The sequence below is a fragment of the Lactuca sativa genome, chromosome 2 (assembly GCF_002870075.4).
Source record: "Lactuca sativa cultivar Salinas chromosome 2, Lsat_Salinas_v11, whole genome shotgun sequence".
Taxonomy (NCBI): Eukaryota; Viridiplantae; Streptophyta; class Magnoliopsida; order Asterales; family Asteraceae; genus Lactuca; species Lactuca sativa.
Window position 1 is genome coordinate 199,720,392 of NC_056624.2, and position 137,866 is coordinate 199,858,257.

Below are 137,866 nucleotides of genomic sequence, written 5' to 3' on the forward strand. Positions count from 1 at the left end.
ACTTAGTTTTTCTTTGTATTACAGGTAGTGACACCAGAGCATAAGTTGGATGACTTATCAAGATATTTTGGATTATAGATCAGTAGTTGTAAATAACTGTTGTAAGGTCTATTTTGTACTGATTATGCTTTTGGTTTGTATCGGAACATGACATCCTGATATTTTTGTTATATAATGCAAAATACATTTCTTTAAAGAAATGCTTTGATAAATTCTTATCACATTTTGTTTTGGGAACAAATTCCGCAGCTCTTTTAAATCAAAGGAATACTCTGATTTTATTTTAAAAGCATAAATTAAATCGGTCTTTTCTGGCCGTGAAAATGGGGATGTCACACTAATCAATTGAATTGTTTGATTGTTGTACCGCTTAAAGCATTGTAGTTGTAACCCTAATAACCCATCACATCTATGGTGCAAGCATGGATATAAAGGAAACATTTTAATGGACTATAAGAGTCCCATTTAACTTCTGGATGAAATGGATTCGAGGACTTAATGGAATAAGGACTTAAAATGGTGACTTTAGCTTCAGGCTTTGCTCAGGACGTGAGACCTAAGATCTCACGACGTGAGATTTGAATAATTCCCCGTATTTTGTTAAGTTCCTTGGAGCTCACGACATGAGAGGGGTGCTTATGTCGTGATGTCAGCTCAGGTGATTTATACGACTGAGTTGGCTAGGTTGGGCTGAGTCGAGTGGAATCGGACCGAGTGGGCTATCACGACCTGACCAAGGTTTGGTCACAACGTGAGGTGGGATATTTGACATTAAGGGTTGTTGACTTTGACAATATTTTGACTAAGTTTGACATAATGGTATTTTGGATTGTGTTTGAGAATTGATCACTTTTGATGGATAGGTGACGGGTAGAGCTGAGATTCGGAGCCGAGACTTTATCAATTATCGTTCAGACTATGAGGTAAGTTCCTCACTGTTCTTGTGGGTTGAAGGCACCAATGTCGGCCCCTTTAGTTATGTATCATCGTATATAGGATCTTGCTATACAATAGTGATCTATAAATCTGTCTGTCAGTCTGTTAACTGGTTATATGATTATATGTTGTTGGATATATGTTATTTATTATGTATATGTCAACATGGTATGGTGGGGTCGAGACTGTACTGCTTTGTGCTGTAAGTCAACAGACCAGGGCATTCAAACCGAAAGGTTGTGGGCCAGGGCATTTCGACCGGGAGGTTGTGGGTCAGGGGTAATCCAACTAGAAGGTTGTGGACTTATTATGTATTGGGCAAGCCAAACGAAAGGTTGTGGGTCGAGCCATTCCATCCGAAAGGTTGTGGGCCAGGTGTAATCCAACCAGAAAGGTTGTGGACCTGTTATTTGTTTGATTATATGTTTGTGTGGTGGTACTTCAGGGGAACTCACTAAGCTTTGACTTACAATTTTAGTTTACAGTTTTAGGTATTTTCGAGGATTGTGGGAAGGCGAAGGCGTGATCATGCATGTTCCTTAAAATTTTTGTTTTTTGGATTTTGGGATAATATGATATTTGATAAACACTGGTTTTGTAAACAATGATGGTTTTTGGTTGTTTTTAAAAAATTAAAATTTATTGTGATTTTTGGTATTACAAGGATGTTGGGTGATTAAGAGAAAGTTTGGAATGATGTTCAATACAGTTAGGTCTTTACGCTGTAATTTATGTATCTATATTGATTATGACATCCTTAGGGTTTTATTTGAGACAATCTTGTACTCAAAAGATTTATATATATTGGGATTTTTCGCAAATAAAGTATGATGATTTTTAAAGCGTAATTTTTTTTGGTTCTTATGATGATTTTTAAAGCATAAAGAAACTTTTTTTTTTTTTTTTTTTTTTTTTTTTTGGTTCTGAAAACTAGAGGATGTTACAATATATATCTTCACTACAACTGTAAACGTCGTTTCCCTAACATGGCAGTAAAAACCACATTTATCTCCATCGATATGAATAAACATCACAACCCTACACCTCCATCACATCGTTAGCCGCACCCACCATGACAACATCGAGCATCTCCAACTCCGACAATGCCAGGGTTTCAGAAACCAAACGTTCAAATGGTGGTGGCAGAGGATTTTGCATATCTATGTTGGGGAAGCCTTAGATTAAAAATCTTAATAATGTAGAAGCTCATAAAAGGAGATGGGAAGACTATAGATCCTGTAGAAGCCATGAAACACCCTTATCCCTAGGAAGACCATATATCCGTTAGAAGACATTCAAAAGTCTGATGCTAGATCCATTTGGGGTTTCTTTGTATCTAAAATAGTTTTGTCTAAGTTTTCTAGTAGAAGCCCTATATCAAAGGTGTTTGATCTCAAAAAATTTAGTGGACTCCAGCAAAAGGCATTATTCATCTGATTCTTTTATACCGATAAAAGAGGAGTTCCAAACTCATTAGACCAACTTCAAAATCGAAGATGATTACAATATTAATGGTGCATAACGTGCTTGTATATTATAAATTCTCGATATGTCTTGAGATCCAGAAAGTTGGATTGAGAAGTATTTATGAATATCTTTTTAATAGATTTTCTATGTTGATGAACGAACAATACAATGTTTTTTTTCTAGATTTGTAACTATCATTTAAGTTTGGTAATACATTCGGTCATTTATTTACATTTAGTAATATGTTCTTCAAGATTTGTTACTAAAGTATGTGGGTATGTATCTTTTTTTTTTTTTTTTTTTTTTGTGTGTATTTTAGTGTTTGTATAAGAGAGAGATATTTCACATATATTTTTAATTATTATAATATTTGAAAAACATAAAAAATAATATAAAAAAGAAATTAAAAGGACAATTTTTTATTTGAACATAACAACAAAAATATCACATTTTAAATCATCTATACAAGTTCCCTTTTTTTATTTTATTTTATTATTTTTTTATTTTTTATACTGCACACTTCAACCATTTAACCTGTGAATAATTTGCATAAAGCTAGGGATGTTAATGATAGCTTTTATAAATTGAGGGCAGTGTTTGTAATAAAAATAAGTTAATTGGCGTAACTGTAATCCTTATAACATGATGAGATGTAAGAGAGGTAAACGACACGTGCGACCGAAGGCGCACTCTTTCCATCGTCAAACCCTATCATCTTCTTTGGCTCTCTCTTCGATTCATCTTTCCATCTCCATCGTCCCTCTCATGAAATCGATCAAAACCTTCCAATCTAGGGTTTCTTCTCCGATCTCGAAGAACCTGAGATCACTACCATCATCATCAATTTTTTGATGATAACTTCTTCTACAGTCAATCCTAGAATCATCATCAATCGCTCCTCTACCAACACCGTCACCGCCGCCATGGCGGGCTCAGTAGACGATCTCGGAGGAGTTGGACCAGCTCCACCAGATTCATGGGAGGTCGCCGACTTAGACGCCACTATGAGCAGGTTGATGCTCTCGTCCAAGCGGGACAACAACTCCGATTCGACTACTACTACTACTTCTTCTCCTCCTCTTCCTCCTTCGGAGTTTGCTTCTGCTTCTTCAACTCCGATTAGGTCATCTTCGGGCGGTGTGCTGGAGAATTTGGTAAATTCTGTCGATCAGTTCCTTCGCGAAGCTTTGCAAAACCCTAGGGAGCGCCTTTCAGGTCTGTCTCTTTTTTTGACGTTTACTGTTTTTATGTGGTCTTTACGAAGGCAAATTTATCATCTGTTGTATGTAATTGTTCTTAAAAGGGATAGATTGCAACTAAGGACATCATAGAATGGAAAACGTAACTCGATATTTTGGTGCTAGCCTCTCTCAGGAGGCTCAAATTGGACTATCTTACATAGCGTGAAGATTAGGCCAACCCCTAATGTTTGTCCTATAATCGGTTCAATCTTCAATGAAAAGTAATGTGAACATTTGTTAGGTTTTAATCGAACTGAATTTTGGCAGAATTTTAGAAATGAAGATACAATAAAAGTAAAACAGAAATTATGCTTTGCTCACTTGGTGTTTGTAGTCGATGTGTGATTAACAAGTTTACTCATCATCTGTGCCACATTGTAATGTCATATGACTAGATCAAAACTAGTTGACGCAAATCATATTGTACTTTACCTGTTTCATTCTTGAAATGTCAAAAAAAAAAAAAACCTTGAATTAAACATCTTTTTGACTACCCTGTCTTCGTGATTGTGGTTGTTTTAATCAAATTATTGTAAACTGCATCAATCAGACTTACAACCAATGTTGGGCGTAGCCTCTATGTGAATATATGTTGCCCTTTTGTTCAATTGCTTACTTGTATATATGTTGCCCTTCTTTTGTTTTAATTTTTAGAAGAAGTGCATAAACAATCACTGTAATTTTGTTTTCAGTATTACGAATGGAGCAAGATGTGGAGAAGTTCATCAAAGATCCTTCACAACAACAAATGGAATTCCAACAATTGCCCACTTCATATCTGCGGTTAGCAGCACACCGAGTGGCCCAACACTATTCCCTCCAATCCATGGTTCTACTAGACAACACCCTTCCGGATGGTTCCGGATCCAGAATCATCGTACGCAAAACATCCGAATGCCGCCTCCCTCCAATCCGTCTAGCAGACATCCCTGTAAGTATCCCAACAGAAGACCTTCCCACCAATGCTGTGAAAGTTGCAATCAAACAAAGGCCCAACAAACGATCACAAAACTCGGGTGGATCAAACTCAAATTCCTTAAAAAACAATAGTTTAAAAAGCGTGGAGGAAAGAAAAGAAGAATATAACCGAGCACGTGCAAGAATCTTTAGCTCTAGCTCAAGTTCTAGTGGGAAACAGGAGAACGAGCCAAGCCCAAGGGTACAAGAAGTTTTCCAGCATATAAAAATAGAAGAAGTTTCTGTTCCAGGTGATGTGGCGATAGGGAGATCTTCAGTTGATTCGACAGCTGGCAGTAGTAGACCAGGTAGAAGTAGTAGGACAGAAAGGGAAAGGGAAAGGGAGCCTATTGTTAGGTCAAGAAGTAATAGTAGAGTGGCAATCTTTCGTGATCGTGAAGTTGAACGTAAGGATCCTGATTATGACAGAAACTATGACAGGTTCTCTCATTTCATCTCCATCTTTCTCTCTCTCTCTCTCTCTCTCTCTCTCTCTCTCTCTCTTTTTGTATAGACATTGTAAAAGTTTTTTTTTTGTATTAAAAAATATATATATTTTAAAAAAAATTTCAGATATGCTCAAAGATTTGATCCAGGGTTTGGGTTTAACGGGGGGAATTATCAGATACAGCCGATGTATACACCGGTTTTGAACTACAATACTGAGTTTCCTCAGCTTGGTTCGGCACATAGATCGCCTATTTCAGCTGAACATCAATCTCATGCGCTGAGTCAGCATCTACCTGGACCGTGGGTTCCACCATCTTCACCTGCAGGAATTGGTTACAGACCTCCAGATGCAATGATGACTCCATATAGTCCTAACCCTAACCATGCTTCTCCTCATTCTGCTTCTGCATTATATATGCAGTATCCATGTCAGCGACCTGGGGTGACTTTCATTCATCCTCGTGAGCAGGTTCAACACTACACACAAGTAAGAAATATATGTTTTTTTTTTCTAAATCTTTTATTTAATTGGGTATTTTCTTTGATTAAAAAGTAAGTGACACCTGTGTGTGTTGCAGACACAACAGCAGCAATCTGATGCAAGTTTTGGAATAGCCCGGCCCCGGTGAGGGGCATGGGCCATGCCTGCACCCTGTCAGAGAGCATGTCTATAGGATTTATCTGATGTGGCAGAGGTGCAGGCATAAGTTACTGAGGTTGAGTGGATGGATATGACATGTCAGCTGTTGGTCCATTTCATCAATCTCAGTTTTGAGAGCTTCATGATTGTTTGTTTATGGAAGCTCAGTCATTGGTCCCTAGTAATTCATTTGTTGTCAGTCATTGATGACAACAAAAAAATGATATATCAGGAAAGAGTATACAGGAGCTGTGAATGTACACTTTTCTTCCAACCGAAGGTAATACTTTCTTTTGCTCTTTCTTTCAAATCTTTTATGTTGTATTATTTTGCTTTGTATTAAATCATTACTAAATTATTGTTGATGTGGTAAATGCAGCAGCACCATAGAAGCAAAAGAAGGCAGGGAGGCAGCATTATAAATGAAAGGGAAGTCGGGGTGGGTTTTGTTTGTTTGCTTTTGGTTGGTGGTTTCTTGCAGAAAAAAAGGAAAAAATGGCTCCAATCTTTATCTCACGCTTCTTTTGTTAGAAAAATTGACAGCAGTATGTACAAATTTGTGTTTGGAAGTTTGAAACTTGTACTTTCTTGCATGTATGTCACTTTTTATGGTTTTACTGTTTGAACTCAAAGTTCTGCATTTTACTGCTTTCCAAACAAAAATATTTGCATTCAAAGTTTGCCCTAGTTAGAAGTGCACATACACCAAGCTTTGCAGTTAAAAAGACCCATCAATATAGGACCTGGATAAGACGTAGGGCTGTTTGAAAGCCTTTGATTCAGTCTTATAACCTTTTATAGGACTCTTTCTGGATCTGGCAAAAGGGTGGGTTAGGTCTTTTGACTGTATTTGGTTAAAAAGCCAAGGTTATAGACATCCCGAACTTGTGTATTTGGTTAAGGAGGTTTAGGAAAAAAGGCTTAGTGACTGTATTTGTTGTCTTTCAGTGAAAAATATCAAGCAAAACGGATATATAGTTGTTTGAGGTCTCCTTGCCATATCGTTTTTACCATTTACCCTTGTTGGACGTGCATTTGTAAGGGTGAGAATGTTTGGTTGTATTAGAAATTAAAGTATTCGATGGTTATTGATTGTGGAAAGGTAACATTTGGGATCAAATTGGCGAATGATCCTGAAAAGTGCAACACAAAAGGATGTGCATGCTACAACATGTTATGCCTTTAAAATATCAGAAAGAGTAAATGTATTTTACAACTTGAAAACTGAAGTTTTTAATATGCAACAATAATGCCAAATAACTTGCAACATAAATCCAGCTACACGACAAGTGCTAAGATTAAAATGTTTAGTGTGCCATACTAGTGGATCTTTTCATATAAAACGTTAAAAAAAGGGTACGCCTTTTATATCTTGGAAAACAGTCTTTATTTTATCAGTAGTTTTTTTACTACTTTGATATGTGTTTTAAGGCCATCAACAATGAGAGTTGTACGAGAGTTTAATGAAATAAATGTGAATATAATATAGAGGAGAGAGAGTGTGGAGTTGAATGACAATTGAATGGTAGAATGAAGTTGTAATTAAAAATTTATTAATTTTTAAGGAGTTGTAATTAAAAAATTATTAATTTTTTAAGAATTAAAGTGAAGGTGTATATTCTCTTTCCTAGTTGGCAATCCATACAAATCTCCATGGGTTTAATCCATTGGAGATGACCTAAGTTAGTAGGATATCAGTAGTGTTAATTTTGACATTCGAGAAATTACCTTAAACATTATAGAAGAATTATTTATGTTTGAAATTATATTAAATATGTTAAGTACTTGGTCTCTTTTATGAAGTGTTACGGCCTATGTATAATATTTTTCACAACATATTTTATTTGTTAAACGTTTTGAAGTTTTGAGACTTCTGCAATTTAATTAAATGAGTTTCAAGACCTTTGAAAAATGATTTATAGTATAAATTCAAACGAATCTATACAAAAGGTGTTTCCCATGGTGTTCAAATGGGAACTATTTTTTTAGAACTACAAAACATTTCTGACATTACTTCTAAACTATTTATTTTGTTTTCAACAAGAATTAAATCCTTAATCTTTGGCTGATGAACAACTTTTCATCAACATTTGATACCGTTGGACTATAAGCTTTTGATAAATGGAAACCAGTTACGAAGTGCTTGCATGGGATATTAGGTCTAGATCTCCTTAACACCTTAAAAGAAACTTTCGCCTACTTTTGATTTTGTATATAAGGTATAACTGTTAAAACCAACAAACAAGAACACAAACTCAAATGAGGCGGTTAGAGTATACCATTTTTTACGATAAAATTGTAACAATCATTATACAAAGGATGGACGTTACAATCATTACATGAGTCGGTTAGGGTATATCCTTTTTCACGAGAAACTTTTTACCATCATTATACAAAAAATTAGACGTTACAATCATTATGTATTGCTTTCTAACTATAAAAAAGGTTCGTATCAATAGTACACCACATAATTTCTCTGAGTACTAGAAAGACCTTGGACAATCCTCCCACATTTCACATATGGTCTCGATGAATCTGCATGATTTAATCTATCTTTCTCTTGTTTATCAGGTCATAAGTCCTCTTGACATAACCATCTTGTTTCAACACGACATACATCATGTGTTCAAGTGTTTTATTTTCTAAAGCATAAAACACTTGATGGTTATTATCACAATCTTTTTATAACCATTATAAGAATCACACACGTTATCCAGTTTCAATTATATCCCCAAAACTAAAAGAGTGCGTCTAGCTTTAACATAGTGGCGAGTTCAGAAATTCTTTGGTAGGTGTGTAGGACACTAACAATTTCTTAAAGAACATTAAGGCCATTAGATAACTCCAGCAACAATTCAACTTAATATAACTAATAACTAGTTTCTTATCTTCCACCTACATATTCCAACTGAAATCGATTTTTTACATATTATCAACCCAACCAATACCAATTTCTTTTTATATAATTCATGATTAATTTTATTATATTATGCAAACTATATATATTATGTTTTCAATTTACAACCCCCTTTTTACTATTTTTAAAATCATGCAAAATAAAAACTATTTGCTTTATAAAATAAACTAATATTAATAACAAGATAAGGTTTATGTAAGTCAAAGAAATCAATAAATATGATACATGAAACAAACGATCATCAGTCGTATGCACCAATAAGTTGTGAAATCATTAAAAACATGTTTTAACATTCCAATTAAATTGCTCTTTTGATCTCCCCACAATAAAGCCCCCTTAAAAATCTTCTTTTCTTGCATAATCAATCATAACAAACAAACAAACAACATACACGTCTACCGCAACTTTTACCCCACATTCAAATTCCGTTATTATAGTTACAACTTGTCTTTAACAAATAAAAAATCATTTATAATAATAATATATGCAAACATATAAAAAGCATAACTTTTTTTTTTTCCGAATAAAAATAAATTAGGCATTTCAAATTTTCCAATGAAAATATTCCCCATAATTAATGATTTTTATCCGTGACTTTAGGCAAAATCTCATCTCATTCAGATGTATTTTTTTGATAAAAGGAAATTCCAGTTTTCATGGACAGTTAGCAAAGAAGGATTTTAAAAAAAAAAAAAAGAAAAAAAAGAAAGAAAGTAGAAGTTGCTTTCCACATAAATACTTGATGTCTGTTTCATGTGACCATTCATGCTTTTTTTCTTCGTTTTATCACTTAAACTCCTAACTTACACTTTATGCATCTATATATATACAAACAACCCCATTAATTTTTCTTCCATAAACACCCTCCAGCCACCACCATCACCACCACCTATACAAGGCTCACATACACACACAGGTAATCCACATAAAAATCATATTATTAAATACATGTTCTGTGATTATTATATGAGTTTTAGATATTTTTTTCTTTTTTGCACAATCCAGACGCTTGCCAGATTTGTAATGTCATTTTAAAGAGAAAAAAAAAACGTTTTTAGGAAAAAACATTCCGCCACATCTTTTAAAGGGTACTTTAGACATTTGATACACATGATTGAGCTTGGTTTTTTAGGGAAGAGAAGAAAGGGTAGAGAGATGGAAAAGTTAAACTCGGAGTTGTATCTGAGAAACTGCAGAATCATTCAAGAGAACGAGAGGCTAAGAAAGAGAGCTCAACAGCTGGACAAGGAGAATCAAGCCCTACTGACCGAGTTAAAACAGAAACTCAGTGAGCCTAACTGCACTCAAAAACCTCAACTCGACCTCCAACTCAGTTCTTCCGGTTCACAAAACGAGAAGAACAAATCCACTAAAACCAAAGGACAGGATTAGAGAATCAAAAAATTTATATGTATTTCTTCATGTTTCATGTGCCATACATACCATACCATACCATACCATACATCCCATCAGGAATTTTAAATTTATCATCAAATCCGAAACTTAATGTTTACTCTCCAAATTAAAAAAAATACAGTTCAATTGACTATTAAAAGAATGTAGAAATGTCTTAATAATTAATCCACGTTCAGTTTTCGGTCTACACTTGAAAATGTTTGGTAAAATGCCTTGAAATGGTTGTAGGCAATATCTATGTCTTCCTTTCCGCATATCTCTCTTACACTGCAATTTTTTTATAAAAAAGATTAAAAAAAAAAAAGAGCAAGAAATTCCAATAAAAAAATAAACCAAATTTAACACCTGTGCATGGAAAGCTGAGGAATGCCACAATCAACTGTTCGGATACCAATTCCAGAAGCAAGTATAGGACCAATAGTTGATCCACATCCCATATCATTTCTTACCACAAAATCCTGCATATTATAAAATCAAATAAAACCCTTTTATCAGCAAATAATATATAAAAAAACATTAATCATTGTAAAATTACTAACACACAGGCTCACCTGAGTTGGAAGGTTGTGGATTTTAGCAACTTCTTTAAAAAGAAAAGCTGTAATTCCACTTGTAGCATATCGTTGGTTTGCATTGTGCTTTATCACAAGACCCTTGTGCAATTCTGGGCGATGGTGTTCTTCATGCTTTTCCATAAAATTAGGGTGAACTCCATGAGCCATGTCAGCAGAAACTACAACATAAAACAAAAAAACTTTTACAAAAAATGTAAAAATTATATTTGACACAAAAGCTTTCACATTTATACAAACCAAGAAACGATTGACGAATTGCACGCTCAAAGACACCCTCCCTGACACACTGATTAGCCAAACAATCAATTATCCGCCTCATAGCTTGAAACATTGTTGGTGCTCCAGCACCTTGCACTGAGTCAGAACCAACCTATACAACAATATGCAAACAAAATCTTATTTATGATATTTTGATTATTATGAATTGGTTATATGAATGATATTAAAATGTCACATTCCAGAATTTAAATTTAAAGTACCTCTTCATTATCGAAAAGCGCAACCATTCTAATTGCGTGTTCATCTGATAGATCTTTGGGTCCAGATGAGTCAACAAGAGCTTTAAGTGCACAAAAACTTGAAGCAAGATTATCTAATCTTCCAGAAAATATGAACTCGTTGTTTGCACCTCCAAGGCAGCTAGGTTGTGTATCACAAATGTTTAGCTCAATGCTTGCTATGTCATCAATTTCACATCCCAATTCATCTGATAGAATCTAAAATTAAGAAATACAAAAAGAATGTCATGGTTCACACATGATACAATACACCCGTTTAGAGAAGAAAGAAAAAAAACATGATTTTTTAAAGATTACCTGCATAAGTAGAGGATGATGAGAATCTTTATTATTTTTGTCTTTTATGTCAACAGAAGCATCGTCATGTTTTGTTGCCAACAAGGGGTTGAGGTGAGTCTCCAAGTTTGGCTTGAAACCATCCTTGTTCACAGTACTATATATAACCAAAGCAATAGATGAAAATTCAGATAATAAAAACTATAAAACAGTTTATATAATACATACAATAAATGAAAAAACACAAATAGGAAACAAACCGGTCAAGATGGATAGCAAGAGTAGGGACACGTAACAGAGGCCTTTTGACTTTGACTAGTTTGTGTAGAAAGGAGCCATCACCATTTCTGACTATGACCCTTCCAGCTACACTTAAATCTCTGTCAAACCAAGTATGCCATAATCCACCACCATAAGTTTGTACATTCACCATAAGATAATTGGATTTGGACAATGCAGACTTCGGTTTTAGTTTCAGACAAGGGCTATCTGTGTGTGCAGCAATTACATGAAAACCATTGCCAACAGAGTACCTGAAAAACTACTGATTTGGAGCATTAAATAATCAAAATGTTAACACAGCAAAGTGAAGATGTGATATTGAAACAAGATTATGGTGACTCACTTTTCTCCAATGGCAAAAGCAACCAGACAGGACATATTGCGAGTGAAGATGTAACGTCCACCAGGTTTAAGCTCCCATTCATCATTCTCACTGAGAAGATGAAATCCAGCAGCAACTAATTGTCGTTTTGCTTCAGCTATAGATTCAGACGGAGATAAATAAGATAATGATATAGTAGAACCTTTTCTAACAGTTGCAAGTAAAACTATGTATGTGACACAATGTCAAGCAACAGCATTATATTTGCATACCTGTGGCATGAAACTGAGTCCAAGACTCGTTGAGATAATCCAGAAGATCACCAACTATTGAACCACTTGGTCCGCTGGCAGAGGAATTCTGCACAGAAACACTCCTACATCAGAAATTCAGAATGAACTACAAAATAATAAAAATTGCACTTTTGACCTACAACTGTCGATTTGAAAAACAAAAACGTGAATTGGCGCAGACATAAACATCATCATATAGAAATGTAGATGTAAGGTTATGATTCTAGAGAGAAGACCTCGGGATTCGGGCTCGAATTGGCGCAGAGTGATGGAGTGAGATGAAGCTTGCGTATATGACTGTTGTTTCTAAAGAAATTAGGGTTACAATAGAAGGGCGGCGAAGAAGATTGATGAGGGAATTTGGATGAGATTGCAGTGGGTTTCAGAACTGAAGACGACTGTTGGAGGATATGGAATCGAGCGATGGCTGCCATTGATGAACGATTCAACGAAGTCTTCGAGTCCCTCAAGGGAATTTACATGTCAATATCGTTTTAAGATAAGTTACCAAGAGTCAGAGAGTGACGTAGCTAATAACACTCTCTACACCGAAACGTTACCAAAAAACCCCTACAAAATGATTAAATTTATAAAAAATAACATTCTGAGACCAAAAATAAAAACACCAACTATACTCGACCCAAAAATGTAATTTACTTTTCTTTATTGTCTCTCCATAAGCAAACTGTCACTTCTGATTTATTAGACTCGTTATGATAGCATTATAGCAATAAACCATTACCTTTTTTTTCAAGAGAGGGAAATATAGGGATGAGTTTGTAAATATACAATAATACAGGTGTTTAAGATGGAAATAATATGTAAATCTTTTGAGAATAACTGCCAATTTCAACACACAACCAAGTGCGAATGTGAGGCTGTGAGTGTGAGGTTGCGTTCCCCACTTTGAAGCAGATGGCGGGAACACTTAAAACCCTAACAAATCTCATTTCTCCAGTAACCGTAACCGCTCATCTCCGATCGCAGAACTCAAAGTCCAATGATCGGTCATTCGATGCTATTAATAACTTGTTCATATCTCGAAAGGTCCGTTCAGTTAGAAGAACACTCATCATCAGAAACCACGCAAATTCCGATCAGGTTCTTCCCTTTTCATCATGCTTTTTGATTTCACTGGATTAGTTGTTACAGACGCAATCTGATTTGGTGTGGAATTTTGAATTGGTTGCCTCTTCGTTTGAACTTAAGAGTGGTAGTAGTGTGGTTTCAGGTTCAGGGAAATGGAGGTCCGAATCCAAATGAGTCTCCACGAAAGTCTGGTTTCTTGAGCTTTCCGGTCCTAGCAGAACCTTTACTGAGTTTTGCTTCTAGCAATTTTCTTCCATTGGGTAATGTAATGTTATTTTCTTTCATGCAATCGGATCTGATCTTAAGTTACGTTAGTAAAGTATTTCATAGATCAAAAAATATGCAATTAAGTTACCTGGTTATGTTATTTATCTTTCTTTTCAGCCAGCATTAACTAATAACCACTAAGAGTAGGTTTTTTTTATGCTGAGCAGCTCTTATTGGAGGAGTAGCATTGGGCCTTGCAAATCCTGGTCCTGGTTGTCTCGCCCATAGATATCAATTATCTATAGTTAGCACTTTTGGGATATTTGTCATATCAGGCAAGAAGTTAAGAGTATTAGCTGGTGTTAAGTGTTAATTTTACTTTTATCAGCTAATTATTCTCTGTTTTTTCATGATACAGGATTGAGATTGCGTAGTGAAGATATTGGTGCAGCTGCTGAAGCATGGCCAGTTGGACTCTTTGGGCTAGTATGAATTCATATTATTTAAGCACCATTGTAATTTTCGTAGGTTCATTCTTCACATTTTTCCTTTTTCTCTTGCTGCTCCTTTTAACAGAATGGAGGACACTTATTAATCAGAAGCTTTCTTATAACAATAATCAATCTGTTGATTTAATTACTATTCAATCTCAATAATTGTTTTGTAATCTTTCTGCTAGATCTGATCAAGTTTCACTTAAAATCCTCTAATCATTTCGTCCTATAAATAAACGTTGACACTCTTCCATTATCGTCAGTGTAGGCTTCAATTTTGTTGTTTACTCCTCTCCTTTCCAAAATTATCCTGCAACTTCGCTTCCAACCTCAAGAATTTGTTACAGGTGTGGCTTCAGACATAATTGTATTCTTTTTCTCGCATCAATCAACTCTTTGTATATCTTTTAATCTTTTTCTTTTACTATTAGATTCAGTAATCTGATTTTTTTTTCCTTTTCTTACAGGACTAGCTCTTTTTAGCTGTATGCCTACAACATTATCAAGTGGAGTTGCTCTAACCCGGGTCCGTTGATGTTATTGTAAAGTTCATCCAATTACTATTTTTTTATGCATAATTGTGAAACTGAGAAATATTGATTGTGAACCAAGATACGAATTGCTGAATTGCAGCTTGCTGGAGGAAATTGTGCTTTGGCTCTTGCTATGACTGTAGCATCCAGTTTGTTGGCAATTATGATGGTAAGTTCCAAAGCCATGACCTTGTTGCATATTATCTAGGTGCATTTAACTTTCATTAACTGGTTTAACTTTGGTGTTTACAAATCAAGAATAAGAAAATTGACAAAATACTTAAATATCTACATTTGATGTTACTTGGAAATAATCTTATTTGGGTGGCTACATTTTTGCAGGTGCCTTTTTCTATATCAAAACTAATAGCTTCTGGACTTGGGGCATCTGTTCCAACTGAGCAATTGTTCAGAAGACTTATCGTCACACTTTTGATACCCTTGATTTTGGGGAAGGTAACACTTTTTATTGTCACTTTTTTAAGGCCCATAAAATATCACAGTTCTTAGCCATTCTGTGTAAATATCATGCCTTTTCTTAGAACCAAAGCAATTTTTCCCATATATGAAATAAGGGCATCTGCTAAAAGCGAGAAAATTTTGTGATGCTTCTCAAACTATATACATCTCAACAACATAAAGATTTCAGAATCAGGGATTGATGGTCACCTTACCCTATGCTTCTTATTTGTTCTTTTACTTTTTTGCTTCTCATCCAAAGAATGAGGATTGCATCTGTTACATGGTGTTTCACAAATCTTGTGATTAAAAAAGTAATTGTTGGTTTCGTTTGACAGGCTTTTCGGGAATCCTTTAAAGGTGATATTTCCTTCTCTATAATCTATATAATTTACAAGTTGTTGGGATATTCTGATTTAAGAACTGGAACCATAGAACCTAGTATGTCTAAAACTGAAAACTTGTTATTCTGGAGTGGAGTTCCATAGCACATTTGACTAGTGTCAGATTTTGACCTAAACTTTATATCTCCAACTCAAACAATGAGTCAAATTGTTGTTGCATATGCTTCAACTTAACTTAACTAACCAAATTGTTAATTCTCCAAGTTTTTGTGCATTACAGGCCTGGCAGAATTTGTTGATAATAACAATCAGCTCTTATCTGTACTAAGTGTAATATTACTTAGTTTGGTAAGAATAAACTCTGTCCTTATTTCTTATAAAATTTTCATTTCTACTGTTCTACATCATAGTTGATCTTATCAAATTTGAATATGAACTTTAATGTATTGTAATGTTATTATTAAGGTCCCATGGATACAAGTGAGCAGATCAAGGCCTCTACTTGTGATGGTTAAGCCTGAAGCTTTTCTTGTAGCTGTCATGATGGGAGCGTATGTTCTTTCTTTTCCGAATCACATACATTGTTGAGATGATATTTTGTTATTTCATTAAAAAACCAACACAAATTGAAACTAATTTGAATATATATATATATATATATATATATATATATATATATATATATATATATATATATATATATATATATATATATATATATATATATATATATATACACTGCAGGTTGCTGCACCTGATACTATTAGGTTTCAATGCCACATCAATTCGTTGCCTATGTGCTGTATCTGGTGGTAGCAAATCAATCTTTGCAAAAAAGAAAAATTCTACTGCCCTCTTACTTATCGCAAGTCAGGTAACAAACTATCCACCAACTAACTGTCCTGTTTATTGTAGAACCTATTTTTTGGCGTTGGAGATATTATCCTTATAATCTTATCTGGTGTAGAAAGCTTTGCCAGTGCTGGTTGCGGTGGTGGATCAACTTGGTGGCACATTTGGTGAACCAGGATTACTAATCATCCCCTGTGTCGCAGCACATTTAAACCAGGTTCACCCTTCACCATATACCATATGCATTTCAAAAGCTTTTAAATTGCAAATTTTCTTTTATACCCAATATATTATAACTAAACGTTTTGGTTTATAGATCATCATGGACTCTTTTCTCATAACCTTTTGGAACAAAAAAGATCAGTCGCTTGCCAATACCTAGCTGCAAACAAGACCACTAACCAAGATCATTTTCAGTGGGTATCCTATGCTGTTCTTTCTACTAGTAAATATATATATAGCTGGAAGGAAGGAAACACATGAAATACATACTTGTGCATCTGTGCATGCAAATATATCTTTGAGTTTATTATTATTAAATCCCTTAAACAATTTTAATGCAAATTAATTAGCTTTGATTTGCTGAAAAAAAAAGATCAATTTATTGAGCATAGCGTGGGTACATAATCCTAAATTCTTTTTAGGTACTTCTCATTCTAACATGCTCCAACTCCAGGGAAAAAAAAAACAAAAACATAAAGAAAATGGAGAGAATACAAGGAAATAAACAGGTCAACAATGAATTCACTTGTTTGTTACTTAGGCAAGCCAGTGAGCGGGTCAAGAAGAGCATGAGTTTCATCCGACAGCACAACCGGACCACCACCAGGTCTTGTGCAGATGAAGTAACTAACATCTCCCTTGGATTTCTGGGTCGGAATTTTGTCTTTGACTTCCGGGGGAGCAGTCAAAGCTTCAACATCCTTCATATCCTTAATCCCAGCATCTTGTAGAATCGACTTGTCCCCAATTATGTAGCTAGTATCAAGTCAAAAGTCAAAACAAATAAAAATCAGACTTATATGATATACCAACAGTCAAAAACATTTTTCATTTTGGGAGAAAAATAGTATACCTGTCCAAATCAGTATCCGATTGAGGAGGGAAGTTATAAAGCAGCCTCTGGAGTAGAAGAGCAGCAGTTTTCCTGTTGCGTGCAATCATAACTGCATTTGGCCCTGCATCAAAGGTGTATGCCACCTGCAGATGATTGGTCCATCTTAAAGTCAGTCCACACACCAAAAATAAAAAAGGGTAATCAAGTTTCAACATGCAGTCTAGTCAATTACTTCTCATGAGTTCATAATTTCTTAATGGGAATATAATATAATACAGACCTGAGGTGTTTCTTCTGCACGATTCCATTTCTCAACACAGCTGATTATTCTGAAATAAAATCACCATACCATATAATTGTTAACTTATGATATTCTTGTAATTAATATATAGTATATATAAAATAAAACTTGCCTATGGGATGTGTCATTCATATAGAAAATAGGAGGGTATGTGTCAAGGCAAACTGCATGGAACTGATTGCTGTCTGTACAAGCTAAACGTGCAAAAGTCGCGAAATCCCGGTTTTGTATTGCACCTTCCATTTCAGTTATACGTTTTGGCACAACTTCCTGTCACCAATAAAACAAGGAAGCTTTAACATATTTATACAACTTAAGAGACACGACCCCAAATGCATAAATTATTAATATAATGAATCAACCTTGGCTCTATGTTCAATAAGTGCGCTTGTTTCAACAGTGTCACGCATTCCTGAAGTGCTACTGGTTTCCTTCTGTCGTGCACTTACCTATAAACAGCAACACCAACTTCAGCTTTAGAGCAAACACACACATACATATTAAGAGATCCAGCAACTCAACTAAAGGGCAGTTATGTATTTTATGTGAGAACAAAACAGGGAAAGAACATACCACAGCAATGATAATTACAAGTTCGTCCCAATGCTTCTCATCTGCAAGTTGAACAGCAAGGCTGTCACTGCCATTTTCTTCCTACAATCCATACACAACATTTGGTTACAGGACGATACTTGATACAAGAAGCTAAATAAAAGATTACAAATATCAAAACCTACTTTTCCCATACACCACTTGACAAATCCACCATATAAACTGCGACAAGCACTGCCTGAACCTTGCCTGCAGTGCACTCACATACATAATAATTTATATTAAGTTGTTTTCTTCTTTCAGAATTCAGATTCATATAACTAGTACCTACCTAGCAATGGCAGAAAGTTGACTGTTATCTTCTTTCAGATTCATCAGCTTCGCAAGGGAAAAAACTGCACATTTTATTACTCATTTGTAATTCTAAGTTTCTTGCTTCACTAGAATAATGGTAACTAATGTTGTTCAGAAGATAGAAATTGTACCTAGGCAAGCAAGACCAGCTGCTGAGGAAGCCAAACCTGCGGCTGTTGGGAAATTGTTGTATGAAGCAATGTGCAGATTAAGTTTTTGCCAATCCTCTTTGTTGATTTTGATACCTTTCTTCTTGTCCTCTACATCTTGAGCACGAGCACGGATTTCTCTTAAACAACTCTGGAATCTACCTCCTTGAAGAGATATCTCCTACACGAGAGAGAGAGAAAGAGAATATGCCATGAATCAGAACGCTGGATGATTGATTGATCAATTCTAACTTACAAATAAAAAAGCAACAGTTATCTCTAACTTTATAGCCAATGGTAGAATATCGCTACTCAAACTGAATAACGAAAAACTAATAAGATGATGCAGAGTAAAGTAGAAGCAGAAGCAGGTGAATACCTTGCCGTTAAGCCACATGCGATCTTGATCAAAGCTAGGGCTGACAGAGACGGTGGTTGTGGTACAAAGGTGACTTGGATCGAGAGTGACACTGATGCTATCGTTGATCGGTAATATCAATGTTTCATCTCTCTTCCCCCAGTACTTGATCACCGCTATGTTCGTCGGCGTTCTCGCTGTCACCATCAACACCCATTTCTCCGCTTCACCTCCCATCTTCTGCGATCGTTTTCCTTTCAATTTCAATTACGAATCAGAGAAAATTATGAATCAAAGATCCGAAGGCTATAGAAATTGGGAGGGGATTAGAGGTTTGGCGAATGAATATGGCGCTTCACAGGATGCTATGCAGTGGATGTCGAGCTTATTTATATGGAGGTTTGGATGGAACCCCCCATTGTTGACTGGAGTTGATAAGCAGCAAGAGGAGTGTGGGTTTGTTGAAAATATGAATGAAATACTCCATAGACATGGACCCTTTTTGACAGATGCTGACTAGTTTTGAATTTTACATTTTGGCCACCATAGTTTTTGTTATTAGAACTCATGGTCACTATAGTTTTATTCTTCTCGAACTGGCCACTGGCCACTTTTGGTCCAAATAATAGCTCGTTAGCAAACTTCCAAATACAACCATAATCTTTACTCACAATTACTTTTCAGACTCGATAATACTAAATACATGTTAAATCTTTTTTTTTTTAAACCCAGTTTTACAATTATGAAATCTCTTTCCTGACAAGTACTTTCCAACCCTCAACATTACTAAATACATTTAAAATCTTAATTTTCCAAAAATCTAGATGATACTGATGAAATTATGAATTACAATAACAAATTCACGAAAGATGTAATGTTATTAATCTTAAAAACCTTGATTATTCGGTGATTCTAAAGAAAAAGTGAGACAATGTTGTCATCTGATCCAGATAAAATGCCACCTTGATACATGAAACAAAATGGTGAAACCATTGCCTTAAAGGAAAGGTAGAGTGGGTGACTCCATTCAATGGGGAATACTGACTTTGAAGTTCACTAAAAGAAAAAAGAAATTCAAATATCTTGTTTTTTTCGGGCATACCACTTTTTTTTTTACAAAGTCATTAGTCATATTTGATGAAGATTAGTTTATCTCCTGAATGAAAATAGTATTGATGAGGTAAAAGAGACGATATTGAAGTTAATATTGAATTCTAGAACAAAGCAATGGCAATGGCAAGTGTGTCCATCTTGTAAGTAACTAAGTATATGTTAACGAATAGAAAGAGATGAAGAAACCAGTTTCGAACATCTTTACATAAAACGCTTCATATATCTTAATTTGTCAAATTACATAAAAAAATAATAAATGAATATCAAGCATCCCATCCCATCTCACGATTTGGAATAGAGCTAACAATAGTGGCTAAATTATTAAAAATTAAAGTTTACGGTCAAATCTGAAACATAAAATCATGGTGGCTAATAATAATCTCTTTGTTCCTTCTAAAAAAATAATAATTATAAGTGGATCTCATTCCTATTAATATATTGTAATATTAATGAATATTTTCTATTAAAATTTCATTTTTTTAACAACCTTAAAGCTTTTAAAACAACTCAAAGAAAATGTAAAATTTTAAATGAAAACGAAATCAAATATTTTATTTCCATTAATGTTTGTCTTATTTTAATAGAATATTTATAATTACAAGGAGCCCCATTAGTTGGACTTGCATGCGAACTCGCGAGCCATTCCAAATAATGGCATATTGTTGTCCATTTTTGACATTTCCTGAAACAAAAATAAAAAACTGATATTTTGGTATATCTTTTATAGGAAACTGAGATTATGATGTTCAGGAATGTGTTACATCAATAATGTCGCAAACTCTATAATAAAAGTGGTGGCATGTTATATGAATTTAAACTTAACCTTTCAGTATATAAGAAAAACTAATAGACACGAATTAAGACCATTATAAACATTTTCTTGTAAGAAAATGATGTGTTGCTAATAGTGAATTGCGTCTCTCAGATGAGGTTATTTATTTAACCGTTTTTATAGTTATTTTGTTACACTGATCATCCAGAATTGATATTTAACAACTAATTTAACCGTATAATCCAAAGAATTATATTTAAAACTAATTGTTATGATCTCAAAGTATAATACTTGGATAGTAATTAGCTACAAATAATACACACATATAGGTTTTTTGGAAAATCACGTTTTCTTGCGGAACCACATTTCCTTCGTGAAACCACGTGTGACTAGCAAAGAATAACACATGTTGGTGAAATTACAAATACTATGCTATATAATATATTCATCATGTTCCCTTGGTTAGATTTTATAAAACATTTTCTGCGTTTTGCATAGCTTTTTGAATAGTTAGTAGGAAAAATAGACTAATTGATGTTTACATTTATTTATAGTATACAATTATATCAACATAATATTTTTTATTTTTAACAAATACAGTAACTAGTTTATAATAAAAACATGATAAATTATAAATATATACAAATATCAACTTCTCTTTTGTTAGTATAGTTTATGATACATGTTGTATAAGCCATATAAGCCGTTCAATTACTACTAAATATGAGGGTCTCTATTGTGCGCTACTATCTTGCGCCTTGACTAGGATCTTTGAATTCCTTTGAATATAAATTACACAAATAGCCCTTATAGTTTTACTTTCTATTTAGAAACCATCCAACTTAGATTGAATTTTTTGAATAGTGAATTTAAGTCTGTTAACTCTTTTTTGTTTTTTTTTTTTAAAACACCTACACTTATTATCTTAAAATTTGGTTGTTTTTGTAGCTCATTATCATACAACTAAATAATTTTAAAACTTAGGATTTTTCTAGAAAAAAATCTACTTATTGTTTTACGGACTAACTCTGCCACAAATCAAAATCCGACCAAATATTTTATGTTATTTACAATTTTTAACAATAAGCTTTTCTTCTTTTTTTTTTGTCCAAACATTGACATTTTTTTCCTAATTTTAAATGTTTTTTTACTGTTTTTGTCCAACATTTAATCAAAAGTTTTTTCAGTACTTTGTTTTTTAATACTTTTAACATCTTATATGATATAGTATCCTGGTTTTATAAATTGTCATTCCTAATGAGAAAAAATACATGTAAGAACCTGCGGCAAAACGCGGGCTCAAATACATATACATGATAGAGAGTAAGAATGATGTGGTAATGGAGTGGTAGACATGGGGTGATGGAGTGTCATTAGGGGTGAGCCTTTAGACTGGAGCAGACCAACGTTTGAATCAGACCGGTTTTGCAGAAATCGTGGACTTTGGACTGGACCTGTTAAGCCTTACTAGGCCCAGATCCAAGTCCAGTTACTGGTCCGGAGGTTTAAATGTTCACCCCTAGCCCTTAGGTGTGACCACATCTTAGAGCCTTTATGTAATATCACACAACCAAGATATAATACTCTTGATTTATGCTCTCTACCATCTCTTTCAAATCAATTCTATCTTGAACATTAAAGTAAATCATAGGATTAAACTCAAAATAACCTTGACAGTTCATCCTTAAGCTTAAGGTGATGCCATGTTCTAAAATCTCCTTGCAAAGTCCTCTCAACATGTTATTCAAAATATCTCTAAGATAGATAATAAAATATAATCGTTCATCGAAAAATGAATTATTAGTTTCAAATACAATATGAAGTTAATTATAAACTTTTCAAATATATGAATTTGTAGAGAAAATGTATACATACATATATTGTTAAAATGATGTGATATGACATTTAGTTTGATGCAATGCAATAAAGTGTATGATTGTTTCACTTTCACAAACCGAATGGGGATTAGATCATCCCCAATACATTGAACTCATATGAATTCAATGAACCGTCACATGTACATTCCACCCACTATACAATTAACAATTTTACCTATTAAACTTTACACTCTATTAAACTCTATACAATTTAATAGAATGCCACATCATTTATGTGTGTGTGTATGGAGAGAGAGTGTAGAGTTTAATGGGTATTGAACTCCCATTTCAATTGAGTGTCATGTCATTAACCCATAATGATGATTTTGAGTTTAATGGGATTAAACTCCCCATTAACAAAAATACTTATAAAGTAATATGTAAAACAACAAAATTACATAATTAAATATCTTACAAATACATGAAATACAAAAATACTTAAACGTATCTTACAAATACATCAAATACAAAGTACATAATTTAATATCATACAAATACAAGAAATACAAAGTACATAATGAAATATCTTACAAATACATTAAAACGTACTAGAAATATATCATATGTTGAGTTACTTTTAGTTTCCATAATACTTTGCCTTTAGAAAACGTTTCATGTTTTCGTCTCCAGGCGACAAGTGTTCCTTTTGCAACAATTTGTTGAGATGCACTAGTTACATTTTCATTAGCTCTCTATCAGTGATTATTTGTTCCTTTTGTTGATCAGCGTCGAGTTTTTTTTCATGACTTCACCTTTAGTATATCTACTAAGTCTCATTGCACGTAGTTTTTCAACAATTTCATTAGAAACCATACATTTCCCTTTTTCTTTTAGCTGCATCTCTACCTGTTGGACGTTGAGTTGTTGTACCACCACTACTTGGCGTCTCGGGGTTGGAGTAGTCCCCTTCTTCAGTAGTCCTTGATCTTTTTGTGCTGCCACCACTTTCTTCATTATCCTCCTCACATGCAGGATGTGAATGTGTTGTGCCATAATCTTTCTGTAAAGCCCACTTCAGAATTTTACACATAACTTCATTAAAAACAGCTAAGTCGTTAAACTTGTTGTTCCCATTTGCCTCATAATATTTATGAGCTTCGTTTTTAATATCTTTCTCGCTCATTCCACTTCTTTTTCAACGATATGCTTCCTGATAGGCACAAACCCACTTTTGGGGCATTTTCGCTAAGTCGTTTACATCGACCTCATTTGATCTTCATTTTTGTTACCAATCTTTCCTGGATTTTCAGCTTGAACTTCGACATATAGTTCACTTACTCGTGCCCATAATGATACTTTTTTCTGGTTTCTGTTACGGGTCTTGTTTTGACTAGCAATACACCAAGATGACATTAAAACGATATCTTCATCAACATCTCATTTATTGCCACGTGGTTGTTTTTCAATGTTTTGTGAGGTTTGAAAATTTCCAGAGGCTTGATTGACATTCGAAAAGAACTAAGAGTTTTCATAGTATTGAGTATTTGGATGTTCTTGAGAGCAACCAAATTCAAATTAAATGTATTTGGAAACGAAAATTTCATGACAGAAAATACAAAATCGAAAGAGATAAGAAATAGAGAATCAGAATTGGATATGAAAATATGTCGATATTATAGTCTATTTATAAGGAAATTTTTTTTTGATTATTATTATTATTATTATTATGTAGTATACATACCTAAAAGATAAGAATTATTATCTAGTTAGAAAAAAATTTGTTTGATATACATATATGATATATCTAATTTATTCATCCACGTATTAGAAAAAGTAATAATAAAGGGGTGGGCGAATGAAGTTCAACATATTCCGTGGAATTGAAAAGGAATATAAACTCACCAACCAAACAGCAAACTTATACCCAACAGGAATAGTCTTAAAGCTCAAAAGGCTTTCTTCCATTTATTCAAATTCAACTAACTATATGCCAATTTTGTTTGATTGTCACAAGTCACAAAACCTTGGGCCTTGGTTCTTAATACAGAAATCAATATAAATATTCCAGAAAATATGTTAAATTCTGTCACATTTATTACACTTGCTACGCATTAAAAATTAAAAAGTCCGATATATCCTATTGTATTTGAATGTATAAAGTATTCTATATATGATACAGTTTCAATAGTATTCTTTTAAGTATCTGAATAACCTCTAAAAGCACATACTGTTCTTATACCATGATATCATAAAATAAAATAAAAACCATTAGTTTTGACTTTGACCTCATTGTTATTTGCAATCAAATAAAACTCTAATCCTACTCCAAAACCAAAAATAACCATCCAAAACCACATACAACTTGACCAGATTACTCTACAAATTCATCTCTCTCTATCTCTTTTTCTTTTTTGCGTTTGCAAACATATCATTATATTTAAAACATTCTCTCTATCAAAATTTCCAAACCATAATTCTGTTATTCCTCATCAGAATCCGGTTCCACATCAACAATATCAGGAATCTCATCCATTGCTGCATCCTCATTGTCATTATCACCTATCGCAAACACAAGCTGCCCACCTCCCTCCGAACCACCCACCGTTTCAAACCTTCTTCCCGCCACATCATTGGCGGCACCACCACCAGAAACACCCTTGGCCACCGCCACCGCCACCTCCACCTCGGTTTCCATGTTCTTCAATGCATTACGATCCGTTTCTTCAATCGACTGTGTCTCTACCAAAATTCCCTTTCCTTTATCTTTAGCAACATTTATTGTTGCCTCAATGGAAACCGCATTTTCTGCTGTGTTCTTTTCTATCTCATTTTCACCATCTTTTACCCATTTTTCATACAGATCATCCTCTTCTGACTCAGCTTCATTTCTGGAGGTGCCACCTGTAACTGTAACTAGGTTGCTTTTCTGAACACCACTGGAATATATGTTGTTCTTCATGAACTTATCTTTCATTCCATTAACATTAACAGGGTATTCAACAGAAGATCCAATATCTATCAAGGGTAGGGCCCTCGGATGTATCAAAACTTCCAAACTCAATAACGCATGTGCACAAAACTCTGCAAGTTTTGTTCCCGTTTCTTGCATGCCTGCATACAGCAATTGTACAATTATATATTAAAAAAATTGAACTTTGATAACAAATACTATAAAAAATTAAATTAGGTTTAATATTTTATTGAACACCTCCACGAAAAAGCTCAAGACCCTGGGCCAGATACGCAGGGCGAAAACGACCAGGGGAAAGAAGAGATGCCAAAAGTGCCCTTAAAGAAGCAAGCTGAAAATCACCCCAACTAGGGGTATAAACGTCATTTGCTTCTTTTGCCCATCCGTTTTTACAAGCATCTGTAGCTACAGTGATAAGAAGCTGGTCTACATTTGACCTCCAGCTCTCAGATCTCAATGCCCCTCCCTACAAAAAATCAAATCAATTAATTTTAAATCAAATCCAATAATAAAGTAATTCATGGAGAAAACAAAAAAACATACCACAGTTAGAAGTGTTTCTAGTGCTCCAAGTGCAGCAATCTTGACAGAAATTGGAACGTGGTTTTTGGGGGAATAAATAATTTGAGATTGATTTTCAAGAAATGAAATTGCATTTTCATGCTTCCTTTTCTTGTTCATAGGCTGTGCTTCACCACCATGAACATGGGTTGAATCCAAGTCAACGGAAGCATTGCTTATGACATCTTCAGCTAGATATATTGTCATCCCTGCTCAACACCAATCATTTAGTTTATAATTTTATATCATAAAAAGATTTTTATATCATAAAAAGAGTTAAAAGCATACCAACCCCCATGGACATCAGCATCATTTTTATGAAACCATAAAGTTTTACCCTAAGTTCGGGTAATTCACATCTTCTGATATATTCTGTCACAAGTCGGATAGTATGTGCAGTGTGTGGCAACAGTTGACTGAAAAAACAAAAACAAATAATGATTAGAAATTATATATGATTATCATTTACAACACATCCAAAATGATTAAAAAAAATATACCTGCGTGCTTCCTTTATAATATCACATAAAATTTCCAGGCTATATGAATGTAGAACAGGAAGTTGAGTGCAAATATATTCTTGTTGCATTGCAGTGAGAGTTGGGTACATGGTTTGTGGCAAGGAACCATCTACATTCAGTACTCTTTCAACTACCATTAGTAATGCCTTAATGGGAACCTTAACCTATGATTTTTTTTTTTTTTTTAAAAAAAAGTTAAAACTTTTTAAATAATTTTACTTAAGGGACATCATAACAAACATATATGAAAGGTTAAAGATACCCGAACAGCGTAGGAAGTTGTAAGCATTGTGGAACAGCAAAGCATGAGTGAAGATATATTAGTGATAGAGAGTCGTTCTGTTGACTTGTTAGAAAGATCAAATACTGTGAGGCCTCCAAGAGGGGCAGGAGGGTCTTTTCCTGGAGGGACTAACGCTCGCATGGTTTCACTTGTTTTACTTTCTGCAGTCAAACACATATTATATTATACCATGTAAGTAATTAAAAAGTTACCAAAATAACCCTGTGTATCTGTTGACTTACCTTCTTCTAAGCCTTGAAATGAATCATTCAGAAGGATGTTTATAGCTATTAAGATCTTGTGAATCATTAAAGACCAGGTCTCCTCATCGCCTTTTGATTTGGGAAGTAAAGATAAGCAAAGAGCAAGTTTCTGGTCAAGGAAGAAAGTAGGTGTGAGTGAGATTTTGTCACCATTGACTGGTCAAAGGATAGAGAATGGTCAAACCTTCAGCATATTAGGATTGCATTTCCCATAGATAAGCTTTGTGACAATAGCTGCTTCAGCCTGCAAAACAATTTTTTTAATAAACGTGGCTCAATTTCTATAATAAATTAAGCAAGAACCAGATAACTTACAGAATCATAATTCTTTTGGAGAGAAGATGGGAAGAAATTCAAAATGGTGCATAACAGACGAACAGCTCCTTCCTGCAGAAATAAACAATCAAATCGGGTATAAGTAAAAGGAATTATAAAAATTAAAAATAAATCTGAAGATGGTATTATTAGTACCAAAAAACACATACAGCATCTGAGCTATCCTCCTGTATCAGCTTTAAAACTGGCTGAACAAGTTTTGCAGCATGTGAAGTTCCATCTTTCTTCATATTTGGAAACCCACTCAATCTAGTAGTAAACAGGGAGAATTATCAGATCTTATATATTTATATCTGAGACAATGTAAATTGTTTATTATATTTATAAGTTATAACGGTTTGACTAAATTTTTTGTAACGGTTTGACTAAGTTCCTTGTAACGGTTTGACTAGTGTGGGTATGAAGAGCGATTTATATTTACTAAATTTATCAGATGAGATTTTAATTTTTTTTTTTTTGCTTTAGACATCTCTCTAGTCTATGAGTTATAAAACTGTAAGTTTTTCCATTTTGATATCCAGTTATATTTTCAATCATTTATCTGAAAAGCCACTGCTTTAACTTTTCTTTCAGAAAAAGCCACTTACACTTATATTTATAAAGCCTTTCAGAAAAACCGTCCGTATTTAAAGAACTTTTCAAAAAGCGTTATTTTTTAAGAAAAAACATTTTTTTTTCAAAATATAACGTAATTTCTGACCACTGAAAATAGTTTGTTAACTAGTATGATTGAGAATGGTTTGTTTTTTGACTAAAACTTAAACTGAACTGAAAAAAAATCGGTTTTTAATAAAAACGGAAAACCAAACCATTGGTTTTTCAGAAAAGGTTTCTTATATATAAAAACCGAGAATAAAAAAATCAAACCTAACAAAAAAACAAAAATTATGTCAATTTATGATATGTTTAATTGATTAAGTGTGTTCAAAATTAAAATAATTATTATGCATTTATGGTTTCTATTGAAAATTATAATAATAAGCATGTGTTGGTCTCGTCCTGTATTATGGGAAAATATGTCGATTTGATTCAAATAAAAACAAACTTTATGAGGGCAATTTTGTCACCATGCACATGTTTGAAGTTTTAGTAAATGAAATTACGGATATACCTTGTAAGAAGATCCGATATCGAGACACAACAAGAAACCTTCACAAAGTGAGATTCTGCAGGAGGCTGATTTAAATGCAAGATTCAAAAATTTTGTCAGATCCAATAACAAAGGGTTCTATAGACTTTAACAAAATCAACTGTATTTCATATTGTTTTTAACTACATTTTCAAGAGTTAGTCAAATAATATAAGGCATTGTTCAAAACTCATAATCTTTGACAATTCAAGAGAGTGACAATGTTAATCCCATAAACTGACATTAAAAGTTAAAACAACCCATAAACCCAAATATTCATCAAAATGTAAGATGATAACTAAGTTTTATTTTAATGGAAATGTAAGAGCAAAATAAAGTCTAATTACCTGAAGATGTGAAAGCAACTTTTGAAACCAAACAGAGTAAGATGCGAGGAATCGTTCAGAACTGCATTCTTCAAAAGTCACCCCTAACAAACATATTCCAGCCCAACATTTATCTGGCTACACCACACATATTGGTTAAATCACTTTTCGTTTTGTCCCAAAATAAATGAAAGAAATGGTTTACGTATCTTATAAGAACAAACTATATCATGTTATAGGTTGCTGAATGCTGATTCCCCCATTTACAGATCGGGATATCAATAATAACTCTACAGTATTGTTTCAAATTCAAACCAATTCTATTTAGCTTAATTTACACGCGTTTATATTGAATTTCACCCAAGATACATCATTATCTTATAGAGAATATAACTAAATGCAGCATTGAAGATGTCCAATGATACAGATGAATCGAGTTCCTGGGGGAAATACGTTTTTAGTGATTTACACACTAAACCCTTTAAATTTTATCCATTATCCTTGTTTTGTGGAACGAAGGGAATCTCGGTTGAATTTTCATAAGGATGGCTGATTTTTTGGAATAGAATATGGAAGAATTCTTATATTGAAAAAATAACTTCTATTGCAGGTTGAAGTAAAACTTACCATGTTGCTAGAGACTAGCATTAGCAAGCGATCAACCCACAAATCAACGGCGGATTTCCATTTTTCAATCAATTTCTTGTTATCATCAGTTTGCGCAACGCGCTCGGACAGCAGGCCATGAGTTTTGATAGCGGAGACAACTTGTGAGAGCTCTAATGGATTTCCCAACTGTTGTTTCTCGTCGGGGATAAGTTCTTTGATAAACGAACGAAGAAGTCTAGGTTTTACAGCGACGTCATACATATTTTGAACATGGTCAAATGCCGCCATTGCTATGAGACCTCCGGCCACCCCTCTACAGCCTCTGACTCTGAGGTTTAGGGAAGAAGAGAGACAAACTAGGGTTTAACTAAACTGCAGCAAGCCAACAACAATACAATTTACACTTAGACCCCCTCAATAGACCTCATATTACATATTGGACCCTTCCAGATCCAGGTTATAAATTTGAGCACCACCCACTCATTACAGCATTTGTTTTATGGGATACTGTTTGATGAATTAAAATAACTAATAATGTTATAGTTATATAATGATATATTGCTGAAAAATATCTAATTAAAAAAATATATAATTAACATATTAATTTTTTTTTTTTAACAAAGTCAAAAGTTTGTCATGGTTGGTAGTGTGATGATGGTTTTGGTCTTCATAATTTACTTTCACCCTCCTCACATTAAACCATATCATTTCCATGGTCCACTGGCGACCATATTCTAAACTTACCTCTAACTTTTTCCTTCCACAATTTTTGTTACTTAAAGATTAAAAAAATGTAACATTATATTATCAAAAATTGTTTGTATAATTCGGAGTCATGAAACTGTTTCTTTCCCACTGCATGCTAATATATTAGTGTCCAACAGTTTTGCTTGTACAAGATCTTTACCATATATCATCGTAACAGTAGAATGGTAACTATTACTATTACTAAACTCTACAAAGATGGTGATATGTTTTGGAATGCGGAAAGAAAAAAGAAACAAGGTGAAAAAAATAAGAATTTCAAAAGAAAGATTATATTGGATAGTGGCATTGCTTCTCGGGCTGAGCTAGAATTGTGAAGCACATATATGAAAGAATTAAGAGATACTTAATGTTTATAATTTGTAAATTTAGCTCAAAAAGCCAAAGTTTGGTGGGGAAGTGAAATATTTTAATATAGCTAATCTATCCAACACAAACATGATATTTTAAACCCTATTTTAATTATGTTTGTCGTTCTATTTATATTTCATTATCTCCAACCTCATTTCATTTCTTGCACCATTTTGGTGTAAAGAATTAGTATAACATCAAATTTAGTATTATATTCAAACATTCATGGTATGAATTATTTGAATATTCTTCTAAAATTAAATATTTTGGAAACAATTATTTTTAGGTTAATATTTCACGAAAAAAAAATGTCTCAAACAATCAAGTACTTAACATTTTAAATTTATCAAGGCACACTAGGATGTAATAAAATAATCATAAACAATGGTACCTAAACATCTTATATACATTTAAATATAAATTACAATCTTGTGTAAATATCCAAAAACTAAAATTTATCTTTAGTCTTGACTAAGTCTATAAATGAGAATACATGTCAAAATACATAGGTTAAATTTGGAAACCCCATAGTATTTCCAATGTTTAACTCTTGAAAATAGTATATAAGACCAACAATCCAATTCTATACTTACACCCCCTGAAAAAAGCAAAACATATCAAAGTTACAATCATGTCAATAGTTAGGGAATAAAACATTTCAAAAGTAACTACACAACTTCTAAGAATAATTCAACAATTTTCAAAATAAGTTATACATATCCTTTTATTCCTAAATCTAAAGTCAAAACGAAGAGTGCAATGTCACGGTGATGATTATAATTAGCGCTCGTACATGGTAGCTTAATCTATATAATACAGGTTCAATGCCAAGTTTAAAAGTTAAGGTGTTACACTCGAGTCCTGGTAAGTTCCCTTCTAACCCTTTAAATTTGAAATTGTGCAACTTTGAAAGCGTTTTGGGGAATACACTGGGCATACTCCATCTGGACATAAACTTTAATCTTTAGGGTTTGGACCCTATATATTGAACCTTAAGTCCCATTTCCAGCCTCCATCACTAGAAACATCCCATTTGAAAACCCTAGCCCCGTTGCTGCATTTTGAAGCTTGAGAGTGTGTTTTTGTGTGTTTCAAATGAAGAAGAAGGTGGTGGTGAAGCTTGGGAGCTAGAAGCAAGCTTGGATATGGAAGTCGTGCATTATCCTCAACCTACATAAGTTATAAAGTTCATACATTGGTGGTTAACTTGATAGATCTTGTTATATGATGATATCATGAGCTTTTGTCCCCAAATTATGACTTTCTTGTGCTTGGCATGCTATAGAATGTATGGGTTGTCCTTTTGAACCTTTTTCCATGTCTTGAGTTATAAAAATATGATCTTGGCCTCTTGGTTTCCCTCCTGCAATTTATTAAGAGCTTTAGTGATTAAGAATAATTAGGGTTTTGTTATTGGGTTTGATTTAGACATGTAGAACCATAAAGTTGGAAACTTTATGGTTTGGAGTGTCATTTGGGACTAGATCTGAGACGTGGAAAAAGTGGCTTAAGGGAATAAGCCCTAAAAGTTGGATCATTAAGACATCGTGTACGCTAGACATATGTTGCATGAGGCCCGATTTAGATTGGGAGTACGTCGGGCGTGCGTGCCGAGTACGCTGAGCGTACTCGGTCTGGGTTGACCAAGTTTGACTTTGGACCCTTTTGGAGTATTTTGGATTATCATTGTGTAATTGGGTCTCGGTTTATAGTTTAGGCGAACGGTAGAGCGGTGTGAGTAGCAGAGATCTGTGCGGTCATCCTTTTTATTGTGAGGTGAGTTCTCTCACTATGTCATTGGGTCTTAGGCACCAAGGGCGGCCCATTTATTGAGTTTATGTATCCTAAGGTGTAGGATTTTTATGATAGTTTTATGTGTGATTTGTGTGTGTGTGTGTGTGTGTATATATATATATATATATATATATATATATATATATATATATATATAGGGCTTAGGGAATATGTGTGTAACGACCCAATTTTCACATCCAATTTTTTTTTTGTTTAAAAACGTTTCATTATAAAATATTAATAACTAAAAACATCGTTTGATCAACCATAACATAAAGTGAACCATGTCTGAAAACCAAAACATACAACTAATCAGAATATCAAAGTATCGATCCTAGTGAAACTCGTAATGCGGAAACAGGAGAGTGTGTGTGTGACATGCTGCTACCGCACCAACTCCTTTCCCCTAGCTGAGGAGGTACCTGAAACCAAAACTGAAAACTGTAAGCACAAAGCTTAGTGAGTTCCCCCATAATACCCCATACCATGCATACACATAATCAACCAATGTTCAGTTATGAGTTACGGGCCTTACCCACACTCGGGAAGATACGGGCTCTGCCCACACTTCGCTAGCCGGGAGATACGGGTCTCGCCCACACTTGTGAAGATACAAGCCCTGCCCACACTTCGTTATCTGGGAGATACGGGCCTAGCCCACACTCCAACCTCGGAGAGATACGGGCCCTGCCCACACTCAACCGCTAACCCATAACATACAAGTATCACACAGACAACAAGTATAAGCAACTCTATCATATTAACGCATATATCATACTTAACTAAACCTAGAGATACGGGCTCAGCCCACACTCTGGTACTAGCATCTCGTCTACGCGGGTCGGCCTTGGTGCCTTAGACCCATTCCTACTGGAAAGGAAACTCACCTCGAAATAGCTGCTGGTCTGTGTGGGAACTGATCACCTACTACTGCTGCTGCTGCTCCGGAAACCCTCCGGCTGCAATTCCCACAATATATTCAATCAACACATTGCTCACTGACTTTTGGGTAAAATGACCATTTTACCCCTGACCTTGCCCTAAGTCAAAGTCAGAGTCAACTTTCAGTTGACCCGAATCGCCGAGTTGGCTTTCCAACTCGCCGAGTCCCTACTCAAGCGACTGCCCTGAATCCCGATCCTACCCGTCGAGTTAGGCGACGACTCGACGGGTTCGCCTTCATGACCAATATTCAAGTCCTTCATCCTACTCGCCGAGTTGTATGAACAACTCGTCGAGTTCATCTTCATCCGATGAACACTCATGCTAAGACTCGCCGAGTTGTATGAACAACTCGTCGAGTCTGTTCTTGATCTAAGGAGATTGCCTTGAACTCGCCGAGTCAGGGCATTGACTCGTCGAGTACCTCCATAGATAGGTTAAGCTTCCGACTCACTGAGTCACACCCTGTGACTCACTGCTCACTCGATACTACGAAAAGGGGACAAACTCGGAGACTCGCGAGCAGACTCGCCGAGTCACATGAACGACTCGCCGAGTCGTTGCCATGCACTCCTAAAATATACCGATTTGCTCGATTCCAGTCCATGCCATTCATAGATCTGGACTTCTAGGACACGAATCACACGTAAAGTTTCCAACTTTACGTGTGGATATTCACCAATATGGATTTTAGGGCTCAAAATGTCTCAAAAGGGTAGATCTAGGGCTAACAAGCAACATGGGGCCAAAAAGCTAACAGGTCTGAGCTCCTGGAGCTCAATCTTGCCTAGATCCAGAGGCCAAACATCTTATTACGACATATAATGCACATACAAGCTTGGGGATTTGACCAAGAAAGACCCAAATGAAGTACTAAGCATAGAATCATGGGGAAAACGGGTTATACCTTAAAGGAACTGCTGGAAGAACACAATAATTGCCTGGATGGCTTCCTTTCTTCTGGATCTACTTCCTTCCTCCTTTAAAGCCTTCAAAAGCACACAACAAAACTTCAAATCTTCTAAGAACAAGCACAAACGAGGGTTGGGGAGAGAATGGGGAGAGAATGGGGGCTGGCTTGGGGCGGATAAGTCGCTTGGATAGGGTGCAAACCCCTGAAACTTAGGGTTTCATCCAACAGCTATGACTCGCCGAGTCCAGGATATGGACTCGTCGAGTCGACAACTTAAACGTGTCCCGGGTCCCGCATCCACTCGGCGAGTCGGACCTATGACTCGCCGAGTCCAAGGCTAAAAGAAAGGAAATACTTCAAATAAGATTTACGTACCAGGAACCGGGTGCTACAAATCTCCCCCACTTGTTTTAGACTTCGTCCTCGAAGTCTGCTGCTCGATCCTGAAATAGCTCGGGGTAATGCTCCATCATCTCGTCTACCGGCTCCCAAGTCCACTCCGAACCCTTACGGTGCTGCCATTGCACCTTCACTAGCTCCACCCTCTTGTTCCTCAAATCCTTTGACTTCCTGTCGAGGATTGCGACTGGGCGCTCAATGTAATTCAGGCTATCGTCAACCTGAATATCCTCTAATGGCACTACTGCTGAATCGTCCACTAGGCACTTCCGCAACTGAGATACATGGAAAGTGCTGTGGATCTGGCTGAGCTCGGCTGGCAGATCCAGCCTATACGCCACCTTGCCCACCCGGGCTACGACCCTGAACGGTCCGATGAATCTCGGGCCCAACTTGCCCCGCTTCCTGAATCGGATGACGCCTTTCCAAGGCGACACCTTCAGGAGAACCATATCCCCGACTTGAAACTCCAAGTCGGATCGACGCTTGTCGGCGTAACTCTTCTGCCGACTCTGAGCAGTATGAAGCCTGCTCCGGACCTGTTGGATCCTCTCGGTCGTCTTGAGCACCACTTCGGTGCTCCCCATGACTCTCTGGCCAACTTCACCCCAGCATATCGGGGTCCTACACCTCCGTCCGTACAACATCTCGAAGGGAGGGCGGTCGATACTCGCGTGATAGCTGTTGTTGTAGGAGAACTCGGCCATGGGAAGATAGGTATCCCAGCTACCACCGAAGTTTAGCACGCACGCCCGCAGCATATCCTCCAGAGTCTGGATGGTCCGCTCGCTCTGGCCATCCGTCTGCGGGTGAAAGGCAGTGCTAAAATGCAGATGAGTGCCCAACTCGTCATGGAATCTCTTCCAAAATCTGGAAGTAAAACGCACATCCCTGTCCGAGATCACCGATACCGGCACCCCGTGCCGCGCCACGATCTCTCTGATATAGATGTCGGCCAATTTCTCGGCCGATATGCTCTCTTGAATCGGGATAAAGTGAGCACTCTTGTTCAATCGATCCACGATGACCCAAATCGAATCCACTCCACGTGCGGTCTTGGGAAGCTTCGTGATAAAATCCATCGTGATATCTTCCCATTTCCACAGTGGAATATCCAACGGCTGCATCTTGCCATGCGCTCTCTGATGTTCGGCCTTGACCTTCCTGCAGGTCAAACACCGCTCGACGTACCATGCCACATCCCGCTTCATGCAAGGCCACCAATAATCCAGATGAAGATCCCTATACATCTTCGTCGCCCCGGGATGAATAGAGAATCGGGACTTGTGCGCCTCCTCCAACAAGGTCTGGCGCACACCTCCGTGATACGGCACCCACACCCTACAGTGTGATGTCAATAATCCTCGGCTATCATAATCGAGGGAGGAAACCTGACCCACTACACGCTCGCTCTTCCGATGCTCCTACTTGATAGCCTCCTGTTGAGCCTCCCGAATCTTCTCAAACTGGGGAGTCACCACGATCATCCTCAAACAGACGTCCCTGATCGGCGCCGCCTTGCGGCTAAGCGCATCAGCCACCACGTTGGCCTTCCCTGGGTGGTAAAGGATCTCGCAATCATAATCCTTCACCACATCCAACCACCGACGCTGCCTCATGTTCAGATTCGGCTGATCCATGAGGTACCTCAAACTCTTGTGGTCCGTGTAGATGGTACATCGAACCCCATAGAGGTAATGTCGCCAAATCTTGAGGGCAAAAAACACTGCCCCCAACTCCAAATCATGTGTCGGGTAGTTCGCCTCGTGAGGCTTGAGCTGCCTCGAAGCGTAGGCAATGACATGCCCTCTCTGCATCAGTACCGCGCCCAACCCAGAAATGGACGCATCACAATAAACCACAAAATCCTCCACGCCCTCTGGCAGGGCTAAGATCGGCGCCTCGCACAATCTCTGCCTAAGTGTCTCAAATGCAGCCTACTGCTCGGGTCCCCACCGAAAGACCACGACTTTCTTCGTCAGCCGCGTCAGGGGCACGACTATCTTGGAGAAATCCTGAATAAACCTCCGATAGTAGCCTGCCAATCCCAGGAAACCCCGAATCTCAGATGGAGACTTCGGAACCTCCCACCTCATCACGACCTCGACCTTGTCCGGATCGACCAGAATCCCGTTCTGGTTGACGAGGTGTCCAAGAAATTGCACCTCGCGCAACCAGAACTCACACTTGGAGAACTTGGCATACAAGCTCTCCCTCCTCAGGGTCTCCAACACCTCTCTCAGATGCTCCTCATGCTCCTCCTGGGTCTTGGAATAAACCAAGATATCATCGATAAAGACTATCACAGACCGATCCAGCATCGGTCTGCACACGCGGTTCATGAGGTCCATGAACGCGGCAGGAGCATTGGTGAGCCCAAACGGCATCACCACAAACTCATAGTGGCCATAGCGCCTCCGAAACGCGGTCTTCTGCGCATCCTCCTCCCTGACCCTCATCTGATGATAACCCGAACGCAAGTCAATCTTGGAGAACCAAGATGCTCCCTGAAGCTGGTCAAAGAGATCATCAATCCTCGGAAGCGGGTAACGGTTCTTCACCGTTACCTTGTTCAGCTCCCGGTAATCTATACACATCCGATGCGACCCATCCTTCTTCTTCACGAATAGAATCGGGGCTCCCAAGGCGAACTGCTCGGACGAATGAATCCCTTGTCTAGCAGCTCCTGCAGCTGTGTAGACAACTCCTGCATCTCGGGAGGAGCCAATCGATACGGTGCTTTGGCTATCGGAGCCGCACCGGGGATAAGGTCAATCCTGAACTCCACCTGTCGCTCCGACGATATCCCAGGTAGCTCCTCCGGGAAAACATCTGCAAAATCCCGAACCACCGGAACCTCGCTCACTGTCGCCTTACCCGCCTCCCGGGTATCCATCACATACGCGACATAACCTGCGCATCCCTGCTGGAGATAGCGCCTAGCCCTCGCTGCTGAACATACAGCGGGTCCACACTGCGGCCTCTCGCCATGAATCACTAACTCTCCCCCGCTTGGGGTCCTGACCCGCACTAGCTGTTGCGCGCAGTCTATCACCGCCCCATTAGGTCTCAACCAATCCATGCCAATAATCACCTTGTTCCCACGCAACGGTATGGGAACCAAGTCTACCAAGTAACGCTCCTCGAACAACCGCAGAACGCAATCTCGGAACACCATCGATGCTCGCACCGAACGATCATCAGCAATCTCTACCTCTAAAGGACAATCTAACTCGCCTGAAGTCTCATGAAACCTCTTGCTAAGCGCAAGAGAAACAAACGATCGGGATGCACCCGAATCAAACAATACCTGAACTGGGATGCCGTTCACATGGAACGATCCTAAAGCATACATATACATACGGAGCACATATCAATATCATAACATCATAAAACAAAAGATAGAGGGAAAGAATCATACCCGTCACCACATCGGGTGCGGCGCGTGCCTCCTCGGTAGTCAACTGGAATGCCCGGCTCCTCACCACCGGAGCCTCTGCCCTGCCTTGCCGACCATTTGTGATCCGCAGGGTCGCTGGAGCTGGCGCCTTCACCGGCGTTGAAGCTGTCAACTGGGGGCAATTGGCCTTCTTGTGGCCCCTCTGGTTGCAGTGAAAACACAGCAACTCTGATGTCTGAATGACTGCTGCCGGAGCAGTACAATCCCTTCTAAAGTGCCCTGCCTTGTCGCACTTATAGCAGCCCACTGATCCCGTCCTACATGCTCCCACATGCGTCTTGCCGCATTTCCCGCAGCGGCTCGGTCCTGACTGGCCTTTCGGCCTACCATCTGATCCCTTGGGCTTCTTCCTCGAAGCCCCTCCTGCCTGTCCCTCCTCTAATTTCCATTTCCGGATGTGCTCCAAATCTAACTCCCTCTCCCTCGCCCTGGCAATCATAGAGTCCAGGGTGGGGCAAGCTGAAAAACTAACATGCTTCCGGATGTCAGCTCGTAGCATATCGTGATAACAAGTCCTCCTCATATCCTCGTCACCAGCGTACTGGGGCACCAATAAAGCCCTCTCCCGGAACTTGGCGGTGATCTCCGCCACAGTCTCCGTCGTCTGTCTCATGTCTAGGAACTCCCTGGCCAGCTGCTGAAGCTCGACAGCCGGTGCAAACTTTGCCCTGAACCTGGTCACAAAGTCCGACCAGGTCATCGCCTCGACAGCTGAGGCTCCCAACGAGTCACCCACTGACTCCCACCAATCCCGGGCTCGGTCCCGTAAACATCCCGCTGCATACCTCACCTTCGACCCCTCGGGGCAGAAGCTAGTCAATTGGGCAGACTCGATGTTTGCAATCCATCGCATGGCAGCAATGGGGTCTTTCACCCCATGAAAATCCGACGCACCACTGCCCCTGAAGTCCTTGAAGGATAGTGTGCGTGATCCCGACTGGCTGGATGCCAAGTCACTCTTGAATGCCCGAAGGCGATCCTCCACCAGCTCCATAATCCCTTCCTTGATCGGCCCGAAGATAATGGGAGTCGACTCAAGGATACCCCTGGTGATCTCTGAAGCGATGAACTCGCGTAGCCCCTCATCTATCGGCTCGGAACCTGATCCCGAGCCGGACCCCTCTCCTGATCCACCATCCACTGACCTCGAACGAAGTACCACCATTCTGCAATACATAAATAACATTCATTAGTAATACTGATGCTCCTTGAGGAATCATATCTACCACAAGTTCCCTGGTCTCATCTTGGCCTCCCTTGGTTCGGGTACGGATCCTCTGCTTTCAGTAGTACGGGCCCATACTACCTTCCACATCTATCCGTACCTTCTTCAAGGTATGCCTTGACTCCACCAGATCCCTTTCACTAAGACTGATCATTACTATACTCATCCCCGGCTCGCCCTAGGGGAAATCTCCGACTCTACTCGAACCAGTCCTCAACTGCTGCAGGCCTCCTTGTAATGCCAATCAGCCATCACCCGAATACCATCACATGTGACGAGACTCGGATAATCCTTCGAGTACCTGACTCGTCCCTACAACGGTTGGACTCAAACAAGAGCTGTGTAGTAGGATCAATTCCGGTACTCTAAGATTATTCAACTATGATCACATGTGACGTAACGTATTCGCCTAATGGCTAACTCCCATTATTCAGAGTCCCACGTAGCACGAAGCAAGCAGCATTCAGACAAGGGTAACAATCTCAATTAACTCTATCCACTTTCAGGAACTGAGCTAGCATAAAGTGCTAAGCTCATACTACCAGGCATAACCTAATCAGGCTATCCTACTTACTGTCTACTCGATAACTAGCATGCAATTTCTCATACAACTGAAACACAAATAGTAGGCACATAAGGCATCACTCCTAGATCCTTAGTCCTATTCTAGCATGCTGTTCTACGAAAGCTGATAAACACAACATAAACTGGTATGGGTACTTTGGGGAATACTTACTTGAGCTCGGCCGGTCGCGCACATCACACACTTCGTTGTTTCTCAAAACTCTTTTCTCCATTTTAGAAAACATTTTCTTTTAGAAAATCTTTTAATCCCTTGATTTGAGTCCAGACACTCCCGAAGGTGTGTCCGAATCCCTCAAACCAGGGCTCTGATACCAACTTGTAACGACCCAATTTTCACATCCAATTTTTTTTTGTTTAAAAACGTTTCATTATAAAATATTAATAACTAAAAACATCGTTTGATCAACCATAACATAAAGTGAACCATGTCTGAAAACCAAAACATACAACTAATCAGAATATCAGAGTATCGATCCCAGTGAAACTCGTAATGCGGAAATCGGAGAGTGTGTGTATGACATGCTGCTACCGCGCCAGCTCCTTTCCCCTAGCTGAGGAGGTACATGAAACCAAAACTGAAAATTGTAAGCACAAAGCTTAGTGAGTTCCCCCATAATACCCCATACCATGCATACACATAATCAACCAATGTTCAGCTATGAGTTACGGGCCTTGCCCACACTCGGGAAGATACGGGCTCTGCCTACACTTTGTTAGCCGGGAGATACGGGCCTCGCCCACACTTGTGAAGATACGGGCCCTGCCCACACTTCGCTATCTGGGAGATACGGGCCTAGCCCACACTCCAACCTCGGAGAGATACGGGCCCTGCCCACACTCAACCGCTAACCCATAACATACAAGTATCACACAGACAACAAGTATAAGCAACTCTATCATATTAACGCATATATCATACTTAACTAAGCCCAGAGATACGGGCTCGGACCACACTCTGGTACTAGCATCTCGTCTACGCGGGTCGGCCTTGGTGTCTTAGACCCGTTCCTACTGGAAAGGAAACTCACCTCGAAATAGCTGCTGGTATGTGTGGGAACTGATCACCTACTACTGCTGCTGCTGCTCCGGAAACCCTCCGGCTGCAATTCCCACAATATATTCAATCAACACATTGCTCACTGAATTTTGGGTAAAATGACCATTTTACCCCTAACCTTGCCCTAAGTCAAAGTCAGAGTCAACTTTCAGTTGACCCGACTCGCCGAGTTGGCTTTCCAACTCGCCGAGTCCCTACTCAAGCGACTGCCCTGAATCCCGATCCTACCCATCGAGTTAGGCGACGACTCGACGGGTTCGCCTTCATGACCAATATTCAAGTCCTTCATCCTACTCACCGAGTTGTATGAACAACTCGTCGAGTTCATCTTCATCCGATGAACACTCATGCTAAGACTCGTCGAGTTGTATGAACAACTCGTCGAGTCTGTTCTTGATCTAAGGAGATTGCCTTGAACTCGCCGAGTCAGGGCATTGACTCGCCGAGTACCTCCATAGATGGGTTAAGCTTCCGACTCACTGAGTCACACCCTGTGACTCACTGCTCACTCGATACTACGAAAAGGGGACAAACTCGGAGACTCGCGAGCAGACTCGCCGAGTCGTTGCCATGCACTCCTAAAATATACCGATTTGCTCGATTCCAGTCCATGCCATTCATAGATCTGGACTTCTAGGACACGAATCACACGTAAAGTTTCCAACTTTACGTGTGGATATTCACCAATATGGATTTTAGGGCTCAAAATGTCTCAAAAGGGTAGATCTAGGGCTAACAAACAACATGGAGTCAAAAAGCTAACAGATCTGAGCTCCTGAAGCTCAATCTTGCCTAGATCCAGAGGCCAAACATCTTATTACGACATATAATTTCCAATCGTTACGGTTTCATTTTGTCACATCTGTGTAACTTTTTATTTTTGTATATATCTAGATAAAGAACTTATTAGAATGTTCATATATGACAATTATGATCGATTGTAACTTGCTATAGCCGGTCATAAATGTTATATATAAACATTTTCAAAAAGTCTATTACCTAAACGTGTAAAAAAATAAATTATCCAGATGCGAACAAAATAAAAAGGTAACTAAGATGATAACTCCATTTTCCGATAAAGAACTCTGACTCCATAAACGTCATGGCATATGACATATTATATAATTTTTTTTTTCTTTTTTTGAACTTTAACACATAAAAAACGAATTATTATAAAAACTAAATGAAATTTCTCCATTAGATCACAAGCTTTAGTTTTCATTATTATTATTTTTTTCATTTTTCAAATGTGAGTGACAGTCTTTTCTCATAATAACTAAATAATTCTTAAAAAATCAAAAGAATAATTAACGAGTGAAAAAAAAAATGTAACTAATTTATGGTAAAACTGTGAGTCCAATTCACCACCGCATGTCATGCCTAAATTGAACATTACTTATTACAAAGTGTCCCCACCTGCAAATATTCTGTTGCCACTCTATTCTATATACAATCACCACCATTCCATTTGTTCCCTGGCTTTTAACATTCATGGCTTCTTCCTCCATGCTTTTGTCGTTCCTTACCTTCTCATTACTCCTCGGCCTCTTTAATTCATCACAACTCGAGATTGAGGAGTTATCATGGCTGGATGACAACAACGATGAAGAGATCAACATGGTCCAAAGTCGCCATGATTCACTAAGAAAATGCGATTTTGTATCTGGAAAATGGGTGTATGATCAGACATATCCGCTTTATGATGCATCCACTTGCCCGTATCTTAGTACCAAAGTTACCTGTCAAAAAAACGGGAGGCCAGATTCTGATTATGAGAAATGGAGATGGAAACCTCATGGTTGCAACATTCCTAGGTATGTATATAATGTATTTTAACTTCTATTATTAAAAATTGCTCTAAATTTATACATTATAGTTAAACTGATTAAATCTATCATTTCAGATTTGATGCATTGGAGTTTCTTGGAAAAATGAGAAGGAAAAGAATAATGCTTGTAGGTGATTCCATAATGAGAAACCAATGGGAGTCTCTTGTTTGCTTAGTTGAATCTGTTGTGCCGACCGATCGCAAAACGGTCACCTATGCGGGCCCTACCATGGCCTTCCACGCCTTGGTGAGACCATTTTTCTTGGTTTTTTTTAGTAAGGCTTTGTTTTAATGTTTGGTAAGACCATGTTTTCAGATGTTAAATGATATCTCGATAAAAAAATTTTAAATAGATTTAAGAAAATGAAGTTTGATTGCTTGTGCAGGATTTTGAGACTTCAATTGAATTTTGTTGGGCACCACTTTTGGTTGAATTGAAGAAAGGGCTTGGAAACAAGAGGATTTTACATTTGGATTTGATAGAAGAGAATGCCAAGTACTGGAGAGCTGCTGACGTGTTGGTCTTTGATTCGGCACACTGGTGGACCCACTCCGACAAGTGGACATCGTAAGAAAAGAAACAAGTAGTCGATGCATTAAATATTTGTACAGTACAACCCCTTGATCCGATCGACATTTTCAGGTGGGACCTACTAATGGACGGGAACCACGTAGCCCAAAACATGAACCGAATGGTCGCATACCAAAGAGGGCTTCGAACATGGGCAAAATGGGTCGATTTGAACCTCGACCCACGTCAATCCCGGGTCATATTCCGGACCATGTCACCTCGCCATAACAGGTAAGTACACTGGTAGTTGTACCATGTGCATGAGAAGTTGTACCTTACACATTGAAAGTTGTACGTACAGGGACAATGGATGGAAGTGCTACAAGCAAAGGGAGCCATTGGGGTATGCTAGTCACCCTCATGTACCAGAAGAGGTGATGGTGCTTAAAGGTGTGATTAAAAGAATGAGATTTCCGGTTTATTTGGAGGATATAACCGGGATGTCGGCTCTAAGAAGAGATGGACACCCATCGGTTTATTTTGCACAATCTGGTGGGTCAGACCATGGTTCGGCTGATTGTAGCCACTGGTGCTTGCCTGGGGTTCCTGATATATGGAATGAGATGTTAAATGCTATGCTTTGAGAACTAATTCCTTAGATTAATTATGTTAATCAAGATTATGTAGTATGATGGTTTATTTGCAATGTAACTTTATCCTGTTGGTAGTTAATTAGTTGGTTTGGTTTGTTTATTTTGTCTTAAGCTCTTGGGTTCTGAATTCCTATGTACTTGAATTGTGTACTACTTTTGAAAAAAAATGTTCTAATGTAGAAACTATAGATGTGTTTGTAGGTATATAGTTATATACCATATAAACAACTCGTATCTTCAACTCATGTATGGCTTAATTACTACAAAACTGTATGACTGGTCAAATGTATCTTTAACGAGAAGAAAATACTTTTTTTTGGCAGGAAATCAAATTTAGTTACTAATATTAAATAATTATTATTGATAGGTAAAAAATAAGATCGAAAATCTATCAAAAGAAAATAAAAAACAGGTTTTGAAAGACAAACTAATATTTAAAAAAAAAATGTTATATTTCTTATAAATGTAACAGGTGTGTTTCGTGATTAGGAAACAAAAAGTGGATCAGATACACAAAATGCATGCATGGAATGGTTGTTTAAGGGTCAGAATGGATCATTTTTAGTCGCGCTACCAGTCTACCACTCTCAATATTTTTCAGTTTTTTAGCATCATATATAAGTAATGTATTATAAAGTTATGTTATTTCTTATTACACTTACAATCTATGTTTTAATATAAAACGATTTACGAAATTAAAACCATTAACATTCAACTGATTTAACTTTTCTTTTTTTATTGTAATTTTTCTAGCATTCCCGTTTGTCCCAATGTCCCATTATTATTAATAAATTCCGTATTTGCAGCCGTCATGTTCGTCAACGTTAATAAATGGTATTTTGAATTCAATCTGAGGCGACATACCAATTATCTCCTTTATTGTTCATCGTGGTAATGGAAGGCTTATACATGACTATTGAAAACTCGGTTGTGGCTGAACTATATCGTGGTGCTAAAGTGGGGGAGAAAGGTATTATAGTCTTTCACTTATATTATGCATATATGATGTCTTATTTTTTGAGGAGTTGTAGGAGAATATATACTCAATATTATTCAGGTTTTCTTATCTTTTCTGACTTCGGGTTTGTAGATTAATCTTCAAATATATCTAAATTAGATGTTAGTGGTTTTAAACAGTTGGCGTTGATTACTAATTGTGGTTTGGAGAAATTTCTTTTCACGTATCCTGGACTTCCAGTTGAATCAAATATGCCATGCATTTAAGGGTGGAAGATGATTGTCATTAGATTCGAGAATAAATTATCTAAGTATAAGAAAAAAAATGTTTTCTATTGGTGGTTGATCTATTTTGTTGAAATTTATCTTGGATTCCCTTTGTATATATTATACGTCTAAAATGATGGTGACGGTGGATTAGGATCCTTAAGATTGGTTCTTAACTCTAATAGAATGCGCTTTAAAATAGTTGGTTCTATCGATTAACTTTCACGTATTCTCTTTTCTACTCTTAAAAAATGAGTAGGTGATGGCTCCTTTTTAGGAGGCTGTTTGGATTCAAAATAATTCTCTGGCGAATCGGTTTCATAGATTATTTTTGGAAAGAGACAGAAATTGTTGTATTAAATAAATTGTAAACTGTACATATGATTGGCCACGTTAATCCACTCCAAGACCCACGTGAGAGGTCAAATGCCAAACACCAACGATATTTTGGGTGTGCCAAGGTTTGAACATTGGACCTCATTTGTGGAATTTCACTCCTCAACTAATAAGGTACCGTCGTGGGGGCCAAAAAACATTGTATTAAAGAACATTATGGTGGAAATGTTTGGTATTGGAATTGGCGTCACAAGGCAAGAGAAAGAGCCAAAGATGCCTAATTTTCAGGTTTGATGTATTTAATTGGGTCTTTTCAATCAGCAACAAGATAAATAGGTTTGAATGGGAACTGATGCGTCCCCGAGTTCGCCTTCCATCGTCTATAAGGGTAGTTGCTTCCTTATTAATATGGATAACCTAGAGACAACAAGCAAACTCGTAAGCCGATTGACTGTGAGGGGATCCCGTGCCAACGCTCTGATGACAAAGTCAGAAAAGGCTTTATAATGACAACATCGATATATCAAATCGCGAGGGAGTGAAAGTATTTAGGATATAATCAATTGTGAACAACTAGTAGAAGGTGCATTGTACGTACCTTGGAGAATGCTCTTCGTTGTTTATTTATAGCTGATGTTAAGAGGATGTAACCTCTACCTATGCCAAACAGGTCTGCCATCTTATCGCATTAATGGTCATACCCCCGGAGGTACACTCGTGTGTACTTGTTAGTCGTTTAACAACTGTTCTTTGTTGGTTTGAGAACCCATCAGTCAAACATCCTTGCAAAGGCTGTTTTCTGTAAGTTCCCATGCACTACGATACTGTTGTGACGTATCCTCATACTTTGTTCGTTATCGCCTATATGGTTCGGTATATGCTTAGTCCGGTATTTACTTGGTTTGGTATATGACTGGTTCGATATATACCTAGTTCGATATATACTTAGTTCGACGTAAGAAGGGTATACATAGTTATAGGCTAGGCTATAATGTAACACCAGTGTTCCATGTATTTTCATTTTAGCATTGATTCCTTAAAAGATTGCAAAATTGGTCCATGCGTTAGGTGTACGAGATGGGTACGTCAAGCGTAGGTCCTTAAAGTTGGACGCGGATTCCCTCGCTACACTGGGCGTACTCATGCAGAGGGCAAACCCTAATTTTTAGGGTTTGGACGCCTTAAACCCTTTCTTACCTCTAGCCTCCATCTCTCTTAGCCTCCATCTCGAAATCCTAATCCTTGTGTGTGAGTTTTGAAGCTTTAGAGTGACTTTTTGGTGTTCTTGGTGGTGGATGAAGACCTTTGGAGTTGTGGTGTTTCTCTCAAGCCTTTGGATCCACATTCTTCTCATCTTTGTTCATCTTCAGGAGGTATTAAGTTCAAATCTTGATGATTGCTTTGATAGATCTTGTTTAAGCCTAGATTTATGTTCTTTTATCCCAAAACCTTGATCTTTATGTGTAACACCCCAAGTTTGGAAAGCCAAGAAAAGAAAGAAAACCTCAAGTTTAGGGGAGACTCGGCGAGTCCATGGAGGGACTCGGCGAGTCCGAGCGGGATCCGGGTTGTGGTGAAAGCGACCGACTCGGCGAGTCGGCCAAGGAGACTCGACGAGTTGGGTCTGATCGAGGAAAACCCTAAATCCGGGACTTGGAGCCTATTTAAGCATCTCATCCTCTTTCCTAGGGTTCCTTTAGTGCCTCTTTACCCCCCAGAACATCAACCCTAGCTGCCATATCCGTTTTTGAGCTAGATCTTGCATTGAAGAAAGCACTATAAGCTTGGAGAAGGAAGAAAAGCCTTGGAAGTGCAAGAAGGGACTGTAGATCCGAGATTGAGAAGACATTTCAGATCAATTGGAGGTAATAAGCTGCTGATTAGACTCCCTTTGCATCTAGATCTATTCTTATGTGTGAGTTTTGGTCATTATTGGTATGTTATGCAACCAATTCGAGTTGGAGGTTCAGATCTGAGGTTGCTACCTCAGATCCATGTTGGTTTTGGTCTTGAATCCCCTAAAGTATCAGCCCTTGGTATGTTGAAGAAGCATGTTTGCCATAAACCCTAGTTTAGTGTGTTTTGAGCTTAGATCTCTCAATCTACACGTAAAGTTTGCCACTTTACGTGGGGAATAGGCCCTAGAAGTATGGATCTATGAGTTGGAAGTTCTGTTTGGCTCGAAAAGCCACTGCATGGATTGAAGACTGGATAGACTCGGCGAGTAGCTTGAAGATGAGGAGGAACTCGACGAGTAGGATGAACAGCTCGTCGAGTCGGTTGAAGTTAGGCATGGACTCGGCGAGTTGGATGAACAACTCGACGAGTTGGTTGAAGATTTTCTTGAACTCGGCGAGTCTGTTCTTGGACTCGGCGAGTCAGATCGCGAAACCCTAAACCCTTTGAGTTGAGACTCGAATCAGTGAGTCGGGTGGTGACTCAGCGAGTTGGACAGGACAGGTCATGGAACTAGTTGGACTCGGCGAGTCATGGACTGACTCGGCGAGTCGAGTCGCGAATAAGAAAGACCCTGAGCTTATGAACTCGGCGAGTCTTTAGGAAGACTCGGCGAGTAAGGTTGACCTGGAAGGTTGACTTTGACCAGAGTTGACTTAGTTGACTGTCAGACTAAGTGTTATATGTATATTGATAGCTCGGAGAGCTAGAGGAGCAGCGGTTCAGGGGATTGTCGAGTAGCAGCCAGAGGTTTATCAGCAGGGCTCAGCAGTTCAGGTGAGTCTCCTTCCAGTAGGAATGGGTCTAAGGCCACAATGCCGGCCCGTTTAGCTAACAGTAGTTTTCGGATGTTGATATGATATAGTAGTTAGTATGTTTGATGCCTTCGTGGCTCAGACAGGATTTATGTGTTATGTGTTCCGGGCTACGGCCCGAAGTAGTATGCAGTATACGTGTGTTCATGCTAGTTGATATGTTTATGTTATGTTCTGTTCAGTTAGCCCGGACTTCGGTCCGATGCAGGGGACAAGGTCCCAGTTAGTCCGGACTTCGGTCCGATGCAGGGGGCAAGGTCCCAGTTAGTCCGGACTTCGGTCTGATGCAGGGGGCAAGGCCCCAGTTAGCCCGGACTTCGGTCCGATGCAGGGGACAAGGTCCCAGTTAGCCCGGACTTCGGTCCGATGCAGGGGACAAGGTCCCAGTTAGTCCGGACTTCGGTCCGATGCAGGGGACAAGGTCCCAGTCAGTTAGTCCGGACTTCGGTCCGATGCAGGGGGCAAGGCCCCAGTTAGCCCGGACTTCGGTCCGATGCAGGGGACAAGGTCCCAGTCAGTTTCCGGACTTCGGTCTGATGCAGTGGGCAAGGCCCAATATGTGCTTTATATGTTTTTGTGTGGTATGTGGTAGATTGGGGGAGCTCACTAAGCTTCGTGCTTACGGTTTTAAGTTTTGGTTTCAGGTACTCGGTTTGCGAAAGAGGAGCTCGGGAAGATTGCAGAGCACACACCATAGTCAGTTAGCCTGGGAATGTTTGACTCTGATAATGATATTACGTTTTGAATTTAATACTCAAAGGTTATGTTTGACTTATGATACGTTGTTATAAATCTATTTTTAGTAATGTTTAAAAGAAATTTTTAGTCATGATTTTTGGGTCGTTACAAGTTGGTATCAGAGCCTTGGTTTGAGGGATTCGGGCGCACTCCTGAGTGTGTTTGAACTCAAACTAAGGAAGTGGTATATAGTTTTCAAAAGAAAAAAAAATCGTAGTTACAAAAGAATTTTGAGAAAAGAAAACAATTTTTAGAGAAAGCAAAAGAGTTTTGAAAAGAGAAAAGGGTGTGGTGCATGCAATCAGCCGAGCTCAAGTAAGCACTCCCAATTTACCCATACAAGTTGTATTATGATTATCAGTATCGGTTTCAGTTTCAGTTTCAGTTCCAGCTTCAGTAGAACAGCATGCTAGAATAGGACTAAGGATCTAGGATGATGCCTTATGTGCCTGCTTTATGTGTTCAGCTTTATGAGAATTGCATGCTAGTATTGAGTAGACAGCAGTAGGATAGCCTGTTTAGGTTATGCCTGGTAGCACGAGTTTAGCATTGTATGCTAATGTAGTTTCTCGTTATGAGAATAGTTTTGCCTGAGTATGTCTCCTTTATCCGAATGCTGCTTGCTTTGTGCTTTGTGGGACTCCGAGTGGTGGGATTTAGCCATTAGGTGAATACGTCACATCACATGTGAGCAGGGTTGAATAATCTCAGAGTGCTGGATTTGGCCCTACTGCGCAGCTCTCGTTTGAGTCCAACCGTTGTAGGGACGAGACTTTTACCCGAAGGATTATCCGAGCCTCATTACATGTGATGGTATTCAGGTGGTGGCTAATTGGCATAACAAGGAGGCCTTCAGCAGCTGAGGACTGGTTTGAGTAGAGTCAGAGATTCCCTAGGGCAAGCCTAGGATGAGAGTAGCAGAGATCAGTTGAAGAGTAAAGGGGACTTGGTGGAGTTGAGGTAACTCTTGAGGAAAGTACGGATAGATGTGGAAGGTAGTAGGGGCCCATACTACTGAAAGCAGAGGATCCGTATTCGATTCAAGAGGGGTCGAGGCAAAATCAAGGAACCAGTAGAGTATGCGAGAAATTCCTCAGCAGTAGTATGTAAATTGATCAGGATTTTGTTATACATTTTCAGCATGGTGACGTTGCGCGAGATACCAGTTAGCAGTTCAGGTGTCAAGGAGGGGTCTGGCTCGGGCTTCAGAGCCGGGCAGCTTGATGATCAGATGAGGGATTTCATTTCCGCAGAGATTACGCGCAACATCATTGATCAGACTCCAGTGATTTTCGGTTCGGTTAGAGAGGCCATTGTGGAGCTCATGGACAGTCATCTTGAGGCCTTTAAGGCCGGGTTAGTTTCAGGACAGATTGGGGCTCGTCTAGGTCCCGAATCTTATGGAGTTCAGGGATCCATCAGGGGGGGAGATCCCATTTCTAGTTCCTGCCATCAGGGGGCAGGGGTGAGTGGGGAATTCTGTCTCCAAGAGAGACCATTGCATGATTGGATAGTTGAGGAAGTTTCGCGAGCCATTCGCGAGGATCTGCCCGACATGGTCGTGAGGATCACTGATAGATTGATAGCGAGGCTTCAGGATCAGACATCTGTTGTTCAGTTAGCAGGCGTTGCCGTTGGGGTAACGCAGGAGCGAGAGTCGGGCAGGGAGTCAGAAGGGAAAAGGAAAATTGATGAGACTCAGGTAGCCACAGGTTCGGGTAAGAGGCCCAAGGGTCCAGATTTGAGGACGAGGAACTATCAGAGCCGCAGTCGATGCGGGAAGTGCGGAAGGACGCACATGGGTGTGTGTAGGCGTAGAAGTGGTGGCGATGCTGGGTGTTTCAAGTGCGACCAGATTGGTCATTTTAGCAGAGACTGTGTTGTTACCATCGCCCAGGGGCTTGATCCGTTATGTTTCCATTGCAGTCAGAGGGGCCACAAGAAGGCCCACTGTCCGAGTTTGTATCCAGCAGGGCAGGTGCCAGCTCCTGCCCTTGGGACTTCGAGTACCGCCAGCAGTTGTCGAGGCCGGGCAAGGGTGCCTACGGCTCAGAGCCGAGTTTTCCGGTAGATTTCAGCAGGGATTCGAGCAGCACTGAGTAATGAAGGTACGTAACTTTTGTTTTTCTGTCAGCTTATGTCATGATTATATTGTTATGGTTCTACATCAAATTGTGGTATAAGTGTTGTGTTATAGTGTGGCTTGCTTGTGATTATGTTATATGCCATTTGCATACCTCGGATAATTGGTTGGTAGTTAGGGGATGTGCTCTTATGGAGAAGGTTTCGGAGGATGCAGTAACTGTAGCATGATTGAGAGAGATTTGGTTCGTTTCACTAGTTCGGAGTGGTTAGTGATTGGGATGGATTGGTTAAATTCCTACCTGGCAGGCTTGGGTTCCCTAGTAGATGTTCTGGAATGGTAGTGAAGATCAGGATCTCTTTTGAGTATGAATCAGCAAGGGGTAAGCAGGATCGAAGTGGGGGAGAACCCTCCGAGTATTCATGGATAAGAGACACGTAGACCCAGAATGAGTGCGCAGCCTCCGAGAAGAAATGGTAGTAGCATAGTGATGGATGGATTGAGAAGTTCAGAATTGGGAGTCCGAGAACTTTTCCCAGCAGCTAGTTCATGTAATCGAGATGGTTAGAAGCTGGTTGGGAATCCAGGAATGGAGGACCACCTGTCGGACGCATGAGAGTCGGAATGAAGATCCTGAGAGCGGGTAACAAGAGATGTTTTCGTATTAGTAGCCAGTGTCCGAGGCAGCATGCAGGTTGCGTAGATTCAGGAGTTGGGAGGTTGGAAACTTCCCAACAATAACTTCTTGTATCCGGACTAATAGACGGTTGGTTTGGGAACCAAGCCGAAGAATTCCTCGACGAAGTGCTAAGTATATCAAGGATATAAGATGTCGAGGATGATGCAGAATTCAAAGACTGAGGGCTGGTTTGAGAAATCGGGATGAGGAATCACTAGCGGAACTAGGGGTAGTCAGGATGTTCTCGAGATAGCAGTAGTAGTGTTGTAAGTCTGCGGGGGTAGCCGTAGCATTCACTAGCAGTCAGATAGCAGTAGTGGTGTTGTAAGTCTACGGGGGTAGCCGTAGCATCCACTAGTAGCCATATAGTACTAGAAAGTTGTAGTCCGCGAGCGTAGTCGCAGCCTTTATCAGATTGGTAGGTGGCATGATCGCGTGTTGGACGCGGAAAAGTAGTAGTACCCACCAGTTTTAGTGCAGCAGTGAGGATATGGGAATCCACGGGTTAGATTTCGGATTTCCCAAATGGATCAGTTATGGCTAAGTCAGCAATTTGGGCTTTAGATCGTTGCATCAGTTATGAGATCAGAGTAGTAGTGGACCGTTGGGGTTCGGGTATGTTAAGGGCTACCGTCAGTCTAGGAGCCATCATGATGTTAGTCGTGGAATTGATGATGTCAGGATGTGACGAATGGACCCGATCGGTTGGATCGGAAGATTGTTAGAGCCGCAGTGACAGGATAACTAGTGGAAACTAGTCCTAGAGGAAGATTTCGTTCAGAAGTCGTGGAAGCGACTAAGTGAGAAGCCCCTTGACTCCACAGTTGGGTTGGAGTTCAGTGTTTCAGGCAGCTCAGCGTTTCAGCCAGCTCAGTGTTTCAGGCCGTTCAGCGTCTCAGTCGGTTCAGCGTTTCGGGCATTTTAGTGTTTCAGGCATGATTCAGTATTGCAGGCAGTTCAGTGTTTGGAAGGTTTCAGGGTTCTGGGTCAGTATTGTTTTGCGTTGGAATGCGAGTGCTGACGATATAGTTGGTTGATTTGAGATTGGCAAGTCCCTCTCAGCAGGATCAGTTGAGCCTTTTGCCGAGTATAAGTGATCTGTAAGGATAGCTAGACAGGTAGCTTTTCATTCAGGAGGGAAGGCTCGAGTTAGTAGAAGATGAGTAATCAGGTGGGATAAAAGCAAGAAGGTTCCAGTAGCCTCGTTTCAGTATGAGCGGCAGAATGGATAGAACGGTTATAGATAGTTGAAGTATCTTCAGGAGTCGCTGGAAGAGTCTAGGAGTTGTGATAGAGTGTAGTGACCGGTGGGAGTCCGGTAACTCAGATATCGGGAGATTGGTTAGACCAGAATAGTCTCAGTGCATCCGGTAGGCGGATGGGAGGCAGCAGGATTTTCAGTCGGAGGATGTAACGTTGAGGAAATTATGGAAAAGAGAAGGATCCAGTATGTTCCATCGGTAATGATCGACATGGTGAGTGGCTGGAGTGTCGGACAAAAGGGTGTTAGATTTTCCAGACAGAGAGTTGGAGGCAGTTCGCAGGCAGTTGATCATAGCAAACTTCGAGGACGAAGTTTAGTTTAAGTGGGGGAGAGTTGTAACACCCCAAGTTTGGAAAGCCAAGAAAAGAAAGAAAACCTCAAGTTTAGGGGAGACTCGGCGAGTCCATGGAGGGACTCGGCGAGTCCGAGCGGGATCCGGGTTGTGGTGAAAGCGACCGACTCGGCGAGTCGGCCAAGGAGACTCGACGAGTTGGGTCTGATCGAGGAAAACCCTAAATCCGGGACTTGGAGCCTATTTAAGCATCTCATCCTCTTTCCTAGGGTTCCTTTAGTGCCTCTTTACCCCCCAGAACATCAACCCTAGCTGCCATATCCGTTTTTGAGCTAGATCTTGCATTGAAGAAAGCACTATAAGCTTGGAGAAGGAAGAAAAGCCTTGGAAGTGCAAGAAGGGACTGTAGATCCGAGATTGAGAAGACATTTCAGATCAATTGGAGGTAATAAGCTGCTGATTAGACTCCCTTTGCATCTAGATCTATTCTTATGTGTGAGTTTTGGTCATTATTGGTATGTTATGCAACCAATTCGAGTTGGAGGTTCAGATCTGAGGTTGCTACCTCAGATCCATGTTGGTTTTGGTCTTGAATCCCCTAAAGTATCAGCCCTTGGTATGTTGAAGAAGCATGTTTGCCATAAACCCTAGTTTAGTGTGTTTTGAGCTTAGATCTCTCAATCTACACGTAAAGTTTGCCACTTTACGTGGGGAATAGGCCCTAGAAGTATGGATCTATGAGTTGGAAGTTCTGTTTGGCTCGAAAAGCCACTGCATGGATTGAAGACTGGATAGACTCGGCGAGTAGCTTGAAGATGAGGAGGAACTCGACGAGTAGGATGAACAGCTCGTCGAGTCGGTTGAAGTTAGGCATGGACTCGGCGAGTTGGATGAACAACTCGACGAGTTGGTTGAAGATTTTCTTGAACTCGGCGAGTCTGTTCTTGGACTCGGCGAGTCAGATCGCGAAACCCTAAACCCTTTGAGTTGAGACTCGAATCAGTGAGTCGGGTGGTGACTCAGCGAGTTGGACAGGACAGGTCATGGAACTAGTTGGACTCGGCGAGTCATGGACTGACTCGGCGAGTCGAGTCGCGAATAAGAAAGACCCTGAGCTTATGAACTCGGCGAGTCTTTAGGAAGACTCGGCGAGTAAGGTTGACCTGGAAGGTTGACTTTGACCAGAGTTGACTTAGTTGACTGTCAGACTAAGTGTTATATGTATATTGATAGCTCGGAGAGCTAGAGGAGCAGCGGTTCAGGGGATTGTCGAGTAGCAGCCAGAGGTTTATCAGCAGGGCTCAGCAGTTCAGGTGAGTCTCCTTCCAGTAGGAATGGGTCTAAGGCCACAATGCCGGCCCGTTTAGCTAACAGTAGTTTTCGGATGTTGATATGATATAGTAGTTAGTATGTTTGATGCCTTCGTGGCTCAGACAGGATTTATGTGTTATGTGTTCCGGGCTACGGCCCGAAGTAGTATGCAGTATACGTGTGTTCATGCTAGTTGATATGTTTATGTTATGTTCTGTTCAGTTAGCCCGGACTTCGGTCCGATGCAGGGGACAAGGTCCCAGTTAGTCCGGACTTCGGTCCGATGCAGGGGGCAAGGTCCCAGTTAGTCCGGACTTCGGTCTGATGCAGGGGGCAAGGCCCCAGTTAGCCCGGACTTCGGTCCGATGCAGGGGACAAGGTCCCAGTTAGCCCGGACTTCGGTCCGATGCAGGGGACAAGGTCCCAGTTAGTCCGGACTTCGGTCCGATGCAGGGGACAAGGTCCCAGTCAGTTAGTCCGGACTTCGGTCCGATGCAGGGGGCAAGGCCCCAGTTAGCCCGGACTTCGGTCCGATGCAGGGGACAAGGTCCCAGTCAGTTTCCGGACTTCGGTCTGATGCAGTGGGCAAGGCCCAATATGTGCTTTATATGTTTTTGTGTGGTATGTGGTAGATTGGGGGAGCTCACTAAGCTTCGTGCTTACGGTTTTAAGTTTTGGTTTCAGGTACTCGGTTTGCGAAAGAGGAGCTCGGGAAGATTGCAGAGCACACACCATAGTCAGTTAGCCTGGGAATGTTTGACTCTGATAATGATATTACGTTTTGAATTTAATACTCAAAGGTTATGTTTGACTTATGATACGTTGTTATAAATCTATTTTTAGTAATGTTTAAAAGAAATTTTTAGTCATGATTTTTGGGTCGTTACATTATGAGTATGGAATACTCCATAGCTTTTGAGTTATCCTTTAAGACGTTTTAGGGTGTATAGTGTCATAAAAATGCAAGCTTGGACCTTTCCTCTCATCCATGTATGAGTTATATGTTTTTAGTGATGTTAGAAGTTAAGGTTTTGGGATTAAGCTTCCTTTTGCCATGCAAAGGCATAAAGGTTACAACTTTATGATTTTAGATGTTTATTGGAGTTAGATCTGAAGTTTGGACGTTAAGTTTTAAAGCATTAAAACCTTAATAAAAGGTCTAGAATTTTGAAGAGTATGCCGGGCGTAACCTTTAGCACGTTGCGTGTACTGGGTCGTTGCCCTATAATCCTTCCGCATCAAGAGTTATATGCGGGGCGTAATAGGTAGTACATTGGGCGTACTACCAGGAAACCCACTTGGGCCATTTTTAGGTTGCGAACCATTAGGGGTTTTGGGCCTTGACTAGTTGAGTCATGAATGAGAAAGGAAAATGGTCTTTTTTCCCTTAGATAGATAAATGATGAATTAGACCTTCGTTTATGGATTAATCCCGATTATTGATTAAGGTTATTATTGGGTTATAATTACTATGAGGATCCATGACAGTAGCAACTCGAGTGTACGATTCAGTTATCTTCAGTTAAAGGTGAGTCTTCTTACAACATTAGTGGGTCGAAGGCACCAAGGTCGACCCATTGTTTTGTATGTGTAAAATGTATGCATTTATGTGACTATTGTTGATGTTATCGTATAATATATGCTTGGCGTTAATCTGGACTCGGTGGTTTCTACGGACCTGACACAGCCACGTGTTGTTATATTTATGTGTATGAATGTGTGGTATTTTGGGGAAACTCACTAAACTTTGTGCTTACAAATATGTTTTTGGTTTTAGGTACTTCCGGTACAAAAAAAAAAATTATCCCACGTGATGGCACAACATCCTCCCCCTCATGATGTACGTATTTATAATCTCTTTTACTATGATATTTTGTGATAGTTTGTATTTCTGATGATTTCGAGACATGTGATGTTTGGATTGATGAATTTAAAAATGAAATTTTTACTTATGAATTTTGGGTCGTTACATATATCCTATTAGGGACCATATAATTCAAAGCTTTTTTGTAATGGTTCATTATATATTAAAATAATTTTAGCAAGAAGCCGATACAAATGAGCTATAGCTAAAAAAGGATTATATATATATATATATATATATATATATATATATATATATATATATATATATATATATATATATATATATATATATATATATATATATATATATAGCCGGTTCTACGTGATAACACTGGTGAATTTGTTAAATGAGGTTTTTCTTACTAGGTGGAATCGATGTCCTCCAACGAAAATTATTATTTTAGCTTTGAGAATAAGATTAAATATGTCCGTACTAGACTTATTTTGGTTAGTAGAGGTGTTAGTTTGCCCTTTCTTTTATGTGTGATTTGTTCAAATATTTTCAGAAGTAGCAGATCATCCTTGTATAGCTTGCGAGCAGGCCCGGTCCAGAGAATGGACGATATAAACGACCATCCAAGCCCCAAAAGTTTTATAGACCATGTAATATTAGTATATAATTTCTAGTCTATTTTTAAGAAAAAATAATTACAAATGTGAGAAGAACTAAATTCAAAGTTCCAAATTTTAGGAAGAAAAGGTAACACATATAATTATTGTCGTTCATAAAGAAGGCAGTTGCAACAAAATGGGAGAAATCGAATCGACAAATTGTAAACTGACGACCCATGAAGCAATCAAGTACACTATAATGAATAAGATTATTTATTTATTATGTCGTCTCAATTTCTAAGTCTATTCATTAGAATTTCATTGCATATAAAATCTTATTAACCATTATTAACATTGTAGCATCTACAGAAAGAAGTTTTTTAAAGTTGAAATTATTAGGCTGGAGGGAGTGGTGCTACCGAAACCGCACTCCCTCCCCCGCCACATCAGCGTCATGTCATTTTTTACCACTCAAGTGTGGTTTCTTGCCACACCAAGGGTGTGGTACCACACTTTTCATTTCTTTTATTTTTTTGTTTTTTTTAAGTATTTTAATTTAATAAAACTTCTTTTTTTTAACTATTTTAATTTAATATAACTTCTATTTTAATAAAAAAAAAGCATAATTCTTCATTACTTGAAAATTAAAAAAAAAAAAAAAAAAAAAAAAAACAGTACATTGTGTTACAAAAAAAAAAAAAAAAAAACCACACACATAACATTTAAAAAAAAAAAAAAACCACACACATTACTTGAGAGATAGAGGAAATTGTGTTGTGAAAAAAAAGTTAAGTTGATATGTGTATATATAGGTAAGAAAAAGCAAAAAAATAAAATAAAATAAACTAAATGAATCTTATATTTCAACGGTCAAAAAAGTGACCACCTAATCAGACATTTGTGGAAGTCCTGAGGAACAAGAAAACTCTACAAGGAAATGACATGGCGGGAAAAAATACAAAAAAAAAATTATAAAATTTTAATTATGCAGAGGTGCATCATTCTTCATTGAAACATCTTGTATTATTTTAATTAAACAATTTGTAACTTTCTGTAAATTTTATTTTTGTCTTTTCCTCCACCACCATGTCATTTCCTCGTAGAGTTTTTTTGTTTCTCTAAAGGGTTTCCCAAGTAATGGTTATTTTACAAAAGTGGATTTTTCATGGTTAAAATCTTTAAACAATTTAAATTCATAACCAACTGGAGAGAAGGTACCTGAAACACTCGTTTAATTGATTTGTTCATAGGAAATGAAAACTAAAAGTCTAACTAAATTTATTGGTTAAATTTTCCAATTTTTGTTTATCTTTATGCAATTGTTTTTTTTTTTTTTTTTTTTTTTTAATTCTACCTTTTTACTATTTTTAATATAATTCGACAGATAAAAAATTACAATCTGTAATTGTTTTCGGTAATTATCATATCTGATCAATTATTTGTGTTGTGTACCAAATCATCCTTGATCCGTCTTTCTAACTCATTAACACGTTTAAAGGCGTGGAAAATCGTTAATTCGTAGTCATTTGGAATCCATTGAGCTTGAACTTGTCTCAAGATTTTAGACATTTAAATCAAGAATCTATATTATGAAACATTCTAACAAAATTAACATTCCTTAAACTTACATCAGTAATCCTCCATTCTATTTATTCAAATATTAAAGAAAAAATGTAATTAAAGAATAAGAAACATTGCTCAAACTCATACCTTATACCTACTCTTCTTTTTTAATCCCAAATCTCTTCTTCAACTTGGAGATCTCTTTACTCTTCAATCCAAACGCCTTCTCCAACAACTCTGAGTCAATATCGGATCCAAACAAGGCAGCCGGAAGCTTCACCGACCCTGGATTCTGGCTGTCAAAGCTCCCAAGAACGGTGGCCGGCGAATCCCCAATGTTCATCTGAAAATGCAACACTCCCCTAGGGAAAACCATCACCTCTCCTTTCTCAATCACCTTCGCAAACAATTTGTTCCCTGTGTCGACGAATCCAGAATAAAGCTTCCCTTCAAGTACATACGCCACCTCCGTGGCTCGAGGATGATAATGGGGGGCGTTAATCCCACCGACCTGAAAGTCAGCTCTGACGAGCGACATTCCGAGCGTGTTAAGCGCCGGGAACACGGTGGAGGAGACAGGCACCCCGGAGAATTTGTTGGTGAAGTTTCCGGGATGTTTTATGCCGGAGAAGACGAAGTCGTCAACGGTGATGGATGAGGAGTTTTTGCAGAGGTGGGTGTGAGGCGAGGGTAAACAGTAGTCTTGAAGTGGATCGGGGTCCGAGCCAAAAACCAACGATGGTTGGTTGATGGTGGAATAGAAGATGAAAGTAGCGACGAAAAGTGTGATTTTAGGGAACATGGTTATAGCCATGGGGACATGGGGTATAATGTTGGATGAAAGAGTGAAAATTTATAGGGTAATTTGCATTGGTGGGTTTTGATCAGTCGTATGATGGTTTAAGAAAGTGAACTTCAATAATACACCATCGCACCTTTCTTTAAAAGGTATTAGGTGTTGATTAACACTTCCGAAGGATGAATTTTTTTTTTTACATGTATATATTAAGATCTTTTGTGACTTTGTATTATGTTTTTGTTTTATTTAAGTATATGTTCTACATGTATTTTATGTGTGTACTGTTGTAAATTGTAAATGGGAAAGGTGGAGAATGGATATGCATGATGGGGGATGGGTGGTGGTTATGGCTTTTTGTGTGTGGAATATGGCGTAAAAGTGAAAAGTGGAAGATGCAGAGGGGACTTGTATTAGAAGTGAAGTGATGTGGTGATAATGCTGTCCACATGCATCATGACATTGATTCATTTGCCTCCAACTCTCCAAGTGACTACAATTTAATAAAGTATCACACAAAGCTAAACGAAACATGTCATTACTTATTTTGACGATATTATATACAATGATACGTACCATGTGAAGTCGATATATTATCATTTTTTTAATTTTAGATAAACATTTTTACCCTCTTTATCCGTGAAACTCTCTTTGAACAAAATAACTAAAGATATGTCGGACAAAAATATTTGGAAACCGACATGGTGGTATATTGACATTTCTAATCATTATTAGATTGAGGAAAGACTCATGTAGGCGGATAACATGTAGTTCAAATAAAGGTTTAGATATGGTTGTCATTGTAGTATTTTGAGCTTTTTGATCTTCCTGAAACAATATTATTTTTGGAGGGATTAAGGCAAAGAAGACAGAGATTTTCTATAAGATTACTTAATAAAAGTTTTTTGTTGGTAGTCTCAACTCTCAACAAAGTTTTTCCTCTTATACGAGTTTTTCTTAAAACTTTCAAAAGCCCGTTCCTAAACTATCAAAACAAAATTTTAAGGCAAGCAAAAAATAGACTTTAAATCTTTTATTTTGGTCATAGATGATTTATAAGTTAGCATTAAGTTTATTAATTACAGTCAAACGTGGATTACAAGATTAAATAAAAATGAAAATGACTTGAACCGTCAACATTTGGCTATATTTTCATCAACTCATGATACCAATAGGTTATAAGTCATTTGGTCAACGTCACTCCATTTATATGTAATTTTTGTGTAAATGAATAGTATAACATCAAATTTGATGAAAGGATGCAAAAATTGTGTCACTTTTAGTGTCTTTTATTGTTATTTAATTTTAATTGTATATTAAATTGATATTAATTAATTATAATTATAAAACTTAATTTAAATTTATGTTATATATATTAAATTGATATTAATTAGTCATAAATATAAAACTTAACTTAATGTTTTGAACTTATGTAACATTTTTCATTAACAAATGTCAGTTTAATAAAATAACATTTAATTGAATTAATAATATATGAATGATTAATTTGGTTATAGTTTTGTAATTAATATATTTTATAAAGTTATTATAAAAAAATATACATAAATATGTAGGTGAAGTATGTGTTTAACAAATCTATATAAATTAAAAAAAATATATAGTAAAAAATATTCTTTTTGGTGTAAAATATAATGTAAAAAATATATAAGGTTAGAGATGGTCTAAGTTGTTATCTTAAACAATCATAACCAAAGTTTTGAACATTTTGTGCAACTAACCTTTTATTATAATATAATATCACATCACAATGAGATCAATTGAATAACATAGAAATTAATGTCTATGTGTGTTGTATTATCTCGTTTTTCACATTTCCTTTTCACCGTCATCTTCCTCTTTATTATTATTTATATTTTCCATCAATAAAAAAAAATTATATTTACATAACTTTTTAAACCATTTTAATAAAAATCTACCATTCTAAACTATATATATCTCAATGTTAATCAATTGGTTTCATAAGAACCATTAAATATCATAAGTTAAAAAACTATGAGGATAGTTGTTAATTAAATGCTAATGAAAAGTTTTGTAGGTTTTAATAGATATTTTTGAATCACTATTATAAAGAAAAATGAAAAAACATAGAAGTTTCAAATGATTGTGGTAATAGAAACAATGTCTACTTTATAAGTATAGTAAAATAATATTTATCATCCTACATTTAATACATATGATGTGCTTTTACCAAGTTATCCAAACCATGAAAAGGAAATTATGGTGGTTGGAAAGACTCCCTAATCGTTTACTAATAAAGAACATCACATCAATTTCATAATATTTGTAAATCAATTCTTCGAGATTTTATCATGTTCTGGTTTTTTAACTGTTTCCAGTTTTCAGTTTGGGTTCGATAAACTTTAGAGAACACAGAATCCAAATTAAGGAACAATAGTCCAAGAGATGAGATGAGAAGAGAAATATGATATTAAAAAACACATAAAGAAACCCTATAAGCTAATTATAATTAAAATTTCTAAAAAGAAAAACAAATAAACCGCATTATGATAAAGTAAAAAAGAAGTAAAAAGTCTGCATCTAAATGCTACACTACATTTGTAAGATAGGACATGATATGTTATGGTTACAAACAAAGACATAAGGATCTTCAAGGCACCATTCCCACGTGTGAGTTTCATGATGAACATGTCTCAAGCCTCCTTCTTTGTGATTCTGATAATTTTAGTCATATCCATAATGATTAGCGTCAAAAAGTCAACAATTAAAATGGATAAAAGTACAAAAATGGAGGTTTTGTTACCTAAAGCAGTAAATTCCAAGAGCTGTTGTTATTTCATGAATAACTGACGTGGCAAAGTGCAGATACAGTGCAGCTGCAAAAGATCACAAAAAAAAAAAACAAGTGGATATATAATAAGTATGATGAAACAAGACAATGGTTTTTTTGCATTTATTTTTCCACAATATGTATAAAATATACCTGTGTATATACAGAAACCAAGAAGAACCCATTTCTCATCAACCAATGGAATTCTGCCACAAATAAATAAATAAAAAATCATCAATAATTAGTACAAATAAAAAGTGACGGGGTTCTTGATTTTTCAAGAAAAAAAAATTATGATTTTTACTTTTGAGCCAAATGACTACATAGTACATACCCTTCATTTAACCCTGCAGTGATTGTATTTGCAATTCCAAGTGGGAGATAAAGCAAGGACTACAAATTAACAACAAAAAATATAACACAAATCAAATTATTGAAATTCATCTGATTTGCTGAAATTATATACAGAAAATAAGAAGAATATACCATGCACATGCTTGTTTTCAATCCCTTGGGTTCATCACACAAGTGAGCCAATATCATCCTTCCCTGCCAACAAAAATACAAATAAAAATTCTTATTTTTATTCAGAAATCAGAATTTGATTAAAAGAAAAAATGAGTTCCATTTATTTAGTAGTAATAATCACCACAAGGAATCCAAAAGCTAGTCCAGTTCCCATCACCACCATATGTGGGTAGTTGTCGATTAAATTAGATGGAGACATACAATCCCTGAAAACAATAAATTAATAATAATAATATAAATAACCCAATCCCGAGACTTTAAAGAAAAAAGAAAGTAAGATATAAAGAGGAGGTTTATACCAGAGAATAACTACTACCAATAGCACAAAGAATGGGACAAGCTATCATTTAAATAAAAAAAAAAAACAATAAGCCTCTTAAAAATTAATAAAAACAATAGAATGCACGAAAGCAAATGATTACCATAGCCAAGGCATTTATCATGCTTCCTTTTCTAGACTGCACAACCTTATAAACATTCTGAACACTGTAAAAACATAGAGCAAGTAATATCAAAATTAGGGTATTTTCCTGTGTTAATTTTTATATATTGATATTACTTTGGACTTTACAGATCAAAATAAACTATTGTTCTATGATGAAATGAAGAGATTTAATTACTTGAATGTGACAGTAGGTATAACAGCAAAAGCAATCATAAACAACAAAACAGCTCCATACGTAGGGATTCCTGTACAATACAAAAATATGATCAAAAATTTATACTCTGATGTTACTTACTTTAAAGTTTAGAGATCAAAAATTATTTTACCATTTATATATGGAACCCAACTTAAGAGGGGAATGGACTCTCCAAAACTCTGAGCCCACCACTGTGCACCTGAAATTATGATGTATCTAATGATTCAATTATTTAAGCAAATAATTTATTTAATATTGGATAAAAAGAAAAATGTTACACTACATACCAACAATAGCTGTAAAGAAATGTGCCACATATATAAGCATGAGACCCTCTGTAGGCCCATTTACTGCTGGAAGGATTAAAGTGTTGGTGAAATAACTGGAGCATGGATCAGCATTACACGTCAGCAGTCTCTTAAAAAATGATATAAAATGGAAAAGATGACTACTTACTGTTCCCATGTGGCACCATAAAAAGGAACAGCTGAAATCACCCAAAACCAAAATGTATTTCTTCCACACATAGCAGTGCTCCCAAAAGCCAGAGCCTCTAGCTGAATTACAAAATCAAGAAATTATAAACTGAAAAATATCATTTAAGAAAGGAGTAGAAGAATTGAGGATTAAAGAGAACATACAGCACATGCAAGTGCATCACATCCATGATCAAAAAGTTCTCCTAATGGGCTGGAAGAACTTGTCCTTCTAGCTTGTTTTCCATCAACAGCATCAAAGGTCTAGTATAAAGATTGAGAAGATTGGAAGTAAATCAATGAGCATTTATACCAAAAGTTATAACAACTGACTCTGAGGTTGATATATCTAAAAGAAACCTGATACAAGAAGAGAAGTAGTCCATGGGCAAAATGAACCCATCTTGGTGGAGCAGAGTCCAAATGTGGTGAATATATCTGTTTAAGTAAATGTGACATACATTTTAAGCCAAAATAGGAAGGATAAGTATGCCAATAAGACTGAAAACTCTCACTAATGTATAGAAATGGCCTCATAAATATGTCATATAGCCATAATGAACATGAGAATACAAAATCAAGAGTAGGTAAGATGTCATGTAGTAAAAAATGATCAAACTCATTCACTCACATAACCAAGCACTGCAGATATGAGCAAGAACATGAATCCCATGAGTGTAATCTGAAACAAGAAACATAAGTTTTAGTGAAGGAAATGAAGGGAGAATTCTTTATATTGTGATTGAAAAGGCATGTTTACCATATTAGGCCTGAGGTGTCCACAACACAACATGCAAGAAAACAAAAAACAATGGGTTTGTATCAGAAATGCGTACATGAACCAGGACTTCATCTCCAATAGAACTAATAAATGTAATTATATAATAAATCATTAACAGTTGTGTTGTAGGAAAAATACACAAATAAAAGTTGGGTGCTACGGTGTTACTTACGGCATCCAAAGAGGGAAAAAAGTAACAAATCGAGTCCAGAAAGGTTGCAGGACATATTTTGCGAGATAAGAGTGATCAACTCCACTGTACTTGTATCTATGCAGTGCATTGATGCCATGGCCACCTATGTAACCCATTGTGTATATCGATATCTAGCTTTTACAACCTGCAGTTTATGAAAAACATTGTTACTTGACAAAATTCAAATCAGAGAACATAAAGCAATACAATAATAATAGCATGATATTTTGAGGTAAACATCAACAACTGTTTGCCACAAAAATAACCACCGTTAAACTGCTAATCTCCAACAACATGCAAATTACTCAACTTTTTTTTTTTTTTCAAATCTACCCTTTAGCCCTAGTTCCTCTACGAAGTTTGTTCCTCGATCGTGATTCTCTAGAAAACTACAATCAAGTGTAAAACTAAATTGTTCGAACTTCTAAAACCGTGCAAGTATCGAGAAATTTAAATCACAGTTTACATCAACGAAAGAGATGCAAAAATAGGATCTGATTTATAAAACAGGGTTTAAGGATTGAAAACCCGGACTGGAAACAACGATCTTTGCATGTGCACAACAAGATATAGCTCCAAAAGGTTGCAATAAAGCGAAAGGGAAATGCAAAATGAGGAATTTACATGGAAAATTTAGAGAAAGGGAAACAGAAAAGTAGATGTGAGATTGAGCGCACCAAGAGGAAAGGATTCGATTGGTGAAATGCAAGGCTAGTTTGGCATATGAGAGTGATTCGATTTTGCGAGTTATCTCCCGCCCTAGAAGTTAAAAAGCGAGTAAAATATTCCGAAGTGTAGATTTTTTTTATTGGGTTCGGATTCCCATGACTCCAGCGGATCATGGGTTGTCATTTGCCACAAATCACTGAATCAGGGCTCATTTCAACTATTGATTTTTTTTTAAGAGCATCGATGTTCCGATAAAATGTTAAAATTAAAGGACGATATATATATATATATATATATATATATATATATATATATATATATATATATATATATATATATATATATATATATATATATATATATATATATATAGGGTAAAGTGAATATACCTAACAACCTTATATAAGCTTAGGTACCTAACCTCATCAAACTACATCATTTTGCATTAAATTTTCATTGCAATCATCCAAGGTTTTTAAACTTCATCCCTAAACTTGATTTACTTCAAAAAAAAATTGGAAATTCATCATTATATTTCTCCTACATCCTTTCATTTGTAGCGGTAGGATATGAAGCCCATCAGGTGGTATTCGATAGAAAGACGTGATGTAAAAGAAATATATTGTTGAAAGTCCAAAGATTTTAGAAGTAATCAAGTTATGAGGTTGAAGTTTAAGAACCTTAGACAATTACAATGTAAATATGATACAAACCGATGTAGTATTATGGAGTTAGGTACCTAAGCTTATATAAGGTTGTTAGGTATATTCACTTTACTCATATATATATATATATATATATATATATATATATATATATATATATATATATATATATACACACACACACACACATTACCCATGTTCATTATTAAAAAAGAAAGAATGATAAAATGGGAGAAAATTTTATTTTCTTTCCGATGAAGCTTTTGAGTCTGAGAGTGACGATGAATTATTAGAAGAAGACGAATATGAGCCGGATGGGGTTCAAATAATGGAAGTATGCGGAGAAGATTAAAATAAAATATGTTTTATTATTATGCTATTTGATGATGCGTAAAATAACGGATCCTTTTTACTGGTTTAGATCGTTTTAACCCGGTCCCGTAAAAACAAATCTTGGATTTGTCATCATTTTTAGAGGTTCATAAATTAGGAGAAAACACAAGTGTGTTAAATAATACAACAATAAGTGATGGGAAATGATATTAATAATTTCTCTGGTGGCGATTCCCCGTAGGTAACTTCATACTATGTATGTAGTGTTACACCACTTTTCCGAGAGGGATTCGAAGGACTTGGTTGGAGAAAGATTATGGCTTGCATAGGATGTTTTTCTTAGCAAACGTTACTTTGCTTTTATATGATATCTCTTGGGACAACTTCTTCATATTTTCTATTAATACAATACATTGAGATATTAAGATAGAAGAAAGAAGATTTTTTTTTTGTCTCCCCCCCCCCCCTCCTTTCTCCTTGTCGTTCGTATACTACTTATAGTCATTTCCAAATGGAATGTGAAGCTTTCACATGGCCGCTTGAATCACATCAATGCGGTGCGTAAAATAGACTACGCCCATCGTAGCCTTGATTCTTCGTGAATTATGTTAAGCACTCAACGCAGGGCATAAAGGCATGGTGTACATAGGTCATAGCACTAAAAGGCATGTTTGGCCACTTTGGGACGTTAGGTCATGTTTGGAAGGGTCTAGCCTTGAAAGGGTAAAATGATCTTTTACCCTAGATAAAGAAAGTATGTGTGGATGCATTGTATATAAGGTGAAATATGTGGTATATTGCGAAACTCACTAAGTTGTATGCTTAAAGTTGTGGATAAAATGTTTAGCATGTTATTCGTGAGTTTCTGCGGTTTTGTTATTTAACTTTGATAACATTATGGATTTCACTTATTGTATTAAGTAAAAAGGTTTTAATTAGTTATTCTATTTGAAAGTTAAAATCTCTTTGTAATACTTGAGACGTTACAAGTTTGTATTAAAACTTTGGTTTTGAGGGATTCGGGAGCGCCTTGCGTTGTGTATGGACTCAAAATGAGGACTGAAAGATTTCTAAAACAAGATTACGTTTTTTATGCAAGAAAATGATTTTATAAAGTGATTTGATAACAAATGGAGGATGCGATGCGTACAGATGTAAATAGTTTGATAAAGACATGTAATAATGTAATCTTAGGGGTGTCAATTTATGATACACATAACGCAACAAAAATCATGAGGTAAAAGTTGCATTTTGTTTAATTCAACCAAAACATTAATTATCTTTAAGCCAAATATTCATTATCCTTTTCTAAGTATTCAAAAGTACTTTATAAGAAAACAGTTATCAGAGTATAATCCCAAAATCATCATAATACGAAAACATGGGTGGATGCGCTGCGAGCATGCCGGGCCCTTCCCTTACAAACCGAAAGTACTTGAAACCATAACCATAAAAACTATAAGCATAAAGCTTAGTGAGTTCCCTAAGATACCACATACCATACATACCATTTGGTCTAGCCCTCACATTGGGCCTAACCCACCATAATTGGCCTATCCCTGCCAAACCAATGGGACTAGCCCGATCATACAAATGCAAAAGTCACAAAGACAGTTAGCACTTACATAACATACAATAAGCCTAACCCTTCCTGATCCATGGACCTAGCCCAACATACAAATGGGCCTAGCCAAACATACTAATAAGCCCAACTCAACATACTAATGGGGCTAACCCAACATACCATGCAAAATTCACAAAGCAACTAACATAACATATCCTAGTGGGCCGGCATTGATGCCTTTGACCCATGAGTACAGTGATGAGACTCACCTCAATCCGCTGATAATCAAATAACTGCTCGGGTCGCTGAACTGGATAACCTCGCACCAACTGACAATACATACAACCTTAATTAATAATTAACCTGATAACCCAAAATCCAAGGCCCATTCCATAACCAACTTCCTAAAGGATAAAATACCATTTTACCCTTTTCCTACTTGGCCCAAAACCAAGATCCAATCATCTGCACAAAAAGCCCAAATCCCTAAATGGCAACCCCAAGCCCAATACGACCCAACTTCCTAATTGGGTTGGGCTTATTAGTATGTTGGGCTAGGCCCATGGATCGGGAAATGCTAGGCCTATTGTATGTTATGTAAGTGCTAACTGTCATTATGACTTTTACATTTGTATGATCGAGCTAGGCCCATTGGTTTGGCAGGGCTAGGCCAATTATGGTGGGTTGGGCCCAATGTGAGGGCTAGACCCAATAGTATGTATGGTATGTTTCGGACAGAACCTCCTAATGTTGAACAAATCACTGTTCCCCTTAACAGTTTATCCTATACGTTACTACTATAATTCCGAAGCCCCATAAATTGCCTGACCTCCACACAGGTGGAACCAATCCGAAACATGAACACAAGAGTCTTTTTCTACCATCAAAACTGAAAACATCATTTTGACCCTGAACTCGGGAATAAGGAATATTTTTTCCTTTCCCATTCATTTCTTTCTGTCAATATTTATTTTTCTTTCCTTTATTGAATTTACAAAAAAACTCAAGAATATAAGCAAATGGAGGCTAAAATCATGAGAAACCCTAATAAATAAACGAGAATGGGGAGAGAAAATAAAGAACACCAGGAGCATATGACTATAACTATGGATCAAAGCAAAACCTTAAAATTGATCGTCAAAAAGACCACTACGACAACTAACCATTTTAATATAATATTTTATAAAAATGTAAATTGACATACGTATATCTTAAATAATATATTTTATAAAGTTTTTTTTTATATAAAAAGATGTAAAAGTTAATAAATCAAAGGGTATTTCACAATATATATATATATATATATATATATATATATATATATATATATATATATATATATATATATATATATATATATATATATATATATAAAAGACAAAAGAAATATACTGTGAAATATAGATTTTTGCATGAAAATGATATAGTTTGAAAATAACCATCATTTTACTTTTAAAAAATATGTCTAGGTTTGGAGATTATTTTATTTTTTTTAGCACTCGATACCATTTGAACTAAGAGATATGCTCGTTCTTCGCCACAAGATGATTTTTTTTTTAAATTATTTGTATTATCACATTGACAAAAATAAATCTAGTTTTATAGAATGTTAGTTTGTGAGTATATGAGAAATATGGAAACTATGTTGCTATTTTTTTTTTTTTGCATACAAACCCTCATAAAAAGAGGTACAAGATATGTGGTTGAGGTTGTAAATGGTTGAGAACGTAGTGTCGGTTCCGATTTCTATACATCTCGAGTGATGACAATGAAACAACATTTGATTTTAGAAAGACGTAGGTAGATAAGTAGTAAAGCTTGTGTGGTTCATTAGTTGTAGTTGCCAGTAATGTATATATTACCTTGCAAAGGTAAGGTTTTACAAATGAATTGGAAGCAAGTACCTTTCGTTAACATCGACACCTCTAGCCACGTCTCTACATAAAGTTAACATTTATATCCTAAAAAACAAAAACAGAAAAACAATGGAATTGAATGTGTGAATTGTACATAAAATTAACATTAATATCCTAAAAAAACAAAAACAAAAACAAAAAACAATGAAATTGAATGTATGAATACAAAATGTGGCAGTAAACAAACTTTGTTCATCTAATCATCTATTATATTATACATTGCACTTTACAATTAAGGTTTTTTTCATAAGTAACCAATACCATGGTGCGTTAGTAAATAATCTTATAAGGACATATGTAATAATGTAATCTTCAAATCTAAAGCTATAGTTGAATGTTTTGTGAGACACATATGATACATCACACAAAAATACATTAAAAATTATAAGATTGTTCATTATATAACATATACAAGACCATCAACATTGTCTTAAAATTAACAAAAAATTTCACATATATTGTTTAAACATCAACGGATTAAAACAAACTATAATACTGAAAATTTAAAAACATCAACTTAAAATTATTATTTTTTACCAAAATCTTTTAGAAATCCATAAGTTTGAGCAAACTATAGTACAAATAAGTATTATCATTTTTGAATTAATAAGTTTACTGGTCAATTTTTGAAAAAAGATTAATCATTTTGGATGTTTTTATCTTTTTTTTCCCCTCAAAGTTAAATGTTTTACCCTTAGAAGTCGTTTTCATTAAGAAAATTTCCCAATAAAAGTGTTTATCATGTAGTATGACGTATTGGCGACTTGGCGTGGCCGTAAAATCGTGAGATTTGAGCCCAATTTAATCGTGTCCGAAGCCCGTTCCGCCGCAATGTAAAACCAGAAAAACAGAAGCCCAGCCCTCTACGATCAGCCGACTTCTGAACGCAAAAAGAACGCGGAGAGAAACCAACACTGGGAAAAGCGACACTGCGAGACATACGGAGACGACGACGACGACGACAACGACCACGACCACCAGCAGCCACCGGATTTTCACAAATTTTCATTCAATGGAATTTTACTAATCAAAGGTATCATTTCCCCTATCCAATTATTCATTTATTCTCTCAATTTGGCTCAAACTTTTCCGAGTAAGAACTAGGGTACAGAATCACCCAATTTCTTGAATTACCAAATGTAGCTCATTTTTGTGGGGTTTTACACCTGTAGCTGTAGGTAGTATATTCTTGGATTATGTACGGAGAATTTGAACTTTTTATCAAGGTGCTCCGAGTAGAGCGCTGACTTTTTTTGGTTGGAATTCGTGATGATTACCTTAGGCTTGTTAATTTAGCTCGCCTTGCACTTAATCAAGATTCTCATTCGAATGTCATTGGTAATTCATTCAGAATAAATTATTTCAAGGTATCCTACATATGAGTGGGGTACCTGGAGTGTTTTGAGTCATGGCTGGAAACGCAAGATTTGAATCACCCTCAGCTAGTTCTTCCGAGCCAGGGTTTTCTGGAACTTATTCAAATGGGAAGAGGACTACTCATTCGGTGTCAGGTGGGCCCAATTTGGATAGGTCGGGAAGCTTCAGAGAGGGTGCTGAAAGTCGGCTGTTCAATTCAGGGATTTCTGTCTCACGAGGTGGAAATAATGCAATGATAGCATCAGGACATTTCCCCCCTTTGTCTCAGTGTTTGTCTCTTGACCCAATTCCAATGGGTGATAGGAAGATTGATAGGTCAGTTGAATTAAGAAGAGTCATGGGACTTTTCATTGGAAGCACAAATGAAGATAATAGTTCTTCTGGAGTATCTGGTCCTTCTAACTTAAAGCCTTCACCTCCAGTGGCTGTTGCAGATGATCTGAAACGTTTCAGATCGAGTGTTGCAGATACATGTATCACAGCTAGGTACTTTTTTGTTATTTTCATGACATTAGTATGGATTTTCATTTTTCAGCAAGTGTATTGTTGGTTAATAATATTGTATGATGTAACTTTTTAACAGGGGAAGGGCAAGTAAATTGGATGAACACTTGCATAAGTTGGATAAATATTGTGATGTTGTAATCTCTAAGAAACCACAAAGGAATGAGTTAGTGAATAATGATCAAGCAGGTGGTTTAAACACGAAGATTGGAACTCAAATTTACAGAAACCCAACAGAACTTGTAAATCAAGATCGCCCCAAGAATGTTCTTTTGAACAAGCGTGTCCGCACTTCAGTTGCAGAAACAAGGGTTTGCTTTTAATATGATTTTTTTTTTCAACCTGTTCATCTCTTTATTTGTTGTTATACGTAGACACAAAAGTTAATTTTGAAATGAATTCCAGGAATTCCGAAGTAATGGTCTTAGAAGACAGCCTGTAGCAATGGCTAAAGAAAGAGATTTACTCAAGGACAACAATGGAGAATCTGATATTTTAGAAGAGAAGATTCAGAGGTTGCCTGCAGGAGGTGAAGGGTGGGATAAAAAGATGAAAAGAAAACGTTCAGTTGGGGCAGCTTTTACAAGACCAATGGATAACAATGGAGAGCCTAAAAGAAGTCTTCAAAACAAGGTTGCCAGTGACCCTGGGTTGCAATCAAGTGAAGTGCACCCTTACAGGTACTACAACGGGTTCATCAAAAAACAATAAATTAGGTTTCAATTTGCATAATTAATACTTGTTAAAGCAGATTAGGAGCTTCTAATGGTAGTGGAAACACCCACAAGGTGGATAACAAGTTAGAAGGATCATCTAACAGCTCTCGTGCTCGTTTGTCCCCTAGAAATGAACAGGAGGGGCACGCTGTTCCCAGAGATCTTACTCTTACTGGTGGGCCAAATAAGGAAAGAATTCTCACAAAAGGAAACAATAAGTATGTGTCCACTTGTATAACTTGATGAAATAATCATGCATCTTATTTGTTTTTAACTAATGTATTTTGCTTGCAGGTTAAATACACGTGATGACAGTTATACTCCGTGTGCTAGTCCAGTGACAAAAGGGAAAGCTTCAAGGACTCCACGTAACGGTGCCAGCTCATCACCAAGTACTCCACGTGTATCCGGAACATCAGAAACCTGGGATAACGTGACAGGTGGAAACAAAATCCCTTCAACTGGTGGACCCGGGCCCACCAGGAAACGTGCTATGCCAGCTGGATCATCTCCCTCAATGACTCAGTGGGGTAGTCAGAGGCCACAGAAAATGTCAAGAACAAGGAGAGCGAATCTGGTGTCTCCTGTTTCAAATCAAGAAGAAAAACAACAGTTATCATCTGACAGCTGTTCACATTCTGATATTAGTGTTAGATTGGCATCTGATGGGACAAATGGTACTCTTGTTTCAAAACAATTTAAACCTAAACCAGAGATTGTTCAATCTCCACAACGTATGTCTGAAAGTGAAGAATCTGTTGGTGGTGAAAGCAGATTGAAGGAGAAAGAAAAGGGAAATGGTGATACAGATGCAAATGCAAATGCAAATCCAATTGTAAATGTAAATGTGAATGAAGGTCAGAATGTTGCACCTTCATTACCAGTTGGAGTGAAGGTCAAATCTGTAATTAATGAAGAAAGTAGTGAGGGAGGTGTGAGGAGACAAGGGAGAAGTGGAAGAGGTCCTTTGATTGCTAGGGCTAGCTCTTCAGTGAATGGAGAGAAAATGGATAATTCACCCATGATTAAGCCAATTCAAAGAAATAGGCCTGGTTATGAGAAGAATGGAAGGTATTCAGATTTTAAATTTTATTTATAGTTTTTTTATATAATTGTTATTTTTCTGTTTTACTCATGGAATGAAGAATGATGTCTTTTTTGCCAGTAATAAAGGACGCCCTTTGAAAAAGCTCTCAGATCGCAAGGGCTTTTCACGTCTTGGCCATTTGCAAAACAGTGGTAAAGATTTTACAGGTATAGATACTGCTAATTGCTATCTTTTGTATTTTTTTTTTTTTAAATATTAAATTTTTTGTATATAGTTTCAGGAAAATCTGATGATGATCGTGAAGAACTGTTAGCAGCTGCAAATCATGCTCGCAATGCTAGCTGTAAGATGTTATATTTGTCATCTATTTTTGTTAGATTTAGAAATTTTTTTACATATATATATTTTTTTTATCATTGATTGTGTAGATTTAGCGTGTTCAAACCCTTTCTGGAAAAAAATGGAACCAATATTTGCTCCTGTTAGCTCAAAAGACAGATTCTACTTATCCATGCAGGTGAGAACTTTTTTTTTTTTTTTTTTTTTTTTTAACAATTTGTCGAAATAATTCATGGATTTTTAACTTTTAAATCACTTGTTGTGATGCTTTTGAATCAGTTAAAATCTGAACAGGATGTTCAGGGAAACTTTCCTCAGTTTCATGGTCGTGAAAATAATATTGTGGTAAGTTTTTAATCCTGGAATCTTGATTCATTCATTTATTAACTATGTTATGTTAATAAATGCAACATATTGTTTTTTGGTGTCCTAGGTGAACTTTCCAAATGAGGAAAGAAACGGGCATGTGAAACACCAGGGGAGTGAGTCTTTTTCTGGGAGACTTGATTCAGAAAAAACATCTAAAGAATTCATTCCATTGTTTCAAAGAGTATTATCAGCACTCATTATAGAAGAGAACATGGATGAACTTGAAGAAGAAGAAGAAAATATAACAACAGTTCAAGATGGTTTTTGTGATTCGGCATATGAAATGGATGATTATGAGCCTAGAAAGAGGGCAAGAAGGGAATTTGAATGTGACACAGTGTTTGGTGTCCATGCTCAAAGTCCTCATTCTGTGAAGGTGTCTTTTTCTATAAGTGGTTGCTCCAACTCCTTTAGAAGCCCTAGCATCAATGATTCCCCATGTGAAGATGTGCATTCAGAAGTTGAGCTTTTAGCTGGGATTTCAAAGGACTTACAGATGGAAAGTTTTAACATTTCTTCATTTGATAATAAGTATGAACAAATGCGTGTAGATGACAGACTTCTTTTAGAGCTTCAGAGCATTGGTCTATACCCCGAGTTAGTGGTAGGCTCACTGTCCCTTGACTCACATTTTGTAAAAAAAATGTCCTTTTTTTTTTTTTTTTCTAAATATTCTTTTTTCTTGACAGCCTAACTTGGATGACAAAGAAGATGAAGCTATCAAACATGAAATTGACCAGCTGAAGATGAGACTTAGACAACAGGTTAGTTTTGCATTTCATTTGACCTAATATGATTAAAGTGTCTGATGTGGTTTTATTTATTTATTATATAGAATGGTAAAAAGAAGGCATGCTTGGAGAAAGTATGTAAAGGCGTTGGAGGCAGCTTTGTAGGGAGGTAAGAAGTTTATATATATTTTAATATCTTAAAAGTCAAATTAGGCCAGAATTTTAAAAGTTTAAAACACCATCATGTTGTTAATTGTTATGCAGAGATCTTGAGCAGGTTGCAATTGATAGATTGGTGGAGCTTGCTCACAGGAAACTTCTGGTAACTTCTTACTATTTAAAAAAAAATAGTTTCTTAATCCCACATTTTATGATATCTAACCAAGTTTTGTTGCATATATATAAAAACAGGCTACTAGAGGAGCTTCAAGAGGTGGGATTCCCAAAGTCCCAAAGCAAGTTGCATTGGCATTTGGAAGGAGGACACTTGCCAGATGTCGTAAATTTGCAAAATCAGGTATAAGCTGCTTCAATGTGCCTACATTGCGAGATGTCCTTTTTGCCCCTCAGGACCATGAGTTGGAGCCTACAGTTTCTGTAGCCACCACCACCACCACCACCACCACCAATTATATCGGATTCCAAAACCCTCATCAAGATCCAAGGCTATCATCTGGTACAAAATCCCTAATAATCCTTTAATAATAACCCATTAAATGTTAATTAATTAATTATGATTATGATTATGATCAGATGAGGCGTTTGCTATAAACGGGCCGATATCAAACAGAGGGAAGAAGAAGGAACTTTTGCTGGATGATGTTGGCACGGTTATTGGAGGGAAGAGATGCGATCAACGGAAGACAAAACCTAAGCCGAAACAAAAGGCGGCTGGAGTCCCAATGTCTGGGAATGGATTTGGAAGGACATTACATCCGGTACAGCCGTCTTCGGTGGTAAATGTTGAGAGAAGAGACATTCGGATGGTGTCGCAAGAAAGCAAGGAGATGATGCCACTTCATGAGTTGGATCCGTTGGATGAGTTAGGTGTGGGGTCGGAGCTTGGTGGGGCCCAGGATTTGAGTTCTTTGTTGAACTTTGATGAAGAGGAATTACAAGATCAGTATACAGCAGGGCTTGATATACCAATGGATGATCTTGCAGAATTGAATATGTTTTGATACATCTTTCATGAAGGGGAGTTTGATGATATATGTATATTGTTGTGGATTATTATACAGGAAAGGTAAGAGTAAGAACAAGAAGAAGAAGAAGAAGAAGAAGAAGAAGAAGAAGATGTCATGTATCAACCCACCCATCATTTGTAATTATGGTCTCTCTCTTTTTTTTTTTTAAATTATTAATTTATGTTTGGGTTTAATGCTTGTTTTAGGAAAAGAACGGAATATGTTGTAGTTGTTGTGGTTGCCTTGTAAAGACAAGGGTATTTATATTCTGAACTGGAAGAGTTGCTGGTTATATATGTAGTGGAATGAATGAATGTGTTGGATTAGTGGATAAATGATAAATGTTTTGTTTTTCTTTCAAACACCCAAAACAAACACATTCATCACACCTATTAACTTACATAAACTTTACTCTTTTTTACCAATATAGGCAATGTACATTACTTTTTACACATAACAACTTACTTATTTTTTTTCCTGTAATAGCAACGTACTTACATTTCATTACCAATAGATGCATCATACTTATACTTTATCCATAAAGAACCTAACATGTTGGGTATTATCAACAAGCAACCAAATAAGTTACTATTATTGTCAATGAAATAAAAGTAGATTGCTAATAAACGTAAGATAATGATTATACATTGCAATAACCAGTAAAAATTAAAATACATACACATCAAGACTATTGAAGTTGTACCTTAATTTGTCAAAGTTAATAGATATTGAAACTATAACATTATACTTTGGATATGCCTTGTTATGTATCGGTAAGGTATACTAATACTGTCATCCAATAACCATGTACACTTCTACAACAACTACCTACAAGCCACCTCCATAGTATATCTTTCCAAACTACATACAAATTAATAACACCATTCAACCAATGTCAAGATTGGAAGATTTGATATTTTCAAACAACATTTTAAATTGAAAAGAAACAAGATCATTATGACTATCTATAGCTTAAAGGCACAAGATCATATAGCGAGTAACATGTGTATTAGGATGCTCTCCCTAATTTGAGATATATTAATGAAGTTGTGATGCTGCGATTTGCAATGCTAGATTTTAGATTGTTGAATTTTCTAAGCCATATAAGACAATAACCTTGATTGTAGAATAAAGACTAAAGAGGTGAGATCGGACAAGTGTAAAATCTTACAATATTAGTCGGGATCCTAAGATCCCAATATATTGCTCGAGAATCGGATATAGTGTGATTAGGTTCAATTTTTGCTTATAGGATCTTAAGAGATGTTAGGATAAAGTTTGAGAAGTATGATTCAAATTTCAAACACAGTCTCAAATATATGTTTTACAATAATGAATTTATTTCCAACTATAACATGTTATTTCAACTAAGAAACTATTTATAAAATATATTTCTATAAACATTTGCGTTACTCTGTCGAGCCATAGATGACAATTTTTGAGTAATCATTAATTGTTTCATCAAACATACTATACTTTCTTTTGTGAAAGTGAGACTATATGCAATTATGCATTAGTGATTAATCATTGATTTTGTTCCATTAAAACAAATAGTATTTATTATGTATTTTTTTTACCGTGTAATAATGACAATAACGAAATTAGATGTATTTAACAATGATTTATCATTTTATGTAACATGTAACAAAGGAATTATGAAGCTTTTTTGAACTCCAGCCCACAGCCAAAATAAGCAATAAGAAATACTAAAACACAATGTCTAAAAAACAAAATTTAATGTATATATTTCCATTTTTATATTTTTCCTCATATTCTATGAACAATGATTAATTCTCCCACATTTTTTTTATCGTAAATTTTGACGAGTAGTTGTAACATTTCAAAATTATACTACCAACAATTAAATATAATTCCAAGATTTCTTTTTCAAGGGCTAATGTTGTTGAGGAGTTTTACAACTCAAAATTGAAGCCTCAAGCACACTTATATGGCAATGATGTCATTATACCACTCCCAAAGCTCATGGTACAACCCTTGCTCACAGCCACCATACATTGAAGATCCCTCTCCTGCACCTGCAAAAACCCATCTCATAAGTCATTAAATTCATTATCTTTTTTGCAAAATCTAACTCAACGTACAAACTACATATAAACAATGTACAACCTTCTCTGCATGCTCAAAGATTGCAGAAAATCGAGCGTTTTCAATATCAATTCCAACTGCTATATCAGATTCCACGAAGTCAATCCCTACATCGTGAAATTACCAAGTCACCAGCCTGCGGAATTTCAATAAATTGCTTTAATTTTGGGTTGACCTATGTTGAAAAAAGTAGAAATATTAATGAATTATAGATCTTGATTTCATGAGGAAAACAAACTCAATTAATTCACAAAAACTAAAAAAACTGACCTGAAAATCCAAAATCTGGGGTGTTCCATTTCTGCTGCAAGTGATAAACATCTAACAACTAGCAAGTGCATCATTCAAGGATTGTGCTTCTGTTTTATTAAACAATATTATATAAAAATTAAATTGGGATATTAAATTAAATATTTATAATAAATGTAACTTACAGGTAATTGATTCATAGACAACAAGAAAGCTGTCCAAGCAGTTTACAAAAAAAAGATATGCACATAATGGTCCCAAGTTGAATTGAGCATGAACCTGAGTCAAGAAAAGACAAAATATATAAAATCATGATTCAAGGATTCCAAAATTAATTCTGAAAAAGTGGTACTGCTTTTGTGGAAAAAATAAATAAATCTAAGCAAGAACAAATTAAACCTAAATTAACCAAAAAAACTCTTGAAACAAAGGTCAAACAAACCTTTGAAATTCAATCAACAATACCCACAACATTGTTCAGTTTCTTTCACAATCAACAATGCCAAACACTCGACATTTTGCAAAGGAAAATCAAGAACAAAGTGCTCTGTTTCATGTTTCTTAATCAAACTTTGATTCTGTTCTTCATATGGATTAAAGTTCTGACCAAATGTTACAGTTAATATGAATATCGAGCTAAATAAATTGTTTGTTAGAATAAAGTTTAAAACTTACAATCCGTCATTGCACGCCACAAAACATAATCACATAGCAAGTTCCCTCTGTTTCCTAGAAGAATTGAAAACAACAAAAGCAAAAAAATCAGATGTAATCAGAGTTTCATTTTGTTGCATAAAGTGGGAAATAGCAAAACTTAATTTGCATTTAACCCCAAATACTGACCTTATCGATTGAGCCTCTAGTAAAGAAGCTAATATGCAGATGCAGATGCACAAAACTCCAATACTGGATTCATAATGTTCTCTAGAATGTTCAATTAACTCTTTGGCTATATCAGGCCCATGAAATGAAGCTAGTGAATATCAACAAGCCTGTAACAATCGTAAAGCAAAAGATTAATATCATAAACAATGCTATTAAAAAAAATCAGAAAATAAAACCAAGCAATTACCTGGTAAAGAAGATGGGATAAGAATCAGGTTTTTGTGAGATAATATCCAAACAAGGGCTGCTATCTCTGTAACTCATAAACCCGATTCATTCCAAAAACCAAGAATTTATTCAAAACAATTAACTAATGTTAAGCCATTTGAAAGAATCTTGTGTTGTTGCTCTAATTCTTTCCATATTTGTATTTTAAGAGACTATATTCTGATAAACTGTGTCATTAGCATCAACAGCATGTTATGTTACACAACAAAGCTTCAGATTTCAGAGAACTCAACACCATCTTCATAACATCTGTAAACAAACTGAAACCACAAACTTAATATTAAACTCTGAAACATGTAGAAAAACAGTGTGCACTAATAATAATAATAATAATACCAATACCAAAACTCACCTTTCTATGCACTTTCAAGGACCAAACTTTGTTGCTGCTGAAAGAAATATTAAACAACAAACTGCCAAAAAAATAAACTATAAAAGAATACTTGTAGGAGCTTTTCTAGATGCAAAATCACTAATAAAATTATCAAGATCCATATTGTCCAACGTATCTCTCTCCAGACATAACATTGCCAAACCATCCGACTTTTCTTCTGAGATTGATGAACTCAAATAGTCTTTTAATAATTTCAATTTTGAATTTTTTTTCTCTGCTGATGCTACAGTGATAGGTAAAGTCAGCATGATTCGGTATGCAATGGCAACATTTGGATAGCAATCTATAGCATTAACATGTTCCAATATTTCAACTGCTGACATCATTTTATTTGGCAAAGTCATCTGTAACACTTGTAATTCAGTAAACAGTTCATCTATAGCCACATCACATGCTGTCTTATGGGAAAAAGTAGTTGCAAAATTAACACAACAGTTTTTAAGTTCAGTATCATCTAAAGACTTCAACTTTTCTGAATCATGTAAAAATCCAAAAATACTTTTGAATGTTTTTAATTGATCGAATCTATCATTCAATGAAGCAATTGCAATATCCACAAGATACATAAAGTATTCGACTCTAAAAGACTCTTCAGTTGTTGATTGTATTTCATCTTCATTATCAAACGTAGGTTCTACATCCATATCACATGCAATTGCTTTAGCCATATTCATACTAGAGACATATCCTGTATTTTTATATTTCTCAAAGTATATCATCACACTTTTTATTAGATTAATGATAGCATCTATGCACATAGTTTTGGATTGCAACTTTTTACTCACCATATTAATAGCAAATAATATATCATACCAAATAATCAAACTAAGTAAAAATTCAAAACTCTCTATATCACTAACCAAACTTTCAGCTTCACTCTTTGACTTTGCATCATCACATGATTTGCATAATTCTATCAAAGCTAACCTTATTTGAGGAGCATGAAACCTAATAGCTTTGACAATCTTTCTTCTACTCTCACAACGAGTTTTGGATAATGATTTCATAGTTAAATTTGGAACATTATCAAGTAATATTTTACATCTTTTAGAAGAACTTAAAAATAATTCAAATATGCGTTGCAATACTCCAAAAAGTGAAACGGCTTTATCACAAGAATGAGCCAAATCACTAATAGTAAGGTTAAGACTACGAGAAGCACATGCCATAGAAAATGATCTAGGATTAATTTCATGAAATTGTTTTTGAACTCCTTGATGTTTTTCTTTAATATTCGAGTCTATATCATAACCCCTTAAATCATCAACATTAAGATCAAGCAATTTAAACACATCTAACAATTCATTAAAAAGTCCAACACCAGATGTATCGCCCACCTTTAAAAATTCTATAAAGTATTCAACAATTTTTACTTTTTTAGTAGACATGTTCACACATCGAACAACTAGAGCCATTTGTTCTGGATGAATTACATTTGGGGTACAATCAAGTATTATAGAAAAATATTTTGCTTTCTTAATAATCTTAGTTATAGAAGTTTTCACCTTGTGGGACAAAAAAGAAATTACTTGATCCTGAATTTTATGACCAATATAGTGATGATGAGTTTCATGATTTCCTATACGCCCAACATGATATTGCATTACAACATCAAAATCTGTCATCATTTCAATTAACCCTAAAAAATTACCATTATTATCTTCATAAAGTTTCTCGCTAGATCCTGTTAAAGATAAATTGTATTTACACAAATATTTCACTACGGAAATTATTCTTATTATAACTTCTCTCCAACGCTCTTTCTCGTGTATAATTTTTCGTTGTAAATCTTTATCATTTTCATTTAAAACGCTAGAATAACCTGCTATTTTCATAGATTTATCCACAGATCCTTCTTGAGATTGTTTTTGTTGCTCAGTTTTTTGTCTTTTTTTGCCTTTTTGGCTTTCACATATGTCTTTATTAGGAAACATCATAAGAACAGTGATAATACAAGAAACTAGATAAGGAACGAAAGCACCTGTCAGAGATCTTATTCCTTTTTCTGTTTTTCCCTTGAACCTTGCAAGAATAACAGTCGTTTTTCTCAGTATTTCCCACACAGAAAAATAAAAAACATATATTACATATACCTCTAACCTCCTACAGACATACTATATAGATTGGAACACATAAACACCAAACCATAATAGAAAAATAGAAAATACAATGGCTAGATGCCTGGAGCCCTGGACATAAAATCAAAGGCAAAGGCAAAGGCAAACGTGACTATCTGACTATCTAGATACCAAGTGACAAACATTGAACCGTTTATGAAAGTACACTAAAAGAAACTAAACTCGTCTGGAAGCTACTGATAAACTGATAATAACAATAAAACAATAACATACAACGTTAATGTGGCCTAAGTCCTGATTCATAACAAAAGAATATAAAAATTTCGGATAAAAAATGTATTAATGATTAATGAAGTTTATTGCCTAATTTAATCATTTAATGTTACCTATAGTTCAATGGGATAAACTCGAAGAAGCAACGTAAGCAGTAAAGCAGATTGCGATGAGAGAGAGAGGGCAATTTGCGATGGTATCTCTCAACTGCGAAAGGGGAGCGATTGATGAACAGAACGTACAACACTCAACAGCAACAGCAGTGGAAGTGGAATCGTGTTCTTGCGATTTGCGAATCTTTTGTAACTTGGCGATAACGGTCGAAATTGGGAGAGACCGTTGAATACTTGAATCGTCTCAGCTTATCTTCGTTATGGGCTTTGACGTTTTTTCATGTTTAATTAAATGCTTTTTGAAAATTCAAACAATGGAGTAGGAGCTGCGAGTTCAACCACCTACTAATCTTCAATTTAACAAGAAAGAAGCCTCCACCTGCACATTTCCTTACAATATATTACTACATCCGTAGCTATAGGATTTTAGATGAAGGTTTTTATTTCATCACTATTTTCTTTCTTCATGAACCTTAACAATCAATTTTAAAACTGTAGATGGAAATAAAGAACATATTGTCTTTTTTTTTTTTTTTTTTAAATCCATATAAATCCTTGATGAATACAACAAATCAAATTCTAATAAATGAATAAGTTTATTTTTTAATTGACAATTGTCGTAATATTAGAAATCCTTATTAATATTATATGTTACCTATCATGCCACATGTCAACTTATTAATTCTTTATTTTTAAATTTTAAATTTTAAATTTTAAAATTTTCATTCTAATTAAATTAAATTAATAATTGAATCTTCATTTCAAATTTCACACTCTAATCACATTAAATTAATAACAATAGAATAAAAAATAAAATAAAATAAATATATATTGTAAGGTGATATATTTTTATGTATTTATTTAAATCAACAATTATAATTTTATATAACTAAAAAAATATCTCTTAATTAATAATTTATTTGAAATAATTGATTAATAATTTTCAGTTTTTACTATGAAAGTTTATTTAATTTTATAAACTATGGGTTATAAACTAGTATATTAATAATGTTATGGAGTGTACAAAGTTACATGATTTGATTTTGCATGCAATTGGAATCAAAGTTAAGTTACATGATTTGATTTTGCATGCAATTGAAATCAAAGTTAGTTTATTTATTTAATTATTTTTTATTTTTTCATTAATTCATATGATATGATAAAATAAAGGTATTTTTGAAGTCCTAGTTCAAAAGAAATTTGAAATTAAAGATATTTATATCGACAATTAACTCTTAATAAAGTCATATCATCCAACTAGACCTGCACAATGGGGCGAGTTTGGAGCGAATCGACCTTAATCCAAACCCTTTTAACAATTTCCAAAACCCGATCCAAATAAACTCCGTAACCGGCAGGGTTTTGAATAATCAAACCCATACCATTATCCACCAAATCAACAAATATTCAAACCCGCCCTGTAACCCTAGGGTTTTTGAATAATCAAACACATTTTACTTAAATCATAAAATCACATTTGTTAAATAAAACAAATGTTGATTTAGAAAACACATTATGTACTCGAAGAGTTTCGATTGGAATTAAAATCATTATTGTAGTTACTTCTGATTGGTTTTTGACCCTCGATTGCATTGATAGAGAATAACAATCACAGATTCGAGGTTATGGCATCCTCACCAACAAAAACTTCTCAGTCTCCAATGTGGCATATGTAGTTGACCTGAAATACAACCAGATTAGTGTGGCTCAATTCACCGATGCAAACCGAAGAGTTGAGTTCTGCAAAAAGCATAGCTACGTCATGGCAGAAGATCGAAAATAATGTCTAATCAATCCAATCACAACAAAAACGTGTATCCATTAGACATCAAGATGATCATTGGCAAGCCTCAACTCTGTATTCTCTTAAAGGTCGTTTATGATGTTAGTTGGTTATGACATCGAAGGCTTGCTCATCTAGACTTCTGATATATGAATGATCTTGTTTTCGGTGAAATGGTCCAAGGTCTGCCACTCCTCAAGTTCGAAAATGATGTAAATGTGGGAAGCAATCCAAGAAAGGTCATCCCGTTATCATTGGAAAGTCAATTTCGGAACCATTAGAACTTCTGCATATTGATCTTTGTGGACCGTCCACCACAGAAAGTCTGCATTAGAAAAAATACATTTTTGTGATTGTTGAATAATCAAACTCATACCTTTATCTACCGAATCAACAGATATCCAAACCCGCCCCGTAACCTTAGGTTTTTTGAATAATCAAACACATTTTACTTAAATCATAAAATCACATTTGTTAAATAAAACAATGTTGATTTAGAAAACACATTATGTACTCGAAGAGTTTCGATTAGAATTAAAATCATTACTGTAGTTACTTCCGCTTGATTTTTGACCCTCGATTGCATTGATAGAGAAGAACAATTACAAACTTTCTTCCGGTTGATAAATGAATTTATTGATTTATAAATGAAGTTGGTTATTACATGATGAAATATAAATGAAATGACATCATGATTCTTGGGAGAAGACTGAAAGTCTAGAAGTTGAGTCCTCGAGTCTTATGTAAAAACAGTTTACTCTTTCGACATTCGATTGGAATTTAATGTAAAATTTAGACAGTATAAAATATAAATGTATAATTCTAAAATTTATATAGGTCGGATTATAAATGGATTGAATCAGTGATGATCCATACCCGACCCTTTTAATAAAAGGGTTAGCGAGTATGGGTCGTTAACGGGTAAATTGATAAAAAACTGTAACACCCGTTTATTTATTAGTTAAATAAATAAATTAAGGAATGAATAGAAGCCCAAAAATAAATAACTATATATCGAATGATGGTCTCGTAGAGCTAATTGTCACACTTTAAGAGATTGAGGGTTAAAAGTGTTAAATCCAGACTTAATTTGTAACGACCCAATTTTCACGACCAAAAATTTTGTTTTAAAAACATTACTTTAGAAAATATTAATAACTAAAAACATCGTTTGATCAACCACAACATAAAGTGAACCATGTCTGAAAACCAAAACATACAACTAATCAAAATATCAGAGTATCAATCCCAGTGAAGCTCGTAACTGCGGAAACAAGGGAGTGTGTGTGTGACATGCTGCTACCGCGCCGGCTCCTTTCCCCTAGCTGAGGAGGTACCTGAAACCAAAACTGAAACTGTAAGCACAAAGCTTAGTGAGTTCCCCCATAATACCCCATACCATGCAACATATAACAACCACTGTTCAGCTAGGAGTTACGGGCCTTTCCCACACTCGGGAAGATACGGGCCCTGCCCACACTTCGCTAGCCGGGAGATATGGGCCTCGCCCACACTTGTGAAGATACGGGCCCTGCCCATACTTCGCTATCTGGGAGATACGGGCCTAGCCCACACTCCAACCTCGGAGAGATACGGGCCCTGCCCACCCTCAACCGCTAACCCATAACATACAAGTATCACGCAGACAGCAAGTATAAGCAACTCTATCATATTAACACATATATCATACTTGACTAAACCCAAAGATACGGGCTCGGCCCACACTCTAGTACTAGCATCTCGTCTACACGGGTCGGCCTTGGTGCCTTAGACCCGTTTATATTGGAAAGGAAACTCACCTCGAAATAGCTGCTGGTCTGTGTGGGAATTGATCACCTACTACTGCTGCTGCTGCTCCGGAAACCCTCCGGCTGCAATTCCCACAATAAACTCAATCAAACACTGCTCACTGACCTTTGGGTAAAATGACCATTTTACCCCTGACCTTGCCCTAAGTCAAAGTCAAAGTCAACTTTCAGTTGACCCGACTCGCCGAGTCCCTACGCAAACGACTGCCCTGAATCTCGATCCTACCCGTCGAGTTAGGCGACGACTCGACGGGTTCACCTTCTTAACCAATATTCAAGTCCTTCATCCTACTCGCCGAGTTGTATGAACAACTCGTCGAGTTCATCTTCATCCGATGAACACTTAAGCTAAGACTCGCCGAGTTGTATGAACAACTCGTCGAGTTCATCTTCATCCGATGAACACTTAAGCTAAGACTCGCCGAGTTGTATGAACAACTCGTCGAGTCCATCTTCATCCGAAGAACACTTATGCTGCGACTCGCCGAGTTGTATGAACAACTCGCCGAGTCTGTTCTTGATCTAAGGAGATTGCCTTGAACTCGCCGAGTCAGGGCATTGACTCGCCGAGTACCTCCATAGATGAGTTAGGCTTCCGACTCACTGAGTCACACCCCGTGACTCACTGCTCACTCGACACTACGAAAAGGGGACAAACTCGGAGACTCGCGAACAGACTCGCCGAGTCATATGAACGACTCGCCGAGTCGTTGCCATGCACCCACTAAATACACAGATTTGCTCGATTCCAGTCCATGCCATTCACAGATCTGGACTTCTAGGACACGAATCACACGTAAAGTTTCCAACTTTACGTGTGGATATTCACCAATATGGATTTTAGGGCTCAAAATGCCTCAAAAGGGTAGATCTAGGGTGAACAAGCAATATGGGGCCATAAAGCTAACAGATCTGAGCTCCTGGAGCTCAATCTTGCCTAGATCTAAGGGCCAATCGGCCTATTACGAAGTAATTTACACATACAAACTTGGGGTTTGGCTCAAGAATGACTTACATGAAGTAATAAGCATAGAAACAGGGGAAAAACGGATTATACCTCAAAGGAACTGCTGAAAGAGTGCAAAGATGCATGGATTCCTTTCCTTCCTCTTGATCTACTTCCCCTTCTTCCTCAAAACCTTCAAGAACACACACAATAGCCTCAAACTCTCAAGGAACAAGCTTAGAACGAGGATTGGGAGCTTCTGGGAGAGAATGGGGCTGGCCTGGGCGGATAAGTCCTTTAAATAGGGTGCAAACCCCTGAAACTTAGGGTTTCATCCAACAGCTGTGACTCGCCGAGTCGCCAACTTAAACGTGTCCCGGGTCCCGCATCCACTCGGCGAGTCGGACCTATGACTCGCCGAGTCCAAGGCTAAAAGAAAGGAAATACTCAAATAACATTTACGTACCAGGAACCGGGTGCTACATAATTTGTAAGTATTATGGAAGGCGGGGATTAAAGGGTAATTATTGGGACTTCATTGAAGAGATTTTGGAGGCCTAGGGGCGGTTTGGTAATTCAGGTATCAAATTTGAAGGGAATTTCCGAAGCTGGGGTAGAAAAGGTAAAATTTGGGCTTAGTTTGGAAAAGATATGGTAAGGAGGGGCTGGTTGTGTCAAATCTGTAGAAAGTTTATATGGGGTGCGGGTATTTAACCCATTGTCATGCACCGGCCTCCTAAAACCCTAAACCTAATATCATATGCAGCCGCCACTCAAGTTCATCAGCCGCCACCACCGGTTTCTCTCTTGTGTTCCGATCAGATGAAGCTCTGACGACGCCACTTGCTGCCTCGACATCGAGATGCCGTCACACCTTGCTGCCGGACTCCATGCACGAAAGAAGAAACCACCGAGAGCGACTTCCGGGTGACGTGATGGCGTTCTCGGATGCTGTGACAACTCTATATTTTCCAAAAGCATTGTAACACTCGAAAGCCAAATACAACGGAATTAACCTCGAAAATAAAGTGTTCAAGTATCTAAGTTGGGATGCCTCAAATATTTGATATCATGCCAAGGTTTCCAAAAACATAAAGAACGCTCAAAACCGGGTTATATTGAAGAAAGTATAACCACTCGTATATTTACGACACGACGTTAAAACATTATTTGACGTAAAAAGTAAAATCTCAATAAAATACATTCTTGCCTTAAGTATCTAAACAAAAGTCGTAGATCTCGTTGAAAGGTGAGCGTGCATAAAAAGATCGCCCAAATTGGACCTCGTATGAAGAAGTTACGAATTTTCAAAGTTTCGTAACAGTAGTAGAGGGCTAAAAACTCGGATTGAAGATCGAGTGTTATTTAGCTATCGCCACCTAAATGGAAGTTGAAGATCTCCTCAGTGGTAATAAAACGATAAAAAGACAAACGAAAACCGACGTCGAATAAAGAACCTATGAATTTTTAACGAACTTTAGGAGGCCCGGCCTATTAAAAATATATCATTAAAAATAAAGTCAAAACTAGCCGACGGAGTCTAAATGAAAGTTGTAGATCATAATCTCACCTACGCGTGGATATAAAGAACACGAAAAATGGAGCTCGTACGCGAAAGTTATGGAATTTAGAAGAGGACAGGTCGGATTACGCCCCGCGTTCTCTGGGAGTACGCCCCGCGTACTAGACCCAGAGTCGAGTCCCATCGGCCCGCCCCCTCTACGCTTAGCTAGCCAGGAGTCGTAAGCCATGACGCCATATTACGCCCAGCATAACGAGGTACGCGCCGCGTACTCCAAAATTACGCCCCGCGTACTCACTCTTCCAGCACTATAAATAGATGGCATAAGCTTCGAGTTTTTGCACACCTTCACAATTCATCAGTCATTCTCCTATACTTCTAAGCCCCAGAGACCACTCCCGACGACCTCGGTTTCCGCACTCGAGCCCCCGACGAAAGATCTACGCTGCAGAGATTCCCGAGAGCCCGAAGACGCAACTTTCCGCGGTCGAAGCTCTGCTCAACTCTAGCCTCTCTCTTCAAACTTAACGAGTGAGTTCATACCCCTACTTTTCAATTCTTTTCACGCTTTAGGGGAGGAATACAAGTACATTACAAGCCAAAGTATCATTTCATAAACATAATTATAATATCGTTCTTATAGGGTTTTGATGCAAAAATAACGTTATGTCTAAAGGGCTATTATATCACCAAGTTGTTCTTACTAAATGGAAACATACTTTTGAGAAACTATAATGAGTGTAGTATTCAGGTTATTCATACATTTTACATATACATCTCGACAAATGAAATGCTTTCAAAAGAAGTAAAGTCTTTATTATCGTAAAACTGTTTATACCAAGTAATGTGAGACATTTAAACTTCAACATACTCGTATGTATGCATTTCAAGTCCTGTATTATATACCATAATCTCTAGGAGAGAGAACGTGATACTTGTGTATAGATCTATACGGGGTTGACAACCCCGCACCTAAACTATTAGCTATAGTTAGACCGGCAGGTCTGGGGTGACAAATGTCATAACACTACAACACCTGAAGAATGTTGTTACAGGCCGTCAGTGTCAATAGTATGGTTATAAAACTCACATAAAAGTATAAAAACAAGTTTGATTTACGAGATTCATATATGCATTTCAGTTTTCCATTTTATTGTTAACACAAATTTTATCACTATTATTCAAGTATGGAAAACACTAACGCGCTCCAACACGGGAAACTTTTCAAATCATTTATAGAAAATATTGGATTTTCTAAAAACCTCGTTCATCGATTTACTATAAAAAAGGACATAGTTTTCAATGCAAAACACTTATGAACTCACCAACTTAATTGTTGACGCTTTTTCGAAACCACTTGTATTTCTCAGGGAATCAGTAATACGGGTAACCACCGGCTTTTGGAGAAGGGAACACTAAGGATGTTTTATTATTGAACATTTATCATCTTATTGTAATATTCTTTTGCTAATATGTATAACGCAACAACATACGTTTTCATTATATATGTGATGGTTGTGTTACTTTCTTTACAATATTCAATAGTTGTGATACTACGTGAAGTCATCCACCCCCGAATGTTTCCGCCATTCTGATTTGGGGGTGTGACAGATGCTCCTCCTATTTCTTCTCCTGCTTCGCCTTCAGCCAACGCCGCCGATGTTGCTAGGGTTGTCAAACGCCGCCACCTGTTGTGCATCCGTCGTGGGGAAACTAGAAGGCCGACGACTTTATGGAGCTATGGTGGTTCGGGGTTGGACTGCTACCTCCCTTCTCCATGTATTGCTGCTAACGCGCCGTTCCGAGATGATGAAGCCGCTCCCATCGCCGCTGATGCCTATCCCAACGCTGTTATTGCCGGTTGTTGCGCCACTGCCGCCGCCGCTTACTTTAGGTGGGTGGTTGGGTTCGTTTTGCTAGTAGAAGACGAGTGTGTATGCGTGTGTATTACAGTGAAGTGATGTTTGGGTGTTGCTTGGTCGGATTTTTTTCAAAAAGGAATCACCACCACCACCGTGAGGTGGTGGCTGCCACCATAAGGTGGTTGTGTTTGTGTGATTAGTTTGTTTAGTGTTTTTATTTTGGGTTTAGAGTTTGTAAAATGTAATCATAAATTGGAATAATGAAAAAGGAACCCTAACCACCACCATAGGGTGGTGGCTGCCGCCACCGGCCGCCGTGTCGGGTGGCGGTGTGCTTTCCTTGTGAGATTGATTCGTTTTGGGTGCTAGAAACCCTAATGGGCTCAAAGGAGCTCTAATGGGCCCAATGAAGCTTAATGGACTCTAACGGACCCAATAAAACCCTAATGGGCTTAATAATATTTTAGCGGGCTTGATAAGCCCAATAAAGCCCTAATTGACATAAAAGGCCAACAAATTGATAAATGGGCTAATATTTGGATTGGAAAACCCTAATGCCAATAAAACCCTGACTTTAAGAATTATTCGGGTCACACACAAGAATTATTTAATAACTTGAGATGTTAAATAATAAATTTTGGCAAAGATTAATCTAAGCGATAATGGACTTAATGGATTAAGTCCTTAATGGGTTAAGTAGGAAACTTAAACCTAATAATCATTTTATGTGAAACCCTAATTTCACTTGGGTTTATTGTTGGGCCTTTCTTTTGGGCCTTGATGATTTGGGTTATTAAATGGACTATCCAAGATCAAGCAAATGGTCTAGAGTAATTTAATGGGCCTAGGGTAAGGCCCATGTAAGGGGCTTGGGCCCAATTTGGAAAATTGGGCCATGGATGGGCCAAGGTTTGGGCCTTAATGAGTATATGATGTTGGGCCTTAGAATGAGACCATGTATAGGCCTAGGCCCAATTTGGAAAATTGGGCCATATGTTGGGCTTTGATTTCCTAGTGGACTTTGGGCCTAAGGATTTGGGACTTGGGCTTGCATAAAGCCACCCTTGGGGTAATGTAGTAATTATCCAAGTGAGTATCTATGATTATGTGTTGGGACCCAATTATTAATTGAGTGTTATTTTGGTGTTGACAGTTCGGGAATCTGTCACCCAGCAGCTGGGGTCGAGTCTGCGGGACTTCAGCAGAGTGGGATTGTGTCTATGGGACTTCAGCAATGTGAGGTGAGTTACCTTCCAGTAGCGGTGGTGTTGGATTAGGTGTCTAAGCCCATAACTATAATTGGTATGTACTTGAATTGATAGCAGCACAGTCCTTTTGGGTTGCCCTCAAATCTAGCAACCAGACAAGGAAATTATGAAAGGAGAGATATTAATTTATTATAAGATTAATAAATTAATATAAATGAATTTATTAATATGTTAAAAGATTAATATATTAATAAGAAATCATTTTGTTTAATTAATTGTTAGCCAGAAATTAATTAGAATTAATTTTGGGGTTAAAAGAATTGATTATAAGGTGCAGGGACTAGTTTGCAATTATCTAATAGTTGAGTGGAAGGCTCTAGAACCCCCTTGGATAAGGGTGGACGAAATCTTTAGGGGAAACCCTAATAATTTCGTCCATAGGGGCTTGGATAAGGCCCTTGGGTTTGCTTAGGCCCTAAGCAAAGGATAACTAGGGTTTCCCCTAAACCCTAGATCCCTCAGCTATATAAAGAGCCTCCTGGTTCATGTTTTGGTCACTCTTTTCTTTTGAAGAAACCCTAAGGGCCGAAATTTTGCATACTCCCTCTTCCCTCTCTCCTCTACTTTCCTTCTTGCTAGTTTGGGTGTGATTCCATTAGAGGCATTACACTTGTGGTGCTAAGCTTCCAAGAAGATCAAGATCAAGATCAAGGGAATTATCAATTGTTTACTATAACAATTGAAAGGTATGTAATTACTAAACCCTAGTTTGTAAATTTTGATTATAGCCTCTCTCCTCTAGGGTTCTTGTTTTGCAATTCAAAGTTGTATGTTCAATAGATAAAACATAGATCCAAAGTAGGTTGCATGTGAACTTAGGAATTGTTTTCTAGTTTATTTGTTTTACCTAAAACCCATCAGTGGTATCAGAGCCATTGTTTGTTTTAATTTGAATTGTTATAATTGTTGAATTGCAAATTAGGGTTTATAGCTATTAAACCCTAAAGGCCATTTTTTTCGATTTTTAGGGTTGTGGATCAAAGGGTTTTTGAAAACCCTAGCCTCCAAAGAACCCTAATCGAAATTAGGGTTAAGGTTTTGAAAACCCTAGCCTCCTCCCTTGAAAATTTCGAAATATGCTATAAAGATTAGGGTTTCTTTGTTTTGGATAATAGTTGCCTTATTGGATAATTGAGAAAAATAAGGAAATTATCCTATCCCCATATTTTCGAAATCTAGAAGGGATATGGATTAGGATTAAATTAATTGTTTAATTTAATTAGATAATCCTTACAAGATTTAATAAATTAATTAAAAGTTAATTAATAGATAAATATTAAATCTAATTAATTTGTTTATTTAAATTTAAAATTTAATAGTTTAATTTTCAAAAAATTTATATAAACCCTTGAAGTTTTAAAATGTTATTAAAACACACCTTATATATATATATATATATATATATTATAATTAAAAGTTAAATATTATATATGTATAAGAATATGGTCAGTCAAATCGCTAGTATGCCTCATTCATGAAGCTAGTCTATAAGGAAACTGCCTATAAAATGGTAGTTGAATGGGTGTCCACTCTCACCCACCGCTTCCTTGATTAGTGGAGGGTCGTTAGCAGAATGGATTTGATAGGACAACTACTTTCCATTAAAAGTATAATGCTATTAAAGAAAGTACTAGAACACTATTTTTCAAAATCCCAACTCTAGTTACTTTAGGAAAAATGTGAAAAGTATGTTAATCCATGAAATTGCACATTATGCTTTATTGGTCGTTAGTGGAGCGTGTGTGGTTAACCGGCACACTAAAAGACACTAATAAAGAGTAGTAATGGGTATCTTATAATTATCATTTTGATGGAGCGTGTGTGGTTTACCGGCACATCAATAGTTAATGATAAAGACAATAAGGTTACCAAGCACATTTGCATGGTTATTCACATCTAGTTTGTGATCCTCGGTATCCCAGTCACAAATAGTAGAGCATAATCCGAGACTAAAACATGCCATTAAATAGTTTTAATGTATCTCAAAAGAATTAGGAATTTCACTTTGTTTATTTTGTCTAATGGTGGAATTGGTGAATCGTCATTCACCTACCTTTATGAGATTTGAACTTGGATCTCGGCATCCCATTTCTAAGTTGTAAATCGTCATAGTTGGGTCCTAACCTTGATATGATATCTTTGGGTTATTATATTGAGGTGTCTTGGAATCTAACTAAAACTATCTTTCTTTTCAGATGTCTACTCCTGGAAAAACTTCTGCTTCATCATCCTCCAGCCACAACTTCTCTCTACTAAACATCTGCTCCAAAGTCGTTATGGATGGCTCCAACTATAACGATTGGATGCGTAACATCAAGATGGCGCTTAGATTCGAGGACAAAGAGTATGTTCTTGAAAAGGAGCTCAAAGAACTTGATGAGTCAAAAGCCACTCCCGAAGAGTATGCTGCCTATAAGAAACACTATGATGATGCTACCAAAGTGGCATGCATCATGGTTGCAACCATGTCCCCAGAATTGCAGAGGTACTATGAGGACTACTGGCCTTTTGAGATGAACAAGGACCTTATGGAAAAGTACCATAAGCGAGCTCGTCAAGAAAAGTTTAAGGTAGTCAAGTCACTCATGGCTTGCAAGATGAAAGAGGGGGAATCGGTTGTATCTCATGTGCAAAGAATGCAACGCTACATAGAGCGTTTGGTCAAGCTCAACATTCACTTCGATGAGGAATTGCCCATTGACATGGTCTTGAACTCGTTGCCTGATTGTTATGGTCAGTTTATCTTAACTTACCATTTGAACAACACTGAGCAGACTTTGGCCCAATTGCACAACTTGTTGCAGACAGTTGAGGCAGGGATGAAGGGTAAAAGTATACTCTCCACACCTGCAAGTGCCCCTGTCTTGGCCATTGGACAGGGAAAGGGGAAGAAGAGGAAAGGTCCTCCCAAGCAAAACTGGAAGAGCAAGGCTCAAGCTGTGTCATCTAGTAATGGCCCAAAGGTTAAGCCCAATGGTTCCACTCCCCATGTTTCTGATCCAAAAGAGGCCATTTGCTTTTACTGCAATCAAAAGGGGCATTGGAAGAGATCTTGCCCACAATATCTGCAAGATATCAAGGATGGCAAAGTGAAGCTATCGTCGGCAGGTATTTACACTATTTCTGCTAATAACTCATTATCTTCTCGTTCATGGGTCCTTGATACAGGATGTGGTTTTCATATCTGTTCTGATTTGCAGGGGCTAAAGGAAAGTGAGGAGATAGAGCATGGGAGGATAAACTTGATCATGGGGAACAGAAAGTCTTCACCAGTGACCAAGATCGGAGTTTATCAACTATTGCTTAGTAATGATGTTAGATTAGACTTAATAAATTGTTGCTATTCGTCTGAGACGACGAGAAACATTATTTCATTTCATGCATTGTTCAGACAAGGTTTTAAATATTCTTTTAATGATTTGAATGGTTCAATTTCTGTTTATAAGAATGGTGTTTTTGTGTTTGAAGCTTTACCTTGTGATGGTGTGTATGAAACAGTGACTTGTGTTGATAGCTTAGGAAATAGTGTACTTAATATTGACTTGTCTAATAGTGTAGACAAGGCATGCTTGTGGCATTGTCGTCTTGGACACATTAACAAGAAACGCATAGCCCAACTCCAAAAGGATGGAGTGTTGGAATCATTTGACCTAAAATCAGATGATATGTGTGAATCTTGTCTTTTGGGAAAGATGACAAAATCACCATTCACAGGGTCTTGTGAAAGAGGTGAAGGTCTGTTGGATCTCATACACACAGATGTGTGTGGGCCCTTCAGATCAACCACAAGGGATGCTAATCGATTCTATGTGACTTTCACTGACGATTATAGCAGATATGGTTACATCTACTTGATCAAACATAAGTCAGAAACCTTTGAAAAGTTCAAAGAGTTTAAGCATGAAGTCGAAAATCAATTGGGCAGAAAGATCAAGATACTTAGATCTGATAGAGGCGGGGAGTATCTTAGTACCGAGTTCAACGACTATCTGAAAGAATGTGGGATATTCTCACAATTGACTCCTCCTAGGACACCACAGTTAAATGGTGTAGCTGAGAGGTGTAATCGAACCTTGTTAGACATGGTTCGTTCTATGATGAGTCGTGCCTTGCTTCCTATTCACTTCTGGGGGTATGCCTTAGAGACAGCCGCCCACATCCTCAATCTTGTCCCTACAAAGAAGGTTGCCAAAACACCTCACGAAATGTGGACAGGGAAAGTTCCCTCGTTAGCACATATTAAAGTATGGGGTTGTGAAGCTTTCGTAAGACGAGAGACTCACGACAAGCTAGCAGCTAGAAGTGAGAAATGTGTTTTCATTGGTTACCCAAAGCAGTCTTTTGGATATTTTTTCTACAGACCTAGTGAAAACGTGGTGTTTGTAGCTCGAAGAGGAGTCTTTCTGGAAAGAGAGCTCATATTCAAAGAGGACAGTGGGAGTACCATTGACCTTGAAGAGATTCAAGATTCAACCAATGAAGGAACCTTAGATGACACTAGCACTCAACCAGAGGAAACAGTTCCTGTTGAACCGGTTGATAAATCATTACCGCTTCGAAGCTCCACTAGGGTGAGTGTGCCACCTGAGTTGTATGGTTTTCATATTACTTCAGATGGTGACACGTTCATAAGTGACAGAACAATGGTAAACTTAGATGAACCAGTCACTTATAAGGACGCAATGGCAGGCCTAGAGGCGTCCAAGTGGAAAGAAGCAATGGACAGCGAGATTAAGTCCATGTATGACAACCAAGTTTGGAATTTGGTTGATAGTACACCAGGTCGGAAGACAGTTGGGTGCAAATGGATCTTCAAGAAGAAGACAGACATGGATGGGAATGTGCATACGTTCAAGGCTCGACTGGTTGCAAAAGGTTTCACTCAAACCCCAGGGGTTGACTATGATGAGACTTTTTCGCCGGTGGCTAAGATTAAATCTATTAGGATATTGCTCACCATAACTGCCTTTCATGACTATGAAATCTGGCAGATGGATGTCAAGACTGCCTTCCTTAACGGGAAGTTGGCTGAGGATGTTTACATGAGTCAGCCAGAGGGTTTTGTTGATGCAAAGTTTCCTAATAGGGTATGCAAGCTTGAGAAATCCATTTATGGATTGAAACAAGCATCTCGCAGCTGGAATCTTTGCTTCCATGAGAAAGTCAAAGAGTTTGGTTTCTCTAGAAGTGAAGATGAGTTTTGTGTGTATATCAAGGCTAGTGGGAGTATAGTAACTTTTCTGGTGTTATATGTCGATGACATATTACTCATTGGTAACGACGTTCCAACCTTGAATGAAGTTAAGTCTTGGCTTGGAAAGTGTTTTGCCATGAAAGACCTAGGAGAAGCCGCCTATATTCTTGGGATTAGAATATTAAGAGATAGAAAGAAGAGACTAATTGGACTTAGTCAGAGCACATACTTGGATAAGGTACTAAAGAGGTTTAGTATGGAAAATTCCAAGAAGGGAGAGCTACCTATCCAGAGCAATACCAAATTGAGTAAGACTCAATGCCCGAGTACAGATGAGGAAATAGATGACATGAGTCGTATACCTTATGCTTCCGCTGTCGGATCGATCATGTACGCTATGACATGTACTCGCCCTGATATGGCATTTGCTTTGAGCATGGTCAGTCGCTATCAGGGAAACCCAGGTAGAGCTCATTGGATAGCTGTGAAGAATATACTCAAGTATTTGCGTAGAACAAAGGACTGGGTCCTTGTACTTGGTGGCAATGATACTTTGAGAGTAGATGGTTACAATGATGCCAGCTTTCAGACGGATAGAGATAACTTCCGTTCTCAGTCAGGCTGGGTATTCTTATTAAATGGAGGAGCAGTTACTTGGAAGAGTTCCAAGCAAGATACGGTGGCTGATTCTACTTGTGAATCAGAGTACATAGAAGCAAGTGAAGCGTCGAAAGAAGCAGCTTGGTTGAGGAACTTCATCGGGGATCTCGGAGTTGTTCCAACCATCCAGGAGCCTATGGAACTGTTCTGCGATAATGAAGGAGCGGTTGCCTTGACAAAGGAACCGAGAGATCATGGTAAAACCAGACATATCGACAGAAAGTACCATTTCATCAGACATAGAGTAGAAGAAGGCCATCTTATAGTGAAGAGGGTGTCATCTGAAGATAACCCAACAGATCCCCTCACAAAGGGTCTGAGTAGGGCTAAGCATATTCAGCATGTTCGGAGCATAGGACTGAGAGATGATATTAGCTTTAGTAGTTAGATTAGTTTTCTGAAACTTGTAACAAAGTAAATGTAATTGACTTTTGGTGATTAAATAATAAAGTATTATTTATAAGTTTGGGTTCTACCTTTTGTCAATTGTTTATTATTGTGTTTTATTTTTGCATGTTTTACTTCCCGAATAATAAGATTATTCAAACTCCACAGTCGCTCGTACTTTTGGAAGTAAGTAGTGAATCAAGACTGTCATGAATTGGATTGTAGATTGTCTAAGGATAGACATGGCAATGTATTTGCTGCAACGTTCATGAGTACTCAGAAATTGAGATTTGAGTATTGGATAAACCCTCGCTCAGAGTATTACTTCATGGAATTCATCACGAGTAATACTGAGACGATAATATCTTATAATCTTGAAACAGAGATATATGAGTTGTGATTTGCAAGTCGGCTATGCATTGGTGATACGAAAACGCATCAGTAACTTGGTGTGATAAAACGTATTATCATGTATGGTTTGATGAGTAAAAGATACAAGCATATGAGTCAATGTTTATTCGTTCCTTTTGCCCTAACGGGAAAAGCGATATCTGTGGGCCCCTCGATGATTTGGTGTTGACTTGTGTGCTGGGCCCAGCCAGGACAAAATTGATGTGTTCAATTAGAAGTCCTACATCATCACAAATCAGGAATCGGGAAACATAGATTCTGGACAAAGAGGTTAATTGCATTCCATGTCTTTTGTCTAGGGATATCTAGCATAACGAAGGATTATATGATCACTTATCTTAGGACACGTAACTGACTGGGTCAGAGTTCGGCAGCAGCTTTTTGGAAGCTACAATTTGCTAGTCAAATTTAGAAGGCATACTAGCAATTATAGTTACAGACTTATCCAAGTGGGAGACTGTTGGATTAGGTGTCTAAGCCCATAACTATAATTGGTATGTACTTGAATTGATAGCAGCACAGTCCTTTTTGGTTGTCCTCAAATCTAGCAACCAGACAAGAAAATTATAAAAGGAGAGATATTAATTTATTATAAAATTAATAAATTAATATAAATGAATTTATTAATATGTTAAAAGATTAATATATTAATAAGAAATCATTTTGTTTAATTAATTGTTAGCCAGAAATTAATTAGAATTAATTTTGGGGTTAAAAGAATTGATTATAAGGTGCAGGGACTAGTTTGCAATTCTCTTAAAAAATTCATCCTCAGTTTTGTCTCTTACAGAGTTACAATCAAGGTCTAATGCAAAATTATAATTGAAGCATATGATACAAAAGGTCATGCCTTACATAAGGACATTATGGCAAACTATATGCAAGTTCAGAAGCGAAAAAGCAAGTGATGAAAAATTACAGATTGATACAACTAATATAATGCACAATACTGTCTTGATTTTCTTGACGTGCTACATAAAATGGAATCAATTAAATTACAATGCATTTTATAGTCTTCGACTAGAATATGTGAAATATCAATACAATTAACCAATTCTCAAAATGAAGTTTTGTATGAACATAAATGGAAAAGGGCACAAAGTTCTTCAACTGTTCTTGTAAGAAACCTTGGATTTGGTAAATGGAAACCTAGTTTGTAAAGATCATTGTCAAAATGAGTCTGTTTAAGAGTTTTCTTGTAACTTTCAGAGGCCATTCTTGGGTTACCCCTAGCAACAGCCACCTACATAAATCGACAAAAAGAGTCAATAAGACAATATTTTCCATTTATATATAGTTCAATGTATAACTAAATTACAATTATTTAAAATACCCTTCAAAAAGAAACACCACCCATACATAGCTTAACAGATTAAGTGAGTTCTGTCCCCAATAAGCCCATTAAGTCAAAAAGAACCAAACACCTTAAACAAGTTAAGGAAGATGAGTTGAAGGGCACTAACCCGATGTCTCCCTTGAAGTTCAAAAAGCCAGAAATTCCAGTCCTTCAATGTATCTCCATCTACTTTGACATATATATCAGCCCAATCTTTGTGTTGAAACTCCACATAATCTAATTTATACCCAACTCCTGTTCCTAAGGCCTTCACGAATGCTTCCTTCAAACACCAATTCCTGTTCCATTTTCTAACCACACATTAATCATACCATTTACAACCATCAAGTACATTAATATGAACCTTGAAAATCTTAAATTTCCCTTAGTTTGACTAAGGGAAGATACAAAAAAAGAATGACTTTTAATCAAGAAAACAAGCAAGCAAATTGTAGTTTCACCTGAAAAAAACGTCCAGGACATGATCATCAGAACCAGCATTGACAATCTTTTCCCACTCTGAACTTGAAAAGTATGATGAGAAATTGCGAATGAACTCTGAAACCGTTTCTTTTCCAGGATTGACGCAACATACAATGTCTAAACCCACAAGGCAAATGGGTTCAGAGGCTATCGCCACATAGTCACCATGATGAGATACATTAAAGTTGAAATTTGGAAATTTTATACTGTTCTTATGGCTTTCCTAGAAGAGAGAAGCAAGGACATGATCATACATGACATAGTGATCAGAGTCAGAGGCACAAAAGCATAAGAAGAATGTGAAGTTTCAGTCCAATTCAAACAAATACCAGATAAGGCTTGCCTTCAGGAGTTCGATGGATGATAATCTCTTCAAATGGAATCTCTAGAACCTCATGTACAAGTGCATACTGCAACAGCCGGCTCACAAGTGCCCTCTTTTGGTCTTCAGTTTTCATAAACCTAATTAATTTCACCCCACCAACAAAGATTCAACTACCAAAGGTTTCAATTTGCGAAGTCGAATTCAATTATAACAGTAATATCGGTCTTACCTGGTGATAGAGGAGTGTTGTTCTTGAGGTAAAACAGACATGGCGATGGAGAATTCATTGGGTGTGGGGTTCCACTGTGATATGTTGACCAACCATCTCTTCACACCCTTTTCCATCTCCATTTCCATGGCATTTCACGGAAGCAGAAGATGGGGGCATGATTGTAATTAACAGGGCCTGGGGTAAGGGGTTGGGGGTCAGATAACAACTCTGAGTAAAGTTGGCGTGGGTTAACTGTAACTTTTGCATAAATCAAATTGGGAAAAAAGCAAACACAAAAAGCCAAATTCGTCCGGCACAGACACAGCAAGGCCGCAACTCCCTCCCACCGCTCCCGGCCGGTTGCTCCTCCGCTCACCAAGTACGTATTCGCTCAACTTTCTCTGTGTATTCATCACAAATTTCCTGTCAACTAATCAATTATCACACAGACACATGCGCTCAGGGGTTATTCGCAAGTTCTAATTTTGTTGAACGCCATGTGTATTTCTTGATTTGATTATGATGACAAAAAGCTCATCTCAGATCAATCACATTGTGTGTTTTGCTTTATGTCTATATTAATAAACAAGTTTGATTTCCACTAGAACATCGTGTATAAACAGTACATTGAAATATTATATATGTCAGTTTTTGTATGTCAAAGGTACTCCTTCGAAGCTCTTTTTTCTTTATATTGGTCGATTGTTTGAACTGATAGTGTTTGTATATGAAGAAGGATAAACAACAGCTGTATTGTTTGTTAAGTAATGTCTATATTGATTGTTTTTTGTGGTTGCAGAATGCAGATGGATTTTGCTTGATGGTGATCTTGATTCTCGATTTGTGTTTTAATTAGAAAAATGGTAACTGCAAGTTTTGTGTGGAATGTGTGTAAATCGTCGTTGACATTTGGGTTAATAGGTCTCACCATATCAGACCGTGTTGCTAGTATTGTCCCTGTAAGGGGATTCTCTATGTCACCCACATTCAATCCTGACAAGACCACTTATTTGGGATTGTTTACTGGTAGGTTTCTAATTAATCTAGAGAAAACCTACACACTACTCACTACACAGTTTGGTTGTGCTAGTTTGATTAACTCAGTTTATTAATGGTTTTCGTCTGCAGATGATCATGTCTTGGTGGAGAAACGTTGCCTCACGGATTACAAGTTCTCACATGGTGATGTTGTAGTTTTCTGGTATAGTAACAACTTATTTTTTACTTCCATTACTGTCTTATATATAAAGTTTTCCATGTGCTACGAATATGATCCACACAAAGAAATTTTGGTAGTTGATTAATATGAATGTGATTATTTTGTTTGGTGATGTTGATTCTGATGGAGTGATGAGATGTTTTTGCAGCTCACCAAGTAGTTACAAGGAGAAACACATGATAAAACGTATAACCGGCATGCCAGGTGACTGGATCAGTCTTCCATACTCATATGATGCTGTCAAGGTTCCTGAAGGCCATTGTTGGGTTGAAGGAGACAATCCCACCAACAGCCTGGACTCCAGATCATTTGGCCCCGTATGTACTTCTTATAGGGGTGTCAATTTATGACACGACACGACAAAAATACACAAAATTGGGACGAAATCAAAATTCGAATTCGTTTTCGTGTCGTGTTCGTGTCAAGTATAAAAAACACGATGTCGAGTTCGTGTTTACAAATCCACACGAAATTGACACGAAGAAGTCTTCTTATGCCCTAAACATGAAAACTACTGTAAAATGTTACTAAATATTGATTTTTGTTTACAGATTCCACTGGGGTTAATTCGTGGAAGGGTTACACACATTCTTTGGCCACCTCAAAGAGTTGGCAAAATTGATCACAGAAGCTTTCCTCAAGGTGGATTTGCCTTCTAAGCTCAGTATTCATCATACTTAAAGAGTGAGTGTGTGTAGCATAGTGAGATTCGTGTGCGTGTGTGTGCTTTTTTACCATAAAAGTATATTGTAGACACATATTTTTATAAGGTTTCAACCACAAACTTCTAACCACAGTTTTCATTTCCAGAGGTGATTTTTCCAATTATGAAATTGATTCATAACTGACAACACCCTTGCAACTATTATACAAGTCAGTGAAACTTATATTTAATGTGTGAAAGAATCACCTCCCTTTTATAAACAGTTGAATATATTTTCAATGATAAGGTATTGATTCATTTTATTTTTATGCATGGCCTTCCTTACAACTTACAAATGTCATACCCATATGAAGATATTCTTCGTTAATGTACCCTAAACTTAATGATATATTAGTAAGCGAATATTACTATTGAATAATACTTATTTTGCCATTAAACCATGTCTTGTGTCGTTTCTCCAATATGATGGATGCAATGTACACGTTTTGGGAAACATAAATATTGTCATCTTCTCATTGTTTTGTATAAAATTACAAATTTTCCTAAATTAATTAAGATTGAACAAAATGATAGAATGGACATGATTACTAAAGCATAGCTATATTATTGATAAAGTAATTTAACTTCCGGTATGATTTAAATGTAATGTTTGGTATATGGAAAGAACGTTAGGTAATTAACATTTTTTCCCGGAAAAACTTTTTTTTAAAAAAAAAAACTTATATTTGACAAAAAAAACATTTTAACCAACTTTTTCATTTACCCTTATAATTTGTTTCTTTTTCTTTATGATATTGTTTATGACGTTCCTAGTGGTTTTCAACATTAAAATCCGAAGGAAATATTAGATTGTTTTCGGGACAAAGAGAAAATATGATATTTACAATTTTGTTGGCAATACATATAAAAATTGACAAATTAAATATTCTTCTACCTATCTTCCTACCCCATGGCCACTATGCCCAAGGAGTCCAACAAATGGAAGGTGTACGTTTGGAGAAAATACAAGAATAGCCTCGTGTAAGGCCAAGATGAAGAGAAGTACTTATGATAGGTGAGAGGGAAGGAATAATACGTAGTTTGAAAGATAACATGGAGGATCATTCTGTTTTTCATCTTCATTTTTATTTCGAATTTCGCCTTATAACATGGGCACCAATTGTTTCACCATTTGGAAATTCTTGTTTGATGTTTGAGATCGCCTCTTATAATTGTTACTTCTTTGTCGGTGACATTTAATTGTTACTTCAAATATTCAAATCCAATGTTTTCCACATTAAAAATAATAATTTAAAAAAAAAAAAAAAAAAAAAAAAAAAACTTATACTATAATTTTCTTACCTTCTACTTCCAAAAGTAGTTGATGCTATTTTATAGTTTCCATAGCCATAGCTATCATTTTCAAAAATATTCGTTTTAAAGGAACCCAAAAACCATCAACTTCAAACTTTAGTTTGGTGAATACCACTGGTTTTAAATTGGGTGTACTACTGTCTACCTCATAATGCCCAAAACAGAATCAACAAAACTTGGCAATAAGTTTCACCTTTTTCTAACAGAAAAAAAAAGGAAGTGAAGAACGTATACGTCTCATCCATCTCTTTAAAGATATATATAATCCTACTTTGTTTCATTCAAGATTCTCTTTTGTATTTCATGTGTATCTTATTCTCAGGTACCAATGTGGCACAAACAGTAAGAGTCTAGGAATACATATACTTATTCAGGCTTTCTACATGTAATAATCGAGAATTTAATCACACCCTTGTTGAATCCTTCAATCATCAATGGCATCACTAATGCCCCTCTTATGGTCTTCCATCCTACTCAAATCAATTCCAATATTCATTTTTCTCATCACCAAAGAGCAACAGTATAAAGGGTAAAAAATAAAAAATAAAAAGTAAAAGCCAATTAATTACCACTTTGTAGCAATGAAGTTAGACCTTCCCATGTCAATGCAGACCTTATCACAGCTGGCCAAAATGGGGCAACATTCTCCGACCAGTCAGCTGATTTTATATCCTGACAATACTCAAAAATATTATATGAATTTTCAATTTTGATCCAAAAACCATGTATTGGAAAACTGTATATATTTTTACCTGAAGTGAAAGGGATTCCAATAACTTTACATAATCAGAAGTAGAACACCAAGCAGGAAGATAGAATGCATCACAAATCTTGTCCAAAAGCCTTTTTTCCTCTGGTCGTAGGGATTCTTCACCAGGGGAAAGGTCCCTGTGGCACCATGTCACTATAATTATGGTGCCACCTGGCGCAGCTACACGAGCCAGCTCACTAACAAACTGTCAAATTGTCAGCATAAAGAGATTCAGAACACAACAAAACGCATGGGACTCCAAATTTATGGGGTGAAGTCAACAGAACCTTTAGTTTGTCAGGCATATGCTCTCCACTCTCCATTGACCAAACCAGGTCAAACTTTCCATCAGGAAATGGCTGGTTTAAAGCATCTGCAACTTCAAATGAGACCTGTTTATTGTTCATAGATTGTCAACTGTCAAGTTTAGTTCATTCGATAGAATATACATATGTATGAAGAAGATGTCGGGTAGTTTGTTTGTTGATTTTTTTTTTCAAAAAAAAGTGTAAAAATTGATACCTTGTTGGCCAATCCTTGGGCAGCAGCAAGATCATTGGCTCTCTTGGCTTGTACAGGGCTGAGGGTGATGCCATAACATTCTGCCCCGTATTTTCTTGATATGTACCTTGAGCTACCTCCAATGCCACATCCAACATCAACTATGCTCTTAGGTTTCTTTTGGGAGTCCTCTATAAGAAAAATTGTTCATCATGTATGGTGAAAATTGAAAACATATACATAGCTTCGAGGGAAATACCAATTGATCATATTGACATTAACATGATCCTTTACTTGAAATCTTTCAATTGGATTCTTTGAAAACATATTGATGAACTAATTACCAAGGGGATGAACACATTCATTGTCAACAAACTTCATATACGAAAGAAGCTTTGAAATAAGAAAAGAAGGGGGAGTCTGAGGGAGAATAACAAGGCTGGTAACAATGAGAAAGAAACTGATAATCTCAAAAAATAAGTTGGACATTCATTTCGTTCATGGATGATCTGAGTGCCATTAAATTGAATTAAAAGAGTACGTATTGAAAATTAACATTGATAAACTGCAACAAGAAGTCTAAATATATGTGTGTATTTTGAACAGAATCGAATTAAGGAGTACAAACTGAGAACGGATTCGAAATTCGAGGACGCTAGGATTGAAATGAAAGATGCAATGGAAAATCAAACGAACAGAATCAAAATTAATTCAAAACGAGAGCGTAGTAAAGTAGTTGGTTAGATAAACACCAACCAAGGGATTCCTCCGGTGAAGGATTAAATGGAAGCTCAAGTAGTCGACATGCTGCACCCAAACACTCATGGCTTATTCTTGGAACTGTGCTATTGAGCCAGGCGTTTTACATGCAACTCGTCGACTAATTGGTGAAAGTGCGAGATACCATGATTTAATAAAGAAAAAAAAAAGTACGATAAATACCAGGAACAGAGGCAAATTGGAGTGCTTGTTCAATCATACGGATCTGAGCAGATCGGTGGTCGGAGATCTGTACGACAGTGTCGGGGTCGTAGAAGCCGTGATGCATGTGTTCTCCCCATATATTCTCCCAAACTCCAGATGATTCGTCGTAAAACTCCGCTATCCCTTTCTTCAACCGCTGGTCATCCGCCGTCGCAACTGCCATTCCACCCTTGGCACTAATAGCTCCTCCTCTAAGCTGCTGACACGGCTGCTGTTTACTCGCGCTGAAGAGACTCGATTGGCGCGTGACGGCGGTGGTAAGGAGAGCCGATGTGCACGCGCCGTACAACGCTCTCATTCTGTAGATTCTATCTGAAACCCGTCGTCCGTACAACCACGTAGCAGAAGGTGGGGTTGTAGTTGGGCATGGCTTCGGCTTTTACTTGTGGGAAAATACTCTCCGCTTCATGTGAGATACGTGGCCATCAATTTGTACACCAAAAAACAATATTTACGTGTACTTGTGAAAAGTATTATTATTTAATTAGACAATTGGTATGCAAAATTTTGGGGTTTTAGTCTAAACCACGAGTTTTTTGGAACCATAGTCCTTTTGGAGTGGTTTCTATGTGGTTTTGGTCCCTGGACTTAACTCCCGTTAAGTTGGAACTGTTAAGCCCCCTCACGTGCCTCACACGTGAGGGTAATTTCGTCATTTCATGTCAGGGACCATTTTTGCATAAACGGTTTTTTGGATTAATTCCTTTTAAATACCCCCACTTCCTGCGATCTTCTTCCCCAACGTCTCTTTTCTTCTACCCTTCTTCTTCTTGAGCTCTGCTACAACAAAAATGGTGCTATGTTTTTGTGGAAAAGTTGTTGTGGTGAAAACGTCTTGGACCCCTCTGAATCCAGGAAGGAGATTTTTTGCATGCCCTATGAATGATTCCGTTTGTGGGTTTATTGGGTGGCTTGATCCCCCAATGTGTGCTAGGTCTAAAGCCATCATACCTGGTCTGCTAAGAAATTTGAATTCAGTGCAGGAACGGTGCAATGAGTTGGTTAGAGGTATGAACATGCTACAGGATCAATGCAATGGACTGATATGCAAGAACAACATTTTGGTGGCAAATGTTAGAGCATTGAAGGATGATAATTTGAAGCTGAAAATGTACATGTTTGGAAGTTGGTTTTTCTTTGTGATTGTATTCTTTTATATTTGGTTTGTGTAGGGGTATACTCTGAAGGGTGTTTTGGTCATTTTTTTGTAATTTTATGTGATCAAGTTTGTAGTGACTTATGATGATAATGATATATGTACAATTTTATGATGCAAGTGTAATGAATGTTTTACCAAAATGGTATGAATGTATAAGAATTAACATATGAATAGAAATGGTATGAATGTGTTACCAAAATATATATATTAGAACCAATTGTACATAACCAAAATGCATATTTCATTAAGATTTGTAATATAACAACCAAAGTTTCTAAACATAACAACCAAAGATTCTAAACATTACCAAAAGGGACACATTACCATACCTAAGATAACAACCAAGTTTTCATAACAACCAACCAAAAATTATCAACAAAATATTGTAAATATAACAACCAAGTTTTCATAACCAACCAAAATCACAAAAAACTCCATGCATGCATGACACATTACTTCTTGGATTGATTCCCACCTTGCCCTTTACAGGTCCTAGAGTTGTGTCCCTTGTTCTTGCATTTGCTACAAGTAACACTGATATGCTTCCTTGATAGCTTCTGCACTCCATCATTTGTTGGTTTTTGGGAACCTCCTTCTTGTGCAGCATTCACTCCATCACCTTGACTTGCCTTCTGCTTTTTGCTTAACCTTTCACCCTCACTTTGTCTTCTCTTTTTCTTAGGCCTTCCCACCTGAGTGCGATGTGGAGGAGGGGTTAGCTTTGTGGGACATTCACTTTTGGGCCACATGGATCTACCCTTAATTGGCTCCACCTTAAAAGAATAAGCCTTTTTCCATGTCTCTAGAAAATACACCTTGTGAACCCATTTGTAAATGTCAAGCTCAGCCTCTGGGTCTTTACTCATCTCATTCAGAGTTGCAATTGCATGTCTACATGGAATTCCAATTAATTCCCATTTTCTGCAAGTGCATGTTTTGTTCCTAACATCAACCACATGTTGATCCTGCAAAGCTCCTGTGACTTGATACTTGTCTCCCCCATTCCACCTAGCAATGTATTGTGAAGCAACTGTTTTTCTTGCAGTTAGGATGTCTGTTGTTGTGGGTGTTAGTGGACCTGTAGCCTTTTTCATTTCCTTCATGACATTGCATATCCTCTTTATTAGATACTCCCTTATGAATTCTAAACATCCAATGACAGGTTTATCCCTTCCTTTCTCTATCTTCCCATTAAACACTTCACACATGTTTGATATCAACACATCAGAAACTGCTCTTCCTGTGTGTAAATTACCATTAAAAAACATTTAATACAATTCACATACAAGTAAAACAGTTCACTAAGTGAAAGACATAAGGATCAAATTGGAATATATAGATTTACCTGAAAAATGACTCCTTGCCCAATGTTTAGGAGGAATTTGCTTCAACCATTCACATGCCTCCTTATCATACTGACTAAACTCCTTCATCAAATGTTCAAACTCAGGAATGGTGGTAGCTGATGCACACCTCCATAAGTGGTCCCTGTACTCTGTTTGCCTCCATCTTTTCCTCATATTGTCATGAATATGTCTGATACAATATCTATGCTTAGCATTGGGAAAAATTTGTTCAACTGCAGTATGTAAACCCTGCAAAAATTAATTGTCAATCATTAGAATTAACTTACAACCACACTTTAAATGACCAAATGTATAAAAACTACTTCCAACTTTACCTTTTGCCTGTCACTTATGAAAGTAAAATTTGAGTTTCTTCCAAGGTCCAAGTCATCCCTAAGGTTATCTAAAAACCATTTCCAGCTTTCTGTGTTTTCAGACTCAACAATCCCATATGCTAATGGGTAAATTCCATTATTGGAATCAAGACCAACTGCTGAAAGGACTTGCCCAGGGAATGGTCCTTTCATGAAGGCACCATCAAAACCTAATAAGTCCCTAAGGCATGCCTTGAACCCTTTTTTCAGTGGACCCAAGCACACATAAATTCTTCTAAACTGCCTAGTTGGGGAATCAGGGTTAGGCTCAGAACATACATCTATTTTCACTGTGGTGTCTGGGTTGGTGGCTTGAAGTTCGAGAACATAGTCCCTCAACAGTTCATACTGCTTTGTGTAGTCACCAGTTATATGCTTTCTTGCCTTATCCTTTGCCCTGAACACCTTGTCCATACTAACACCCACTTGGTAGGTCTTTTGAAAGTGATCTTGTATGGCTCTCAAAGGTATATCTGGATTCGCCTCAACTTGATCAAAGATTTTCTTGCTGATTAAAGAAGCAGTACAAGCCCTGAGTTTCCTTGTTTGCAAACATGTGTGAGTTTGGTTTAAGGTCCTTATAAACCAGTCGGATTCAGGATTTGACCTAGATGCATGAATGTACCAACCACATGTTACTTTTTGTGTCTTTAATTCTTTACCCTTTCTTTTTGAAGTGGTAGCTTGACTACCCACTTGGCCTTTATTGGTGACAGGTACAACACCTCTACACTGTGCCCTAAGCCTTACATTGTCATTTTTTTTAAAGAAAAGATTCCTTCTTGATTCTAGTGCATGCAGATCAATTGCCTCCTTTAATTCTTTTTTACTATTAAATTTATCTCCAACTGAAAAAGATTGTTTATGTACTACCCCAAGACTGCACCTTTTTTCTTTTCTCAAATTCTTGATAAGAGCTCTTCTCTCTCTGTCTTGGTCGGATCCTTCATCCAAAGATTCAAATTCCTCATTGTTAATCACTTCCATATCTTCAGGTTCATTCCCATGAACAACATTTATACAAGAACCTTCCACATCACTTTCAACATTGAGAGTGAAATCTCCCATGTCCACATCCACATCCTGTATATTGTTGTCAACATCCATTATGTCATCCATATGATCTTCATCTTCTATTTGTCTCTCATCTTCTTCATACTCTGGATCACTATTTTCAGATTCATCATACTCTTCAAAATTTGGATCACTTTCTTGAGATTCATCATCCTCTTCATACTCTTGATTACCCTCTTCAGATTCTCCATCCCCTTCATACTCTGCATTATCATCATCACTCCCAATCAAATTTTCCATAAGGTTATCAAATAACTCATTCAATTGTTCATCAGCATTATTAACAGGGGGGTGTTGTAGCCTTCTTCATCAAAAGTTGATGCCTCTTGAACAACATTTGCAGCCTCCCTAACACCATCCATCTCATCAATATGAACACAAGTTGCTGCCTCCTGAACATTAGTTGAACCATCCAGATCATCATTCTTTTCCTTTGAAATGTGAACAACCTCATCAATATAATCTAAATTAAGCCTCTTGCTACAAGAACTTTCACCTATTTTGGAATTCCCAACCTTACCCCTTCTATACTCTGGTGAGAAACTATCATTCTTACTCCCAAAAAGAATCAGAGACATGAACTCACCAATAGGCTCACCATTACCATGGTTCACATTTTTCATTGGAGAATCTGCATGAACTTGACCCTCAACTTCAGCCCCTTGATCATCATTTTCTGGTAATTCCTCAATGACAACTTTACCCTTTGCATTTGGTGACATGAAGTAAGTCAATAAATTTGTCTTTCCATGCTCTGTGTACACCTCAATCAGCTTGTTATGTGCAATATATTTAGAAAGGTTGATCACATCCTGATCATTCCCTAAAGCTCTAAGACCAAATTGAAAGTCACCATTGGGTATCCTAAAATGGTAGCATATAACTGGGGATTGATCAGCGAATTCAAAATTCCGTGGGTCTGGGTAACCTAGGTCAAGCATTATGGCATCAAGTTCATGCACAGAAAACTCATCAATGTCCACATAATCAACATAACGCACTTCACCTCCAATGTACTTTATATCAGGTAATTTAGTAAATTTCCCACCGTGATGAAGCTTAATACTAAACCATGTGGGTGCACCAGCTAAAAATCAAAATTATACATATTAACAAAGTTAAAATTTTGCATTTTTTTTGTTCTAAATCAATAAGAAAATGCAAAGTATAAAAGTTAAAGAAAACAGAGCAGCTTACCATATACAGTTGATACATCAACAACTTCGTGTTTTGGTCTGATATGCCACATTACGAACACCATTTCCTATTAAACGTATGCCCTTATATGTGTAGTGTCGATTATCTTGTTTAGATAAGCAACGAGGGTTTTTTGCAGGTTCAATGGAGCAGAAGCAAGAAGGAGGGAGTTGGGGAGTTGACGAGTGTTGGGGAAAGTAAATGAGGGGTAAATGTCAATTAATCCAAAAAACCGTTTATGCAAAAATGGTCCCTGACATGAAATGACGAAATTACCCTCACATGTGAGGCACGTGAGGGGGCTTAACAGTTCCAACTTAACGGGAGTTAAGTCCAGGGACCAAAACCACATAGAAACCACTCCAAAAGGACTATGGTTCCAAAAAACTCGTGGTTTGGACTAAAACCCCAAAATTTTGCATACCACAGGGACCATTTTTGCAATTTTGTCATTTAATTATTTTGTTTGAAATAACTTGATTGATGAAAACGTGAGTTCCAGTAAATTGTGTTTGTTTAGATAAGTTTTATATAAATAGATAAATCTCTTAAAAAATCTCTAAACTTTGATATGAAGTGAAACATTGTTGTATAATTTAATAACAAAATAAAACATTGTTCCAATATTTCACATATTTTAATAAAAATGCAATGTACTTCTTCAAAAATAACTTGTATTTTGTAGTATCCGCAAATTTGTTCATATTCATTAGTTTATAAAAAGTATTGAACAAGAATATATGTATCAAAATAATCTAATTGGTAAACACCAATGCCTATCTGTTGACGTTGCTTACTTAAAACTAAAAAGACTAAATGACTAATTTTCATGTAGCTTTGCGAACGAAATAATACCATTAAATATAAAACTCAAAAAGTATAAAGCATAAATACATTCGACAAAATCCACGTATATTATTTATTAATAATAATAATTATTAGTAGACAATAATAAATAATTTGTAAATACCTTTAGGAATAAAGAATATATAACGTCTCATTCGGATTTCCCCTTTAGGCCTTTACGAGCAAAAGTAGAGAGGCAGGATTATGTTGCATTTTTTGGTTGCTAGTATATAGTCTTTTCAAATTAGGTATGTGATCCACACTTTGGGTGTTTTGGCAAAATTAACTTATAGCTGGTAGTGGGTAGATGATAGTTGGAAGGTGTAATTTTTATTGGTTATATAAATATTTGTCATGGGCATCTTTGGGGGTGTGTGAGGTAGACGACCGCACAAACCCATGTCATGGAAGGGGCCCAATTTTTACAAACGATTCATCATAGTAGACTAATAATCCAATTCTGGAAACAAAATTGATACAAGGGTATCGTCATCATGACATAGTTAGTTCACCCTTTGATTCTTGTCTATCTAAATCGGAAGTCGCTACACCTTCTCTTGAACCCGCTAAGTAGTTGAGAGTGTGTGTGTGTGTGTTTAATTGTTGATTAACTGATTGTTTCAAAATCAACGCACCATCTCAATTCTGAAATCAAAATTGTAAGTTTAAGAATCCAATAAGATCACTCAATTTCATAATCTCTTTTGGCCTTCAATTTCATATTACTGATTAAGTGATTGTTTCAATTTCAAAAATCAGAAACGATTTTCTAAGAAATCCAATGATCATCTATGGTGTTTTTACTTTAGAATCGATCGAGCTATGGTGTGGCTTGCATGTTTGATTGTTTGAATTTCAAGTGACAGCTTTAAAAAAAAAAAAAAAAAAAAAAAAAAAAAAAAAAAAAAAAAAGATTTGAACAATACAATAAGTATGAAAAGAATTCTGATTTTTTGCTTCCAAAACATCAAATGACTTTGATGACAAAGATATTAAGTTGTGTTGTATTCATCTTAAAGTTGCACTTAAGTATGGTGAACGATCAAATATTGACGTCCCTGAACTCTATTTAGAGTTAAATCTGGTCGGCGAGTTATTACCAAATGAAACCACTAACCCCACGGATGGCCCACCGATGTTTTAAAATATATGAAAAAGTCAATTGTTTTCTTGATGCAATTAACGCATATAGAGTCTTGCTGACTATTCTAGTAATTGTTGCATCTATAGAAAGAAGTTTCTTAAAATTAAAGTTGTTAAAGTTCTACTACGGTCCATAATTTCATAAGAAATACTTATTGATTTGGAAATGATAGATATTGAAAACAATATATTTGATAAATATTGAGAACAATATATTAGGGAACATTATTATGAAGAGTTGGTGAACAACTTTGTTTCTAAAAATGTTATGATAGCATTGCGATTAATGTAACTATGTAAGGTTATATTATATATTATCGTACTTTATTTTTCTAACAATTATCGACTTATCATAGTATTAAGGAATTTTATTTATACTCTCTCCGTCCCAATTTTATTGTTCACCTTACTACTTTAGTTTGTCCCAAAATTATTGTCCACTATCAAAGGTAGATATACATTTTTACCATATTACCTCTAACATTTAATAAAGTAAACTTTGAATAATTATAAATGCACATTTCCCATTGCTTTTAGAAAACGGAAAAATAGTCATTTTACTCTAAAAGACACAACTAATTATTGTTTTTCTTAATCTGTGTGTTTTTTGTTTGTGGACAATAATTTTGGGACGGAGAGAGTACTAAAAAAATATGATTAAGAGCCCAATTTTATTTTTCACACAGGGCCCTAAAATCAACGAGACGCCTCTGATGTTTGGTAAAAGTAGCTAAAAGCTTTTAAAACATGTAAAATTACATAAAATGATAATTGTTTAAAAAAGGTAAATATGTAAATATATTTTTACAGACAATTATGAAAAGTGATTGTAAAAGCGAAATAGCTTTTTCTTAAACATTACATTAAATAGCTTTTAAATTTGGAAAGTTTTGCTTAAACTAAAAGTTAAAAGTATTACAAACCAATAGGCTTAGGGGGTGTTTGGCTTAGCTTTTCAAACGCCAAAAGTCCTTTTTGAAAAAGTTACAAAAAGTCAGGATTTCCTGACTTTTCCAAAAAGTTGTTTTTCTTTATGTAAAAACTTCAAAAGTAGCTTCTAAAAGTAAGTTTGCCAAACATCTTTTGCTTTTTTTTCTTTTTCAAAAAGGACTTTTGGCTTTCAAAAGCTAAGCCAAACACCCCCTTAATCGGATGCCTTTATAAGATCATCTCAAAGGTGCTAGCCGAAAGGTTGAAGTTAGTTATTGATTTTGTCATTAGCCCAACCTAAATAGCCTTCATAAAAAATCAGAATATACTAGACAGGCCATTGATTGTTAATGAAGTCACTATCATGGGCTAAAAAAACTAAAATCAAGGCCTTCTTTTTTCTAAGTCGACTTTGAAAAGACCTTTGATTGTGTGAATTGGAAGTACCTAATGCTATTAAGTCACTAATGAATTTTGGGGTAAAGTGGCGAAACTGGATCTGGGGAATTAGACAGAGCCTCAATAATAGTTAGCGGATCTGCAACTAATAAATTTGCTTTAGAAAAAAGGAATTTGACAAGGGGACCCACTCTCACCATTTTTATTCATCCTAGCTGCTGAAGGACTTGATATAGCAATGGAAGAAACCTTGAGTCAACACATTTTTAAAGGCATTCATTCCTCTCCCAAATAACGGTCCAATCCTGACACACCTCCAATATGCAGACGTCGTGGTCTTTCTCGGTGAAAGGTCGACGCAAAACGCCAAGAACCTTATCAAAATCCTACAATGTTATGAACTCACTTAGGGCCTTAAGCTTAATGTAACAAAAAGCAATCTTTTTGGCTTGGGTATAGACAACCTTGAAATCGAACTGTTAGTTAGGAGCATTCAATGTTCTATTGGCAACCTGTCATTTGTCTACTTAAGTCTTCCTGTAGGCACCACAATCTCAAAAACATCTCACTAGAGCAACTTGATATCCAAATTTCAAGCTAAACTATCGAAATAGATAGCCTCTACACTCTCATTTGGTGGAAGACTAACATTATGCAAATCAGTGCTTAGTAGCCTAGATACTTTCCTTTTCTCGATCTACAAGGCACTAGCCAAAGTCATTAACTCGCTTGAAAAAATAAGTAGACACTTATTTTGGGGTGGATCGATAGGAAAATAAAAAATACCATGAATTGCCTGGGAGAAGGTGGTGGCGTTTTAAAGAGAATAAATAAGAACTGTGGGAGAGTGTCATTATAGCAATCTACGGAGGGGACGGGGGTTTCAGTGCACCTTCCAGGGCAAAAAGAAAGAGTTGTTGTTGGGGAAACTTTGCAAACCTGCCAATTATTTTCTCAAAAGAAAATATAGGCTTCAGAAGCTTATTTACAGAATCATAAATAACTCAACATGACAAATGGTCTTGGAACTTGGAACCATCAGGGATATACTCAGTCTCTTCCCTAAGAAACTTCATCGATAACTCCATCTTACCTAGATCAAGGATAAAATGGGACTGTAATAATCTTGTCCCTAAAAAGAGGCGTTGGTAATAACCATTTATGTGTATTGTGCAACCAAGAACCAGAAATGGAAGAACATCTTTTTCTAAGGTGCAAAACCTCTTGTGAGGTCTGGAATAATCTTAAAACATGGTGGCGGCTACTCTAGGACTACATCATATCACTATCCAACTTATTATTCTGGAAGTATATATTTGGGTAATCTAACATTGCAGCCCAACTTCAATCAGCCATAATGGAAGTATATATTTGGGTAATCTGGAATCACAGAAATCGGAAAGCTTATTTGGATAACATATCCTCTCACAAAGGTTTGGCAAACGACATCCAATCTATATCACATCTATTGGTTAACTCCAGACTAAGGAACAAGTCCATTGGGTGGAGGGAATCGTGTTCCGACCCTGTCAACACGTGTTTTCGGCTATAAGCATCTTGTCTCAAGGGAAGGTTCTAGGGTTCGGGGCAATAAGGGGAGGGTGGGAAACTTTAGATAATTTGGTGCCTTGGTGTGTGTATCAATTCATAAGGGTAGACATTATTTAGGATTTAGACTGCTTGATATAGCACTTCTTTCATGTTTCTTTGGATGGTCTTGTGTTGTGTCGGGTAGTTTGACTTGGTTTTTGTACCCTCCTTGCATGTCCCTCAAGACATACACATGAAGTTGTATCAATTCATAACGGATCAAGCTCTAAAAGATGATGGGATAACCATCCACGTGTCCCTGGTATTTTACCCCATAGTTGGCTATTCTCAGGGAAGCACACACTGTGATATCAAAAGCCTCAAAGCAATCTGGAGAGTTTACAAAACAGTTAGATGGACAACAAGGTGAGGTCAGAGTTAATCAAGTTATGTGGTTACAGATTATGATCTAAATAGGACAATTCCACCTTAGGAAATATGGCTAGTTATTCCCATGTGTGGCAAAACGGTTGCTCTAAGAATTTTTTTTAAAACTCTCATATGATATCCATTGAAAGTTATTCATGATGGAAGGGATATTACTCGATCCTATCTATCATTAGCAATTCATTATCTTGGTCGGATGTCAATGTGGAATCAAAACGATATCAATAACAATTGTGGAAATACACTGATGTTTCATGGGATTCTAAGTTGCAACTGTCAACAAAATTGTAGCAAGTTGATAACCCGGTGTGATCTCAATTACTATGCTTTCGTGTTTTGTAGTGCGGACTCAATGATTTGGTGCCCTATTCTCAGTTGGACTTCATGATCTAGGACTCTACTTTGGTGCTACTACTATAAGTTAGATCATAGAAATTTCTCTAGTGTATTATGTTTGTTTTTGGTTCTATGTTCAACAGGAGCATTTTCCAACTCTATGCTGGTTTTTTATATTATTAATGTTAATCTTGCCGTTTCAAAAAAATAAATAAATAAAAAATAGTATTATAAAACAAAATTTTTTGTATAAATCAAACGTTTTATTTAAAGCCAAAAGCTCCAAAACACTCATTGCCATACACAACCTTTGATATTTTACTAAATTTTTAAAACGGTTAAATATACGCTTTTTTATTACATGTCGCCTAAGATGGGAGCTAATAACAAGAGTAAAAGATAATTATACAACTTTTATATGTAATCATAAAATTGACCTGAAATAGAAGCGTATATCACAAATTATTGTTTTTTAATATTTATCACAAACGACAGTCTATTTTGCAAAAAAAAAAAAAAAATCCTTGCAAAATTGCTTCGTTGTCATTATATTTTGTGATTTTTATTTTTCAAGGATGAGACCTACAAATTTATATGTTTTTGTTTAAAATGTACCTTTTTTTTTTGGTATTGAAGGAACGTGAACTCAAAATGTTAGGCTTAACAGGGGCATAAACCTTAAATTTTTTGGTTTAAATGGTACTATCTGATAATGCGAAGGGGTAAGCCGGTATCATTGCTTAATCAATAGGACATATCTTCTTTATGCTCAAACCCTCTCCATTGAAGTTTTTGCTTCTAATCGGAATATCAACAAAAAACGATATGTAAACATTCAAGTGCTTCGTTCAATCTCTACTTGGAACTTGTTGATACCGACATCAAAATAACAGGAAATTTTTTTAGGAATGACGCTATTTAAATTACCCATCTACAATGATCAAACCACAACATTCTGGATTCTGTGGAGTTATCATCAAAACAAAATCCACAGTAGTTCGAAAACTTTTGCATTGAACTTGCAAGAAAATGGCCACAAACAAGACAGTAATTGTTCAATATAAGCTTCTCTCAATTGTGGTCAGCATAAATGCACATTTGAATCTCACAATATGGCATTTGCACATTTTAAAATGAAAAAAGCATGGCATAAAAGGTACTTAATCTTACAATAAACAAGAAACTAGAGGCAGAAAAATGACAAAAAACATGCCTTGACTTGACATTGTCTCAGAAAAACTAATAGTCCTTTCATCTCTCAAGTATTAGTGGCCCTGGTGTAGATTTGCTGACTAGCATGTGCAGATACCATCCTAATTGCACCTCTTGCCATCAAATCCTTGATTGCCTTTCTTGCCAATGATCCATTGATCTAAACAGAAAAAAATTACAACCAACATCAGATGACTTTCTACCATGTTTAATCCAGTTCTGGTAAGTTTTGAGCAAAAGGTTTGTTTATTATGGAATTATGGGGGTATAACTTTAATGAAGAAGATACTACATTGCATAGAAGATTTGTAGGATAGAATGGTAAATGTACCCTTAATCTGTCTGATAAGATGGAAGGAGTGATGAGCTTGAACTTTGGAGCTTCAGAAAGAAGCTTATCATATGTTGCCTTATCAAAAAGCACCATGTTGTTCACCTTCTCCTTTTGCTTTCCCTTGCTCCACTTCTGAAAACCATTTCACAAACAATCTTAAAACTCTACTCGAAATTTAAAAGACAACACAGTTTTTCAAGACTTTGTCATGTATCTAAATACTGCTCAATTGACAACAATCTTAGAAGTTCTAGTGCTAAAAACGTTCTTCCCATGAACTGTGCATTTGTAAAAAACCAGGGTTAACATCAAAAATCAAAGTATGTTACTTTATGTTGAGGCAGAGTTAATTTCAGACTACAGCGCGTGATTAATTTCATACCAGATAAATGTACGATTAAAAATCTAAAACCCTAATCACGATCTAAAAGTGAAAATACAGTAAAGAATAAGAAAATGCATAACGAAGCTAAGTATCATATATCGAAAACATAAACGTCGATGAAAATCAGTGATAGTAAATCAAAATTTGACCTTCTTTTTCTGCTTTCCACCACCAGACTTGGCCGGTTTAGACGACGGCGGGGGGGCCTTTTCCTTCTTGGGAGCCTAAATTCAGCATAGGATGAAATTGTTAAACTCTTGTGAAAATAAAATGACGACGAATCATAGACAACAGAGTTAGATGAGGGTTAACTTACCATGGAATCTGATGATCTGTAGCTCTCCTAGAGTTTCGATGTTCAGAAAATAAAGAAGCTGCGCTCAAGCATGTTGTTTCTATGTTTATTTATAGTTAGGGTTTTGAAGGCCTTGGATAACTTTGCGGGCTGTCATATCGGGTCGGGTTACTTTTTGTTCTCAGCGTAGGTTATATCTTATGTTTTTTAACATGGTCCAAAATAAATCTTTTAATTTTTTTGTCCATATTTTTTTGTTCCATGACTTCTAGGTTTTGTGAATTAGACTTCATTTTAACGTTAATTCCACATAAAATAAATATTTTGTTCTTTATTTTCTTTTCTTCCTGAAAACTCTAAAAATAAAACCCAAATCATCTTCTTCATGAAACATAAATTAGGAAGCCAAACAAAAAACTGTTTTTTGATAGCTAAAAGTGTATATATGATCTCAAATAATATATTTGAATGCCTAAAAATCAATCAACGTGATTTTATCAGGATTATTATAATTAGTGTTGGAAAAAACATTGAGTTTTGCAGGTTAATACTTTGAAGGGTTACAAAAAGGGAAGATGTAACCTGTGAGGGTTTGTGGATTAAAATTTATAGGTGTCATAATTTCATAATGGTAGTTTGGTGCTTCAAAAATAATGTTGAAGTCTTAGGTTATATTTGATGGACTAGTTAAAAAATTAGTTCATAAAAAATGACATTTGTTGAAACTATTTGGTAAAATAACTAAAATATGAAAGTTATATAAAAGAACATGCAAAAGATTTAGTTTTTTTTAATTAACAAAGGGTATATTCAAGAAAAAAAAAAACTTGTTGAAATGCTACTCTGAGTAACTTTCTAAAATATTAGCTTGTAAACTATTTTTTTGTGTGTCAACATGACAACCTAAAAACGCTCAAAAAGTAAGATAACTTATTATGTAAATGTAGTGCGCGAAACATAGCATTTGAAGCATAAAATTAACCAAGTTGTAATCGCAAGACAAAAGGACGACATGTTTGGGTTGCTTTGAGTACAAATCTGAAACTAAAGGATATTCTCACAAAAACACTTGGACCATTACGCGAGTAATTCAAGTATAATTGTACAATATAAATGACAAAATATTGATTGATTATGAAAAAAATTAACTAAAGGAGTTCGGGTTTCAATGTATCTACTAAATCTAATGCTAATGTAGATTAAGAATGTGGAAATACAAGAATGTTGATCATGATTCTATTAATATTGTGTGTATTATAAAGCTTATCCTCTAACTGGAAAAGGATAAAAAAATAACAAACTACATACATTCTCTAGGCAACTAACGATTAGCCTATGATCATTAGTTGTAAGTTGCTCAATAGTCAATACAATGTAATTAGAAAACATAACAGCTTTCCAATATATCGAGGTGGGTTTCATGCCCTTGATTTATTAAAGAACAATCGCATATGTTGTAAACAATTGCGTATGTTGTTACCCGTTAGACAAACGTCCAATGTTGTCAAATGAATTTGTTTTAACGAAAACATGTGTTACATGTACCTCAATGCACATGCTCTCAACATATGATTCAAATTCGGATCTTATTGTTTGACTGTTTTTTCATGTTTCTGGGTTGCATCATTTGGGTCTCCCTTTACATGAATCGGTTTATACTTTCCAATAGTTTATCCTTTTGAGGTTCGACCCCCAAATCATGATAGGGACTTACAATTGCCTCATAAGAAGCATAAAACAAATGAGGATCAAGAATGGTAAATGTGATCAAATTTAGCTTAAACGAGCTCGGTCAATGAAACCAAAAAGTCAATTGATGATCCAGCTATTGTTGCTTATGTGTTCACTTCACATGGATTCATAATCAACATTTTCCAACTTGATTTCAACTATGATTTTTGGTAATTTAGTGGACATCACACAACATGCTTATGTCAAGTGCAACCCCATGTTTAAGCTCATTTCATTAGTTGTGTATCTAGAGTACAACTTCTTCAATGCATAAGTACTAGTCCTCTAAAACTAATTATTACCTTTATATCCAATTTTTGTCACGCATTTACAGTTTCAGAACACAAATCACGACATAAACACAGATTCAAAACAATTTTTGAGAGATGACGTTTGAAATGATAAGATCCATATTACACAACAATGCATGAAGTTTGTTGTTAGAATTTAGAAACGAGTGACCCGTTCAAGTTTGCGTGATTCAAAAAACTTGCAACGACCTTTTCCACTTGATTCAATATCTTCACTTTTCCTCTTCATTCCAGTGAAACCTAAATTACTCAGCTTCATTTGCCGCTTTCCCGATTTACTTGAGGACTCATCTTCATCTTCTTTATCTGCTTCCCTGTAAAAACAAAAATATAGCAATGTACTTTTCATTTATTTGTCTATTATAGCATCCTCCTTTCATTTCTTTCTTTTAACACAGATCATTTTTTTATCATTCTTTAATAAGAAAATCGAACAAAACTTGACCCGTATTTGGTAATACATATATGCTATACGTTTTTTATAAGGACTAAACTCAAGAATGTTATAATTGTGTAAGATTTTTCAAATGAAGACTCACCATAACACTTCGACTCCATCTTTGAGGTAGGAATTACATGTGCCCCAACTGAACCGAACCAATGATGGGAACCCAAAAACAGGATGTTTGTGATGTTCTAACCAATCTTTAGTTGCAGGATCTGCATAGTGTTCATTGTAATAAGAAACCAACTTGCTATTAATAACACTAAAATAAAGAATTCAAAGTAAAGAAACCAAATTATTTCACCTCCAGGATACCCAGATCCAAACTCCCTATGCATGTTTTCAGCAGTTTCATCAAAGACCCAATTTCTCAATGCTCGGTCCCTTGTCACCTGTATCATCAAAAGGGTAATATCGTAAAAACAGTGAGAATTGCCCAAGAAGATATAAGATGATTGGTCAATCTGAAATTCATTCACCTTGGCAACTATACTTGCTCCACTAACAACTGGATACAGACTATCAGCTTTCTTTGCAACCACAAATTTAACAGATGGGAATCTTGCAGAGAGCTTAACTGTATACTTTTCAGGATCTCCTACTGTATCAACATAAACCTGTAATTACATTCATTAGTTTTCATGGAATTTACTGACAATTAAATTCAGGTGTATGTAGTAGTGTATACCTCGGTTAGAAGATAACCCATGTCCAGCACCCTTTTAACAAGGCCCATGGCAGACTCATGTGATATCTCGTTGAGGTTGATCTTATTTCTGTTAAAAGAAGCAATCAGGCTCGATTAGGATAGTTATTTAAGGGGTACAAGATTGTTTACTGGAGGAAGTTGTATACTGACTTTTGCAACATTTTAGCCGAAAGCTCTTTAGGATCTATGACATCAACAGCCCAACCAATTGTTTTATCAGTCTTCAAACTTTCAAACAGCTCCTCTCTTTTCTCTTCTTTCAAAGTTTTTGAATCTGCATTAAACAAAGAAGAGGCTCTTCTGAAGGTGAAAATGAGAAGAAAAGAGAGGGTGTATGACAACATCACACAGCATATGGAAGAAAAGAAGCCTTTAATCATTTAATGTGTTGTATAGTCTCTAAGTAACATAGTAGATGTACAAAGGAAATTACGAATCAGTGAAATAATTCATCTACCATAATGTGTTGAGAGGAGAGAGAACGATTTGATAACAATCTTATTCTGTGAAAAGGTAGTAAAACCATTGATAAACTTGGATGGTTTTTTAGGTTAAAAGAACGAATCAAAGAGGAAATAGGTCCGACACAGCCCACACGCAGTAGTATACACTTCCGATGCACCATTTAACAATCATAAGTTCATAACAGTTTAATCAATACAACAAGGATATTAGGGTAAATAATTTAGAGGACACAATGGCGATAAAATACGAGTATGAACCTGCAAATTCCAAAGTGGAAAGAGTTTCCTTGTATGAAACCGGACAATAAAGGCATCCATAAACCATCGGTCCTGGAATAAATAATTAACACACGAAAACTGAAATTAGCAATGAAAAGTCTGGAGCACACTGAATGTTGTTGTCGGAATGAGAAAGAAAACCTAAAACAGGGCCGCGACCAGCTTCGTCGATCCCCATCATGCAAGGTGTTGATGCCCATTCTGGAATTTGAGCTTCCGATTCCATGTCAATGACTTCTACGCAGGCACAAGAGCTCGTCCCCTTGTCTTGACTCCTGCTTGTTCCCGCCTTAAAGAATGGTAGGTTCGGAGTTTAGACTTTTAGATGGACCAATGGCACCCGATTCGACCCTAATTCGATGGGCTATTTCTTATACCACACTGGGCCTGAGCAAAATAATATATTCTATCTTTTACATGACAAATAATATAATATCATCTACATAACAAATAATGCACTGTATAATATCCTCACGAGTCACGACCTCACCATGCATTAAATTTTCTGTAACTTTTTTTCCCCAATGTCATGTTGGCCTAGCAAGAGTTCTTATGAAAATTTAAACGAACTCTCGTAATTACAACATATTTAATTAATTGAATTATTACAAAAATTATCATTTTTTGAAGTCTTATATTTACCATTGACCTTTTTTAACGCGTAAGCATTTGACAAACAAATTTGAAGATGTAGGATCACATCTTGAACACACCAACTCAATTCAAACCCAACCCAATAACTAACAGTTTGAATTGAGATTTTTAACCGTTTAATTTAACAGATCATCTAATATGTTTAATTACATGGATAGGTTACCGTTGAAATTCTAACATGATTTCCTAACTCGTTTAAGGATTTTAAATAATTTTAATTTATATTTATTATTACTATGTAATTAGTATTTTAATAATTAAAGGCTTTGGAAAGAAAATAAAATACAACTGATATAACTAAGTAATAACTCTAATTGCATACAACCTTAGTTGACTTTCACACACTCTTTTGCTCACGCACAACTCACAATCTCGAAATATTATCCATATATTGCATAGAATTTAAAAATTAAATATTTATAATATTTTGTAAACATTTGATTTGTGTTTGTGTTATGGTTGTATTATTTTCAAACTTGAATAGTTATTAGAATTTTTAAGTTTTATATCTTTTTATTTGAAGAATTATTGGATTTGTATGGTTTTGTCGGAAATTTAAATGGGTCAATATAGGTTCAACTCGTTTAAATAAACATGATGGGTTGGGAAAAACAAACAAATCAACCATATTTCAACCAATTTAATAAACATGTTGGTTTGGGTTATTAATTTTCAACTCATTTAATTAAAGAATTAAACGGATTGGATTGTGTTCCATTTAAATAAACAGGCCAACCCGAAAATGATCAAATCTAACCCACTGTCACCCCTACTCACGCTTCACTATATGCTTTTCATATATTAAGCTCGTTTCCATAAAAAAAATCTATACATCATCTCTGCTAAACAAAACTCCAACTCATTGATGATGAAGAACAAAAACAAGAATGGTGAAGAGTAAGACGACAAAACTCAAAAGTAAAATGATTTCTCGCATCCAAAATTATATATTTGCTTTATCTTGCAACAAAAAATATATCTTTGGATTCGATGTAAAACTAACCCCACCTACCATTACCAACAACCAAACATCCATGGAGGAGGAACTAGAAGGAAGCAGTAACCGGCAAACGTCTATGATGGAGGAACGAAGAAGAAGCACTAACAAGCAAATGTTTATAAAGAAGCAATTGGGATTTGGTGGAGGAACGAAAAAAGAAGCAAACGTTGCGAGGAACGCACACGTGAAGACGTGAAGTGATACATGCCAAAAAGTGGGCTTTTGTCGGCCCAAGAGTTGATTTAGCCCACCTGAATAACTATCGAAAAATATTAACTAGTTGTGAAACCCGTATATTATACGAGTTTATTAAAACAAAATGTTAAATAGAAACGATTAAATGAGAAGTTTATTTGAATTTGAAATTTAAAATAAATAAAAGTTATGAGAAAAAACATGCAAAAAATAAATAAATTAAAATTATTGTTTAGTTATCAGACCCGTATATTAAACAGGTTAATTATAACAAAATGTTAAACACAAAGGTTTAAACTGTAAATTTATTTGAAATTGAAATTGAAATTTAAAATTAATATCATTATGGTAGGTTTAATTTATGGAAACTAATTAATAATATATTAGAAATGGAAAATAAAATAAATGACAAGTGGAAAATAAATATATCTCGAAATTATGACAAAATGACATGTGACAAATTGAATGAGAGAAGGACATGTGGCAAAATCATTCTTATTTATTAGGGTAGATTCTCGAAGTTTTCTCATAAAAAGTGTTTTTTTGTTGTCAGAAAAATAAAATCGTGAATTGCGGTTTTTTTTTCGCGATTTGATGGTCATTTGGTTATATTTTAAAAAAAATGGTCATCAGCTTTAAAAAATAATTATTTTAGTGAATAATTTTTAATTATGGGTCTTTAAAACTTTTATTAACTGGTTTTATGGGAAAAAAAAAAAAAGATTCACTCATTTGGAGAATTATTTAAAGAGTAGAGAGGGCATGCTGATATCAAGAACTCTCATAAATTATTCTTAAATTCCAAATATGTCTCAATAACCCCATCGGAAAGAAGTCATCTCACAATACTAGGTCAAAGTCTTGTTGGTGAGAGAATGAGTGTTCAACAAAGGTGGCTCTTTATGGTATACTAAGATTAGATCGAGCTTTTTTTTGTTCCAGTTCGGTTGAGGTGTCATATCAGGTGGTGATGGTTTAGATCTAGTATTTTGTTAGACTTTTCGGTTGCTAAATGATGTAGAGTTCTCCAGTGTTAAATTACCAATATTCCATTTTCTGTTTTGTGCTGAATTTATTAGTAGTTTTATTTAGTGTTGAAATTGGTATGTATTATTTACACCATGTTCCCGAGTTTATCAAAAGAAAAGAAAAGAAGAGAAAAGGTCACGAGAGAAAAGAAGAGAAAGGAAAGGAAACCAAAATTTTCTTTTGTGTTCCCGACTTGGAGAGAAGTGGAAGGAAAATTAATCATTTTCTTCTTTCCTTCCAAATCCTCCCAAACCGGAAGGAAAGATAAGAGGGAAAGTGATCATTCTATTTCTCTCCACTTCCTTCCTTTAATGAAACTCGGGAACAACATTTTTTTTCATTTTCTTCTCATTTCCAGTCATTTCCTTTCCTTTTTCTCGTTAAGTTGAACTCGGGAACGGGGTGTTAATTTCATTCCTAGTTTTCAATTATTGTCATTTTTTATTGTTGAGTTTTCCTGGGTGGGTTGGTATGTATCAACTCAATACATGTACTTTCAGTCATTTCGGTTATACTATCTATCATTGAACACTTTTTCTTTAGTTTAATCAACTTGGAATGTTAAAAAAGCAAATTTTGGACTCTTTCAACTTTTGATCCATCATTTTATGCATGATTATATATTAAAACATTCAAAATGTGATGGGTAAAAAGGTTAATTTTTTAGTTTGTGATGAAGAAATCCTAAAAGCAAGAGACAAGTCAAAAAAAAAAGACAGAAAGCCAGATGCGAAGAGAGTTGCTTGATTGGCTCCATGCCCATCCAGAATTGGTCCTACAAACAGCATGAAGAACTTAGATATCATAGCATGATGATCTCACAAAATCTCTTCATATCTTGATTCACAATTGTAGAAAAACCGAAAACAATACAATCCATTATGCATGACCTCAATATATCTCTTCATATCTAATTGGAATCAACCACGTTATCACATTATTATATTTATTTTGCCAAAAGTAAAAGTGGTTATTTAAAAGGACACAAATTAGACACATTGTTTATATAAATTACTGACTTTAGACATACCAACTAACAAAAATATGCCTATATTTTTTTATAAAAGGTTGGAACAAAATCCACTAAACCAACCTTTTATGTTTTAGTTTTACCAAATTTGTTAATCTCTATAACTCATCAATCCACAATACTAATAAACAATGCACGAAAAAACTACTAGGATGTACCAAATCCAAATGAATATACAAATTTTTTTATGTGTAGCTACAAATCCACATATGAAAGGATTTTTTTTCCCTCTTGGTTCTTGCTGTTAATATGGAATTTGGTAACAAAAGCATACATACAATTACTAATATAACCAAGCAAATCAACCACCACAACACTACTTCCTAACCACCCAAATTCTTTTTCTTTTTCTTTCTTTTTTTTTTTTTTTTAAAAAAAATTTCCAATCATCAATCCTATGACTTGGCCTTTAACAACAATCCCATGGTTGGTCGACTCTCATTGCGTTTTCCACTGTGTTCTCTGAATCAAAAACAAAACCCAAAATTTACATTTTGCAATTTTCTTCAAAACTCGAAAAAAATAAAAAAAAAGGAAACCCAAAATGGATGAATTCACAAGAAAAGGACTTACTCGACTAGAAACCGGTAAATCGACCCGGCCCGATCTTTATCCGTACATCTGGTGATTAAATCAAGATAAAGCATAGCCTCATGAGGGAGAAGACCTTCCATGAAAAACCTTAGTAGGTTAGAGTGTGTGCCAGGCATCACATCTAATGATTGCTCCAATACTCTCTCTTGCTGCCCTTGAGTCAACTCAGTTGCCTCCATTAATGGTAGAACCCCACGTTCTTCCTCTTCAAAGTGCTTTTTGCAATTCTCCTGTTTTACCCACCAAAAAAAAAATGTTAACTTTATAAATTTTAATGACAACAGCTTTGAAATTGGAGAGAGAACAAACCTGTAATGATTTAAGGCGAGTGGTTAGGCTAAAGAGAGCGTCTTGACATGATGAGCTCCCTGAATCAAGAACTATAATGGTTTTGATGTCTTCTTTGATGCCATTCATGAGGGGTAGGTCTCTCGCGTGTTCCTCATTTACAGATTTAGATAAACCTGATTGAAGGGTATTTTAGATATTTAACTAATAGTTATACAATGTACTCAATTTGCAATCATGAGTGGATTCTAGCTTTTGCATTAATTTTTATGCTTCATCATGAAACCTCATCACTAAAATTGCTAAAAAGCAAGTGCATTCATGTTTCAACTTAAAGCAACAATTATAGCAAGTTGATAATACATTTAAGATTTAACAATCAAAAGAACGTATCTTAGACGATTATGTATTATGACTAAAAGGGTCCACTTTCAGCTTTTGAGTGTAAAATGGATTTCTTGTGCAGCTTTGGAAGGCAAATCTGTTGCTTTCCAATTTACAAATTAAGATGAATTTGTTGTGCAATTTCAAGATTAATAAACCTAAGAATGCTAAATTCTGAATGGAGATATAAAAAAAATTGTCACATTTTCATGAAATAATAGAGATTCGCACTGTTAGCTGAAAGAAATATATACAATTTGACTTGAGAAAGTCAAAATCAATCAGATCTGTTCCTACTACTACAAACTCCCAAGAACTGAAATTAAAACTTACCTCGATCTTCCCTTTCCAAAATTGGAAAGACGATCTTCTCCTCCATCTGAGCATGTTCAAGCATCACCTCCAACAGCTGCGAATAACTCTTCGCATATTTTTTCACCTCCATTCGTGCACTCCCCATCACCGGATCCCCCTTCGACCGACCGCCACGAGCCGCCAAGTCCTCCCCCCACCTCACCATTCTATCCAAATGCCACACCAAACTTTTGTGCTGAAGCGCCGTCGCCGTCACCACCACCGGCGTCGTCTCATTGTACGTGTTCCAGTTGCCCAGAAGCAACGGCTTAGGAAACTTGGCGTCCAGATAACGGAGAATGGTAACAGAAGACCCCGATATGACGTCGGATCCTAACTGAATCACCGGCGTTTCAAATCCGAAGTCGGGTTTTTCGGATGGGATGAAAAGTAGAGTCACAGGTTTGTAAAGGAGCGCGAAACGTATGTAGGAAGTGGCTGGAGAAGTCGGTGAACCGTACAGTCTAACAACCGGCAACGATGCCGTCGATGGAGACGGCAATGCTGACGGTAACGGAAGAAGGTTAGTGGCACCGGATTGATCTGTTTTCCGATAAACTTTGTCGGAGTTATCTGTTTTCTGGTATGCTTTATCAGAGTTGTCTATTTTTGGGTAAAATTTGTCAGGGTTATGATCTGGGTTTGTTTTCTTGAGGGTTTTTGAACAATTTCCCATTTAAAACAGCGGTTATTGATCTGGGTAAGAGCAAAATGGGGGAAAAAAGGGCGAGGGTTTTATGGTGGTTGAAGCATGTTCAAGAAACACCGGAGGATAATATGCGAAACGTAGATCGGAAGATAGAATTACAGTGTTGGAAGAGTTCCTTTACGAAAGAAAAGTTGAAAATTAGAGTGGATAATGATTTCGACTATATTCTCTCTAGGTTTCTTGCCAACGAACGCACATGGAAAGAATGGGAGTGCGTAGGGAAGGATAGAAGGGGAAGAAAGGGGTTTTGAGAGCTGGGTAAAGCTCCATGGCGCCTTTTGTGGAGGGAGGCATATGGGGATGATGGAAAGGCCACTCTGACATGTCAGTGTTTACGCATCTCGCTATACAGTTCTCTCCCAAATAGAAACTATTTTATATTGTTGGGATATATATTATTTTTTTATTTCAAAGTGTTTTTTTTTTTCCGCAGAATTATAAAAGTGTGTGATTTAGATCTTATAAAATCTACCCTAATAAATAAAAATAACTTTGCCACATGTCCTCTTCTCATTAATTTGGACACATGGCATTTTCTAAAATTTTAAAATTTTCTATTTTCCACTTGTCATTTTATTGTATTTTTGATTTTATTAAATTAAAATCCACATTTAATATATATATATAAGGTAATATATATGTAAGGTATTTATTAGAAAATGGTTTATATATGTAATGTATCCAATGAATTAAAGTCTCATTAATTTTAATAATTCAAAAAATTTCTTATTTTTCTTATAAATTTAAAGTTTTTAAATTGTTAAAATTTTATATTTAATTTTTTTTAAATAAACCCATGTAATACATGGGTCTCACACCTAGTATAGAATAAAACTAAAATACAACAAATCATCCCAATAGTATAGAATAAAACTAAAATACAACAAATCATCCCAATACACCAAATATAAAATAAAAAAAAAGTTTGGGATGATTTGTTGTATTTTAGTTTTATTCTATACTAGGTGTGAGACCCATGTATTACATGAGTTTATTTTAAAAAAATTAAATATAAAATTTTAACAATTTAAAAACTTTAAATTTATAAGAAAAATAAGAAATTTTTTGAATTATTAAAATTAATGAGACTTTAATGCATTGGATACATTACATATATAAACCATTTTCTAATAAATACCTTACATATATATTACCTTATATATATTAAATGTGGATTTTAATTTAATAAAATCAAAAATACAATAAAATGACAAGTGGAAAATAGAAAATTTTAAAATTTCTAGAAAATGCCATGTGTCCAAATTAATGAGAAGAGGACATGTGGCAAAGTCATTTTCATTTATTAGGGTAGATATTTGGTGTATTACATGTGAAACCCGTATATTACACGCATTGATTTAAAAAAAATAACATTAAAATATAAACATAAAATATTTTTTAATATACAATTTTAAAATAAAGAATATACATATTTATTCTAATTTAATTTCATATATATATATATATATATATATATATATATATATATATATATATAAAAGGTTAGGTTATTTTGTTTTTCACTATCTATTGTGTGCATGTAAAATTGATTCTGGAACAATCATTTTAATTATTTTAATAAAGTAATTAATGCATATTGAATGTTGAAGATATAATGTATATTAGTTACATCTTCAGCATTTAATATGCATTAATTACTTTCTTAAAATAACTAAAATGATTGGTCCATAATCAATCATACATACACACAATAGATAGTGAAAACATTTGAACTTAACTATATATATATATATATATATATATATATATATATATATATGACTTTAATTTTAAAAATTGAAATAAACCAAAAATTGACAAGTGGATAATATTTATTTCAAAAATACCATAAAATGACAAGTGTCAAAATTTATGAGAAATTGACATATTGCAAACAAACATGCATTTACTAAGGATGGTTTTTTTAAACGACCATTTCGTGACTCTTTTACCATAAGCACTAGGTAATGTTTCTTTGTAATTATATAAAAAACACGGCTCAAACTTGAGGATAACTGTAGGAGAAATTAAATATCCTTTTATATTTTTTTCTACTATCCTCTTATCCATATTAAATGATTTTAATATGACATATAGATTGAAACATTATCAATTAAGTAATATTTCTTTATAATTATATAAAAACATGTCTCAAACTTGAGGATAATTGTAGGAGAAATTAAATATTCTTTTATATTATTTTTCTACTATCATTCTATCCACATTAAATAGTGATATGTGGATTAAAATATTATCAACTTCATTAAATATGACACATGTCAATATTTGATATGATAGAAGAATAAATAACGATAAAATATAGGAAAATATTTAATTTCTCTAATTGTAAATAGTGTGAGTGTGACGGTTCTAAAAATAATTTAGATATTCAACTATTGAATTATAGAATGAAATATAGCTATTTAAAAAATAAAAATAAAAAATATATTAAAAATAATTAACACTACTAATAAAAAAATAAGAGTATTGTACTTTAGCCTTTAGATAACAATCTAATTTAAAATCAAGACAATGGTTTTGTCCAACATATATAACTTAGTTTTGAAATTAATGTCGAGTATGATCAAAGTTCAACTGAAAGTGTTTATAAAACTTGTTGTAAAATGTAATTTTATTTATATAAAAAGAATTCAGAAACTAGCTGAAACAGTTACAAAAAAACTAAAATCTAAAAGTTCTTACAACTCATAAAATAATTACAAAAAAACTAAAAACTAAAAGCTAAAAGTTCTTACAACTCATATGCTATTTGAAATAGCTTTTGAATTATTATTTTTAGATTAAAATAAAAAGTAATATTTTGTACGGCTAAACAAAGATTTTTCTTTAATTTAAGTTTTTCTTAAAACCTACTAAAAGATCTCAAAGGTTTGTTAGCGGACACTTCACAATGTACGAACTTTATAAACAAATTGTCTTTCATACAGTATAAAATCAAATTGTCTTTCATACAAACCGACTAACGCGTTTTTACATAGTTTTATATATTACATAACTTCTCAGGAATTTATACACTAAATACAAAACTATAATATTATCCATTCTACATCTTCTAACTATACATAACTATATTGGATGCTTATCACTTGCAATAATTAAACATCGAGAGGGATAAGCGGTGACGCTTGGTGAATTCAATAACAATTACAATATAACGTTATGTCATATATATATATATATATATATATATATATATATATATATATATATATATATATATATGATAGAAGCAAAGGAGGACTGTAACATCCAGAAATCAAGTATAACTATTTAAACCCTCTTCTTTTCCAAGTTGTCAAAACTAGCCCATGGAAGGAAAATTGTAGCAAATGAGTACGTTGGGCGTACTGAAGAGTACGCTGCGCGTACTGGGTTCAGTCATGAAACCCTAAATGAGACTTGGGCACTATAAAAGGAATGTTATGGCCTCCATCCCAGCCACCATTTCCCGTGAGTGAAACCCTATAAGAGCTAAACTTCGTTCTAAACTTGTGTGTGTGTTTTTGAGTTTGAAAGTGTCTTTACTTGCTTGTGAAGAAGAAGAAAGGGCCTTGAAGAGGAAAGATTGGAGTCCAAGCTTCTAGATCTGAGCTAAACTGAGTGGGGAGCTTCTCACAAAGGTAAAAAGCTTCAAACTTTACCACTCTTTTTTATGAACATCATATAGGAGCATTTGTAGGGTTTAAGTCCCAAAGGTGGAGACTTTTTTAGCAAAGGAACTCCATGGACCTTGATCTACCCCATTTCAGTGTATTTTGTGTTGTAGACCTATAAAAATCCAATCCTGGACGTTAAGATTATGTCATGCATGAGATTAAGGCTTAATGGGGAAAGAGGATATGTGTTTGAAGTGATTGGTGACCTTTACAGCAATGTAAAGGCTTAAAGGTTTCAACTTTATGGATTAAGGGACAGTAGAGTGCATGGATCTGAGATATGAGCTTATGTCTTAATCTATTTTGACCAAAAATCATGAAAGTATGAAACTAGGAATTACGTTGGGTGTAATCCCAGTACACGCCGCATAGGGGGTCGAGTACCCCGATTCTGGATGACCACGGAGTACGCCCCGCGTACAGATCTGGTACGCGCAGCGTAACTCCCTACAGTTGACTTTCATTGACTTTTAAGGTTTGGTCAACGTGTGGACTTTTGGACCATTAGAGGGGTAAAATGGTCTTTTAGCTTTCTGAGAGAACATAGGAAGAGATTGTTCTAGCATTGAGAGCCGTTATTGATTTGAGATAATTGCTTTATGTAATTAGGCGGGGGATAGGTTATTGTTTCAAGTTCGGGGATATCGAGCACGTGAGTACTAGACATCATACGAAGTGAGTCTTCTCACTATACCTTACCTAGAATGATAATTATGTGTGATCGGAAGGTCTTATGTGCTATGACGAGTATGTGATATATGTTTCTATGTGATATGTATATGTTATGTATGTTATGAGTAGTATGGTATGGACCGGAAGGTCAACGGGGTATGAACCGGAAGGTCGGCAGTGGATGGATCGAAAGGTCAATATGGTATGGACCGGAAGGTCGACAGAGTAGAACCGGAAGGTTTACTCAGATTGTGGGCCCGGAAGGCCCCTGAGACACATTGACCGGAAGGTCTCATAGAGTTATAGTCTCGAGTGGCTTATGTGTTGTATGTAGTATTTTGGGAAACTCACTAAGAATTTATGCTTACCGTGTTATGTGATATGTGTTTCAGGTACTGGCGAGGATCGTGGGAAGGCGTCGGCATGATTTGTACACATTGCCGGAGGATTTTGTATTTAAGAGTCTGGGATATGTTTTACAGTGATAACATTTGATACACTTGAGTTTTGAGATGATTTATATGAGATATGTTATGTTTGAAAAATATAAAATTGTTTTAAATTTTCACGTCGTTACAAGGATAAAGAACAACAAAGGCATAATTGTATCATATGACAAACTTTCCATATCAACAAATGATCTGATTCAAAGATTTACAATCAATAAGATGCAACAATTTCAACATGATATACATAATTAAGACTTCCGCCCAAGTGGCACAAAAAATACAATTTCGAATTATCATTTTTGCTTGAATATATAGGCTTTCAGCCCTACATAGCCCTATGTCAATACCAGAAGTTATACGGGTCATGCTCTACATGGCCAAAGGCACAAAGCCAATACCAGAAGTTATACGAGTCATGCTCTACATGGCCAAAGGCATATATCTGATACCAGAATAATACGAGACATGCTCTACATGGCCAAAGGCTCAAAGCCAATACCAAAAGTGATACGAGTTATGTTATACATAGCTAAAGGTATAAAACCAGAATAACACATGAAAGCACATTGAACATATAATACATAACATACAATTGTCCCTATATTGAACTCACCGTGAAATAACTGAATGATAAAATGATAATTTGGGCAGCACTTCGTCTCTAAAAAATGACTTTCTTTGACGAAACCGGGGATTTTTGTTGAAAACCGGGCGTTGCGTGGGCAGAGTTTCAACTTGAAAAGATTATTTTCTCGGGTCTTCGGTGCGTCGGGACTTGCTTTGGGTGTCGGGGATGTTTCCTAGGCTTTGGGGGTGTTAGGGTAAATTGAGAGAGAATCGAGGGTGCAAGAGAGTAAAATTTGTAAACAAAATTCGGAAATCTTCGCTTCCTTTTATAGTGGTCCGAGGGCTCGCATTACGCTGGACGTACTTTGGTACGTTGGGCATACCTCGGTATGTTGGGTGTGCCTTCGTACGCTGCGCGTAGGTGAGACGTGGCTTCTGATTGGAACCTGAGCCTCGAACGTGGTTGAGTTAGGACACACGTCCATCATGCGAAGGCGCTAGGTGGATGATATGTGTCTTCGTAGTACGTTGGGCGTACTTCTCCGCTCCAGCCTCGTAGTTTGTGCCATAAACTTCAAAACTTCATATCTTTCGCATATGAGCTTCCTTTTTGACGTTCTTTATATCCACGCGTAGGTGAGATTAGACTCTACAACTTTCACTTAGACTCGGTCGGCTAATTTTGACTTCATTATATTTTTAACAGGCCGGGACAGGAAAAGTACGTTAAAAATTCATAACTTCTTCATCCGACGTCCGTTTTCGTATGTCTTTTTACTGTTGTACTACTATTAACGAGACCTTCGATTCTCGTTTAAGTTGTATTGGCTAAAAATTAGTCGATCTTTATTTCATGTTTAGGGTTGTGTACTGTTATGTCAAATCTTAGAAAAGTCATAACTTCCTCATACGAAGTCGAATTTAGACGTTCTGTAACACCCGATTCCTGGTACGTAGTTAAATTCAAGAAATGTTGCAATTTACTCTAGGACTCGGCGAGTTGGAGGCCCAACTCGTCGAGTAGACTCGACTTTTGATCGGGGGTTTAAGTGACCTACTCGACGAGTCGGAAGACCGACTCGACGAGTAGGACTGTCTGGATGAAACCTTAATATTTGGGTTTGCACCATATTTAAACACCTTATAACACCCCAACCCAGCCCCCATCGTCCCTCCCAACCCAAAGAAAACCCTAACTCGAAACCCTAGCCATTATTGAGTGTTCTTGAGCTCTGTGGTGCCATTTTTGTGTGATTGAAGTTTAAGAAGGAGAAAGAAGCTTGGGAGATCAAGAGGAAGCAAGAAGATCTCGAGTTTTGGACACATTTCCAGCTTATTTGAGGTATAAAGCTGAAACCTTGGCTATTCATTACTTAGATCTTGATTTGGGGCTATTTTCTACATTTTTCTAAGTGTTAGTGAGGTTATTTTCGGGATTGGGTGTAGAAGTGGGTTTGTGCTTTAGATTTGGAACCATTGAGGGTTCTCATGGCATAAAGGTGCCAACTTTATGGCCATGGGAGACCCATGCATCTTATAGACCTCCTTTTATGGCTTTTTGAGCCAAAGGCCCCATGCGTGTACATTAAGTTTGAAGCTTTACGTATAAAATGGACCCTAGGAGGCCAAATCTATGGTGTTGACGCGTTAAGACCCATTATAATCGATTGTATAGTTTTGGACATAGAAAGACTCGACGAGTCATTATTGGGACTCGACGAGTTGGGTATTGGTTCCCCATCCTTTTTTGTTTTGAGGAATATGTTTAAGTCTAAAAGGGGACTCAACAAAGATGGACGTGATTATGGACTTGGGAATCTTGGGACTCGGCGAGTGTATGAGCAAACTCGGCGAGTCCAAGGCAATCTCCTAACCTATGAAGACGGACTCGACGAGTTGTTTATAAAACTCTGTGAGTCATAGACTAGACAAGTTCATATGATGAAGATGAACTCGACGAGTTCAAGGAGGAACTCGGCGAGTCTATTGAAGATAGTCCTGATATTATGGTTGAAGGAGAACCCGTCGAGTTCTTGCTAGAATCAACGAGTAGAGTCAGGGGTTGTATCATTTTGAAAGAATAAGGACTCGACGAGTTGGTGGACCAACTCAACGAGTCGAGTCAACTAGAGGTTGTCTTTGACCAAAATTGACTTTGACCCAGATTTGAGTTGACCATTGTAAGGGTCACAAGTATGAATTGCTATGTCAGAAAGGTTGTTGTGTATGGATTGAGGAATCGAGGGGAGTTGGTTTCATGCCGAGATCATTGCAGACACTACACGATTTTGAGGTAAGATTCCTTCTAGTAGGGATGGGTAAACGACCACAATGCCGACCCACAAGTGAGAGTGTTAGGTAGATGATTGTCTTTGTGATAATTATCTAGGGTTGATATGTGATATGCTTACTGCGTTTGATATGATTAATGTGCTTGATATGATTATTATGCTTAATATGTGTTAACAGTAGTAGGGGTGAAATAGTCCCCGGTTACCGGTTGAAAGATGCCGAATGAGAGGTTAGCTCCCAGTTACCGGTTGAAAGATACCGAAGGGGAAGTTAGTTCCCAGTTACCGGTTGAAAGATACCGAGGGGGTGTCCAGCTCCCGGCTATGCCTGACAGTTACCGGTTGAAAGATACCGAGGATTATGCCTTATTTTGGTATGGGTATGATAGGGGAACTCACTAAGTTTTGTGCTTACGATTTTTAGTTTTGGTTTCAGGTACCTCTTCATCTAAGGGGAATGAGTCGGCGGTGTAGCAGCGCATCACACAT

General features: G+C 36.5%; 19 protein-coding genes across 30 annotated transcripts; 6 read left to right on the forward strand and 13 right to left on the reverse strand.

Moving 5' to 3' along the window:
* Positions 1-3,058: 3,058 nt before the first annotated feature.
* On the forward strand, positions 3,059-6,331 carry LOC111916259 (uncharacterized). 2 transcript variants are annotated; one of them, XM_023911868.3, is made up of 5 exons: positions 3,059-3,618; positions 4,337-5,042; positions 5,175-5,538; positions 5,630-5,971; positions 6,071-6,331. In XM_023911868.3, the coding sequence occupies exons 1-4, from the start codon at positions 3,255-3,257 to the stop codon at positions 5,678-5,680; spliced, it is 1,485 nt and encodes a 494-aa protein (XP_023767636.1). In that variant the 5' UTR covers positions 3,059-3,254; the 3' UTR covers positions 5,681-5,971; positions 6,071-6,331. The 2 variants fall into 2 exon arrangements, with proteins under 2 accessions (XP_023767636.1, XP_023767637.1); XM_023911869.3 differs by having other exon boundaries at positions 6,074-6,331.
* A 3,027-nt stretch (positions 6,332-9,358) lies between these two features.
* LOC128132235 (uncharacterized) lies at positions 9,359-10,142 on the forward strand. Its single transcript, XM_052768630.1, has 2 exons — positions 9,359-9,524; positions 9,741-10,142. Exons 1-2 carry the CDS (start codon positions 9,374-9,376, stop codon positions 9,998-10,000), a joined length of 411 nt encoding a protein of 136 aa, XP_052624590.1. The 5' UTR covers positions 9,359-9,373; the 3' UTR covers positions 10,001-10,142.
* Positions 9,997-12,831, reverse strand: LOC111916260 (probable aspartyl aminopeptidase). Its single transcript, XM_023911870.3, has 10 exons — positions 12,527-12,831; positions 12,270-12,357; positions 12,019-12,154; positions 11,654-11,926; positions 11,415-11,550; positions 11,079-11,315; positions 10,837-10,969; positions 10,576-10,757; positions 10,370-10,482; positions 9,997-10,291 (listed from the first exon to the last, which is right to left on the reverse strand). The coding sequence occupies exons 1-10, from the start codon at positions 12,722-12,724 to the stop codon at positions 10,186-10,188; spliced, it is 1,602 nt and encodes a 533-aa protein (XP_023767638.1). The 5' UTR covers positions 12,725-12,831; the 3' UTR covers positions 9,997-10,185.
* A 312-nt stretch (positions 12,832-13,143) lies between these two features.
* LOC111916261 (probable sodium/metabolite cotransporter BASS4, chloroplastic) lies at positions 13,144-16,973 on the forward strand. Of its 2 annotated transcripts, XM_023911871.3 has the most exons (14): positions 13,144-13,391; positions 13,522-13,639; positions 13,814-13,921; positions 14,005-14,072; positions 14,349-14,427; positions 14,548-14,606; positions 14,714-14,782; positions 14,956-15,069; positions 15,411-15,432; positions 15,697-15,764; positions 15,882-15,967; positions 16,161-16,290; positions 16,384-16,485; positions 16,585-16,973. In XM_023911871.3, exons 1-14 carry the CDS (start codon positions 13,206-13,208, stop codon positions 16,648-16,650), a joined length of 1,275 nt encoding a protein of 424 aa, XP_023767639.1. In that variant the 5' UTR covers positions 13,144-13,205; the 3' UTR covers positions 16,651-16,973. The 2 variants fall into 2 exon arrangements, with proteins under 2 accessions (XP_023767639.1, XP_023767640.1); XM_023911872.3 differs by lacking the exon at positions 14,956-15,069.
* Positions 16,842-19,503, reverse strand: LOC111916262 (diphosphomevalonate decarboxylase 2). Its single transcript, XM_023911873.3, has 10 exons — positions 19,061-19,503; positions 18,664-18,862; positions 18,510-18,573; positions 18,364-18,427; positions 18,200-18,280; positions 17,989-18,075; positions 17,739-17,896; positions 17,606-17,654; positions 17,344-17,468; positions 16,842-17,246 (listed from the first exon to the last, which is right to left on the reverse strand). Exons 1-10 carry the CDS (start codon positions 19,274-19,276, stop codon positions 17,024-17,026), a joined length of 1,266 nt encoding a protein of 421 aa, XP_023767641.1. The 5' UTR covers positions 19,277-19,503; the 3' UTR covers positions 16,842-17,023.
* A 5,446-nt stretch (positions 19,504-24,949) lies between these two features.
* Positions 24,950-30,099, reverse strand: LOC111916263 (uncharacterized). 2 transcript variants are annotated; one of them, XM_023911874.3, is made up of 13 exons: positions 29,759-30,099; positions 29,153-29,269; positions 28,788-28,852; positions 27,826-27,925; positions 27,656-27,727; positions 27,525-27,584; positions 27,320-27,449; positions 27,057-27,238; positions 26,774-26,958; positions 26,562-26,689; positions 26,256-26,482; positions 25,950-26,178; positions 24,950-25,852 (listed from the first exon to the last, which is right to left on the reverse strand). In XM_023911874.3, the coding sequence occupies exons 1-13, from the start codon at positions 30,026-30,028 to the stop codon at positions 25,221-25,223; spliced, it is 2,397 nt and encodes a 798-aa protein (XP_023767642.1). In that variant the 5' UTR covers positions 30,029-30,099; the 3' UTR covers positions 24,950-25,220. The 2 variants fall into 2 exon arrangements, with proteins under 2 accessions (XP_023767642.1, XP_023767643.1); XM_023911875.3 differs by having other exon boundaries at positions 29,153-29,265; positions 29,759-29,897.
* Positions 30,100-42,683: 12,584 nt separating this feature from the next.
* On the forward strand, positions 42,684-44,468 carry LOC111916264 (protein trichome birefringence-like 36). The gene is made up of 5 exons (XM_023911876.2): positions 42,684-43,045; positions 43,135-43,306; positions 43,446-43,627; positions 43,703-43,861; positions 43,932-44,468. The coding sequence occupies exons 1-5, from the start codon at positions 42,723-42,725 to the stop codon at positions 44,212-44,214; spliced, it is 1,119 nt and encodes a 372-aa protein (XP_023767644.1). The 5' UTR covers positions 42,684-42,722; the 3' UTR covers positions 44,215-44,468.
* A 14,430-nt stretch (positions 44,469-58,898) lies between these two features.
* Positions 58,899-60,251, reverse strand: LOC111916265 (germin-like protein subfamily 3 member 2). Its single transcript, XM_023911877.3, has one exon. The coding sequence runs from the start codon at positions 59,714-59,716 to the stop codon at positions 59,057-59,059; it is 660 nt and encodes a 219-aa protein (XP_023767645.1). The 5' UTR covers positions 59,717-60,251; the 3' UTR covers positions 58,899-59,056.
* Positions 60,252-62,123: 1,872 nt separating this feature from the next.
* LOC111916267 (choline/ethanolaminephosphotransferase 1) lies at positions 62,124-65,959 on the reverse strand. 5 transcript variants are annotated; one of them, XM_042899402.1, is made up of 18 exons: positions 65,804-65,959; positions 65,106-65,271; positions 64,913-65,016; positions 64,784-64,834; positions 64,513-64,590; positions 64,318-64,416; positions 64,133-64,233; positions 63,964-64,058; positions 63,807-63,875; positions 63,656-63,725; positions 63,458-63,521; positions 63,335-63,375; positions 63,157-63,241; positions 62,994-63,056; positions 62,842-62,900; positions 62,661-62,713; positions 62,481-62,553; positions 62,124-62,392 (listed from the first exon to the last, which is right to left on the reverse strand). In XM_042899402.1, exons 2-18 carry the CDS (start codon positions 65,221-65,223, stop codon positions 62,371-62,373), a joined length of 1,245 nt encoding a protein of 414 aa, XP_042755336.1. In that variant the 5' UTR covers positions 65,224-65,271; positions 65,804-65,959; the 3' UTR covers positions 62,124-62,370. The 5 variants fall into 5 exon arrangements, with proteins under 5 accessions (XP_042755336.1, XP_042755337.1, XP_042755339.1 ...); XM_042899403.2 differs by having other exon boundaries at positions 65,751-65,952; XM_042899405.2 differs by lacking the exon at positions 65,804-65,959 and adding an exon at positions 65,655-65,780.
* A 5,134-nt stretch (positions 65,960-71,093) lies between these two features.
* LOC111916268 (uncharacterized) lies at positions 71,094-76,886 on the forward strand. Its single transcript, XM_052768632.1, has 16 exons — positions 71,094-71,306; positions 71,625-72,136; positions 72,234-72,465; positions 72,560-72,834; positions 72,906-73,088; positions 73,165-73,941; positions 74,036-74,124; positions 74,193-74,261; positions 74,347-74,435; positions 74,537-74,602; positions 74,691-75,230; positions 75,316-75,390; positions 75,462-75,526; positions 75,622-75,679; positions 75,769-76,033; positions 76,111-76,886. The coding sequence occupies exons 2-16, from the start codon at positions 71,682-71,684 to the stop codon at positions 76,536-76,538; spliced, it is 3,666 nt and encodes a 1,221-aa protein (XP_052624592.1). The 5' UTR covers positions 71,094-71,306; positions 71,625-71,681; the 3' UTR covers positions 76,539-76,886.
* Positions 76,887-78,265: 1,379 nt separating this feature from the next.
* Positions 78,266-83,333, reverse strand: LOC111916269 (uncharacterized). Of its 4 annotated transcripts, XM_052768634.1 has the most exons (10): positions 82,871-83,333; positions 80,365-82,428; positions 79,972-80,272; positions 79,743-79,891; positions 79,575-79,628; positions 79,342-79,501; positions 79,085-79,178; positions 78,921-79,009; positions 78,672-78,825; positions 78,266-78,580 (listed from the first exon to the last, which is right to left on the reverse strand). In XM_052768634.1, the coding sequence occupies exon 2, from the start codon at positions 82,341-82,343 to the stop codon at positions 80,442-80,444; it is 1,902 nt and encodes a 633-aa protein (XP_052624594.1). In that variant the 5' UTR covers positions 82,344-82,428; positions 82,871-83,333; the 3' UTR covers positions 78,266-78,580; positions 78,672-78,825; positions 78,921-79,009; positions 79,085-79,178; positions 79,342-79,501; positions 79,575-79,628; positions 79,743-79,891; positions 79,972-80,272; positions 80,365-80,441. The 4 variants fall into 4 exon arrangements, with proteins under 4 accessions (XP_052624594.1, XP_052624595.1, XP_052624593.1 ...); XM_052768635.1 differs by lacking the exon at positions 79,342-79,501 and having other exon boundaries at positions 78,672-78,757; XM_052768633.1 differs by lacking the exon at positions 79,342-79,501 and having other exon boundaries at positions 78,672-78,786.
* A 16,283-nt stretch (positions 83,334-99,616) lies between these two features.
* Positions 99,617-101,218, reverse strand: LOC111916270 (uncharacterized). Of its 2 annotated transcripts, none has more exons than XM_023911887.3 (5): positions 101,085-101,218; positions 100,874-100,992; positions 100,509-100,647; positions 100,175-100,346; positions 99,617-99,954 (listed from the first exon to the last, which is right to left on the reverse strand). In XM_023911887.3, exons 1-5 carry the CDS (start codon positions 101,210-101,212, stop codon positions 99,769-99,771), a joined length of 744 nt encoding a protein of 247 aa, XP_023767655.1. In that variant the 5' UTR covers positions 101,213-101,218; the 3' UTR covers positions 99,617-99,768. The 2 variants fall into 2 exon arrangements, with proteins under 2 accessions (XP_023767655.1, XP_023767654.1); XM_023911886.3 differs by having other exon boundaries at positions 100,509-100,753; positions 100,860-100,992.
* Positions 101,219-101,306: 88 nt separating this feature from the next.
* On the forward strand, positions 101,307-103,081 carry LOC111916271 (uncharacterized). Its single transcript, XM_023911888.2, has 5 exons — positions 101,307-101,445; positions 101,866-102,092; positions 102,195-102,267; positions 102,434-102,602; positions 102,837-103,081. Exons 2-5 carry the CDS (start codon positions 101,927-101,929, stop codon positions 102,942-102,944), a joined length of 516 nt encoding a protein of 171 aa, XP_023767656.1. The 5' UTR covers positions 101,307-101,445; positions 101,866-101,926; the 3' UTR covers positions 102,945-103,081.
* Positions 103,082-104,522: 1,441 nt separating this feature from the next.
* Positions 104,523-106,939, reverse strand: LOC111916272 (probable tocopherol O-methyltransferase, chloroplastic). The gene is made up of 6 exons (XM_023911890.3): positions 106,497-106,939; positions 105,576-105,745; positions 105,341-105,445; positions 105,055-105,258; positions 104,872-104,974; positions 104,523-104,772 (listed from the first exon to the last, which is right to left on the reverse strand). Exons 1-6 carry the CDS (start codon positions 106,834-106,836, stop codon positions 104,669-104,671), a joined length of 1,026 nt encoding a protein of 341 aa, XP_023767658.1. The 5' UTR covers positions 106,837-106,939; the 3' UTR covers positions 104,523-104,668.
* A 1,177-nt stretch (positions 106,940-108,116) lies between these two features.
* On the reverse strand, positions 108,117-109,243 carry LOC111916274 (uncharacterized). Its single transcript, XM_042899410.2, has 2 exons — positions 109,043-109,243; positions 108,117-108,937 (listed from the first exon to the last, which is right to left on the reverse strand). The coding sequence occupies exons 1-2, from the start codon at positions 109,215-109,217 to the stop codon at positions 108,150-108,152; spliced, it is 963 nt and encodes a 320-aa protein (XP_042755344.2). The 5' UTR covers positions 109,218-109,243; the 3' UTR covers positions 108,117-108,149.
* Positions 109,244-109,339: 96 nt separating this feature from the next.
* On the reverse strand, positions 109,340-110,731 carry LOC128132454 (uncharacterized). Its single transcript, XM_052769032.1, has one exon. It carries the CDS (start codon positions 110,729-110,731, stop codon positions 109,340-109,342), a length of 1,392 nt encoding a protein of 463 aa, XP_052624992.1.
* Positions 110,732-118,370: 7,639 nt separating this feature from the next.
* Positions 118,371-119,695, reverse strand: LOC111916275 (40S ribosomal protein S25). The gene is made up of 4 exons (XM_023911892.3): positions 119,567-119,695; positions 119,400-119,474; positions 118,863-118,997; positions 118,371-118,691 (listed from the first exon to the last, which is right to left on the reverse strand). Exons 1-4 carry the CDS (start codon positions 119,567-119,569, stop codon positions 118,578-118,580), a joined length of 327 nt encoding a protein of 108 aa, XP_023767660.1. The 5' UTR covers positions 119,570-119,695; the 3' UTR covers positions 118,371-118,577.
* A 1,867-nt stretch (positions 119,696-121,562) lies between these two features.
* LOC111916276 (ribonuclease H2 subunit A) lies at positions 121,563-123,791 on the reverse strand. The gene is made up of 8 exons (XM_023911893.2): positions 123,626-123,791; positions 123,464-123,535; positions 122,892-123,015; positions 122,721-122,808; positions 122,512-122,649; positions 122,337-122,424; positions 122,127-122,247; positions 121,563-121,901 (listed from the first exon to the last, which is right to left on the reverse strand). Exons 1-8 carry the CDS (start codon positions 123,708-123,710, stop codon positions 121,724-121,726), a joined length of 894 nt encoding a protein of 297 aa, XP_023767661.1. The 5' UTR covers positions 123,711-123,791; the 3' UTR covers positions 121,563-121,723.
* Positions 123,792-127,547: 3,756 nt separating this feature from the next.
* On the reverse strand, positions 127,548-130,071 carry LOC111916277 (uncharacterized). The gene is made up of 4 exons (XM_023911895.3): positions 128,992-130,071; positions 128,296-128,450; positions 127,966-128,216; positions 127,548-127,854 (listed from the first exon to the last, which is right to left on the reverse strand). Exons 1-4 carry the CDS (start codon positions 129,686-129,688, stop codon positions 127,788-127,790), a joined length of 1,170 nt encoding a protein of 389 aa, XP_023767663.1. The 5' UTR covers positions 129,689-130,071; the 3' UTR covers positions 127,548-127,787.
* Between the last annotated feature and the right edge of the window lie 7,795 nt (positions 130,072-137,866).

What these genes read in the sequence shown, in the direction of transcription:
- LOC111916259 (XM_023911868.3), top strand. Translation starts at nt 3,255, where the DNA reads ATGATAACTTCTTCTACAGTCAATCCTAGAATCATCATCAATCGCTCC. An exon ending in TATGACAGAAACTATGACAG is followed by an intron (nt 5,043 to 5,174) that starts GTTCTCTCATTT and finishes AAAAAATTTCAG; the next exon opens with ATATGCTCAAAGATTTGATC. An exon ending in AGGTTCAACACTACACACAA is followed by an intron (nt 5,539 to 5,629) that starts GTAAGAAATATA and finishes TGTGTGTTGCAG; the next exon opens with ACACAACAGCAGCAATCTGA.
- LOC128132235 (XM_052768630.1), top strand. Translation starts at nt 9,374, where the DNA reads ATGCTTTTTTTCTTCGTTTTATCACTTAAACTCCTAACTTACACTTTA. An exon ending in AGGCTCACATACACACACAG is followed by an intron (nt 9,525 to 9,740) that starts GTAATCCACATA and finishes TTGGTTTTTTAG; the next exon opens with GGAAGAGAAGAAAGGGTAGA.
- LOC111916260 (XM_023911870.3), bottom strand. Translation starts at nt 12,724, where the DNA reads ATGGCAGCCATCGCTCGATTCCATATCCTCCAACAGTCGTCTTCAGTT. An exon ending in GACTCAGTTTCATGCCACAG is followed by an intron (nt 12,155 to 12,269) that starts GTATGCAAATAT and finishes CTGAATCTATAG; the next exon opens with CTGAAGCAAAACGACAATTA. An exon ending in CGCTTTTCGATAATGAAGAG is followed by an intron (nt 10,970 to 11,078) that starts GTACTTTAAATT and finishes ATTGTTGTATAG; the next exon opens with GTTGGTTCTGACTCAGTGCA.
- LOC111916261 (XM_023911871.3), top strand. Translation starts at nt 13,206, where the DNA reads ATGGCGGGAACACTTAAAACCCTAACAAATCTCATTTCTCCAGTAACC. An exon ending in GTGGAGTTGCTCTAACCCGG is followed by an intron (nt 14,607 to 14,713) that starts GTCCGTTGATGT and finishes GCTGAATTGCAG; the next exon opens with CTTGCTGGAGGAAATTGTGC. An exon ending in TTTTCGGGAATCCTTTAAAG is followed by an intron (nt 15,433 to 15,696) that starts GTGATATTTCCT and finishes TGTGCATTACAG; the next exon opens with GCCTGGCAGAATTTGTTGAT.
- LOC111916262 (XM_023911873.3), bottom strand. Translation starts at nt 19,276, where the DNA reads ATGGGAGGTGAAGCGGAGAAATGGGTGTTGATGGTGACAGCGAGAACG. An exon ending in GCATGTGGCTTAACGGCAAG is followed by an intron (nt 18,863 to 19,060) that starts GTATTCACCTGC and finishes TCTCTCGTGTAG; the next exon opens with GAGATATCTCTTCAAGGAGG. An exon ending in ATGAATGACACATCCCATAG is followed by an intron (nt 17,655 to 17,738) that starts GCAAGTTTTATT and finishes ATTTTATTTCAG; the next exon opens with AATAATCAGCTGTGTTGAGA.
- LOC111916263 (XM_023911874.3), bottom strand. Translation starts at nt 30,028, where the DNA reads ATGGCGGCATTTGACCATGTTCAAAATATGTATGACGTCGCTGTAAAA. An exon ending in AGTTGCTTTCACATCTTCAG is followed by an intron (nt 28,853 to 29,152) that starts GTAATTAGACTT and finishes CATTTAAATCAG; the next exon opens with CCTCCTGCAGAATCTCACTT. An exon ending in TCTTGAGCTTTTTCGTGGAG is followed by an intron (nt 25,853 to 25,949) that starts GTGTTCAATAAA and finishes TGCTGTATGCAG; the next exon opens with GCATGCAAGAAACGGGAACA.
- LOC111916264 (XM_023911876.2), top strand. Translation starts at nt 42,723, where the DNA reads ATGGCTTCTTCCTCCATGCTTTTGTCGTTCCTTACCTTCTCATTACTC. An exon ending in CACTCCGACAAGTGGACATC is followed by an intron (nt 43,628 to 43,702) that starts GTAAGAAAAGAA and finishes CGACATTTTCAG; the next exon opens with GTGGGACCTACTAATGGACG. An exon ending in ATGTCACCTCGCCATAACAG is followed by an intron (nt 43,862 to 43,931) that starts GTAAGTACACTG and finishes TTGTACGTACAG; the next exon opens with GGACAATGGATGGAAGTGCT.
- LOC111916265 (XM_023911877.3), bottom strand. Translation starts at nt 59,716, where the DNA reads ATGGCTATAACCATGTTCCCTAAAATCACACTTTTCGTCGCTACTTTC.
- LOC111916267 (XM_042899402.1), bottom strand. Translation starts at nt 65,223, where the DNA reads ATGGCATCAATGCACTGCATAGATACAAGTACAGTGGAGTTGATCACT. An exon ending in GACACCTCAGGCCTAATATG is followed by an intron (nt 64,835 to 64,912) that starts GTAAACATGCCT and finishes TTCTTGTTTCAG; the next exon opens with ATTACACTCATGGGATTCAT. An exon ending in TATGGTGCCACATGGGAACA is followed by an intron (nt 64,059 to 64,132) that starts GTAAGTAGTCAT and finishes TCCATGCTCCAG; the next exon opens with TTATTTCACCAACACTTTAA.
- LOC111916268 (XM_052768632.1), top strand. Translation starts at nt 71,682, where the DNA reads ATGGCTGGAAACGCAAGATTTGAATCACCCTCAGCTAGTTCTTCCGAG. An exon ending in GTCTATACCCCGAGTTAGTG is followed by an intron (nt 75,231 to 75,315) that starts GTAGGCTCACTG and finishes TTTTCTTGACAG; the next exon opens with CCTAACTTGGATGACAAAGA. An exon ending in AGATGAGACTTAGACAACAG is followed by an intron (nt 75,391 to 75,461) that starts GTTAGTTTTGCA and finishes TTTATTATATAG; the next exon opens with AATGGTAAAAAGAAGGCATG.
- LOC111916269 (XM_052768635.1), bottom strand. Translation starts at nt 82,343, where the DNA reads ATGATGTTTCCTAATAAAGACATATGTGAAAGCCAAAAAGGCAAAAAA.
- LOC111916270 (XM_023911886.3), bottom strand. Translation starts at nt 101,212, where the DNA reads ATGGAAATGGAGATGGAAAAGGGTGTGAAGAGATGGTTGGTCAACATA. An exon ending in CAACACTCCTCTATCACCAG is followed by an intron (nt 100,993 to 101,084) that starts GTAAGACCGATA and finishes GAAATTAATTAG; the next exon opens with GTTTATGAAAACTGAAGACC. An exon ending in CTGAAGGCAAGCCTTATCTG is followed by an intron (nt 100,754 to 100,859) that starts GTATTTGTTTGA and finishes TCTCTCTTCTAG; the next exon opens with GAAAGCCATAAGAACAGTAT.
- LOC111916271 (XM_023911888.2), top strand. Translation starts at nt 101,927, where the DNA reads ATGGTAACTGCAAGTTTTGTGTGGAATGTGTGTAAATCGTCGTTGACA. An exon ending in TTATTTGGGATTGTTTACTG is followed by an intron (nt 102,093 to 102,194) that starts GTAGGTTTCTAA and finishes TTTCGTCTGCAG; the next exon opens with ATGATCATGTCTTGGTGGAG. An exon ending in GGTGATGTTGTAGTTTTCTG is followed by an intron (nt 102,268 to 102,433) that starts GTATAGTAACAA and finishes ATGTTTTTGCAG; the next exon opens with CTCACCAAGTAGTTACAAGG.
- LOC111916272 (XM_023911890.3), bottom strand. Translation starts at nt 106,836, where the DNA reads ATGAGAGCGTTGTACGGCGCGTGCACATCGGCTCTCCTTACCACCGCC. An exon ending in CCAATTTGCCTCTGTTCCTG is followed by an intron (nt 105,746 to 106,496) that starts GTATTTATCGTA and finishes TTTTTCTTATAG; the next exon opens with AGGACTCCCAAAAGAAACCT. An exon ending in CCCAAGGATTGGCCAACAAG is followed by an intron (nt 105,446 to 105,575) that starts GTATCAATTTTT and finishes AACAATAAACAG; the next exon opens with GTCTCATTTGAAGTTGCAGA.
- LOC111916274 (XM_042899410.2), bottom strand. Translation starts at nt 109,217, where the DNA reads ATGAGGAAAAGATGGAGGCAAACAGAGTACAGGGACCACTTATGGAGG. An exon ending in GGCAAGGAGTCATTTTTCAG is followed by an intron (nt 108,938 to 109,042) that starts GTAAATCTATAT and finishes ATTTACACACAG; the next exon opens with GAAGAGCAGTTTCTGATGTG.
- LOC128132454 (XM_052769032.1), bottom strand. Translation starts at nt 110,731, where the DNA reads ATGGAAAATTTGATTGGGAGTGATGATGATAATGCAGAGTATGAAGGG.
- LOC111916275 (XM_023911892.3), bottom strand. An exon ending in GTGGAAAGCAGAAAAAGAAG is followed by an intron (nt 118,998 to 119,399) that starts GTCAAATTTTGA and finishes AATGGTTTTCAG; the next exon opens with AAGTGGAGCAAGGGAAAGCA. An exon ending in TCTTATCAGACAGATTAAGG is followed by an intron (nt 118,692 to 118,862) that starts GTACATTTACCA and finishes TTTTCTGTTTAG; the next exon opens with ATCAATGGATCATTGGCAAG.
- LOC111916276 (XM_023911893.2), bottom strand. Translation starts at nt 123,710, where the DNA reads ATGGAATCGGAAGCTCAAATTCCAGAATGGGCATCAACACCTTGCATG. An exon ending in TGGTCGCGGCCCTGTTTTAG is followed by an intron (nt 123,536 to 123,625) that starts GTTTTCTTTCTC and finishes TATTTATTCCAG; the next exon opens with GACCGATGGTTTATGGATGC. An exon ending in GAGCAAGTATAGTTGCCAAG is followed by an intron (nt 122,425 to 122,511) that starts GTGAATGAATTT and finishes TTGATGATACAG; the next exon opens with GTGACAAGGGACCGAGCATT.
- LOC111916277 (XM_023911895.3), bottom strand. Translation starts at nt 129,688, where the DNA reads ATGGGAAATTGTTCAAAAACCCTCAAGAAAACAAACCCAGATCATAAC. An exon ending in TTTGGAAAGGGAAGATCGAG is followed by an intron (nt 128,451 to 128,991) that starts GTAAGTTTTAAT and finishes CCCTTCAATCAG; the next exon opens with GTTTATCTAAATCTGTAAAT. An exon ending in ATTTACCGGTTTCTAGTCGA is followed by an intron (nt 127,855 to 127,965) that starts GTAAGTCCTTTT and finishes TTTTTGATTCAG; the next exon opens with AGAACACAGTGGAAAACGCA.